Source organism: Acipenser ruthenus, chromosome 27 (assembly GCF_902713425.1).
Source record: "Acipenser ruthenus chromosome 27, fAciRut3.2 maternal haplotype, whole genome shotgun sequence".
Lineage (NCBI taxonomy): Eukaryota > Metazoa > Chordata > Actinopteri > Acipenseriformes > Acipenseridae > Acipenser > Acipenser ruthenus.
In genome coordinates this window covers 21,835,911-21,980,089 of record NC_081215.1, presented here as the reverse complement: position 1 = coordinate 21,980,089, position 144,179 = coordinate 21,835,911, and the positions used below count along the sequence as shown (strand labels likewise).

Here is a 144,179-nt window from a genome sequence, read left to right as displayed (position 1 = left end):
AGACAAAGACATCTCAATCAAGTTAGATCATTTGCAAATTAAATAAGGTTTATTTGTCTCCTATTGAGTCCAATCAGGACTCTGTGGGGCTGTTTAAGCACTTACTATATGCCACAATGTAACCATTTGGCCAATACTTTTGACTCCAGCTAGCTGTGCATGCAGTGAAACTACATTCTTCACCATTAAAACAGACACAAGTAGCAAATAAGCCTCAAGGTGAGAAGACAGACTCCTTCAGTTTTCTGCCAGCTGTATTAAATCCCAGTGCTTAACTGTAATTCGATTGATCCAGCACAAGCCTACTCTGCCAATCATTCTACCGCGGATTTGATTTCAGGACTTGTGAAAATGGAGGGAACTGTCATTCTATAGTTTTTAAAGTGGAAGCAGATCATTACATTACCAGTCTGAAAGGAATTAGTTTCATGGAACCACCTTCAGTTTAAATATTTGAAAGTGCTTCAGTGCTGTAGTGTGGTAAAATACTATACCTCCACCTTGGTGCAAGTTTTTATTGAATTCTAGTCCTATAAATGCATGGTATGTTAGCTGTTCTTTAGTACAGTATGGTGTACTGTATTGAACATGTATAATTCTAAACCTCATGGAGTACAGCGGTCATTATCCTGCAGGTCGATGTCCTATAACTCACTTTAAACAGAGACATACATTTCAAATAGCTATATCTTCAAGCACAAAAACATTTGTTTGATTTATAATGACATTAAAAGCCCCCACAGTGGTCACTAACTGTAGACAACCAACCTATTATTTCAACTGTCCTCTGTGACCACTGTTTCAGAGATGAATGCTTTATTGCAGGCCAAAACACTAATGCCAAACATAGCTGTTTGGTCAAAGTTCAGTGAGTCTTTAAAATCATTCCTAAATTACGTTTGTTAATGTGCTGATGAAAATGCTTGCCTCACTTTGATGGACTACTTTCTACACTGCCCACGTATGTCTGACGTGTATTCCTTTAAAAGCTTGAGACGAGTATAAGGAATGGCAATGGTACGATTAGCTTTGTGGGTGTGACGCAGCTAGCCATAACGCTATCTCCTTGTGTTCAGATCACAGACAAATGACATGCAACTGCCATTCTTCTGTAAGCAGTAAGGAATAATTTAACAGAACTATACATACTGTACCATTGGAAATAGACAATACCTCTACCATTGGTTACCTCTACCAATAAATAAGCCGGACTTGACTCATCCATCAACATTATAGCTCATAGATTGTTATACCCTATGTAACCTCAACCCATTTGAAGTTCTAACTAAATCTCTGTAGACTATCAGTGTGACCTTTGTCATCATGCTATTTTCAGTATTGAAAAAGACCTCAGGGTTGTCTGTGCCGGCTCACAGTGGAATGGAAATCTTTTAAAGCAGACCGATTTATCAAGTAAAACTTGGAGCCTGCTGTTGTCCTCCCTTATTTAGTCTCTCTCTCTCTCTCTCTCTCTCTCTCTCTCTCTCTCTCTCTCTCTCTCTAATTTTTTTTATAAATACTGAATCAAAGGCTTCAGCGATTTTGTTTAAAAGATTTTGGTGAGGAGACCTAATAATGAACATGCAGGAATTGTTGTGGTGTTGCTTTGAATCAGTATTTGTGTGTTAACAATCCATTCTATGAGAAAAATAAACTTACTCTTTTGAGCTTTAATGGGGCTGGATAATATGTGTTTTGCATAAACTGAGATTTGGTTAAAAATGTAAGATTCGTTTTTTTTCCTTATTTATAGAACAATTAGATCCATCTTGGTTATTTTTTCCCCTTTTAACTGAATCCTACATCAAGTCTCACGAATTCTTCATGTCTATTAATACAAGTGGATATGAGGAGAATGTGGGTCATGGTAAAACTGAATTCAGGGTTATATTTCAAACCTGTCTCATATACCTGATTAGAAGATCAGGTTAATCACACATTTCTTTAATGATCCATTTATAAAGCATCTCAAATGATATTATTAACAGTTTTGACAGTGATTTGTTATCTTATAACTTGCACATGTTATTTCTATGGCGTCTTAATATTGTTTAAAAAGCATTTAATGAAGTATTGTGTTACCGTTAGATTTTCATTCATTTTAGAGGGAATGATGTATTTTTATGGCCAGTGGTTTGTGATTATTATATTTAATTTTTTTAAATGTGTTTTCTTTTATTAGGATAATGTGGATCTTGGAGACCTTATGTTTTCTCTGTGTTATCTTCCAACTGCTGGCAGATTGACTATTACTATGATAAAAGCTAGGAACCTGAAGGCCATGGACATCACTGGTGCATCGGGTAGGAATCTTTGTATTATTGTAATTGTCACTCTGCATGCATTAAAGGAGGCAGCTACTCCCAAACCTGACCATAGTTATCTTACAAAAGGGCCAAATAAAAAAAAAAAAAACGCTTTAAAGTCACAATACCACAATAGTGCAATAAAACATTAAGCAAACATAATGTATTTTTTTGCGTTGCATTGGATTCCCTAAAGCATTTATACTTTGGTAGAGTATGTTAGATCATTATAAATAATAACAAGATATACCAGTGCACTGTGGTAATTATAACATATCATTTTTGTATTGATCATCAACACCTTTAAAAACATGTTTAATAGATGCTTAATAAACTACAGAGTGACCTCCACTAAATGGAAGAAATGCTGTTCCGTATACTTGCTCTGGGACACATATAAATTGCCTGTCTTATTTTGTACCAGTAGGTTTATCTTGCAGTGAGTATTGTAATATGGGTGTTACTAGTTCCTAAAGCTGAGATAAGCAGTATCATGAACAGACTTAAGAGCCACCACTTGCTCAGAAAAAAAAAGAAAACATGAACGTAAACACAATAAAGATTTTCTAGATTTGCTGCGGCTGTATGCTAATTAAAAGATGCTCTTCTCCTCCCTGAAGGCCTACATTTACTGACCTATATAAGATAGAATTCCAAACTAAGTCTTCATTCTTAATCTCCTACTTTCAAATGTGTACCTCTCTCTCTCTCTCTCTCTCTCTCTCTCTCTCTCTCTCTCTCTCTCTCTCTCTCTCTCTGTCATTTCTACAGTGATTCATTGCTAACTTGCCACATTGTTTTTTTGTTTTGTTTTGTTTTTACAGACCCCTATGTCAAGGTTTCTTTAATGTGTGAAGGAAGGAGATTAAAGAAAAGGAAAACATCTACAAAAAGAAACACATTAAACCCAATTTACAATGAAGCCATAGTCTTTGATGTTCCTCCTGAAAATATTGACCAAATTAGCCTTTTAATAGCTGTCATGGACTATGACCGGTGAGTTACATTTTTTTCTTTCAGTTTTTCGGAACTGTTTAAAGGACACATACAGAGTAATATGACTAGGAAGAATACATATGTACTTATAACGTCATTACTGACCCATATCAAATAAAAAATATAAGCACACAAATAGTATTCACTGCAACCATGTAAACTATAAACTGTAAATGGAGGATAAAGTCAAGCAGAGCTCTCTGATCCTTCCATAGAGAAGCGCCCTTGAATGAGGTGTAAGTCAATGTAACCGCACACATACTGGAAATGGGAAGGGTGTTATCTGCTGTGATTTACAGCATAGTTTCTCTTCATATCTCTCACTGCAATAAAGGATGACGTAAATATGTGAACATGCCCTTCTAATGGACACACAGTCTCTATAAATCATTTAAACATAATAGCATTACATCCCAAGATGTTCCCTTTCTCTATCGAACGCTTCCCCAGAGATGGAGAAATGTTGTGTTACTATTTGTGGAAGCATGTAGAAAAATGTATACTTTTTTATCGTTTCCCTTTATTTTGCTAGTTATATTAAGTGTATATATATATATATATATATATATATATATATATATATATATATATATATATATATATATATATTTACTATTTGCCTCTTTTCACCTGTCAGACCCTGAAACAGGTGTTTCCAGGCTACTGAACCCTGATGACTGAACCCAAGTCCAGCTGACCAGTAGTGGTCACCGTGGCGAACTAGCTCTATCTGATTTCACTCTGTAACCTGCGGGAGTTCAAAGGGCGATGCATCCTGTGGACTCCCAGCCAGGATTGCGCGAGTGAAACTTGAACCATGTTCCCATGGCTCATCCTACACTCCAAACATTATTGTTTTGACTTGGTGAGCCACAGGGAACCAACAAGTAGCATCTTGCATTAATTACAGGCAGATATAACCATGGAATACCCATGTGCCCATACATGTTTTTCTGCTAGGGGCATATACCTTTCATGGGATTTTAAAAAAATGTCTAACATATTAACTGTTTGTTTATCCCACATTAGGGATGACTTCACAGAAAACAGTAACTGATCATTTTAAGAACACATTTTTACAGTGTAGGTCACAATGAGGTAATTGGCATATGTCGAGTAGGCAACAGTGCTGAGAGCCTTGGACGGGACCACTGGAATGAGATGTTGACGTATCCTAGAAAACCTATAGCTCACTGGCACCCACTGACTGAGGTAAGCTTTTGTGTATTAAGCATACCTGATGTTTCAATTTACATGTGCAAGCATGCTGCAAGCTAAATTGCAGACCAATGCCTGCTAAATGTGACCAGAAATGAGGGAAAAGACTGCCCAGTTAATATTGATGCAGAAAATGATATCATTTTTTTTTATCATGGCTTGAAATCATGATTGGGTTTAAAACCCATCAAAGGGATCTTTGCTCATGATTAACCCAGATCGTTAATGGCTGCTGCACAAAAATCATTACAATCTTTTGAAGATGGTCCATGTTATTTCATGACACTTGAACACTGTACAGTAAATCATAATCAATTACCAAAAACAATCAATATTGATTTATCAATTGAAATGGCTAAAGAGTGAATAGAAGTGACCTAGACATTAATAACACGAAAGTTAGCATGACTAATTGAAGAAACAAAGCAACTAATACCCTGTTTACACTTGCCAGTGCAACTTTGATGTGGCATAGCTGTTGGGTCGGGTGTTTTTTGTAGTGTAAGAGAAGATGGAAATTTCAAGAAGACATGGCATGAATGCTTTCATCAGCCTGTATATCTAGGAGATTCATATCACAGGCAATGTGTACCAGAACAAGATCAATTGTCATGGAGACCTGATGCCCATTGTAATGGGTAATTATGCTATTTGGAAGGAAAAAGATACATTGTATCTGGGGTTATCTGTGAGGTTTATAATGCAAAGTATGGTGATGTAGCCCTTTAATATTATTTGTTATTATTATTATTTGTTTATTTAGCAGACACCTTTATCCAAGGCGACTTACAGAGACTAGGGTGTGTGAACTATGCATCAGCTGCAGAGTCACTTACAACATCTCATCCGAAAGACAGAGCACAAGGAGGTTAAGTGACTTGCTCAGGGTCACACAACGAGTCAGTGCTTGAACTGTGATTTGAACTGGGGACTCTTGGTTACAAACCCTTTTCTTTACCCACTGGACCACACAGCCTCCTAATACTTACAAGCACATTATTTTTACTAGGTATTGCGGCAGGGTTGAGGCCTGCCCTGTAAATAAATATGTATTGATGGTGGGTTTAAAGAAATGTGTTTGTCTGTTTGTTTGTTGGTTTGTTTTTTAACCTGCAATTCCGGTCTGAGTCTCCAGGGTGCTATCTCACCTCTAGCACCATATGTAGACAGCTTGGCGTCACAGCGCAGGTGTTACTTTTAATGAACAAAACACAAAAAAAAAGGCACAGTGGCCAAAACAAACAGTTTAAACAAAACCCTCCAGGCTGGGCAGAGACTTCACTAAACTATACAGAAACAAAAATAAACTCATTCATTCACTCACTCACTCACTCACCTCACTCACTTCTCATGGCTTCTCTCCATACTACTCTCCCCTAACAAGGAGAAGCTGTGCTTCATATAGCACGTGGCTGAGGGGTTGATTGATCATTAGCCATTCAATCAATGCCCCCAGCTACACGCATTGAATTGGCAGGGATGGGTTTTAACCCTGTCCCTGCCTAACTTAAATAAATACAAAAACTCCCACATTTCTTTAAACCAACCATCAATACATATTTATTTACAGGGCAGGCCTCAACCCTGCCGCAGGTACTCATTAAAAATGGTTTCAAAGCTAATACAGAAGAAGATATATTTTTTTTTGTTAGTTGTGAGATCAACAACTATAGTTTATTTATTATTATTTCAGCAGAATAATTGAGGTTCAGTATTTTAATGAAATAAAAAAGGGTGCCGATTTCGGCAAGTTCAGTATCAAATTATTATTATTATTATTATTTATTTCTTAGCAGACGCCCTTATCCAGGGCAACTTACAGTCGTAAACAAAAATACATTAAAAAATATTTACAGTATGGTGTCTATCTCTGAAAAAAGTGTGCCTGTGTGTGTGTGTGATTATATAACTACGCATGAGGGATGACAACATTGTTTCTGTTTTGATATATATTTCTGCAGCTGCAGATACTGCAGTAATATATATATTTCTCTTTCCAGTGGGTTGGACAAGCATCTACAGGTGGAAGCCAAGGGGGATCCTGCAATTCTCTTAAAGCCTCTCCCTTGCCATGAAGGAGCGGGCGAGTCATGGTCTGGGGTGATACAGCAGACAAAAAGGGAAAAGCAAACAAGATCCGAGATGCAGAGAAGCTGCTGCATGGGATATGGTTTTTTGTGGTAGTCTTTCAATTGAAGTGTGTACACCGAGACAACTTGAACCTAAATCTCTCTGTTTGTTTCCCTCGCATGGGGACCTTTTCTTCTGTTGCATGCTGAGTGGCCATGATTTTTGTTTTTATACTCTTATAAAAACGATATGTGTTACATTTAAAAGGCATTACAGTTGAATGTGTTTTCTAAATAGTCCTAGTATATGTTTTTAAAACAACAGTCTATATCACACATAATATCATCTGTATGGGTTTCTTTTAATATAGTGCATGGTTTCTTACTGTGGGATATTAACTGTTTCTGTTAATGTTTTGAGAGAATAAAAATGTAAAACTACTACCAAAATATAAACGAGGGAAACGTACTGTGATTTCTTCTTTATTGAACTACTATCTACAATGTTCTTTAAAATATTACAAATACATTTTTATAATTGTATGTCCTCATGTGTTCAGTTTATAACCTGGAGCTTTGTGTTTTGTGTTCTTTTGTGTGTTTTAAACTGGCTGCTTTTCATAGCATCGTTAGCAGTATTTCTGGTAACACTTTAGTTTAGAGATCTGTTAAAGTAGTTTTATATATGTATCATATTATAATATGTATTACAACAAATATAACATGTTATCAAAAAAATCCCAAACTATATTGTCATTCAGTGTTATTATTTCTAATCAAAATATGCATTATTGGTAGCAAAATGAATAACATGTTTATAGATTGTATTGAACTACTTAGAGTTCCCTGAACTATAATGTTACCACATTCTTTAGCAAAGTAAATACTGTTACTTACAATGACAGCAGTTTGTTCAGAAACGTGTTTTACACAGCTCCTCAGTCTGTTAAGAAAATACCAGATGTAAAGGTTAAAATGTGTAGGTTTGCAAGCACAACATCTAATGTCAGCCACAGCGCAGACAGCTATCTAACAAAGGTGCTTAAATGGCATTATGGCTACCCACAGCGCCATTTAATATGACTTATTGATATATTGACCATCCCTAGAGGGAAGCTGCAGCAAATACCCTATGCTTTTCTGTCTTACCAGAACAGCTTGTCTCTGAGCCCAGGCATAATAAGTAGCTTGGAGGAGTCTCATTCTTGCACTTTACAGTATATATAGCTCCTGTCTCTCACACATCGAGGATTCCTGTTGAAGTGGAAGTGAGAGGTGATGGGAATATATTAAAATGTATTGTGCATGCACACATCGTTACAAATACACAACACAACAGGAATGACCTGCCAATTAATTCACAAATGCTAAAGCGAAATGGAGTTCTTAAAACCAAACAACATTAACAGTGATTCCAGATTCTAAACTTCAACTTGAATCTAATGCTGGTAAAGGAGAATTGTTTTCTTTTAGTCGGTCACTATCTTGACCATTGTCCCAAAAGACCCCACACTTTAGGAAAACGGTTTTATTTTATTTTTATTTTTATTATTTTCTCCCAATTTGGAATGGCCAATTATGATTTGAAGCTCAGCTCACCGCTACCACCCCTGCGCTGACTCGGGAGGGTGAAGACGAACACACACTGTCCTCCGAAGCGTGTGCCGTCAGCCGACCGCTTTTTTCACACTGTGGACTCACCACGCAGCCACCCAAGAGCTACAGCGTCGGAGGACAACGCAGCTCTCGGGCAGCTTACAGACAAGCCCGCAGGCGCCCGGCCAGACTACAGGGGTCGCTGGTGCGTGGTGAGCCGAGGACACCCTGGACGACCTAACCCTCCCTCCCCCCGGGCGACGCTCGGCCAATTGTGCGCCGCCCCCTAGGAGCTCCAGTCCACGGTTGGCTGTGGAATAGCCTGGACTCGAACTCGTGACGTCCAGACTATAGAGCGCATCCTGCACTCCACGTGGAGCACCTTTACTGGATGCGCCACTCGGGAGCCCCCTGGAAAACGGTTTTAAAACCACATGGAAATAAATACTTCAGAAGCCTGAGCCACGGAAGTTCTTAACAAGCCTGCACACCTGCCGAACTTGACATGTGAAAAGCACCTGCTATAGCAGCTACAAATGCAGAGTTAAAGAGAAAAAAGAGGTGTTTTTAGCTTATTCCAGGGATTTATTATTTGCCACCAGCTGTTTTTAAAAGTGATCCCCAGAAGGCTGATGTCTGAACCAAAGGACGGGTATGGGCATGAAAATATGTTAATATTTACAAAATACCTTCATATTTTCTATTTTTAATTTAAATTAAGAGAATATTTATATTTATATTTCAAATACTGTTTTTAGAATGGAAAACTAATTTTGTAAAGCATTTAAAAAGAAAATAGTTTATTTATACTAATTTCACGTTTACATCTGAATAAAAATATAACATACATGTGCAAGCATGTTTACTTTCATTGGGGTGCCTTATAAACAGGCGTGGTCAAGATGAACCAATCTGAGAGAAATAACTGGTTAATAAACATACTACTTAGTCAAGCAGTAGCAATCATTTTTGGAATATGGGTCTAGATAGCAGGCAGGGCATAGTGTAAATAATGTAAGAGGTTTGCAGTTTACATTGATAAGTCATTTGTGAAAACACTTACTTGGTCTCTTGAATAAAGTTAGAAGTGCTTTTTCTTCTGCGCCACAGATATCCCTTCCCCAAAGGCAAAACAAACAGCAGCAGAGGAGTGTCAAATAAAAATTGGCTTAACTCATTTTCAATAGAGATTAGATTTAATAAAGATAAACCACATGAGATACTGTTTGTGTTGCCCCCTAAACTATATTTGTGTGAGTGAATTGTACGCAATTCTCAAAGAACAAGCAAAATGGGTCTGCTTTGCACTTCAGAGGGATCACACCCTGTTTACTCAGTTATCTTCCAAACAGTAATTACAGTTGAACGAGGAGCCTGCTAGAAGGTGTAATTACTGACAGCACAGCCAATGTGCATTTCATCCAGACATTTTACCGCCAATTAAATCATTACCAGCTAATCTTACTCAGGCGCTTATGTGTATCCATGCTTCTCGGTTCACTAGTGTAACAGTCACTTACTCTTTAAAAAATCAAAACAAGAGAAGAATAAATCCGAGATATGCCAGCTCCGTTTCCCCCATGGAGCACATTGATAAATTGTAAATTGATTTGGACACATGACATCAAGATATTATGAAAACCAAAAATGTACTCAGTGTTTAGCTTCTCTGTTTATTTGGTTTTTAATTGAAACTGCGTATAATATGATATTTGTAAAGAAGAAACTACATTTGTAAAGAATACATTGTAAAGAAGATTTCAAATACATTAAAAGTATGGGAAACTACGCTCTCAAAATACACACTGCAAGTGGCAACAGGATAAATGAAAAGTAATTACCCTATAAGTTGTATTTATTAGATTTCAATTAACAAACAACTCTTCCTCTAAGAATATACCACAAACTAAATTCCCTTCTCCACAGTATGGTGTTATATGCCCAGTATGATTTTGAAATTCCATATTCCTGGCCAAGCATTCCAAGTTTATATTTCAACTGGCTATTCATAATCGACATAATAATACATTATAATCCCACAAAATAAGATTTCAGGCCTTTTAATGACACCAAACAGTGTGTATTACACTGACCTGAGGCTTAAAACAACCATACAAAATAAAATCCCACATTATTTTTATTTCAGGATATGAAAAATGCAAATTGCACAATGCAAATGCAAATTCAGACAGGCATGTCATTTCTTTGTTTTCCTTCAGCTTCCCCATTGTTTGCTTATATATATATATATATATATATATATATATATATATATATATATATATATATATATATATATATATTCCAAAGAAAATCATCTGTGCACTCCAATGTTTAACCTCCGTGCGGTGCATATACTATGGTATATAGAAAAGAAAAAAGAAAAATATGTGAACTCACAATTGCTTCTTCCAGTTTTCAAGTGAAGTCCACCAAGACAGGTTGCACTCTCAAAAAATCAGACAGGACCACTGCGATTTTATATTATATAACAAAAATGAAGCAGCAAACAACCCATTTCAACAACGTGTCTTCGTCAGGTTTCATTGATGTGTAGATTAACCAGCTCATCGGTCAAGCTATAAAATCCTAATGCTGGAGTTTAAGAAAAATAAATAATAAATTAGTTAATTTACCCAAGTAAGTAACAGATCTTACAGAAATCTACCGTTACTTTATTTCCGAATTCACCTCAAATGCTGTAGCATTAACTATCGTAGCATTAACTACCATATCTTTAGTTATTTTATACATTGACCGATGAGCTGGTAAATCTACACATATACCAGTTATTTTAAAGCTGGAACGCTGAGCTGGTAAATCTATACATTTACCAGTTAATCTATAGATTTACCGATTTTACACATGGACCACAACATGTATACATCCTGAAATATTAAAACCTTTTGTGTACATCCAATCAAATGTTTTCCGTTGTTTCATTTCTATGTATAGGAAAGGAGATGAAAGTCAAACTTTATGTATATCTAACCAGGCAAAAGCCCTTCACAGAACAAAATGCCTTTCTGAGATTCTGATGAGAGGGTTAGTTCTGTTTCTGATAATCCTTATGAGCATCATTACTTTCATTTAATGGCTTGTCTAAAAGAATCAAAACAGCTGTCCGATTCCCTGTGTTCCTGGAAGATTTGTTCATTCTTTATTATTTTGAAAGTAGACAGATTTATAATGAAAGTAGAAATGCTCATTAACCGATATGTTACCTAGTTCGTTGATGGCCTCTAATAACTATAGTCACACTTGTCTAACTACTTGTATGCACTGTTCTTATCTTGGAACCTTTGCAGCATTTCCATTTCAACAGTTCTGCTGCTCATTAGGGAAAGAAAGCACTATGATTTTTTTTTATTTTTTTTACCAAACAATTAAAATCAGAAAAAGTATCTCCTAGGAGTCCATCATTCATATCTCAGTAGTTCTATCAGTCAATGATCTATCAGTCAAGTGAAAAATGTAATTATTAAACCATCACATGGCACTTTTTTGCTGTGCATGAAATGATAGTCACTTAACAGTTTCATCTGGGGATTTAAAAAAAAAAGGTTTTAGAGGGTAACTGTCAAAATGTAACTATTATTATATAATAACTTGTTCTTAGAATGCAATAACAATTTAAGGTGAAAAATGATTAAACTAGCAAATTAGACTTAAAATAGTCTGCTTGAGGGGGAAAAAAGATGCTATTTCATATTGTTGCTCTATATAATTTAAATTAATCTTATTCAAACTATTCGGACTAACTAATAAAGCACTGAGATGTATTTAAAAGGTTAAAAAATATTACATGTTGTTCTGCGTTAGAAAGAAGCACACATCATAAGAAACATATTGTAATTTAACAACTCCATGGTTCAGGATAGCTGAAGAGCCTCAGTAACTGTCTGCAAAGCAATTTTAATCATTTGGAGAAGTAGACAATTGATTAGTGAGCAGGAACAATTAAAGAGGCATGGGATGATGGTCACAGTCAATTATTTAAACAAAACACCAAAGAAAAGGAACAACATGGAATGGAAAACAATTGGATACAGTAAATATAAGTATTAAGCTATCAGTGGAAAGGTTTGCTCAGTTGAGATAAATCGGAATAAATACAAATTAAAGCAAGGATATTAACGTCCAGCTTTTACATCCCAATAAGACACCAACATATTTAGTTACACTTCCAACACACTTGTGAAAACTTAAGCAATATATCTCTTTTTAAATAAGTCGTGGCTGTATCTGGTCAGTCTAAGCTAGCTGTGAGAACTGAAAGACGCACTGCATTAATTATTTACAATAGAAGAATTTCCCTCTGAGGCTATATCTTCTCTCTATTTTTTCCCCCTCACTGAATAATATCTTCATAGTGTATTGCATCTGACATTAGTGAATTCTTAACATAACTGAAACCCATTTTCTTTCTAGTAGGTGATCAATTATAAATCAACCAATTACTCTTAAGGGTTTGTGAAAAAAAAAAAAAAAAGATCTTATCCTGTGTACACATGTTGTCCCGTGCATATGACATACAACAGAACTAAAGTTTGAGCATTGCAGTTAACAGGTTGTGCTCAGGAAATATACAAGAGACATTATGAGACATAATTACACACAGTTTGAGCAGCTCAGCTTCTCTTCATCAAACAACATGATAACAATAAGAGACACCCTATATATGACACATTAACATATACTACATGTGGAAATGTTGGATGAATTTAAAGCTGAGGGAACACAGAGTCACTTTTTTAGGAACAGTGGCTTGAAACATGGTTCCAGGAGACTGGGAGACCTAGTTTGAACAACCTGGCTGTATGAAACCCAAAGTCTCCCCTGGTGTGCCATGCAGTGGCTTGAAACCCAGTCTTCCAAGCCACAACGTGGCTTAGTGTTCCCTCAGCTTAACACACACACAAGCACACACACAAAACATATTTGCTTTTTGACCAACAAAATGGGCTGCATCTTTTGTAAGACTATTAAAGAAAAAATGATGACTTACTGCTTTAAAAGAAAGCTAAGTACTTCAAGATGGAGCACACAGAGTGAAAATCTACTGAAAGTTAAATAGATAAATAAACCTTTCTAAAAAATCAGTAGTCTAAAAAGATAAATATTTTGTTCACTTTTCATGTGTTTCATGGGTTCCTGGGTTCAACATTTAAATAGCGACCAAAACAAGTGCTCGACCAGCAATGGAGCGTTGCTTGTTAAAATAAATACCAATAAGGACTTTCTGAAGATGCAGACTACCATTATACAGGTCTACTAAAACAAAGTAATATATTATATAACACAGAGATTTAGAAAAGTGTTCATATATTTGTTTGAAATTGCAACATGGATTTTGGATGGGCATTTAGAAATAAAGAGGAAGATCCAGAGACATAGTTTAGAAAGGAAAGCTGTGTCACTCTCCTGATGCTTTGTGACATAAGCTTTCAGCAATACTACATATTGAGAGTGTTTGAGTAATTGGATCTGGCAGGATCTGTTTCTTATTCAGCAGCATCCCTAGACCTAAGTGGATGCGTCTGATGCCAATAGGGTTTTCGGTTTTAATTTTATTTTTTTTCTCTCATACAACCTATACAGAAAGGATGCCTGCCTGCTCCCAGCATATTCACTTTCCTTTCTGTTTAAAGTGTCTGCCAAGTAAAAGGATCAAATCAACAACTGCAAAATTAACACATCAAAGAAAATGTTTAAATCTGGCCTAGTTGCACGAAGGAAAGGAAAAACCCCACAGAGAGAGGAAATCTCCGGGAACCCAACTTAAATAAAATACAGTACACCCTCGCTATAGTACCCTTCATTAAAATGAACCTGGCCCTTGGACCCCAAATAAAAAAAAAATATTAAAAAGTTCATATAAACACACACTGTCAACATCCCGGTCTGTGCGCACAGGATGCACCTCCGCAGTGAAGTCAACTCTTTTGTCTTAATAAACACGCACGCTGCGTAACTACGTCTCTGAAACACCGTGAATATAAGTTGTTTCCACGACATACCACGAAACGGGCGGAAGCATAGCCAGCAGCTAGGCCTTAGGTCACATACTAGCTGTACAGAGGAATTGCAACAAGAACACTTCTACGAACTACATAGCTTTTCAATTGAACTATTTCCAGTTGTAAAACTGCAGACAACAAAGATAATGTGAACATTTATGGTGTGGATAATATTTATGCCGTTTTAAACAGAAAGGATATCCTGGTAAAACTAATTTGCTAAATTAGGTACTGGAATGTTGGATTCCGTTCTGAATGGGAAGTTGAATTAATTCTCGTGCATATTGATATGAATTACAACAAGAAACGGGTATTGAAAATACTAATGCAAAGTAGACACTTTGTTTAACCAGCCATAATTAATATTAGCATATTAACCATGCATGCTAATGATGTTATGGTTGGTGTAAACGTATGACTATGAAATCAACAAACTGTATACTATTCATGCATATCTCTAACCAATAGCCTTTCCTTTCTGTAATATTAGATTAGATGTGCACCCCTTTTTATTCCTAAATAAACTATTGTGTTATATTACTGACATGTTGTGTGAATGTTGGTTATATAACCAGAACTTAAATATGGTATGTCTCATTTCGTACATTTTGACGTCCCTGAGAGGGCGACAAGAGACTAATTTATATTTAAATAAATTTTACACCTAATTCACTACTGAATTAATGTCCTTCCTTTGGGAGGACTAGATAAAAATACTGGGAATGCTTTAAATAATTAAAACAATTTAAGAAGTAGATGTACTAAAGTGTTGTGGCTGTTGCAATAGTTGCAAACCAGCAAAAAAAGTTATTCAATGCCAGATCTCTCAACACTTGTTGGTCATACATTAATACCTGACATAAGCATTGCGTTATTAAAGACATTTTCCAAGCTGTTAACTTATATCATTATGTGAGTACTACAATGTTCTCCAAGCCCTTGTGTATCATTACAAAAACACTCTTGTCTGAAATGCACTTTGCATATGCTGATGGTGTGCATCTAAGCAAGTAGCAGCAACTCCCCAGAGTCCCCATGGACTCATTCGTTGTGCATTATGAATGAAAACTTTGGCTAATGCCTGGGCAGAATATTTGCATAGAAAAACCATTAAGCCATGATAAGGTTATTTCACTCAAACCAACAATACCCCCACCCTACACACACACTATGTCAAAGGATATCCACATTAATAACAGCTCCTAAAGACAAGATGGTGCTTTGCGGCAGAATAAAGCACTGTTATGTTGTCCATGCAAAACAACAACAAAAAAATATATATAAAAATAAGTAACACTTAAATGCTCTATTGTTGTGGGTTGTTTTAAGTATTCATAATCTAAATTTCAAAAGGGTTTCTGGGTTCCCTCATTCGCTCATAATGGACTATGAATTTCACTGTGATTGGATACTTGGATTTGCTTGTGTATTTTTGAGACCGCCAACGTATGAACTGGTACTTGTTCTTTTGGTGGGTTTTTCCCTTCCCACACATCTCATTGCTTGGTGAAAATTAGACTGAAACTATTGAAAAGCTACCAGAAAACGATTTAAAATAACCTCTTCCACTTGAATGTACCTTGTTCTGTGGTGCCATGAGGGCAACAAATTCAGAAAGCATGCTGATGTCACACGACCAATACTTTGGGCAACAGGGAGTGTAAGAATGTTCTATAAAAAAATCTTGAGCTGTACAGCTGGTAAATGTGTAGTATTATGTGCACTGCTAGTACAGGAATATGTGGTAATCTAAGAGTCTGTTTTGTTGACCTAAATACAGTATATTATATTATCGATTAAACTATTGTACACTGTTGCAGGTTTCTTTAACATCAGTCTAGAAAAGTTCCAAGATTATGCATATAAAACTTTACAGATACAGCAAAATCAAACTTTTAAAAACAGAGATTATAATCCAGTTTTTCTGTTGCAACAGAAAATATTTTAGCACTCTATACTTTACTGTACAGTCAAATGCCTTCAGGACTAAAGATATTTTAAGAATATTTATAAGTGTTTAAATGAGGTTATTCTGAAGGAATTCTACAGTATGCTAATGAGACCAAGAGAAATGTTATACTTCAGAATTCAAAATCATGGGAATGTAAGGTAAACTTTTTCAAAATTAGCTTTCATTATTTAACACCTGTTATTTAAACTATATTTCCAAACACAACCACTGCTTTAGGATTAATCTTCTAACAATAAAGAGTGAATAATATGCGTGGTACTGGGTGTTATTATTCATGTTCCGATTTAATGAGGTAGCCAATAACCATGCTGCAAGGCAGGTAAGAACAGAGCAAGCTGTTCACTTTTAGAGACAAGCTGTCCAGTTCCCACCGTCGTGTCAAACATTGCAAAGCACATTCATATTTAAAATGCAAAAAAAAAAAATCCCTGAATCATATTTATTTATGGTGATGTGATCCTGCCACAAACATTTATAATATACAAACAAAATTAAATTAATAATGAATATCAGCCACAAATGAAAGCAACATACAATATAGATTTGATACTGGAAACTGCCCATAGCCAACAAATACATTTCTAAAACGGTATGATTGAGCAGAACACCACCAAGCACCAACAAGAATAGTCTCTGAAGACTGTTAGAGTCTTGTTGGTGCTATAATATTTCATGATCAATGATTATGATAGGAATTCCTAGCTGGTACAGAGAACATGTACTTGGGTTCCAGTTCCCCCATAGATCTTCAAGTATCTTCAGACAGATGGGATGTATTGTACTGGGAGACATATACCTCATGATGTAGCAACGTCACTAACAATGTCATTTGAAGCAAGAAAAATAATCCCACTTAATCAAACCTTGTTATCCACTCAACATGGATAGATTGCTAGCCCATATAAAACTATTCTGCCATTACGAGGCAAATTGCTCTAACACTAAACACGCTTCCTGTCAACAAATCTGATATTGATTTAGTGGAGGTACGGTAATAGACTAAAAAGTAAGCATATTGTAAAGGTTCCTGAAAGGCGTTTATTTCTACTTTAGCAAAAATATCAATATGATCTCATCAGTGGTTTTTAGTAGCAACAGAAGTGTTACATGTTTATCTTTATTTGCTTTTACATTTCTTATGCTTATAATCATTCTGAGTTCTTCTGGGTTCTGTTGTTCCTATCATTATCTCTAAATCTGCCATTACTCTTGCTTGAGCTTGTCAGGTGAATCTTAATTGGAGGCATTGAACAACCTTCCTTATTTCACTCAAATCACATGACCTTTCAACTCCGCCTGCCCAACCTCCTCTGCATTTATTTAGACAGACAAGGAGTGAAAAGTCAAAGTACAATTATACAAAAATAAGGTCAATGTTTCTGGTGCAAAACTATCCTGGTGCTGAAATGAACAGAAATAACCCAAAATGCATGTAATGGGTTTGTAAAAAGTATTGTTGTTGATTAATTTTAGCAGCCAGATGCCTGTACCAATCCCCATCTCCCCTGCTTGACTTGTCTTCACATGAATTTTCTTTCAGAAATGTTACGAGATATTTTCCAACAGCTGTTAACTTTGTCCTATTTGTTATTAATAGACTGTAAACGCAAGCTTGTCTGAAACATAGCGTTTTTTTTTTTTTTAAGGCAGCCTGAACCGCACATTCTGACAAAATGACACAGCTCAGCTACACAGCTCAGCTTACACTTGAATTTACAATGAATTATGAATCTGACCTGACAAAGATTATAATCAAAAGAGGGCAGGGGCCTCATGAGCATTGTGTGCATAATGTAAAGCTCTGGATCTGGAAACCATAGCAAGACAACAAGCTTCAAATAGAATAAACATCAGCATCCAAAAGATTTGGGGAGAGAAAATGTGATCATTGAAGTTTACACTGCTATTGGAAATTGATTTAAATTAAGTGGTCTACGAGGACAACATTTTACAAAATCTTCTATTTAATCAGTTGTTTCTGAATGTTTATTCCCACCCCTACAAATGCTGTTTTATTCCACAGTAACTTAGATGCAATACATTAGTGCACCCTATGACTTTGATATACAATTGAAAGAGAGGTCTCCATTAAGAATTACAGATACTTTTTTTGAGAAATAACTGTACAAGGTTCACACTTGTTTATTAGAACAGGGGAACACCCATAGTTCTTTTTTACTACACATTTTAACATCAACACTATAAGGGATTCCTACGATAAGTAGTTCAGCTGGAAGCAATGTCTGTGTTGATAGTTCCTGACCCCTTTTCTTAATGTAATTCAGCTCTCCAGACTTATACTTCCTGCCTTGGTTTGTATTCATTATGTCCACAACTGATTTTTACATGGTTTAGACTTATGGCTGAGGTGCTTACACGGGCTTACTTAGGTTTATGTGATCCGCCAATGTCTCAAGGGTCCATCTTTCTGATACTGCCTTTCTTGTGTTGTGTGTCAAATAACTCATCAACCAGAGCCACCAAATCAAATATTTATAACACTTTACATTAAGTGTCTCTAACTACATTGTAATTGGACAGTACGTGGTATTGTAGTTACAATGCAAAAATTAAAATGTTTTTGGAATACAGTATTTTGTAATTACACAATATACACATGTGGTTGGTTATTTACAATGTGTAACCACAAATTAAATTGCATCTACAGTACTAATGGTTGAACATTTTGGACCCTGAAATTTTGGACACATCTCTAGAACCAAGAAAGTGGCCATGTAAAATGAGTCATATCTTGTCTTTTTTTTGTACCTGAGCACAAGCACAAGGATTATCTACAATATAATTATCAATACTTAGCAAGCACTACCCTTCAGCAACATTTGGATAGTGTGTATGTGTTGTAATATTATCACATAATTACAATACTACTGTAGGTTTCCAGTAATAATTCATGTTAAAATGATGAGAAAAGAACATCAGATTGCTCCTAGTGCCATAAAATCTAATTGAAAAAAATAATCAGAATCACATCAAATCTATTGTTTAGTGTTTTGAGACTTGCAATCATTTTATGACAGTCCAGTTTCTAAGAAGGGCTCGAGAGAAATTGCTTTTTTGTTATTACTACCAACAGTAGGGTTGTGCAAATATTCAGACGTTCTGAGTAATTTCCTTTAACATGTTTTTTTTTTGTCTGACAGGTATTACAAATAGCCCTAGCCAATAGCTATCCAGAAACCAGCAGTAACTCAATATCCACACCAGCAGCGAGCGATGCGAGTGACGTCGCTTTGAGAAAATTTCGCGTCGCTAAAATACAACCTGTTTCTTTTTTTTGTTTTTTGTCGTTGCTCAACTGGAATGAATCTGACCAATCAGAAGCAAGGTTAACACCCTTGACACACGTCAAACACATGCCTCAAAACACGTCATGCCTCAAAACAAGTTAATGATGGACGACGAAAAGTTAGCTCGCTCTCGTCGCTCGTGTCCAGTGTGGTTGCAACTTAAATTGCACATATGTAAAATATTCAGAGTTGACAGTAAATGGGAAACTACTGTACACTCACTCGATGGGTAGATGCACAATACAAACTCTTTTTAAACTGTATCATGCACTGTATGATGTTAATGGAAGACCTCAATTCTGAACTCCCATAGTGGCTTTTATAATTGCCCATGTTTAAAAAATCATGGCAGCTAAATTCTGGGTAGAAACTGCATGGGGCAGGTACCTGCTTTCTCAAGGCCTTTTTTTCTATGTCATGCTGAATATTTCAAGCCACTTTCATTTGATCATTTTACATACTTTTACCTTATTGTTGCTGCCCTTCATAAGTGAATTTGCCTGAACTGAACGATACAGAATTCCAGTACGACGATAGTGTAAAGGACACATGTAGCTGTTTGTTTCCCTTTTATAAATGCTGTCAATCAACAGGGACAATAATATCAACATCCCCCTGGGATATACTATCTCAGCGGCTGCATTTATTTCTCGTTGTGGCTTCTGAAACTCTGTATTAATTAAACATGAATAGGAACAGAGATCAGAGTGGAAAGAACAAGTGAGGTCTGGGTTGTGTCAAACTGGATCACTGCTTGTGGACTGGCTCGCTAGAAATCATGTGGATCACAGGAAACGGACTGACAAACAAGCTCTTCAGAATCAGTGTGTCTGCAATCTGATGAGGAGTGAGGTGCAAAATTGTTACCCAAGAAGAAGACACACGTGCATGCTTGGCCAATTGGAGTTCAATCACATTGTTTCAATGTCAGGGGACAATTCAGACTGGTAATGGTACTGGTAATGAATACACCGATCACCATTAGGGCCAGTTCATCTCTGACCACAAGTTAAATAGCAAACTCATTTTTAGAATGTATAATTACATTTATTATGAGTTTACATTCAAAGGTAATTATAACATGACATTAATCAATTCATGTGGAAGGCTACTAAAATATGTCAATAAATGTCAGTACTGTAACCATAAAAAGCCCTTCCACACAAACTACTGTACTTAGCCAACTGTGTTATATTTAGGTTAGACTAATGGTACTCGCTTACTCATTTCTATAATGTTATTTATATAATCACAAATATAAATTGTATGAATGAAGCATTACCTCTTTTTCAGATTGAAAATATCTGCAATTTATCAAATAAAAAATGCCTATTGGTGGCATTGGGCTCGAATAGGCTAATTTCCACTGAATTACATTATATGCAGAATCCCAAAAAAATAGATTCTGAATGAATTACTTGGTTATGAAAATTAGTTACACACACACACACACACACACAACATATTACTTATTTTATAATACAGAAATAGGCAGCTATAACTAGAAGCAGCTTTCCTAGAACTCAATATCACAAATGTAATATAATGGGAAATAGAGTATTTTATTTCAATGGAAATCTCAACAGTAAAAAAAAAAAAAGATGTATAATGCTAAGTCTCAATATTTAACTTATATTCCAAAATATAACGTTTTTAACTACACTGAAAGAAAAAAAGATACTGACAAGCTGTGATCATGCAAAATAGTAAACAGTACCACTATGAAATGTACCTTTTTATGACTTCTGTTGCCCAGATACTTGGCAGTTCTTTTGTGAAACACTTGATAACAATGCTCATTACATGTTCTAATTCTGCCTCTTTTCCACACAATGCCTGTTGATGCAGAATCCAGTGTAGGAAAATTGGTACTTCTGCATTTTTCTTTAATTTTTTCCAGCACTGCTACTAGTGCTAACCAGTCCACTCTTTTGTCCATTGACTTGCCATCAAAATTATTAATTGAACAAATTATCATCTGGCTAACGATTTTGTAATCTTCTGTGTTCCGCCGCCACCTTTTGCTTCCGTGACATGTCCAACTAGTTTTTTTTGCTACTGATTTTAAATATTACACAAAGTAAAACAAACAGTTTAAACATGCCTTCGCTTCCCTATCCTAATCAAAAACCATGTGTACTGTGTGCATGAGGAAACGAATCCTGTGTGCTATTTCATTGGCTATTGTACTACCTCTGTGAGCTGTGATTGGCTTAATGGAAACGTCACTCATACAATGCAGTCTGCACATGTTGAATATTTGTGGCGGGTTTAAAATAATTCCCAAATGATACAGTACAATGCAATTTTATGTATGAATTGAAGGGAAAGGCAGACATGTTCAAATTAAAAGGTAAGCAGTGTAGTTTTACTTTACATTGCCTCTGCCTGTCTGTCCCCTGCTCAGTGCTGTGTCTGTTTATCGCTCATTTTCGGTCAATGTAAGCTACCTCACAATAAGCTAGTATGGACCAAATACCCCTGGACTGCTGGGGTTTTTATATCGCGGTGGTCACGGGTAAGTCTCTGACATTATCGTGCACATTAAATTATCGCTCACAATACCTATAGCGTGCACGGTATGGTATGTAAATTAGCCAAATACTGTTAGTAAATGGGGCAGTACATTTTGATTTATCACGCACGTTAGGCTCACTACTTTATGTGCGTGGTAACTGCAAATTTAGTGCCCTTTCGTAAATAAGGCCAAATGTCTGCTTCAGGCAATGTTATTATTACCGTCAATGCTGTGCCCAACGTCTATTATGTATTTTAACTAACATCTGGTATCTAATTCCAAGAAAAAGCACTTGTGCCAAGGGCGGAAATTTAAACAAACGCTACCTGAATAAAACGTTTTAAAGAAGCAGCAGCTTGCGTTAACACTGCTGTACTAGGGGTATAAATAGGAGTGGATGATCGCCCTCCGTAAGTCTGCCAGCTGCAGGTGATATTTGAAAAGAGGAACTCAGTATTATGTAATTTTAGAAAGAAATCTCCTGGGTAGTATCTAGAATATTCTACCATGTGACCACTGCATTTAACTGGGGTTACATTTTAATGATAATGTAATTTTTCCTCTGCATGCAAGACCCTACTTGAGAAAATATAATTTGAAACACTGTAATAAGCTTTATCTTACACTGCCCCTCTGTGGACTTGTAGGGTTTAACAGGGAAGCACTTGTCAGTATGAATGTTTGATACTGTCTATCTGCACAGTAAACCATTTAAAAATGCATGGGATGTCCACTTGTTGGTGCAGAGAGGTGAAATTTGTACAGAAGGGGGATTCAAATTATTAGGGCATTTTAGATTGGACACCACTGTTACTATCTAATTTTGCATGTTACTGTGGCATCATGGTTAAAGCCAGCATCACTTATATTCATCTGTGGTAGCATCCTAGTCTCAAGTATGTATGTGTATGTATATATATATATATATATATATATATATATATATATATATATATATATATATATATATATATATATACACTGCGTTTACAGGCATATATATTATGCTAAACATTAAGGTATATAGATTATACTCTGGTACTGTATGTAGACACTTTTGAATGGTCTCTTTCCACCCATCATGTTAGAACATGAAGAAGATACATTTTCTTTTCAGTACTACTGTACACTGTTTAATGTTATGGATGAAGCTTTCATGTTACATTAGTGACTGGACGCACTCACAAAATAGGCTAGCATGTTTTACTATCTGTATGCCTTCTGTTGTCTTTTTTGTCTTTTTAATTAAAATTGTTAATTTTTGGCAGGACCACCCTGGCATTGCAAAGTTATTAGCCAAAACACTTGTCAGCTTGAAAAAACAAAACAAACAAACAAACAAACAATATATATATATATATATATATATATATATATATATATATATATATATATATATAAATTGCAGGCAGGTGATAATCATTACAGGCTGGAGCCAGGTGAACCCCATCCTGGCTCCCTCCAATGGCATTCTGGGCGTTGTAGTCCTGCATCTCCCTCCTTGGACTACAGTTTTTCTCCTTTCTCCCCCCTATTCTGTTGCTTATATATATATATTAAGTTATGCAGTGTTCTAGTAGTTGTAATAGCGAGAGTTAAATGTGCAATGCCAAACTGCTTCTATTGTAAACAGTATAAACTGAGTTAATCCAAACTGTCTTCCTGATATAGGAAATCAGTTGATTTATATTCCAAAGGATTTTTTTTTTTTAAAGCTTAGAAATGCCAGAAGCACATTCTCAGTACAGTTTCTCACAAACCTACCAGTATGTTACAATTTTTAAATCATATTTGTGGAGATTACCAGGATTACTGTAGAAGATATACCATCCTATATGTTTTTGTGATCTTCAGTGCTTACCTGTGCCTTATTAGCATTGTTTGATGAAAAGGAAAACATGATCTGCTTTAGTTTTTGATGTTCCAGTAACGTATGTAATTACAGAAGAAGCTTACAAATGGGGCCAAACTTCACAGCTGTGCTTAATCTTTAATAACGAAGGTAGACGTGTTTGTTTTTTATGGAAGTTTTTCAAGTTACCATGAGTCACAGTAAGACATCTGGTTTAGGTTAATAGCTGGAAAGACTGCTGCTGGAAAGAAACATCATTTGTATTTACTGGAGAAAAGAACTACGATGGAGTGAAAAACAAGTATAAAACAAGCTTCCATATGCTTGATGATTTATAAGACTTCACTAATATATTGCAACATCATATTCTTAAAATTACTAGGGTGATTTTTGAGTGCAATGCTAATTATATCGTCTTTTACATTTCTTTAAAGTACTTTGTGAGAGACTCCTGATTAACTATGGTCAACTGTTATCTAAGGCTGTTAAGAATTTTACTCTTCATTCAAATACTTGGTAAAGCCCAGCGTATCACTCAAGATGTCATCATGATGCAGTACTTTGAGGGACGAATTGTACAGCTGGAAGTAAGTATTGGTCTTAAATTTTTAAATAAAAGATATGCATAAATTGTAGCAGGAAAATGTTTGGCTATTTAAAAAAAGAGCCTGTTATAAAAATAATACAAACCTTCAAAAAATAAATAATGTGTCTTATGTAATGTCCCACAATATTAATCAGCTGTTTGAATAATATATACCATACTAAATATAACATTTAAGTGATTATTGGTACCCAGACTGTTATAATATCAGTCTAAATCTGATGCTTGAGCAATTCCTTACAGCTGCATTTAATTAATATTCCACAAACAGAAAACATTCCACACTGATTCTGTTTCAAAATGTACTTATTTCTGTGGTTTTATACATGCAACAGGACAGGCTGATAAAATGTGACCAAGATCTTATGAAATATGTGCGAGAGCTCTACGACTTTTCAAAAGAAATAAGGAACCGTCTGGATGCTTTAAATGCTGACAAAACTGAGTTTAAGAACGATGTGGTGGATGTGGTGACGAGAGTGGAGAGGATCGAGAGGGACATCGACTACTTGGAGTCACAGACACCAACTCAGCCCTGCGTGGAGGTGGATGAGAAACTACTGGAGCAGCAGGTTAAAGAGGCACAAGGCAAGAAAAAGGCCAAGCATAAACTGGTTGCAGGTAAGAATCTTATTTTTACAGTGTTTAAAATTGTCGCTCAGCATGATAGCTTGATAACAATCGGCAACACAGGTGTTAACAGCACACCCAAAAAGTAGAGATATAATGGGACAATAAGGAGCTTGTGCTAGATGGTGCAGACTTTTATCTGAATGCAATCCAAGGCAGTTTTTCTATTACAAGTGCATATGTTAAGTGTCATCAAGAGCATTGCCTAGGTAACAATACAATCATTAAAGGTCTACCATGGATTAATGTCAGTAATTACAGAGGTTGTGTAGTACATTCCACTACTTGTGTGTTAAAAAGTTCTCTAAGCTTTCAGCAAATATATCATCAGTATCACTATAATAGGACTACATTCCTGGATATTTTTATTAATATTCTGTTAGTAATCTCCATAAAACAGAATTCATATTAGCAATGTACTTAAAGAATGCTTATTATAAAACACATCCATAGTAAATTCATTAAAAAAAAAAAAAAAAAAAAAAAACATACAACAAGGAATGCAACTTTCCTAATATTCCACCAGTAACTTGAGTTGTTCAGTTTAAAAAATAAAGTTTGGTTGCTTTAAAGAGCTATTATTTGTATGTTGATGTGTATGCATATGAATGCTGAAGATTTGTATTTATTGCAACATCTTAATTTTATTCTCTGATGTTAAGGCAATTAAGAAGTTCAAAGCAGTAATTTGTCTGTCTTAAGGTCCCTGCTTATCACATATTTTCTTCTGTTCAAGCTTCAGTAATTAACCCTGTTAAAGGATTTTCCTAAAGAAGTTTAAAAGTCTACAGAAAACCAAGATATACTTTATTCACTCAAAGCACAGAGCTGGCATGCTGATGGTTTACTAATATCTTTTGTTTCATGAATAGATTGTGATGCTATGCTGGCGAGTATCAAGTCACTAAAGATTGTTAAAAAAGCAGGAGACGTCCATGGTTCTTGGTTGAAAGACCCAGCCCGGGAATCGCAGAAGATTTATTTTTTCAGTGGGACTAAACAAGATTTTTTTTTAGAATTTTCAAGCATGAAGGCATTTACTGAAAGCAATTACATGCAAGCAGCCAGGAATATTACCCTTCCTTTTTTCTGGAAAGGAACTGGCCACGTCGTTTACAACGGCTTTCTGTATTTTCACAAGAGCGACTCAGTAAACGAGATCGTTAAATACCACATAAGGAATAAGACTGTGAGCGACCGCATGCTGTTGCCAGGGGCTGGGAGGGTTCCTGTATACCAGCTTTCTCCATACACCTTCATAGACCTGGCAGTGGATGAGCAAGGCCTGTGGTCCATCCATGCAGACCCCGATACGGGTGGAAATATAGTGATCACCCAAATAGACCGTGCAAGCCTGGCAGTGGAGCACAGCTGGGACACAACCTGCACTAGCAAGGATGCCGAAGCTGCTTTCATAATGTGCGGCACTCTTTATGTTGTTTATAACTCGCATTACAGGGGACGATCGACAGTACAGTGTTTATACGATGTGTACGATATGATAAGTAATGAGGAGCCTCCTGTTCTGTATTTTCCAAAACGCTACGGTAGCCATTCCGTCATGCACTACAACCACAAGGAGAAACAGATTTACTCTTGGGATGAAGGGCACCAGGTGATTTATAGATTGTCCACTAAGAAGAAATTAGAAAATCCATAATCTGAAACAGTGAATTCAGAGCACTGACAAATAGATTTGCTGATCAATGCCCGGCATTGCTGTCACATTAAACTGGTCTGCAGTTGAGTGAAAGTTAGTTAAGCTAAATAAACAGCATCATAAATGGAGACGATAGAACAAAATACAGTAGTAATAATACAAAAATACATCAAAACACTGTATTTAGAGACTTGATTTCCAGTTTGTAGAACTCAGAAATAAATATTTGTAAACACTGTGTATGCACATATCGTATACCTTTCATTCCATTCCATAGCATTCTATTTTAACCCAACCAATCTATAATAATTGATTTATACAGGTCAGATTTTGCTTGAGCATTGTATCCAACACATACCTGCTAAATAGTTTGTTGTGACAGCAGAGACTGACTTATACATTGCATGGTTTTAGAACCCATTTCTATTATTTAAAATATAACCAAGATGGTTCAGTGCAGAAAATTGCAGAATTTGCAGGCCACAGCTTGATAAAATCTTGACAACATCGTTTTTTAAATTCTAATAATAATAATAATAATAAAGAGCAAAGCTGGCTTTGCTTTGATTACTAGTTGATTGCTTTTTACAAACAACCAAACTATAAAACTCTGACATGAAATCGCACCATGTATCTGGTTTTGAAGTTTGAATGTAGTATGTTTAAAATAAGAAGGTTTGATCTATTATTAGTACATTATATTTACCAGTAGGTTAAATTATATAAAAAAAAAACAAATGGGCCTTTTCTGACAATATGGGAATAAAATATGAAACAGTATCTTTTCTGTATCTGTTGTGATTGTCTTTATTTAAAATGTGACATTTTTTGTATTGGCTGTCATTCAGAACATCACGAGACTTACCTTCGTCATACACCCTGATCAAAAACAAACACCTGTGGAAACAGTTCTAACCCTTGGAAGGAACTGTCACTCACTCTCTGTATACACCTCTGTGCTCTTCCACCCACACAAGACTGGGCTGCCTCTGCAGGATGTTTTATTTTATTACCAGCTTGTTTTGCCAGCTGAGCAGAGGAGAGATAGTGCACCCAAATAAAACACAATAAAAACAAAAACCCACTATGCAGTGAAATCTAGAAAGCATGTCCTAGTTGAGAGGGTTCCACACACACAAAGTACCTAAGGGTGAGCTTGTCAAAAGAAGAAAGCTTACAGTATATCCTCGTTTTTTTTTAATAATCATGCAATCAGAGAACCAAAATGCCCTAATCTAGTATTAGTATGAAGTAAGCCATGGACTATACACACTGTTGTATAAGTATATCCCCTCTGTTTTATTTTAAGTTGTACTTTTTAAAACATAATAACAACACATATTCCATAAGCTGGCTTTGATTTGTATGAAGCACTTGCAGATGGGCACCATCTGGATGGCTTTTGGCTATTTTATAAGTGCCACTCGGTGTGTTGTGTGGCACATAAAGATCTGATTGCTGTGGATGTAAAGGTACATCCACTCTTGTATCGTGGGGATTCCATCTGTTTCTCAACAGGTATACTGCTTTTATAGCTCTTTAATTGTGGATAAAACATTAGGAAATGTTCAACATGTTCCGTTCTTTGAGCATGCATCCAAGGAATGTAAATATATATATATATATATATATATATATATATATTTTAGTGGAATATGCCCTTACTAGGGAAAACGAATTCAAAGAGCTCTAATGAATTGAACTCTCTTATAAAGAATCGATGGTACGCAGCCCCTGTACTCTGCAGTGTCTGCACAGCATTTTAGAAGAACTTTTGTGAATAATATATACCTCATTGAATTGAGCCCAGTATATTTATAATATTTAAACCACTTAATTTCTCGTTTTTAGTACAACACAAACTTGCGCGCATCTCTCTTGAATATAGTACAGTGAAAGTGAAACAATACAGTTTTCTTAGTTAAATGTAAAAAAGAGGAATTGGCTAGAAGTACTGAAGATTCAACAGTGACACAAGGCATTGCCAGCGTTCTCCACTTGAGGGAGACAGATGACCTGTTTTTAATATCTATGATTTATTTATTTTTTATAGCACATGTTTTTCGATGAGGAGAAAAATGTCAACATCGCACATAACGCTCAGATATCGTCTGTTTGCTTATAGGCACACATTAAACTTAGAAACGACTGGTCTACAGAACCTCCTATACAGGGAATATACGTGTTAAGTTTCTCTTGTGAGTTGACAGAGCATGCAATTTGTAAGATTTGGTTCACTGCGTGGATTTTGATTGGAGAAAGTGTGTCCCTGCAGTTTAAATGACCTTTGGAGATTAGCAAACAGTACAAGGTCTAACAAAGGAAATTCACAAAATGCTCAACAAGGGAATATTGCAAACCTGCAAAAATACATAAATAAATAAATTAATAAAATAAAACATCGTTCACATTCACCAGATGTTGCTGTTTAGCCCTAAAAAAATGTAAGAAACACGATGGAGAGAAAAGAAAGTTGTTGGCTTTTTTAAAAATTTAGAAATGGCATGCCTGCATTGCATAATCTGAATCTATTTTTAAACAGACCGCAATCTGCGTTGCAAAGCCATTGGTCTGGTTTAGAAAATGAAGGAAACCAGTTTTTACATGCATTTACATAAAAATAGTTGATTTGGTATTGGCCTCTAGCAAATGAGAGTGTATGTGTGTTTATTTTTGTCAACAAATAAGCACTTAAAGTAAAAATAAATGTTTGAATAATTTATCGTTGGTGCACGCAAACATATAAATGCATAAACAATATAGTATTTAAACGCTGATTTTGGCATTACATTTTAAAGCACGGAGCATTCGAACATCGGTATCCTGACAAACATACATTGAGGTGACATGCTGCAATGAAGCTTTAGCCATTCGAAATAAAAGGTCCTCTCTTCAAAGCATCTGAACAGAAGACTGCATGCGTGCACTAAGTACAGTAGAACAGTCAGCAATGCTGCAGTTGTTTGTAGCAGCGCGTGCATTGTACTGTGGCAATGGGACGCCTCTTTAATCACATGACAGGTGATTTGAAAGACTTCACTTTATCGAACTATGGCGACAACCACTCGCGGTGGGACCAGACTAATACTGACAGGAGAACTACAGCAGTTGCAAACAAAAATAAAACTTAAACTGCACTTTTTTTGTTGAATCGGTTGTCTGCTGTTGCTGTTATTAAAGTTGATTTAAGAAAAATAACTGAAAGTAAAAAGGTAAGTTAATTAAGTTACAGTACCGTAATAGTTATTTGTAAATTATGACTTTGTGATACATTGTATGCGTTCATTATGGAAAACAATTGGCCTTTTCTCCAGGGAACTTTAGCAGACTTGAAGTACATTAAAATAATATATATATATATATATATATATATATATACAGTACATGCACCAGACACTATAACATTGTCTTTCGTTTTCATAGTTTAAAAAAGGTTCAAACGGGATGCATTTATATTTTATTTTTAAAAATTACAAATCTAGCAGCTGATCGATGACTTTGTGTACTTCCTTTAACGTTAGAATCGTTTTGAAAACTGGTCCTGTACTGTCTGTATGAAATTATGAACCTGTCGCTTTCCGCTGCTTCGGCCAGTCCCTTAAAGGGGCAGTACTGTTAAACAGTATGCATAATTTGTTTAGGCGATAATGTTATGAACAGGTGGAGGAGAATAGCTTTAAGGCAGGTCATTAACACCTTATTCTAGTCACACCAAGTCTCGTAACAGAATTATTATAGACAAAATAGAATAAGGTTTGTGATCTATACACTTACTGCCCTGGGGTATTACCTTGTTACTAAAGCGACCCAGTGTAGCTTTAAAATGTACATGTTAATTTCTGATCTGTTCAACAGCTGTCTCAATCCTTCATATTTGTAAATTGTACTGTAACTTTGAAATGACAAGCAATTGTGAGTTTAAGGCTATAGGAAAGGTTCAATTGCGTGGAATTAAATAATTGTATGAGAAAGTATTAAGTAATGGGGAATTCATCTTGTCTGTGTTACTGGATTTTGCACTGTGTGGCCCCTTGTTTGTAGAATATTTATACAACTGGGTAAAAAGAAGTAAGTCATGGATATCCTGCTACTATTTGCTTTATTTTCCATTGTGAGTATTATAGGTCATTTTACAGTGGTTTTGGTATTGAATATTTAATACTGTCCAATAGGCTAGTACTTTTAAAATGCTAATAGAAAAGTCTGCTGTTTTTGTTATGTCAATTTTAACTTGCCTATTATTATTATTATTATTTATTTCTTAGCAGACGCCCTTATCCTGGGCGACTTACAATTGTTACAAGATGTCACATTATTTTTACATACAATTGCCCATTTATACAGCTGGGTTTTTACTGGAGCAATCTAGGTAAAGTACCTTGCTCAAGGGTACAGCAGCAGTATCCCCCACCTGGGATTTAACCCATGACCCTCCGGTCAAGAGTCCAGAGCCCTAACCACTACTCCACACTGCTGCCCTACTGTAGGCATTAAAAAACTGAAGGCTCTGTACAAAAAGATATCTACATTTCTCCTCATATGGCAGCAGTGTGGAGTAGTGGTTAGGGCTCTGGACTCTTGACCGGAGGGTTGTGGGTTCAATCCCCAGTGGGGGACACTGCTGTTGTACCCTTGAGCAGGGTACTTTACCTAGATTGCTCCAGTAAAAACCCAACTGGATAAATGGGTAATTATATGTAAAAAATAATGTGATATCTTGTAACAATTGTAAGTCGCCCTGGATAAGGGCGTCTGCTAAGAAATAAATAATAATAATGTGGTATGTCCAAACACATGACGAGGCACATTTTTACCTAGTAGGCCATAACACGTAGCCTATTGTGAAGTAACTTGTGGACACTAATTAGCACAACTTCTTAAGGGTATCATAATCTATTTGTGTTTTAGTTGACTTTGGATTGTTGGGGCTAATGAAGGCTAAATCTTGGAAACCACCTTCCCAATGAAGCTTTGCAAGGACAGTTGTTTCAAGCTGCTATTCCACATACTGTCTGCTTATCATGTACTGAAACAGAGTATGTTTACAATGACACTATGTATGGTTATTTAGATCATGGTCACCAATACAGACGTGTAATTTGCCCTGCAGGGCATCACTTCTCTTGGAAGGATGCGGCAGGGAGTTGACTTATTCTTTGACTTTATACATGATAGAAGATGATGCACTATATATTAGTGCCCTCACCTTTGGCTTGGGCTGCATAACTGCAGTTGCAGGCAACTAACACACGGTAGAGCCTTCATTGACAGGCATTATCACGTAAGTATTGTGTAGGTATTATGGTTTTGTGGGAAGCTAGCTTTGAGTTTAGGAAGTCTAATTTTCTTGGCGGTGTTAAATTACAGACATAATTTACAGCATAACTACCTTCTTTTAAATCAATGAACACTGCATTTTCATTTATTTTTGTATTATAGGATATCACTGGGTTAAAAACTGCTTATTTACCATCTCCAGGGAAATGGAGAAACATTGCACTAGTTTGACATTGATTATTTAGGGCATTTGGCATTACACTGGAGGTCATGTGGTTTAGCAATAGCATAAAGCTGGCTCTTGTGCCTTACATTTCTATTGCTTTTCATGATAAGAGTAATTGTGCTTGTATGCCTTTACAGTCACTTCACAGTCTGGGATGTTAGCCAGCCATATATTCAATTGTTTAAAGGCAGTTAAAGCTTTAGTGTACTAAGGGTCCTATATGAAACTTACATAGTCAGAAAGAATAAGTAAGTATGTATTTCCTCTAGCAGTTGCCTACAGTACCATGTGGACGTCTATTCATCTGTGCTGAACAGTGAATACTGACCCAGTTTAAATATTAAATTAAGACCAAACCTGTTTTACTTACATAAAGTCTCAAAGTCTTAATGATTTAAACTATGCAATGATTTTAAAAAATGCACCAATTATTAATGTTTCAAACTGGAAGACTGTAGCTTTAATTAGGAACTGAAGAGTTACTCTGAATAATGTTCCCGTATATCCTGTTATGTTTACTTTTAAATTATACCTGACATTGACTCTGGAAAATGATTTACAATTCAGTGCACTTTTCTCAAATGATTTTTTTCATGCCCCACTGTAATTGCCATCTCAGATAGTGGAAGTGGACGTATAAGGCTGCAGGCATTATTTGTGGAAATGTATTGTGAGACCGGGACGTATTTAGTGCAGTACAGAATAAGAAAGGACTGGGGGTTTTTTTTTCTACGCAAGTGAAGCACAGGAACTGTTTCCTTTTATCTAAGATACAATTAAATGTTGAATAATTGATGGCTGGGATTGTGTATAATTCCATCTGATGTTTAAAGCCCATTATTACAAAGTGGAAAAAGCCTGTAAAGTTGCAAAACTAAAAATAAATAGTAACAAGCTTTGAAAGTCAATTTGTTACACAGTAGAGAGAAATGCCAATGCCATATCAAAATGTTTGTGTACGTGAGAGCTTAATATAAGGATTCATGATTGGTAAAGTTTAGTGATAATCAGGGATCCTAGGAATCTGTTTGCTGCGGAATAACACTGAAAAACGCGGATTTTCTATGATAACACATGTTTTCAGAGATTTTTTTGTTTTACTTTTGGGGAGGGGCAATGCAAGGCTTTTTGTTTGTTTGATAATAACCAAACCAATACACATATAATATATAAACATTAACACAGGCAACTTTGCTTGAAATTTACGTAAAAATACCTGTCTAATAAAACTGCTTCCATTATTCAAGTTCAGTGTTCAATGAGGCTTTAGTCAGTATCCAGAACTGTTCAAAGATGCCGAAAACAATAACAATCACCCCTAAGGATCGGATCAACGAGTTTGTATTATGTACTATGTATAACCTTACAGTACAATAATACGACAAAAAAAAAATGGACTGAATGATAATACCCAAAAATAATAATTATTATTTTTTTTAATAAAGTAGCTGGCGCAAATATAGTATTTGGCGGTGGATTGCGCCGTTCGCCGGCTTATTTTGAAAACCCTGCATTCATTGTCACTATTTTTGCTTTGAAAATAATCTGTTATTTTTTTAGCAGTCATTTTAACGTTTTAGCTTCTCAAGGTGCATAATACAGAAAACCCACCCCTTCAACTCTCTGATTGGTAAAATGTTGTGTCAAGATGTAAAATAGCTGATGTGGTTCCAAGATTTTTTTTTTTCACCCAAAAACGCGCGTGATCCAGTCTGCTAGAAGCGCAATCAATCCAGTAGCATCTGCAAGACGGAAGGATCGTGTCTTTTCAGCCGGGTGGCACATCTGGCTGAAGGGCAGCAGTGTGGAGCAGTGGTTAGGGCTCTGGACTCTTGACCGGAGGATCGTGGGTTCAGTCCCCGGTGGGGGACACTGCTGCTGTACCTTTGAGCAAGGTACTTTACCTAGATTGCTCCAGTAAAAACCCAACTGTATAAATGGGTAATTGTATGTAAAAAATAATGTATAATGGGATATCTTGTAACAATTGTAAGTTGCCCTGGATAAGGGTGTCTGCTAAGAAAAAAATAATAATAAAAAGGCCCGAGGAAAGCCCTGCAGAAGCTGTAATAGTACAGTATTTCATGTAAGATTTCTGTCAGTTTTTCGTTAAGTACTGTATCTGGAAAACTACAAAGTGGTATGTAATTCAGTAACATAACATTATTCAGCAGGTTTACTTCGACTTTATGAAGCAAAATTAGTTAATTATACAGGGTGATGCAAAACTTTTGGCCATAGCTGTATCTATTCATAAAATAAATATTTTTGGTTCCGACAATATTCAGTTCAGTCACACTTCCTTTGAAACTCCTGAAGAGGAAGTAGGCCTAACTTTCCGAAAGCTCTGTGGCAGTGCATACCCATAAATCAGGTCCAGCATAAACAATAAAAAAAAAAAAAAAAAAACACATCACAAAACAGTATTATGATAGCTTGTGTTTAAATACAGAACACGTAGTGCAGTTCTAATGTAACACTCTGTGACTATCTATGCCTTTCTTCTTTTACTACATATGTATTTGGTTTTGCGTATTTATTTATTCTTTTTTTTAAGGGTCATGAATTTGCACTGGAAAGGAGAATTACAAACAGGTTGAAGTATTCTGTAATGTATTACTGTACTTACATAATCTCATTGCAATTTCAAAGCACAGTAATTCCACATGATGGCTTAACACTGTTATACCACATAATATATTGTGTCACTAACATTACACTTGGAAAAGTAGATGCTGACATTTTAGATAGCTAATAACATTTCAGTTACAGGCTGTAGAGATAAAAAACAGACTTGACATTGACTTGGATTTACACATTTTAAATGTAGCCCGGCCTAATAACTTGAAGTGAGCTAGTAAAAGACGAATTGACTCATGATTGCACAAGCGTTCTCAAAATCGTCTTGCAACACGTGACTGTAAATATTTAAATGATACTACTTTGTGTTTGAATCTCTGTTAGAGGTGACTGTACTAGGAGAAAGGGTCAAGTGTAGGTCTTTTTAAAATTGTAAAGTTTCAGTTACATAAAAAACGTAATTAAATGAAACCTCAGTGGTGAGTGATGGTGTTCAGTTGTTTGTAATACAGTGGTGAAACCAAGGACCAAGTAAAATAAAGATTTACAAAATGTAATATGTAACTCATGAAATACAATGGCTCTCAAAAGAGGTCATTGCTTCATCCAATATTTAGATTTTAAGGAATGTGCAAATAGTTCAGTAAATACTCAGTAATCTTCAGGCAAGCTTCCTGTGCAAAGTACAAGGGTATGTTTTGGTAAACAGCTATACCAGTAATCTACAACTTGAAGCAAACAAAATAATTGTTTCTCAGAACTATTGTGAGCTAATTCCCAGTGACTTCTGTTTTTGATACAGAAGTATTTAGGGTCACAGCTATACTGTTAACTACAGTGGCTCTTGAGGACACTGTCAAATGTCAAAATTCAAATGTGTTATGTCGAGATCACAAGATACTGTTCAGCAACCAAATTCTCCCATGCATTTGGTGACTGGTAAATGGACATGTCACTGTAATTTATATTTCATGTAGAATGATACAACCCGAGGATCTAAAATAAAATCTCTTGACCTTCTTGTTGCAAATGCTCATTTTTGCTAACATCCGCGGTATAGCTCAAGCTGAAAATGAGCTGACAGGCAGATTCCACCTCATGAACTGTTGATTTAAAGAGGCAGCCTGCTGAGTACAGCACACCTAAAAGCTATAGATTAAAACAAGTTTGCAGCTGGTGTGGTTTTCAAAATGAGCACCAGATTTACAGACTTACTGCTTAGCAAGGTCATTTATTACAAATATTGAATAGTTTGTTACCGGTTAACTATTTTATAGATTTGAATTCAAAACCTAGAAAAGTCTTGTAAGAGCAATTGCATATTCTATCAAGCAGGAATATCATCATAATAGCTGGAGTGCAGAAATATTCTAATCTTTACAATCCCACTGTGTGGCCAGCACTTGTCCACCAAATGTGACCCTAGTCTTTGGAAAAGGTGGTTCACGTTTCTAGCAGGAAAACCTGCCTTACACCCTGCACACAGTCAGAGCATGGCATATACAGCAAACAGGAATGCCCATGCTTCAGGGTGCAGTGAGGTGTGGTGGGCAGTTCCACATGGTGTGTACAGACAGGTTCAGGGCAAGTGATACAGTGTGCTTCCGTAACCATATTGCAAATATAGCACAATTTGGTCCTGAACTTCTGTCTTTAGGCCTTTTTGTCAGCTTTTCAGAAATTAACTTTATTAAACAAGCATATTTTCTTCTTCTTCTTCTTTTTTTAGAATTAGAGATCTTAGCTTCTAAAACAACACACACTTGTTTTCCGACAACACAGTTTCTACTGCCGCTAGTGAGTAAGATTGAAGAGTCTGTTCCAGAGAGGCAACCTGCTTGTCGAAACTTGTGTAACATGTCTGTTTGGATAAGTGTGATGCCATAACAGTGAATGTCCTTCACATTATCATAATGAAAGAAATGTGCTGATGGATTTTTAGTGAAAACTGGTATTACACAATACTGACTGCTAACAAGGTTGTGTTTTTAAATAAGGACAAAGCAAAAAGCAAATTGTCAGCAGTCAAAGGATATTAAGTTCAAGAACCGAAAGGATAAACTGTAAAAGTCCCCACTAAACTGGTTTTATTCTTGTTTTGCAAACCCCCATTATTCATGCCTGCCTGCCTGCCTCACTAGTGATTATCAAGCTGTTTACAGTACTATACAATATCTCTCTTTGTATGATTTCACTTTTTTAGACACAGGTTCCTCCTTAAAGAGTAGGTAGCAGTGTTCTGAAAAATATAGTGTTATACATCCCCACGTGTTGCTACAACTGTGATTTATCTTTTCATTGTTAACAGCCTGACAACTTTTTACACTTATAACTTTAAAGTCTATTTCAAAGCTCTTTTCTAAATGGCCACTCTAGTGCACTGGGGTTTGAGATCTGTCCTCAAAATCACTGCAGGAAGAAAAAAACCATAACAAGTGCTCTGGCTTTTCTGTTCCATACTTATTATTGGATCATTATTGCTGTGTTACCTGTTTGATAATGTGGGCAATAATCCTTACACTATCAGTGCAAAAGAGAGGCCATTTTGAAAAGAGCTTTGAAACAGAGTTTAAAGTTGTAAGTGTGAGAAGTTGTCTGTATGTCATCAATGAAAAATGACAGGTGCGTTATTTAAACAGTTGTAGCAACACGTGGGGATGTATAATGCTATATTTTTCTGAACCCCACTACTTACTCTTTAAGAGTGCTTGTACATATTTTTGTATTTAGTTGTGCATGTCCAGATGAGTCTCGGGTTTCTGTAAGACACTAGTGTACCATATGTTCTCTTCTGGGCATTCATTTCTAAGGATTGGACTAACTAACTAAGCCATGAAAGACCAGGATCACTTGGCCCCAAACATTTTCTCAGGAATCACATTTGTATCCTGTAATTGAATCCCCTCCACTCCAGTTCTGTTATTGGGTTTGTGGTTTCTCTAGTTATGTGCACTGTTAACCAATATATTTTGCCTTTGCATTTTGCGGCATCCCCCAAGACAATCCTCTGTTATCATAGGATAATCTCTGTGGTGTTGTTGCATCGCTGACCCATTGTTCTTCATTGCATAAAGAAGTGCCACATAAAACAAAACTTCATTAAGTTTCAAAGTTTCTTCTTACCCAGGAACAGATGCCAACAAGTACTGCTCATAACCCCCATCAATAATTGTGTTTTCACTTGTTTTCTAAGTGGCTGAGTGACTGTGATTTGTGGAAGTAATATTAAACCTAATCAAAATGCTGTATAATATATACATTTTTTAAAAAATTATTATTGTTACGGTAAAGAACTGATTTCACATTGCTAGGACTTATCTATTTAATTGCAGTGTTGTAAAAACTCTTTCAGCAACCCCTTTCTGTTTGTGTTTCATGATCAACCGCTCAAATAATAGGAATCTTCCATTTCCCTGGTGTTGCATTCAGTCTAGATATGCTAGTTGTAAGGGGAGCTTTTATTTTGATAACCACAAGGGGAATGACATTCAGCTAAAAAGCTATTTGAGTTACTCATTAGAACCATCACCAGATACTGTGCTACAAATACTGTACAGTGATACATATCGGACAGTCTGTGTCATGATGCAAACTCATACTTATTAATCATTTTTCACTCTATTCTGGGAAAGTCATTCTTAAAACTGAATTATGTTTGATTGAGTTATATATTGTCTTTAAAAGAATGTAAAGCTTACCTGATGACTGTTAACATGTCTTGGCCTAACAGTGGCTGATGTGGAGTTCTTCATTTAAAAAAAGCCCCCCCACCCCCCCACCCCCCCTTTTTATCAGTGTCACTCCCAGTTCTTAAATCTTATCAAAGGTTTTCAGCTTGATGCAGCCCAGAAACAGATACTGCAATACAAGTTGGGACCATCTAACAGTAAACTGATAGCACTGTCAAGCAAGTGCCATTCATGATGTCACTAATCTGTATACTGATAGCAGCAGAACCCAATATAGCCTTGTGGCTCGAATACCACAGCCCTGTTGCAAACTCATTTGCAATGCAAGGCCGGCTATATTATTCATTGGCTGTCAAGGGCTTATGGGAAGGGTCTGACATGATCTCATTGTTCACAGACTAAAAGGAAAATGTAGTTTCAAGATTTCACAGATTACAGACATGCGTGTCAGTAAATTGCTACTGCGAGTATTGTAAATGTCAGCATTCTACTGTATTTATTCTTTGGAAGGAAGAAGATCATTCTGTCTGGCACAGCCACATCAATGTGTACAACAAATCAGTGTCACTGCCTACGATGGATGGCGTGAATAAGAAAAGCAGTAATATTTATTGTGGGTAGATTTTAAAAAGATACTGTAAGTCCTTGGATGTCTATTTTAATCATCTAAAGTGGCAGATCTAAACACTGCTGCCAGGGGTTATTTATTCATGTCATACATTAGAAAGAGGTCCGTGATAGAGAAGGGATAGCAGTTTAAGGGTGCCAGTATTAAGAACCACCACTGTTTAGATCCAGATTTTACATTAGACCAACTACTTGTTGGTACTGTAACCATCGGTTTGGTCTCCGTAAAAAAAAAAAGAGTTTTGGTAAGTAGTTTTGGACTCATTCACAAAACTGTTAGGACTGTTTTAAGGACTGTTTGTTAAGGAGTGCTTATAAAGATAATTAAGATAACCGTATTGAAATATAAGAATAAACATTAATTCCTCTGTAAAACAGTACCAGTTCAGAAGATATTTATGAACGTCGTGCTTCATTTAATACAAAAGAATGGGTTTTAACAAAAAGAAAATAAAACAGTCCTTAACAAAACAAACCATAATACTGCCCTTAAAGTTTTGTGATTGTGGGGGGCTATGTATTTTTAAAAATATATGTAAAGTAAGGGCTCGATTGTTTACAAAAGTGTTGCTATACAGATTTTCCTCACTCCAACTTGTAAATAACGGGTTAAAGTTTAAAGCAGGGGTAATGGGACTTTCAGCGATTGTTTTGCATACTTAACCACATTGAAATAGAGAAACATTCTTGAATGCCTGTGGCTGATTTTAAGGCTTGCTTTTTTTGTTCAGCGCTCTTGTAGGGCAGTTCTTGGAAACCGTACCATTTTTAACCTTCTCAAAACAAAAATGCTGTATGTACAAAAAAAGAGGAAAAAAACAAAATGAATAGTATGTGTTACAGGCCTCGGGTTAATATATCTTTCTCACAGACACATGTGATTTGGGCTGTTTTACTTAAAAAATAATAATACATATAAGTGAACATTGGTAAAATTTATTTCTTTTTAAAAAGAAAAATAGCATTTAAAAAACGGATAAGTTAAGTAGAGGAACAGTTGACCAATTCCTTCATCATAGTGACTCCTACAGATGTCTGCAGTTTTATATCAGTGGAATAGTGGAACTATTGTTCTCCACATAGTGGAAATGTGCTATAAGACTCCCAATGATTTTAACAGTTTATGCACAGTTATAAATAAAAAAAGGAAAATAAGTTTTGTTCAAAATCCAATGCCAACTGAGGATAGTGGTGCAAGGATAGAGTCTGAAAAGTTCCCTTAAGTAGTCATTTAATACGGTACAATATACTAATTGATCATTCTTCTGCCTTTACTGGTATTAATGACAGTGGGAAACCACAAAAGCGGCTGATCTGCTGTAACTGCCCACTTTCTATAAGGCAGGGAAGCAGACTTTCTGAGCAACTAAAGGAATTTTACAGCAACTTAGCAAGAGGAGAAGAGCTGACTGTGTTTTGAAAAACCAGAAGGGCAGGGTTGGAGAATCAAGGAGTGTATCCACATGGGCAAGTAGAAACGGGTTGCATGATTAACACTGGTTTGGTGACAAAGAAAATAGCTTGGGAGTAACTGTGTGAAAGTAGAAAATGTTGACATTGTATTGTGCTCTTGAAATATTTTCAAATGAAAAGAAACATTTTTCATCATGTTAGTTCATTTTTTTTTCTTTATAATAGCTATCATTACGATGCATATGAAAAGCACCATTACGTTTTTAATAAAATATCATTTATAACGTACTCCTGATTTGGTATCAAGTACTGTATCTCATAATGAAAATAGTAAAGATGTTACAGTTAATTACAGTGTTAACCTGAATGTGTTCAGTCTGTTTTTTAAGTACAGTGCTAGTATTTACCCAGATGTTTTATACAGTGCAGCAAGTGTTATGTGTGTTACGATGTGTAAAAACTACTGTGCATAGAACACAAATAGCAGTAAGTACAGTTTCTAAGTCACATGCATGGCAGTGAAATGAATGGCTTATTCTTCTTTGTGACAGCAGTAACTGAACAGGGCTGCACACCACAGAACTGTGATATTCTCTTTACATGATGCACTGTATCGAGGTGTGCATCCCAACACATGACCAAAAGCACTTGTAACCCATCAAGTGGTGCTTGAATTATGAATACATTATGTGATCATCATAAAAATTGAAACAGCTGCTGACACAAAAAATAAAATAAAAACATGTTAACTTAAACTGCATGAGCGTCTTTAATATGTTTCTTTAATATTTGTACCGTGGACACAGGTAATCATTGTATTTGTCTTGGGGGATTGGGTATTGTAAAAATCAGTCTTTACAACAAATGGGTTTTGTATTAAATGCAGGCAAGACCTTAATGTCTTCACTAGTCTGAACTATTTCATTTTCTAAATATCCAGCAGAAAACAAAGGACCTTGATTTAATAGACCCAAGGATGGTACCATTACTCTCCCTGGTGGCACACTAAATGTGGCCATTGAATTAACACCATTGACACGCAAGTTCCTTTCACCATTCTATTGAGCTACAGTTGTCTTTTGTGTAGGAACATGAGTATGTGTACTGCTGTGCCATTAGACACAGTTAATTGTCATGTGCATTTCCCTTAGACACAGTTAATTGTCATGTGCATTTCCACCAGCTTCAGTGTTAGGTTCAGTTTAGGTTTTTTGGTCAAGCCAAAATTGTTTGAACAGACAAATGGTACCTTTAAAACCGTATGTAAGAAACATATATTATTTACACACATTGCAAATCTGAGTATTTACAAAGAGGTTAAATATCTTAAATCAGTACTTGCCATCAGTTTTATTCTTGGACATTGCATTCATAATTAACCCTCTTATTAAGATTGAATTTCATGAGTTAAAGTTACAGGAAATTAAAAAAAAACATACTGTAGTGTGTATGAGATCTTTTGAAGGTGTTCCAAGATTGAGCTTCATATATTACAAGCAAATACCCACAGATGTAATCATTAGTGCGCTGTGTGTATGACTGAGTAGCTTGCCAGATTCTTGGATAAAAGCACAAATCAGCTGATCTGTAATGTCTATTCAACTGGAAAGTTTAAAGAGCTTTAAACCCCATAACTGAATTATAATAATGAATGGCTGAAAAGAAAACAGTGCTGTTGTATAAAAAAAAGGTTTGTTCCAATTATTACAACTGCAGTACTGTAGAACAATGTAGTACAGTAGGTATTTTACATCATTATTTTTCAAAGTGATGCCATCCTGGCGCCTACTCATAACTTCTTGGAAATTGAGCATGCTGTATATGGGTAGACATTTTTCCACAAATCCAGCATGCATTTTGATTAATCTACTATGTTTACAGGCACTGTACTTAAAGTACAAACATTACCCAACAAAGCACACCTACTGTAACTTGGTTAAGTACATGTTATATGACATCATGATGTGCACTGACACTGAACTCTAAAACGAACGCTGGGGTAAAATATAAATTAGAGCGTTCATTTACAAATTGATCTTCTCAGGTTGCAGCCCGTTTGTCAGAATTCAAAATAAATTACTATGTAAAACAAGGATAAAAGGTTTCTATATGCACAGTATGTACAATTCTGTTTGTTTCACATGATTTAAAAAATGCTATGTAAAATATGAAATTGTATTTATGCATGATATTGGCAAATACAGTAATAAATTATTAAATAGCATTGCTGACTTTTTTATAGTGGTGGTGATGGGTTCAGACTATCAACCAGACTATCACTTTATGGCATAAACACTTGAATAGGTTGGTAATTATGCTGAGTTAATGGTCATATTAATATGACCTGCCACCATTTAAATCAATTGAACAAAAACAGTGTTTCTATTTATGTTAAACCTGGGACTAAGCAGCTATTTTCTCAACCAAAATATGTGAGACTGTGCTGATAGTCACAACCTAAGGGGTAGAGCGGCTCAGCTGTTGAGAAATTGCTGCAAAAAAACCTGGTGTGGAGTCTTATTTGAGTTCAAGTTTACCTGCAAGAGTTAATGAAACCTATTATGCAGTTCCAGCTCGACAAGTTTAACTGTAACTGTATATTTACTTTGAGATGATAGTCCTGCACATTCTACAAGTGAAATACAGAACAAAATCACAGGAGACAGTATGGGCACTACAGTAGCTATCCACTGGTTATATCTGAGACACAATGCCAGCATGTTAAAGCTGTACTGTTTCTGATTGCTACAGTTTGCTGTAATACTATTTAAGATCTTTTTCACCAGGTACAGTAAGGCATGTTAAGATGACAGTACAGGTAATTCTTTGAGGGATTACTATATACAGTAAATACACATCAGCAGCTTTTGTAATTAAAGCGAATGCAGTTGTTGTTGATTATGTATGATTTTTTCTTCAGACAGGGCAGAACAAATGCAGTAGATGGTCACTATGGCTTCAGATGCTAGTCATATGCTTGAGGCAGCCTTGGAGCAAATGGATGACATAATTGCAGGTAAGAGGATAAGTACATTCTTTACACTGAAAAGACAATAACATGAGGATCCCTATTGTCTTTTTATTTGTATATTATTTAAATGTTAAAAGCACAATATCCCATTAAAGTAAAACAAGTCAATGCTGGCATTAGAACATGTTTTATAAAGACTAATAAACTATTAGGACAGACTGGCTAACCAGCGGGGTTTGATGACCTTTATAGCACAGCATCTTATATGAAGCAGGAATAATTGCAGCTCAGAGTTCTTGGAATCATTTGTAATGCAAACAGAAAATGAATGCACACATTAAAGCACAACATCCACCCAAGGCACTGTTTCTTTACCAGAGGAGTGCTGTGTCATTTGCAGCGATTTTATTTGGTGACAAAATATGTTAAAGTAAACAGATAATATCATGGCGATGCACCATTTCTGTGTTTTTTTTGTTTTGTTTTGTTCTATATTATTATTATTATTATTATTATTATTATTATTATTATTATTATTATTATTTTTGTAGTTCTTAACATTGCATTCACTTGCATTATTGTGTGCCATATATGGGAACGGGTTGAATTCAATATAATAACCAATTTGACACCGAGAGCACCACATCTCAGAAGAGATACACACTGGGGATTTCCACTAAAGGTTATATTAAGAGCACAGCCAACACGAAGTTTGTAGTTCTGCATGGAGTTAGTCTAAGTAGACTGAAAGCTGTAGTCTGTGTAATACAGTGTGTAAACCAGCATAGGACAGCATGATCCAGGGAACGGAACCAGGCTGTTGAAATTGCAAAAATCTATTTGTTTTGTATTTTGAAAACAAGCTAATAAAACATACATCTTTTTTACTTTGAAGTGTCTGACTGTTCATTGGAAATAGTCTCTAAACTATACAAATGCTGCAATGCGAATACAACAATATGTTTGTTTTGCTAATGTCCTCCTGTATTCCTTGTGATGGCTGGTTTCATGCATTAGTGATACATTTCAGGCAGTACTGTACAGTATGTCATCAATATAAGGGTATCAAGTAGCACCTGAGAGTTGTTCTAAATTAAAGATCTATAAATAGAGAATGTCAATTTAATACTGACACTACTAACTGTGCTACCATTTCAGTGAGAGGGCATTTTTGTGAAATGGGCTTAAAAAACACCCCACCAGACGTACTAGTCCAAATGCTATTCAAAACGAATTGCTTTAGAGAGTATTTATTTGATTGAAAATGGAAAAATACAAACGCATTGTGTATTTCTAAGAGGTATTTCAAAGAGTCTTCTGTGCACAGGGATCTGAAAAATTGGTAAAATTGCATCGACTTGTACTCTATATTTAGAAGGTTGTCAGTGTTCCAATATCATCCCTCCAACTCTTTCGATATGTATTTAATTTGGCATCATGTTTTGGATGTAGTGCTGATGGTCTACTGTAGAAACAGTTTAGAAATAGCAGCTGGAATGATGTAGGCCTATGCTTAAAACCCACACTAATAATAATTGCCTCCTCAGGGTTTTTCACACTAAGGCTTTATTAACAGTTCAAGTTTTTGCTTACTGTTTTTTTTGGGGGGGGTGGGGGTTGCATATTTAAGTGCAGTGTCCAGCCTATAGATGGCAGTATTGAATCGTACAATATGAACAGATTACTGACGTTTATTTTGATAAGCGCTTTTATGTATTATACTGCATACAGAAAATAAAATAATCCATACATACGATTTGAATAATTTAATTAAAAAGTTATTAAATAAATACAGTACATCTATTTACTGTATTTCCCCATAACTCAAAATTTTTTCCTTTATGTATTATTTTTTTCATTGGTTCCGCTATCATATATATATATATATATATATATATATATTTTATAATTCCATTTTTTAAATGTGTTTTTTGTATTTATTTGTACTGGGTTTTATGTTGTTTTTTTTTTTAAAGTAAAAGAAAACATGTGTTTCGACTTCCATCACCAAAATATAATCCCACAGATTGTTTTCACACGATTGGCAACTGTGACATGCCTGCAGTAAACATCAGCCAGGGATTGGGTAAAACGTCCCGTATTATATGAACTACGACCAAGGCTGTTTATGCTTTTCCTCACAACTGCCCCTAACTTAAAATAATCCACTGTCTTCCAAAATGTCATCCCACATATCTGTCACTAGCATGTTTAGAATTCACTGCACTAAACTGTGCTTAAAAATGAGAACAGAAATGATTTAAGAGCTATGACTGCTTTACTTTTCCTCAACACTAATCTCAGGTGCAACATACATTTACCCAGTTCACACCCAGGTTGTACCTGAAGCTGTACATTTATAATACACACATGGAGAGAAACATTAACCAGTCTCCAAAATGTTGCATACATTACATCCCAGGGTAGTATTCTGATTTAAAAACAGGAATTAGGTACTAAAATGATTATAAAGAAATGGCTAAAGTACATACCTGATATAACTGATCTTGAATGCATGAAGTATAAGGTAATATATTATTGTCTTTTCTAAGACCAACCTGTGAATGAGACAATAGTGTCAAAGATATTATCCTTGTTAAACAAAATTCAATTATTATTATTTATTTCTTAGCAGACGCCCTTATCTAGGGCAACTTACAATTGTTACAAGATATCACATTATTTTTACATACAATTACCCATTTATACAGTTGGGTTTTTACTGGAGCAATCTAGGTAAAGTACCTTGCTCTAGGGTACAGCAGCAGTATCCCCTACCAGGGATTGAACCCACGACCCTCCGGTCAAGAGTCCAGAGCCCTAACCACTACTCCACACTGCTCAATAACGAATAACTGGCTATATAATTTGATGATTTTTTTAATGCAGCATTTGAGTATTTCTAAACACCTACAGGCCAAAATTGAATTAATTATGTAATAGGTGTGTGAATAAACTGATTGATTAAAACTGAAGTATGAAAATAATTCATATTAAACATTGACAAGATTCACAATGCCTGAATACTTTATTTGTACGACATTTGCAATACAAAAAGTGTGTTAGGTAACATGTGACAGAAAACATTAAACTGAAACAGTAATACCCTGTCATCACCTGCAGTGTCCTATACATTTATGATACATGCGTGGGTGCTCCAAATCCTATTGTTTTTTTTTTTCATACTTCAATGGCCAAGCTTTGAATTCATTTGCTCCCCCCAGCAACTGCAATGTTTAGTCTGTAAAAGAAAAATAAATTACCTCTATCATCATAAGTATATGGCTAAATACACATGGTATAAACAGAAAACAGACGGGTTCTTTGTGGGTAACTCAAAACATGTTTGATTGATATATATTATAATAGCCTTGTTTAAATTCGATTTTGAGGGATATGTTTTCTCAGCCGTTTCAAAATAGATCGGGATGGCATTTCAAATGATATAGATTTTTTTTTTTGTTCAAGTTTCATGAAAATCCGTGCGGTTGTTTTTAAGTTACAGAATTAATTGAGTGCCCTCTACAGGCTCTCTACTGGTAATACATGTATACTGTAGATCTTTTCTTATTACTGTAGTGATGAATTTGTTCTTAATGTTAAGGTATAAATCTAGAATTGAAACACAATATTGTGTTATATTTTTGGAGCAACATACGTTTAAAATTATTATTTTATGAAGATCAAGCTCATTAAGGCAGGCTATTTCTGGACAGGAATCTGACTGTATCAAGGAACACACGGCAGCCCTAACCCTAATAATAGTTTGTTTCACAGACCCTGATTAGCTCTAACCTTGGATTAGTTTACCAAAAATTACCTTTGAGTAGTGCATGATTAGTGCTAATCGGGGGTCTGTGAAACTAGCTACTTGGGTTATAAAACATCACGCCTTGCATTAAGGTATTTAAATGTGTTGCACATTCACATGGATAGCACAGGTACTTTAGTGATTTGAGGGCACACAAATATAAACTCTGTCCTGCCACACTTAGTATGAGTATATACATGTAATTTCCCTCTGCAACAGTGGTTTCATATACATATATAGTCAGTGCGTTGTAATACAAAACTACCTGGGATTTATTTTACAACTGTTTCCCTCCAAACTGGTAAATTGTGTTGATTCAGAATTGCATAAATAAAGCTTTGAGTACAGGTGACTGCATTGATACATTCAATTTGTTCAGCGCTGTTCAGTTGCTGTAATTTTCTGTATACGGTATGTGGATATCTAATACTGCAGTACATAAGGGGAGTGTTAATAACAGCACTGTGAATGGGGCGTTCCAGTGATCGTCATAGGATATTTAGTGAGATTTGTTTTGTCACAGCATCCAGAAAAAAAAAATCTAACTTTTAAAAAAAAATGTTTTTAATTTAGGCTCCAAAGCTGCCGCAGAGTACACCAATGGCCTCTTTGACATTGGGGCACCAGTGTATTTGGGGTCCCTGCAGGTTTTACAACTTACAGAAGAGCTGAGAATTGCATTGGAATTACTGACGAGCGAAGGGGAGAAAGAGTCTTTAAGAACACAGATCTCAGGCGACACAGCACAGTATCTGAAGGACTGGCTAGAGACTGGCACAGTGAGTATCTGAAATAAAAGATTCATGGATAATATAAAACACTCACAATTATGCATGGTAATACTTTCTAAACTGTATTTAGGAGAGTGTTCCATAGCGTGCTTAGAAAATAATATCTGTTTGACTTCTCTATTGAAGTTACTGTAAGAGTTTATTTTCAATAATCAAAAACTGAAGCTCGTGCTTGGTTTTATTTTATTTATAACTAGCAAACGCTATTAAAATAATCTTGTTATTGAGAGCTTATGGAGTGTGTTTACTGGTTAATGTCAGTAGTGAACGTGTTTCTGAGTTTTGAAAGAAATACCCAACCCTATTATTTTAATGACCTAATCAAGCTTGAGAAAGAACCTATTCTATAATGAGATAGACATTTGATATACTGTATGCTGGTAAAATAGCGCTTTGGACCTTTGATAACTGTTTTGAGTTAATGACCAAAGCAGGGGTGACAACAAGACACCTATTGTATTGAAGTGTAATCCATTTCATGAGCTTAATTAATTGCAGTGTATAGGTAACAAGCTCTGGTACGACTTATTAAGCTCACAGTAAAATCTGCAATGGATCAAACTGCTATGCAATGAGAGTCCTATTCCCAGCCCTGAGTTAGTATTGTATTCACTTAGAAGAACAACTTTGCCTGATTCTCAGATGCTGCTAGACCTCTGAATGTCAGATTGATGGAAACATACTGTATATCTTCCCGTCTAGCCAGTGGATGTCTGAGGTGAAGTGGACTAAAGGGGAATAGTCTCATGGAAAGGAATAGAGATCATTAAAAACCATAAAACAGCGGTGTAGCATCTGGTTTTGACTTGCTTACAGCAGGTTTAAATTCAGTACAGCTTAGAAATAGTCAAGTGTTTTTCTGGGCAGAGAATATGGGATGTCAGCAGGTGAACATTAACTTGGATCCCAGTCTTGCAACTGGAGCTGCTCAGCTCATCACGAGGGAGAAACAGTTGGATGCAGTAGAAAGCCAGTGAAATCCACTCAGACTCTTGTGGGATAGCACTGAATTTCCTGTTAGTCTTTCACTTGCTGCTTCTCTCACTTCATTCTTTTCAAACACAGGGGGATCACTTGAACCCTTCCCTGGTGTGGGGGTAAGTTAGAACTGAATTCAGAAAATAGGGTATAATGGTTCATTAAGTGGGTTGGACTTGTTGGTAATGCAGAACAGCTCTGGCTTCATTGGGTTTAAATGTAATAAAGGCAGCTTTTTGCAAACAGCTGGTATTGCTTAAGTGTCTTCAGTGTCAGCGCCAGTATAATTCAGCTGCCCTTTGATGTTTAGTAAGAAGGGTCTACATGAAGCACCCAGAAAATTTTAATGCTAAAAACATTGATTTGGAATTTGATGTTAATCCATGCATGTATTTTGTTTTAAATAAAACGATACTCTTCACTTGGAATTATACACAGTCTTTATACCAGTTCAATCTTTTTTTTTTTCTTTTTTTTTTAACAGCCTCTGATAAAGCATGTAAAATAAATGATTAATTATTGATGATGTACAATGCATGCAATGTAGTGTAAATAATACCTGATAATATATACATTAAGAAATGTTTGCCCTTGAGGTTGGTTTAGAACAGTCAAGGTGGATCTTCTTCAATACTTATTAGCCATTAATACAAACAAGTGCGAGTTTCAAACCATGCAGGAGATATTGGATCACTGCTTCTTTTGTGTATGGAAATGAGTGTGATTTTACTCTGTGTTCTCGTTCTACATCTCTGTGTCATAAATGCAGTGTAACTGATTGACAGAACATGTGCTGGTCCAAGTTGTAAACAGCCAGTTGCTTAGCCTAAGTAACTGATGAAAGGGAAGTTGTTTCTAGATATAGTCTATCTACTCTGTGGAACTCCACATTCTTCAGCATTGAGCTCAGACAGTGACAGCATCCTAGGAATATCAAAATAGATTTGAAAAAAGGAAGCAATTGTTATGTCTGTGCCCATGACAAAGCTTAACAACGCATACTGCTTGATTACTCTGCAACACGGTTCATTTTCTTTTAATAAACACTCATTTCAAAGTAGGGTTGTGTTGCATTATTCTCAAGGAGGCTCTTGTATAAAATATGCATTATGAACAGAGAGAACCAGGAATCTATTCGTAACCCTACATTGAATGTGATTTTATAATGTAATTATACTGCGTATGCACAGCCTATTTCAACTGAGTCATGCTTTATTATGAGATAGAATATGTGTCTCTTAAAAAAGTGGAGCTCAAACAACTGGATCCACAACTGTAGTCATTCAGCTATTTCTATATTTAGACAAACAAATGGTTACATTTTTGGAGACAAATTATATTTTGAAGTAGAGCAAGTGTTGGATGTGGATGATGTGGATCATTCAGTGGCCCATGCTTCATGGATACTTAAAATAATTAGCTTCCCACAGACAGAACTGTCCTTTCTGAGATTTGGATCTGAACACTGTAACATTGGTCTCAACAGCAATATTCTATTTCAGCATATTAAAGCCCTGTTGTTATTCTTTGCAAATACAATATAAAATGCATACCTAAAAAGCTTACTGGATAAAATAGTAAGGGGGGAAAAATATCCAAAGGTTAAAGGGTAAAGGTGTTATTGTCCTATCATAGCACGGAAAAGCACTTCGGCTTAAAAGCATTGTCTTAGAAAAAAAATCAAACTGTTAGGTTTCTGTCATGTTGAATATTATAGTACATGATTAGGTGAAGCCTGGTATCTAGGTGATGAGTTGTAAGCATTTAACTGGTAGGAATGTCTTTTATCTTCATTCCTATTGCCTGTGTTATGAGTTGGGATTTTGATTCATATTAACAAGATAACCCACTGCAGTAGAAAACAAAACTGCTTCATTTTTAGCCTCCTTGGAGAATCTTTGTTCATGTCTTTCATTTGTTAAGAAATGGCACGGTAAGTGAAACTTTAATGTCTGCTAGGCTGAAACTTGTATTACTTTCAAGGATTCTGTGTATGTGTCCTGGACAGAAGGTCAATGTCTTTACCCCAAAGAATAACAAGCCAGGAGAGCTTAGATGTCTTTTCCAATCTGATGCTTTGCTTTTAAGAATACTATAGAAACAGCAAGAGATTATTCCTGATTTTCTTGGTACAATACAGAAATACTGCCAGGCAATTTTGTCACATGCAGATTTTGTGCACAGTACAATAATATTGGTGTTCCTTTAGAAGATAAGTCAGGACTGGAGATATCTTTAAACTTTTACAGATTCAAACCTGAAGGATCTATCAGAATTGTTTTAGTGCTGTAGTAATGTTATGCTCAAGCAGAACTGGAACAAAGGTCATTTAAATACCTGTAATGACTGCATTTACATAGACGGTTTCAAGGAATCTATGCCAGTAAGTGTTATTCAAAGATGATTTAGACTGGATAGCCCAACTGGGCAGTTTTCTGGGGATTTTGCATCTGTACTTTAAGCGAGTGTCATGGGATGTGCCAAGATCACAGTCAGATCTGAGTTGGGAATTAAAGAAAAGAAAAAAAACAAAAAAGGAAATCTGTATACCGATAATGTATTATAATCAGCTAGGTTTTCCGAAGCTGGCTGTTGAGTACTGACACTAATTTAGCATTTAGCAAATGGTCAATTCAAAGTAAACTCTGAGGTCACAAACTGCAGATTATTATTATTTGTTTATTTAGCAGATGCCTTTATCCAAGGCGACTTACAGAGACTAGGGTGTGTGAACTATGCATCAGCTGCAGAGTCACTTACAATTATGGTGGAATTTGAACCCGGGATCTCCTTGTTATAAGCCCTTTTCTTTAACCACTGGACCACACAGCCTCCTCTAAGATACTCTTGTGTGCGTAAACATTTGAAATCTGGAGACAGAGTGATACAGTGTGTTATATGAAAATAGCTCTGTGAATCTTTGCTCAGTTTGTAATAAACAAGGGTCCCTTGTAACAGAACAGTCTCTGTAGCTAACAGGAAATATCCCATAGTAACTTCAGTGCACAGAGGAATGTAAGAATGCAATTCAGATCTAGGAAATGGTGCTGGGCAGAGGCTGAAGTTTACTGATTGGAAAGTGAAAGAGGTCTAACTTGCCTCTTTCTACACTGTGCTTGACCCTGAGAACATTCTATTCTTAGTTCTACAGTACTTGCACCTCAATGAGCACCAGAATGGCTTTTACTTTTCTTTACATTCCAATAGAAAAACTGTTTGTTTTTTTGGCAGCTAATGTCAGCAGGGGATTTTACGAGTTTAAAGGAACGGCTTTGATTTTGTGCAAGGTTTTTGCTTGGCCTATTCTGAAAGGGCTTTAGCAGCTTAAATGATTGTTTTAGGGGTTGAAGCAAACCGTGGGGGCTGTGCCAGTTATGGAGAACAGCAACTGAACTTCAACAGGAAGTAGGGTCTTTTGGTAATGAGTTCCAGCCAGCCTTTAAACGGAGAGCTAGAGCAGTTTCACTGATTAATAGATCTATCTGTGACGAGCAAGAAGGCTGTACAATTTTTATTTCGACAACAAAAAACACCTAGGCACAGCTAAGTTTAGACGTGTATAGAGACTTAAGTTTATTGAAAGCAGCTACTCGAAAGAAGCCAGCTGGCATGATTTATTTTCAAAGTCCGCAGCATGATTTTAGAGCTTGTCACTTAACTTCATTAAAAACCAGATGCTCCATGGCTCGGACCAGACGACACTCTCAGATCTGGGTTTGTACAGTTGCTTCTCCGCGTCAGGGGAGTGGAGTCTGAGGTGCTTGGGAAATAATCTGCTGAATAAATTGAGCAGTGTCTTGTTTCAAGCAATACTACAAAGTAAGTGAGCATTGCAGGTCAGCACCGCATACTCTGACACACACACACAAAGCTACTCTAAGACTTAGACAAAAGTTAAGGCTGCAATGGGCCTGAAGCATGGACACTGATATTGATTTTTACAAGCATTTCACTTGGCTTAAAAGGGTAAGTGCTGTATTTGCTGATTCCTTTATTTCCTTATTAAATGTATCTCCAGGTATTCTCAACAGTTTAAGTTTTGTTAAGGAAAGCATATAAATCTGTGAAGTGTTAGGCATTGCCAAGTATTTCATGAGAATCTAATTTAGTGCAGAGCACATGAGGACAAAGATCATCTGTCTTTCTCGTGAGATTTTTTTCTTTTGTTTGTTTCAATAACCAAAGCCCCCATAAAGCTTGGCGTTAGAAACATTCATGTGCATTGTAACTGTGGCTGCTGTCAGGTAGCAGAGATACAGACCAGCCACCTGGGGGCATTTGGCAAGGAAGGACTATTTTAGGTAAAGAAAATTGCTGCATGCGTTTTTTTGTATTGTAATATATAAAAATGAAAATGTTAGTAAATGTAGTTTTAACCTCCAAAAGAATATGTTACTGGTTTTCTTGTTTCTGTTTTTTTTGTGGTTGTAAGTTTTTGAATGGTATGTATTTTAATTTTATGAATAGTATTTTGAACGTTTAGAATTAGATTAAATCCCTGCATATATATATTATATATATATATATATATATATATATATATATATATCAAAATGTAAAAAAAAATAAAAATTAAAACAATACACACACCTTACGTAAACAGTTGTACTGTTTACACATGGGAACATGTACCACAATAAAATAAAAAGGTCCTTATGTACCCTTTAAAGGCAATAACACTTTTTAACTGTTGAGGAATACAATCTAATACAAACCCGTTCACCAAAAGATACTCTCGGTTTTCAGTTTTATATTTTGTTTAGTTAATGTTTAATACTTATTTCAGATTATTAATCATTCAAACGTTGACTAGGATAATCAAAGGAATTCTGGAATGCCCTACAGTATAAAGGTATGATGGATATTTACTGCAGGCCAAGAGGTTGCATTCTACCACCCAAGGGGCAATGAACAGGAAATAGATGTGTGTAATACTAGATGTGTTCTTACGGGAGACTTACTGCTGTTTGAAATGTTGCATGGCACTTAGAAGCAATAAATGGGATTACTGTTTTCAAAATGTGTCTTAAACAAGCCTCCTAAATTGTCATAAATACCCCTCAACTTGCTCAGTACATAGCAGAGATGGGGCCTCTATGGTTATGATAAACTATTTCAGTTATGATCTCGGTAACGGGTCACAGCCTGTACCACATGATTTGCATTGCTGCTGGCTTTAAACTAAATTCAGAATACTAATAAGAAGAGTTTGTTTAGTGATACTGTTCTTTTCTAAACACTACTTTGTTCATGTTTACTTGTATATTTGATGTTTATGACATGGTTTTCCAATGGATGGATCTTGAACCATATGTAGCATTGAGCTCCACAATATGGATCACTTGATTCAGAAGTGAAAGCTGGATATTAGGTAGACTGGACTACAGTTCTGAGTAACTTGTCTAAAAGGAGAGGGCAGGGTCTCTCCAATTATCAAGCAAGCTCTCAGCTGGGTCTGTAAAGTGCTCACTCCACCAGTTCAGCTTGGATTAAAATGTGAATTGGATGACATTACAAGGCCAAACTGAAATGGGTGTCAGGCAATAAGAGCATTGCTAAAAAAATTAACCCCTCTAAGCAAACTCAAATTTCCTAAGGTGCAACATAGCTACACAGAGGCAACATAGCTACATAGACGTGGGTTCAATTCTCCTTAAGTCAGAAATTGAATTAGTTAAATTGTACAGCTATGGTCAACAGTTTTGTTTTAACCTATAGAATTAATAAATTTTATTTCCTAAAGTCAAATGAAACCTGCTGAGTAATGTTACGTTAGCATATTGAATTACATACCACTTTGCAGTTTTCCATATACTTAACGAAAAACGGATACAAATTAAAAAAATGTGACATTTCGAAATCTAACATGAAATACTGTACAACTATTATGGCTTCCAGTACACTTTTGCGATATCATTTTGTAGTTTATTTCATCACATGATGTTAAATAAAATATCTAAATAATGTTCATATCGTTTTTAAATGATGTCTCAATCATAACATTCTAGGTGATGCTAAACTTTTGGCCATAGCTATTATTTGGCTCAATAATTTTTTGTTCTAGATGGGGAAAAAAATAGGGTTTGCCCTTTCATCAAAGCATCCAATTTCACTAAACACTCTTAATTTTATTTAAAATGTTTTTGTGATAACTGTCATTGTAAATAAAGCTAATGCCCGAATCATTGTAAAGTGAGATAAAATACGTTTTTTTTTATCATAGGTTACAAAGCATACTCTAGCTCTGCAGTGACAAGTGACATTTCTAATCTGCCTCTGCTTGTGAAAGAGACTATTCTCTCTTCCTTAGACGGGATGATCTTCCTTGACAGCAGCATTTTTGAATTGGCTTTAATTAAAACTGCTGACAGGCTAAACTCATTTCTGTTGATAAGGATGTGTCACTTGAGTTTCTCTACACCAGATAACAGATTTGACAACGACACATTTTGAATTAGTAATCTTAAAAAAACGATCCTTTCAGAATCTTGAGGATTTCCATGGCCCCTGCAAAGCTGCGATACATGTTATAACAAACCAAGATAATAACGCTTAAGATTTGGTTGCATAGTAAGAAGGGTAGGGATAATTTTAACCAACAAATATGTTACAGTACAATACAATAAATGGCAGTTCATTTGCTATTTACTGCATCCATTTATTGTAGTCTTTGAAAGATTTCTTATTAGCTAAGTTTGTGGATTACAGCATCACAAGTGAACTATTTTAAAATATTAGTTGTATGGAGTCCCCTATTCTCAGATATTATGTAGCCCATTATCTAGCCGGTCCAGGGTATCATTGCTATATTGCAGAGTGCTGAGGAGGGAGGAGGGCAGGGTGGGTAGAGCAGCTGTTGGCCCCACTGCTAGCACAGTGTACAGTACCCGTCAACACTTTCTGCTACTTGTCAGACACCAGTCCTGTGGCTAGAAGCAATGCAGATCTAATAATTTCTCAGCACTGCTTTCTCGAACCAGTCCAATGGTTTATTTTTAAACAATTTTATGTTTTGTTGTCCATAGTGCTGTACAGCTGTTATGTAACTGTCTGACAAAGACTTTATGACTATTGGCAGCCCCATATCTCATAGACAAGTAATATATATATATATATATATATATATATATATATATATATATATATATATATATATATATATATATATATATATATATATATATATATATTTTTTACTAGAAGGTATGACACACTGATTTATTCAAGAAAGATGTTCTCAACCAATTAATCATGCTTGAAAAAATATTATTTGCCTTTTTTTTATTTGCCTATCTGCAGAATGTAAACGTCTTTGCAATGTCACTTATAATATTGTAGATTTGTTCTGATGCTTGCTCCACAATTACCTTAATTACAAAGAAATAGTATAGATTGGTATTTCTTGTCAGCCTGTTGCAAAATTTAATGACAGTATCTGTTCAAATGTGGTCACATTGTTGCCTTTCACTCCTAATGATCTGTTGTTCAGCAACCCACTCATAGTGATCTCCATTGACCAGTACTTCTTTTAAATAATACATCCAATATCATTTGAACAGTGCTTTTCTGGTTCATACTCACAATAACAATGGAGTAAAATCTCCAGACTGACTGTCTAAGGTCTGTTCAAGAGTACTACATTAGCAAACCACACTCCTCTGAATTCCGTTGAGACTTTTTTTTGGTATAAATAGCTATACGTAGCATCCACTAATAATAGAACTAGGAAATTATGCTATGGAATGTCCACAGATGACATTGTTTCTTCTTTTTAAAGTTAAAGTGAAATTACTCAACATATAATAAGTCACATATAAAATTTAGAGCAAAAGATTATGACAAATTATCAAAGCAAGACTAGGTCAACACTTCCATATTGGAGAATTGTGTGGTGGATAGGGATATTACTTTCAACAGGATTACAGTAAAACCTCTTTTTTAAGTTTTTGTTCTAAGGTTTTTCAATTAAAACAAATAATAAAAGGAAGATAAATGTAAGAGTGAAAAAATGACCATGCCATATAAGGTAATCAGATGGCTAAGAGGTTTGACCTTGATTTGTTCTGGATTGGGGTTAAGTTGTTTACATTTGTATGTGGGGTTAAAAAACCTAGGCTAGAGTGAGACAGCTGGAAGTTACAAACCATCCTCAGGGTGCAATACAAGTTACATTCAAGGGATTTGTTATTAACTAATACATTTAATCAGAAAGTAAATAAAAAAAATACAATTAAAGGTTTGGCTTTGAATAAATAGAAAGCTTGTTTGTTTTAAACGTTTCGAAATAGAGTAGCAGGTTTTATTCCATAAAACAGTCCTGGATTTAGAGGTGCACTTCTTGTCATTGGTTTCCTTTATAGTACCTTAAATGAAGCAGTGGATTTAAGCAGCTAACAGATACTTGATTTGTCTCATAAATGCGCGCAAGAGATTATGTCTAATGTTTTAGGTGCATCTGTGTTGTGAGATGGCCTTGCAAGTGAACCCAGGCACACCAAGTGACATATTCAAAGGAAAACCCAAGTACATGATTGGTTCACCAGATGCCAGGTCATCCAAGTTCTAGATCTTTTGTAACCATTCTAGAGCACTGTTGCGCTGTAGCTCCTAGACAGAACTACAAGGTTGGCTTTCAACTTGAGACCCAAATGTCTTGAGAAAGGAGAGTATTTACTAATCCTGCCTGGAAGCACACATTGAATTAGTTTAAAATGCTGTGCCTGTGAAGAGACAAAAAATGTGTGTTGTTGTTTTTTCAGTTTATACATAAAGTAAAAACGACTCTGTAAATCTTTACATCACATGGAATGTCACACAAGAGAGTAGTGAGTATCTGTGGAGAGAGGAGTGGGGGTAGAGGAGATAGAAATAAGAGATACTACAGCAATTTCCTTTCAGACTCTTGTTTAAATCCTCCCTTGTTAATCGTCTATCACCAATAGAAACTACTGTAACTAACCCATTTGAAAAGAAAAGCATTTGAGTTTTTTTTATGGAGCTAAAACAAAAGTAGACATATTAAGCAATTAGTTTAATCCTACAAAGTGGTGGCAGTGAAAAGGTTATTTAAACTGTCATTGTTCTTTGCTGTGGTGCAAAATATGTGTTAATCCCCCTGCCAGGTGAAGGTGTGGGGATCATTATAAACTTCTTTTAGCCTTTTACATTTAAACTTTTCTGAAATCAGTCATTTAAATAAGTGAGTCTCTTAAGGACACTGCTGCGTTTACAACAACCAATACTATAAATAAGCCAGTGGGAAAGCAATGGCCTCTACTGTCTGTGTCACAGCTGCTGAAATGTTTCTGACAAGATTAGAACACAAAGGACAGTCAGAACCGCCCTGCCCGCCTACTCGCCTGTAGTGGCTTTGTTAGACTACAGAAGTGTTTTCATTAGACTGGACACGAAAATGATACATTAACATGTATTGATGTTGAGCTATCTGAAAAGTACATCTTCATTTATGATTAAAATGTCACTGTTTACCTGGTCTTTTTTTTTTCATGTATTATTATTGTAATTATTATTATGTGACCAAATATGATTCTAATACATTGCTATTTTCCCCAGGCAAATCTTCGCTCTTCTGTAAGCAGTGAAACCTATCAAGAGCGTCTGGCACGTTTAGAAGCAGATAAGGAGTCATTGGTGCTACAGGTGTGTTTGCTAATACAACGTCCCTTGTTTCTAAGGCATACAAATACTTTATTTTGTTTGAGCAGTATTGTGTTGTTAGACATGCCATCTGCTTTTGCAATTATTTACACTTTGTAATTAACATTTTGTACACATTCATTTTTTTATAGTGTGTCATGAAGGACACTGATAGATTATATCTTTATTTGAAAGCACTGGCACCCACTCTATCCTGGCTCAAATAAACAATATGCAGATAAACACTATGACTTGTCTACATGAAATCGAAGCTAGGTTATGAGAAACCCCTGCTCAGTTTTAATTATTTATGTAAAATAAAAGCTTACATTTAGACAACTAGATAAACTGCAATAGCTAGAGTTTTGAATTAAATTGTTGAAACCTTAAAACCGTATTACAGTATATAATAGGTTTATAAGTTAAAATTATGCTATATCTACTTTATATGTATTTAGATAGATATATTCACATGTTGCTTTGATTTTGACATTGCTGCTTACTATGTTGGAAAACTGAATTCCAAATTGGTCTTGGCTTTGACTTGCTCTGAAAAAGTTGTCCATTATTTTCCACACTCACGTTACTCACATGTTACGGCTTGTTGAACTTGGAAAGCCTCCAGTCAGGTGCCAACACATACCTTTTATAGACAGCAGCTCATTCTTTCACCACTTTGAAAAACACAGATGATAGGTGAAAGTTTCCATGCGTTAGTTACAGGTAAGGCGATTGGCTGCAGATTACCAGGAGAAGAGTTGCTTTTCTTTTTACCTGCTGTTGTAGATCAGAAGCCAGAGCAGCAGAGTTAGCACAATTGAGATTATGTCTAAAACCCTGAATACGCTTGAGCTTTACAGATTAAGAGACCACTATTTTACATAAGGGGATCATAAATTTAATTAGCCACACTAAAAACGAGGTATTAACAGATAGATCAATTGTTAATGAATAGTTAACTTACAAAAAGCAAACTGACAAATTAGTTTGTATCAGTATTGTTTTAAGTTACTGGAGCTAGCTGGGCTTGTCCGAGCTTGGCTGGGTAAAATTTGCATATTTTATTAGGTTTTGAGAAGTGGTGTCTGTGGGTGGATTTATGGTGGCCTATTAAGGCATGCCTGAGTGGATGTGCTTGCTCTCTTTGGCCTTGCAGGTAAGTGTGCTCACAGACCAGGTGGAAGCTCAGGGAGAGAAGATCCGGGACCTGGAGAGCTCTCTGGACGAACACCATCACAAACGGCAAACCACACAGGAAATGCTACAACAGGTAAGGGCTCTTTTAACATCCGTTATTAACCTCGGTCTCGCTCACATTTCTGCCGTTGGATTTAATATCGTTGTTTTTGCATATTAAATCCAGTGCCTGGTTTCTTTATTGTTATTTTGGTTGTAATATGGATTGCTTTTTTTGGTTTTATTTTCAGTTGTCAACTTTACAATTACCCTTTGACTTTATTGTTGTTGGGACTGAGATCTGGAGACACTATTACCACACGTTTCTTTTTAAAATATTTCGAATCCTTTGGCTAGAACCACAGGATTGCAAAATCCTGGGTTTGCCCTCTAATAGCTAAGCCACATTCTTAATAGGCAAAGGTGACTGATCTGGTTTTATTTGCTGAAAGGTGGGTCTGTTGATGGAATAAACAGGATGTGTTCTCATCTAAATATCTGATTGTGTGTTTCATTTAATCAAATCCCAGTGAGTATGTCACCACGTAACCAGTGGTCCTGTTGTTTTTAAATAATTTAAATTATTCAAAGGGTGATCACATTGTACAGCATTCCAACCTGATTAATCTTAAATATCTTTTAAAAAGTTTGGATTTTTCAGGGATTCAAATCAACAAAGACTTGAAAGGTGTTCATATATTTTGTTTTAAAGTTAATTAGCTTTACAAGCTTAAAAAGAGCTTCACAGGGCATTTCTGGTCCATGCGGGTACATGGCATTTTTAGCCCTAAACAATGACACATCTGTTAACATCTAAATACAATGTGCACACTGTTATGTTTACCATGCTTGTTTTGCCTGACTTGTGGACAATTTCCATTGGAGATTAAATACGAGTTCAACGTTCTTGCATTTATAAGCAGTTAGATCACATGGAAGCTGTTTAATAGGATCGGAAGTAAAATTGTTACATGCTGCTAATGGATTGGGTTTTTTTAGCCTAGCTGAATGCTGAGGTATACTGTAATGCATCAGACAGGGCTTTTAATAACACATAAGTGAGCAGAGCTATCTCATTAAAAAGGGGCTAACCTGTAAATGAGGTTCAGCATGAAATAAAACAATCCTAAGAGATAGCTGTTGAATGTTTCAATAAATGTGAACACATTCACGGCACAGTGTTTGTTTATGGAATTAAACTTATTTCCACTTGACTATAAGCAGTTCAAACAAGGCAGTCAAATTGAGGTGCACAGTACAATCACTTCAGGGGATTACAACCTATAAATACCAGTATGAGCTCAAATATTGCATTAAAATGGGGCTGTGGATATTTTGTTATTTCGGTGGTAGATTTTGGAGAAAGACTTGAGCACTTTTAACAACTTATGACTAAAAATGTGCAAGAAGTGAAAAATTGAACCTTATACAGTAGTAGGTGTTGTCACATCCAGCTATGTACTGCAGTCTGCACTCATGCATTCCACACACAGGCGTATAACTGTTTGTTAATCTACAACTGATAAAATGCCATTCCTATGAGGGGTCTAAACTGGTTATAGCCTGTGCAATTCAGTATTACAGTCTATCTACAGTATGACAGCTTTCAGACTATGTTTTGCTGCTTCCATTGGGATTCGTGAGAAAATTGGAAGTTTAGATTCCCATAGAGTGCTAAGCCTTTAGGGTAGTAAGCAATGGATACAAGGCTTTATAATGAATGCTTAGAGTTTCAACAGTTTTGTTTCCAATTGCTTTTATTCAAATTTCCTATTTATACAGGTCATATAGATGATCGGAAAGTTTTGGATGAAATAACAAATGGATAACGTTACCAATCACAGAATCTTACAACCAAGATTTTAACCTTAGAAATAAGATCAAACAACATGTGCTTTTGGTCAGTTTAACTCACTGATCTCCTTTGTGGCACTTTGTGGGACACTTGTGAAGCCACCCCCCAATTCAAGAAACTCTAGATAGAACAAATGTCATCTACTGCAAAGTGTAGAAGTGGAATACACAGACAAGCACAGAGGTTGATCCCCCTTACTGTGAAGAGTTATTACAGTAAGAAAATCTGTATTTGCGGTCTGACTTTCCCATGGAAAATCTGAGTGTGCAAGAGGTTACACAGGAACAAAGGCATGCACAAAGTTTCCTTAGTCTAGTAACTCATTCCATTTTCCTTTCTGAAAAATAGCCATGCTTATGACGATGTGGAGAATACAGCCTTTGGTTTCTGAATTACAAACAGAGGTATTATTGGAATGGGAATTTCTGTTTACTGCACCTCTGCACAGGATTTGGTACCTTTAGGTTTACGACTCTGCCTGATGGTATGCGTACCTGGACAGGCACACAGGCTTTTACAGTTGGAACATTAATTGTTTTGCAAGGTCAGACACACCTCCTGCTTTGTGGATGCCCTTTTTTTCAAAGACTGTGAGGGTGAAGTCAAGCTCTCCGTTAGCTGTACTTTGAGCAAACTGTGAGTTAGGAAGTTATAATTCTCTGTCAGTGACAGTTCTGAACCATTGAACCTAGACTACACAGTTCCTGTAAAATGCTGTGCTAGCAAGAGCAATGCTGCCTGCTGTATACTGGAGGAGATGCAGATAGAAACTGCTTTTACTGCCTGCCAGTGTCAGTTCTTTCCTTCTGTGTAAGGAAGGTATGTATCACAGTTGCAGTGTTTTGCTTTCTACTTATCTAAAGTAAATGTGTCTGATGTGCTGTACAGGTTTCTGGTAAACTTTGATCAAGTTACTAAGTAAGTGGAAAAAATGTGCTGACTGCAAAATATATACCAGTATATAATAAAATAGTGTCACCATTAAGAATATGTAATAATACATATTCAGGGACATATCTATAGTGTTTTGATTTGTCTTGTTACCTAATAGTCATATTGCCATATATTCTTGTTTTAAAAAATTGCATTGAATATTAAACAGATTGCTTTGCATTTACTTTGTGAGATAACCACAGTGTTGGAAGTATTCTGACAATTGTGTAATCACTTCCTGATGACATAAGCATAATGTTTTCCAGATGTTACCCTTATGAGACTCAAAAAATAAATATAACAGCAGCATAGCTCTAAACCAGTTTAGCTATTGGAGCTCACAAAATGGTAAATGGCTTCAATTTGAAAAATCGCACAGCTTTTTTACACTTGTTACAGTGAAGTTGAGTTAATCTACCCCATTCTAATGCATTTTAGACTGTTAAAATGAATATACCGGTACTTAATTTGACCTTGTAGTCTGGCTTACCCAGCTGCTCTTGCCATGTCTGAAGTGGACAGTAAGTTTGTTACCTTGTTTTCTGCCATTTTTGAAGAGAAGCCAGCTGCATTTTTGAACTCTTGTCCCATCCACATACCTCTCATTCAGGGTGCCACCCAGGATAGACAGTAACCTGTATACTAGATTCCAGCTACATGCACAGCAGGTCACAACACTGTCTAACAGTAAAGTCATTTTCTCCTGCATAGCATTGTTCACTAACTCCTGTAACTCCTACCTAGTAACTATACAGAAATATGTCATGCATCTTTTTCTGACTATATTAAAAAAAAAAAGGAAAAATACTATTTGTAGGAACATTGACTAGAATGAATTTAAATGTTTTTATCTGAATAGGAGACAACAACACAGATAGAAGGGTGTTCAGTGACTATCCTGAAATGATATCCAGGATTAGCCTTAATAATAAGAACAACACAATGTGAACACATGGAAACAAACATGTAGAAAAGTATCATTTTTATTTTTTTGTAAGGAAATGTTTTGAGGAGTGTATCTGTTTTGCATTTTCAAGCTTGCCAGACAAGCTTACTTAACAATAACAATCACACTGTAATGAGACTTTAACATGCTGCAGATGTATGTACAGTACACTGACAAAGGGCATTGACTGTCCTGTCTAAAGCTGTTTTTTTGTAATCTCTGGGACTGAAATGTGTACATACATTGTATCTGGTACATGTCAGTCTGTGCCTCTGTGAACATATAAATAGAGTACATTACAGTTTATATTTAGCAGTCGTGGATCCCGGTTGACATGTTCTTTGATATACTTTGTGTTCGGCAGCCCGAGTGACTGAATCTGTACTGCTTTATTCTGCAGGAGCTGCTGAGCAGAACTTACCTTGAAACCCAGAAACTGGATCTGATTGATGAAGTCTCACACCTAAAACTGAAACTAGTTGGAATGGAAAAGGAGCAAAATGATTGCGACGAGAAACAGCACAAAGCTGAGGTAGGTTCATCTATGCTCAACTGATCTGTACTGAAAAACTGAACTGTGTACAACAAAACAGACATGCTACACGTAACAGGGGGCCCACTTCCACAGTCTGGTTGTATAGCTCCATAGATGTCTAAATTATTACAGTGTTTCCTGTCAAGTAAGCAGTCTGTCAAAACGTATGACTGATCCTATATTGAGGGTAATTTTAAAATAACATACTTTGAAAGTTTTACATGTGTCTTCTGCTGTTAGCTTTGATCCTCTTTCTGGACACTTTCTTTTGTGATAGCCCTTGTAAGTTGAAACCAGTTTGGGATGAATAGAGGGGCTCCCAAAAATAACAGTCTGTCAATATCGAATGGCACCCAGGCAGCTGAGAATTTAGACCCTTCATTACATACTCTGTTATACCAGGCTGATTCTAATATGCTTGGCTCTACTTTTGCTGAAATGCATTTGGTAGTTTACTCAAGTAAATAATGTACTTTTGTTGTTGATTCTTGAAATGATTTACATCTCTTTTAATGGAATTGGTATATTAAATAGACCTGCCATGGACTTGTGTTTCCAAAACTACCGTATTCCTTCCCATATAAGAGCCCTCGAATTTAAGACGCAGCCCTCAATTTCAGGAAAAAATAAAACATCAAATAAATATGCATTACAAAGATACAACCTCAATTACGCTGTTGTATCGTACAAAACTGATACGAAACAGTGTTGTTGTAGATTAACCACGGAGCTCGTTTATTGTGCTGCGCACTGTATAATACTTAAGATGGCGTCTCTGTCATACACATACCACCACTCACTTACGGCATCCCACATCCTGGCAACAGCAAGCATGACACAACACTCCACGGCATCAGGCAACATGTAACCCAGCAACCACAACAGCACTGAACATTGCTTGGCACGTCTTTTGTTGCTGATTTTAATACACGCATCACTATACTGTACTCAAATTTTTGAGAAGCAAAAAATGGTTTAAAAAGCGCGTCTTAAATTTGAAGGAATACGGTAATTGGTTTATTTTTTGTTTATTCTCTTTAAGTTTGGCCTTAGGGTTTGGATCTTGACATCTACAGATCTATATGTAATGGTATAAATCATATATTTTTAATTATGATATTTCTACTGTCATAACTGGCTTCCTTGAATTTACTATGAAGCTGTTTTTGTGCAAATTTTTTGGTAAGTTATGAAATCTTTGAGACACAAATATACTAATCCATATTAGAATGTACTGTGTAGCTACATTCCTTTGAGGCACATTCATAAATTAATTCAATGAATACAGACAAAAACTAAATCCATAAATATATTGTTTCACTTCAAAATGAATTGCCAGGAAAAGGACAGAAAAAAACCCAGGTTTGAAAGTATTTAAAGAGAACTTCACCACCATCCGGCATATGTAGTAGAAAATGTGTTATTCTGTGAGAAAAGGCAGGGAAAAATTAAAGAAAAATTCCAAGTGCTGTTTGTTAGGATTCTCTTTCCAGTGTTAGTAGCAGCAATTTGGCAGGGTTAATGTAAATTTAGGCATTGTAGCAGTATGGGTGTATGTTTTTTTTTTAACCCGCCGTAATTGACTATTATTGATACACTGAAGAGCCCGGGAGATAGATAGAGACTGATAAGTAATTCAGGAAATTGCCTTAGATAGAAATGTTATGAAGCTGAAGTGATGGAAAAAACATGTAGACAGTGAGACCGCTTTCTAAATGAAAAATCCATTGCAAAGTACAACAGAGATCAACCTGATATTTATTTATTTATTTATTTATTTATTTATTTATCCATGTATTTATTTGTCTTTTATTAGAAATCCAGTAGTTTATTAATGTGATATTTTTTTTTGTTAACAGCATTGTGATATACTGTACTGGATGGTATACCATGGTGCCAGGTGTCCAGTTCATTGTATAACAATAACGCATGACTTTTTATTATGCTATTTATACACAGTACTTTATGTTAGAAAGAGGAAAACAAATTGGAATATACAACATTTTTCTTGAGGGGGGGAAGCACAGAGATACCATGGAAGGTAGTGGTTTTACAGTTTAGGGCAGAACATTCAATAGCCTGCAACCTCGTAGCTGTTCATGTGTAATTATACCCTGCCTGCATCTTTTAAATCAAACCTGTTTACTGCTTTTGGGCAGCTGGTTTGGGCCTCCCATCAGTGGTCTATAATGAGAGAAACGCCTCAAAAACATTCCACAGCGATACATTCAGACAAGACATTACTGTGGTTTGGCATTAAGACATGACCTCACTTCTTTTGCTTTTGTAAATAGCTGCCACTGAATGACAAGGCAAGTAATGGCAAGTACTGGGTCTCTTTATTAAGAACTAATTAAAGCACCTGGGTACAAAATCCAACTCTTGTGTTAAGTGTACAATATTTAGATGGCCCCCTGGGTTGTGGTTAGAAGCAGGTTTGACTTACATGGTTTCACTTTAGCTGATTCCAATAATCGTGAACTCTGCCCTCTCTGGGGCCCTCTGTGTGTTAAGTCCACAATTCGAGCTGGCCTAACATTAACCCTGATAAAGGAAACTGCACATTTGGCAGCTGGACAAAGGTCTCCATTCTGGCAGTGTACCAACTTAAAATGTACAGAAGGCTCAAATTATCCGCTTTATGGCTTTGCGTTTTTTTTTTTTGTAATTTGCCCTTTTATAATGTTTTAGCTTCCCTTTAGAGTCTAATTTAAGTTCCTACAGCTTTTTTCACACTTTCCCTGTCTTATTTTCCTTGTTCTGTGTGTTTCCTTTTCTTTTTTTTCTGTTTCTCTTCACCTTTTTTTTCTTTCCTTACTGCAGTCTGTGGTAAATCTGATTAGTGAACTGCAGGAACAGATGTGTAGATTTCAGCAAGAGATCAGTGCCAGAATCCAGGAGAAAAAGGAGCAGGAGAGCAAAGCTAAGGACCCCCTGCAAAACAGGACAGGCACAAGTTTAGCCAGCCCCAGCAGAGATGAGCAGAGCTGTCACTGTAGGGGAGAGAATGTAGGCAGAGATTCTTAAGCATGAACAAAATGCACTGCTTGTCTGCTTGCCTGGCCTTGCTGCAGTGCCTGTCTAACAGCACAATGCCTAGTGAGAAGAATGGCTGCTTGTTAAGGGTGCAGGCATTTTAAAATGTTGTTGTAAACAATGCCTGTGAGAGCTCAGTGTTATATGATTAGTATTGACTATCATGAAAATGTCCATGCATGATAATACATTTAAACCTCATAAACAGCCATTTCAATTACATAACAGTTTACATCTGCCTGTTGATGCTGACTTGTTATGGCTTACATACAGTATGCTGTGAAAATGATTTATTATAGCTTGCTTGTTTATTTCTATAACCTTAAATTGGTTGTAACTATGTTTTTAAAATCCATGTTCCTACCCTGACTTGAATTTAATGCCCCCATCATATGATAAAGCACTGGGTGGCAATGCGTGAGTTAAGTGGCATTCTAACTGGAAGGAAAAGTGACTCTTAATTAGTTGCATACTGGGAGCAGATTACATCTAAATTCTGTGTGCCGCCTTAGCTAAGGAGGAATAAATGCTGGTATTAAAACAAAAATTCACAATGCCACCCAAAATGCTTGGCATTAACAAACAAATTGAAGGCGTTGCTCGTGTGGCATTTAAAATGTTTTAAAAACACATTCATTGAAGTCTTGCGGAACCTGCATTTGGTAAAGCGGGTCCTTTTTTTAAAGCAGCTTTGAAATGGCTCTCATACAGCATGCAACAAGATTCACGTTTAAAAATACAATAACACGACATATAAACAAAATACAAAATGGGCATTTTATCAAACTGCATTACACCAAACATGAATAAAGGCGTCTGCTAAATAAACAAATAATAATATGTTCTATTCTAAGTGTATAAAATATATTGGGTATATTAGGCACTAAACCTTTAAAGGAAAAGATGATTTAAATAGGACTCCATTAACACGTGTGATGCGTGAAAACAATGAGAGGGTAATGTATAAAGCGTTTGCGACGGCATTAAGACCATAGTGCCGAGTTTATGCTGGCCTTAAAATTGCCCCGTATGTTCATGATTTTGACAAGTTAAGAATGTGTTAGCACCGCCAAAATGCGCTCTGCCGTGCAATGTGCTCCGCCGCTTATCAGCCATGCACTTTAAGGTGTGTCAAGCCTTAATTATATGCATGAGCAAATTGTAGGTGGGGCTCATTTGTAAATTAAGTCTGTGATATTAAAATTAGATTTATGAAGCGGCAGAACAGCTGCGCCGGCTCTAAAAGGGTCCACAAATAAGTCAGATTTCAAATTGGTTTTATTTGGGCGCAAAGAAAAAGTCAAAAAGCAGCTGATAGGAAAGAGCATTGTGGCAGCAGTCATGATGTATTTCTTGTGACGGAGAGTGCAGGCTCTTAACCTTCCTGAACAACCCAGGAACAGAGGGAGAGTACTGAGAAGAAGGGAGAGTATTTATGGTCCGTATTACCCTTTTGATCTCCCTGAGGATGAAATTATAAAGCGATACCGGCTATTTCATTATGTACAATTGTTTGTATTTGTCGTATAATAAACTTGGTTAATTAAGTTATCCTTTTCATAATGTATATTTGGTTTTATCCGTCGTATAATAATAATATAATGTAAAGTCAACACAGGTTATTTCTGCCTCTCCAGATGAGATACCCTGGCTTTAGTGGGTTAAAACCTGTACATTTTATTTAAAACACAGGTTAGCCCATTTCTGCCTCTCCAAATGACCTACCTATTGTTCAATTTAGGTGGCCCATTTGGAGGGGAGGCATTATTTTTCAGATTAGTCTGTTAATCTGTGCTACCAGTAGCCCATTTTGAGCACCGGCGCATTTAAGCATTTAAATGTGCCTTAACTTTGTGCCAATTAATACATTCGGGATGGGGTAAAGTTTGTGCTGCGACAGAGCGCTACTTTACACTCTGCCATCGCGTCAGTCGATCTTGATACATGTCCCCTTGAGTATTGTAGTTTGTGACTCTGAACAACTGTTTTTGCACCTTATGTTCAACATGTCTGGTATACTGGAGGAGAATCACCCTTCTGACTCAGTCTGAAGCCTACGTTTAGGATTCTATTCACGTTTGCAGCAGATTTTGTTATGTCTGTTCTAGGAAAAAAAAGTATTAATCCTTTCAGCTTCTAAATTCCTGTACTTTACAGTGCAAGCATTAACAATAGACCAGGTCAACAGCTTTTCATACATTTGATCTCCCAATCCAGGCAGCTAAACTACAGTATTACTGTGTGTTTTTTTTCAGCACAGCATGCTCACATAATCCAGGTTTATCTAACATCTCTTATTATGTTATTAACCCAAGAATGGCCAAGGTACTGTAATCCTTGTTGCTTTTTTGATCATCACTATTGTCCTAGTGGATAAGAAACGGAAGAATGTACAAGTGCTATATTGATTTTTCAACACAATGATTCCATTGGACTGAAATTGACAGATGGCATTTTTAGTTTTATAGCATTGCCTTTAAAGTTCTATATAAAATGTAATTCAACCAATTACGTTTCAATTTTAATTTCCATTTGTAATAGAGGCAACAAAAACATCCCAGTTTCTCAGTTGGAATTCCTGTGGAAAACCCCCCAAAGGAGGATTTTGAATAAATGAATTTGGGCATGCTGTAGATTCAGTTTTGCTTTCTTTAGTGGCTTATAAGTAAATGAAGCAGACACAGTCTTTTTTTCTGTAGAGGCTTAGTGCAAAAAGTATTTTAGTTATCCAACTGTAAGGTAAAGCTACAATCAATGAGCCATTGACCAGAAAGAGCAGCATATCCTTTATTATTAATGAGGCATCTCAGACATTGATAACCTCCTCAGAATAGGTCATCGGGTTTGTTTAAAAAAAAGAAAAAAACAGCTCCATTTTGGTGAAAAACAAAACTGAGCAGTGATCAGATACAAATATAAGCCCAAAAGTATGTAAAAACACTAAAAATAGCCCTTAACAATATGAAAAAATGTGAGGACTGTATGGTATTGACATCTGAGTCTGAGAATATTTTATTTAAAATGAATTTATGTGAACAATCAAAGACTGAGAGCAGACATCATTTTCCAATTGGTGAAGCCAGCTATTTTTGGCTGTTGAGAAAGGGGCCTGTTTTTGTCTAAATTCATATTTTAAGAGCTCATTTTGTTTTTAGGAAAGACACCTGTGAGCATTACGTTGCTCTTGGATCGTGTAAATTCGGTAGTACAGTTACCAGTGAATGGCTTTGCCAGTTCTCTTTGTTTCAAATGAATGTTTTGGAAATGTATGTGAAAGTTGAACACATAAGTTTGAATTCAAAATGAAGGATGGATAACTTATTATTCATCTAATTCTCTATTTCTAACATCTAACACCCCCTTTTATATTTTCTATAACAAAACATACTAACGTGTTACTTGGTGGTTTCTGTATGGTTCCAGGGATTAGTACAAGAACTGAAGCTCCTAAAAAACAAAGTGGATGAACTGGAGGGGGAAAAATCTCAGTACGAAAGAAAACTCAAAGCAACTAAGGCAAGCAGTTTTACTTGGTAATTCATGTAGCATGGTACCGTTTGGTTGTTGCTCAGCTGCATAAAATAAATTTGACTGTGACTTATTTATAGTTTTTTTTTTGCATGCTTATTTGCATCTACCACAAAAGCAAGAAACAAAACTAAAAGTTAATACATTTACTATTGAGGCTCGCCTTGCTAATACAGTTTTGCTGTGCATGCTGGGAATGTTTCTGCCACTTTCTTTCAGCCTATACCTCCAACGCTGTGGCTTTCTTTCTTTCTAGCTTTCTATTTCTTATTCCCTCCATATCTGTTACAAGTCCTTAATGACCAAGCTCTCTAGCCTGAAACTCACAATTGAACAGATGCAGGTAGAGAAACAGCACTGGGAGGAGAAATACAGAATGGCTCAGGTGCTTTTTTATATCTCATCCCTTTACCTTTTACACTAGCTATGCATGTGAATTGTGCTGCTTTTGATGTCAATCCTGATCAATCCTGTCAATCTCATTTATCCAAGACGCATCCACCTGGAGTATATACATGCATTTCATGTATTGCATTAAAATGTTGACATTTCTTCACATTCTGATATACACTGGTACCTGCCACTTGAATCTGTCATTAAGCATCACACCACGGCATAGGGCAGTGGGTGTTTTTGTTGATAAATTCTACAACCACAACCTTATATGAAATAATACTGCAGGTATTTCTTTTTTTGAGGTGTTCTAAAATGAAACACTTCATAAACATAACACTAATATTGGAGGAGGGGGTTAGAAGTATTTGAGACTGAAATATCATCTGAAATGCATCCTAATTGTAGACAGTTTATACTACTGACTGCCCTGAACTACTCTTCAGCAGAAGCAGAGAAATGAAGCATCTATGATAACTCATGCACTTGATTTGGCAATCAGCAGTAGAGTAACCATTAGTAGAAAGTCACCCTAGAGCCTCTCATCAAAAGGAACCTACAGTATTCTAAACACTCGGGCATTCCACAGTAGTAGCATTCAAAAGAGACACAGAGTTAGCCCAGTGGAAGGTGATAGTGAATTCAATTGGTTAAGTGAGGTTCCTTGTGTTGCATGCTCAGAGCTGTGTTTAACATACTCACACCAGAAATAATTTATAGTGTACTCTTGAGCTGCACTTTTCCTTTACTTTTCTTTACAATTTAGATTCCATTCCATGATCTCCATTTTAACTTGTTTTTCATATGCCCTGGGTTTTCAATGTTTGTTTTTGAGAAAATGTTGTTACTTATTACAATGGAGGATTTTTCCCATTTTATAGCATCAGAAAGCTTATCAAAAATCATTAAGCTATGAATTCTATGAGGTTTCTTATTGTATTGTCAAATCAACATGAACGACTTTCTACTTTCAACATGACAAATCAGCATTGGAAGAAAGCATTTACTGTTTTTACTGTTGTGGGTAATGAATTAAGATTACATTTTACATTGTTGTTTTTTTTCTTCAGGCGGAAATAGCTGATCTTCAGAAGCTGCTGGCAACAAAAGATGCAGAAATTGAACGTCTACGGACCCAGCTATCATGTAGAACTCCTGTAGCGAGCGACAGCACAGACAGAGGTATTGCTGCAGCAGGCTCTGTAGGAATACATACTGTTAAAATGAGTGGCATTAACTTCCCAGGCTCCTTGTAGAAACTCTATTCTTTTTCATACATGCACCTCTTTGAATCTTTGAGGTCAGAGATGCCAAACTCAAACAAATGTATTCTTCTTAGATGCACAGTACATTTGGGACAAACTGCAAAGCCAAACTCAAAATCAAATCAAAATATCATGAAGGTAAAGACAAGTTGGAACTGTTCCTTTTGTGAGAGCAAACAAAGGATGAAGCTAACTCTTGAAATGTATGTTTTTTTTTTAATCTTTGGTTTTAATTGTCTGAGATTAATAGCTAATGGTCACTTTTTTTCTACCTCCTCCATTTTACTCCCTGCAACTGCTCCATCATAGAGGAGGTGTTTAGGAGAAGGCTGAAAGAAAAACGTAAGCCTTAAGATTGTCTTTTGGCATCAATGCGGTCCTTACCTGTCACTGATTAATTGCCTCACGCCAACATGACAAGCTTTTCATAACTGCAGTGTTTATCAATTACAACTAGCTCCTCAGTGTCTCCTCCATTCTCTTTATTGGAGGCAAGGGTCTAATAATTCAAATGGCTTTCATTAAAATAGCAGAGCTCACAAATGCTTAATTTCTTGGTTTCAATAAGCTTTTTTACTGGTTTGCTTGATTGAGGCAGGTTCGGAGATATTGGTTAATTTAAAGTCTGGCCAAAAATCATTAAACAAAATTAATAAAAAAAAAAAATCATAATAATTATGCCAATCTGTTTTAAAATCTATCTGTTTGCTTGCTTTTGTTTTTTGTTATATTCTTTGCTATGTTTTTTTTCTATGCTATGATTGTATTCCAAAGAGCTAGCATCGACCCAATGCTTATGAAATGTATAGCAGTTACTGGAGGTCTAAAAAGGGCGTTCTCTCTAGAGACTGGGGAACCTGGCAAACTTTTCGTGACAGTTGTTGGTCCAGAACTTCATGTCCTGGCAAAGCAATGCTGCTCCATTGTACAACGATGGGAAGAAATTAGAGCTCAATATATTCTCTACCTGGTGTCACTCGTGACATTTAGATAAAATGGATCAATAAGTCAGTACATGAATGCCCTGAATACGGAGTGACGGATTTCCAATTTAGATTTAACTATGAAATCGCCCAATCTTTCTGTTACTAAAACTTGAATTAACTGAGAAGCAAAACGCATTTTTAATAAGGAGTATAAACACAAATTGTAGCCAAAAGATAAAAGGTTTTATTCACTTAATAATGTAATTAACAATTCATTTTAGATCAAGAATTACAAAGGTTGAAAATGGGAATGGAATCCTTGTTGGCAGCAAATGAAGAAAAGGTAAATACAAAAATACAAATGAATTCCCAGCATTCGTTGTTGTGTGGCACTAGAGTCAATACCATATGTTACACGTATGCACTGTACATCAAAAGGAGAGTCGGAGTATAATATTCAAGTATTGTCATTCCTATTATACTGTCAAAATGATCAACAGCCACTTGGCACTGAATTTTTGGGTGAACACATTTACCTCTATATCTATTATTATTATTATTTATTTCTTAGCAGACGCACTTATCCAGGGCGACTTACAATCGTAAGCAAATACATTTCAGAATCACAGTACAAGTAATAATACAATTAAGAGCAAGATAAATACGATAACTTTGGTTCAAGCAAGTACAAGTGTGACAAAATACAATTCAGTAATACAGCAACACTGATAGTTACATCAGGATATGATTAATTACAAAATGCTACAGATTAAACACTTGGCAGATTACAGTACTCTGAAGTACAGGATTAAATGCAGTAAAATAGGGGGCAGGTAAGAGCAAATAAAGCGCATTTTAAGGAATGGTGATAGTGTCCAAGGTGAAAAACAGAGGGGTTCTACAGGTGCTGTCTGAAGAGGTGAGTCTTAAGAAGGCGCCGGAATGTGGTCAGGGACTGGGCGGTCCTGACATCTGAAGGAAGGTCATTCCACCACTGCGGAGCAAGGGTGGAGAAGGAGCGGGCTCTGGAGGCAGGGGAGCGTAGAGGAGGTAGAGCCAGTCTTCTAGTGCAGGCGGAGAGGAGAGGTCGAGTGGGGGTGTAGGGAGAGATGAGGGTCTGGAGGTAGCTGGGTGCAGTCTGATCAAGGCATCTGTAGGCTAGTACAAGAGTCTTGAACTGGATGCGAGCGGTGATCGGTAGCCAGTGGAGTGAGCGGAGTAGTGGAGTTGCGTGGGAGAAGCGAGGCAGAGAGAACAACAGGCGGGCAGCGGAGTTCTGGATGAGCTGGAGCGGACGGGTGGCGGACGCAGGTAGGCCAGCCAGGAGGGAGTTGCAGTAGTCTAGGCGGGAGAGTACCAAGGCCTGGACCAGGAGCTGGGTTGCGTAGTTGGTGAGGAAGGGTCGGATTCTTCGGATGTTGCTCTATGCAATACATGCCCAGTTATAAAATGCCAGAATATGTAGAAATGTCTTCTTGTATGTATGATGTTTTAAGAAAGACAATAATAATCATGCCAAACTGTTTTACTGATGCTTTTTTCTCAATAAATAAACTAAACCTTATGACTGAAAAAAAAAACAATCACAGTGGGCTAAATGGTTTTAATTTCCCAGCTGTGAAAGATGTATCTAAATGAAACTGAATGAACATTACTTTAAAATGTGATGGAAAATCAAGACTAAAAATACTTTTTTTTTTTAATTACAGGACCGTCGAATAAATGAGCTGACGATTCTATTAAACGAGTACAGAAAGATGAAAGATGCTATGGCTGTGGCACAAGGTAAATACATCTTTGACTTGATGTGTTAAGACGGCTGCAATTCCTTATAGTGCTGGGTTTGTTTTTAACTTTAAACAAGTGTAACATGCTGTACAATTATAATCTGGGAGCCAGAAAAAATATGATTCGGGTTTACTCAAGAATTATAGTTGTAATTCAGTGGAAGTGTCAAAATAGGTGTATAGCTGTTGCATGTCTTAATATAAGATGTTTTTTTAAGGCTCCTGTGAAAGAATATTGTCAGTAAGCAGTGAGGAAGAACTAATTGGTAGTATGGACACAAGAAATCCTGTGCACAAAACCAACACAGAAAACATTAGATCTGAGGTAAGACTGTTTGATTCGGATTGTGAAAAAAGTACAACATTTTGAGTAATTGTATTCTTTAAAGTTTATAAAGACACATCATTTGTATAATTCCTCTCTCTCTCTCTCTCTCTCTCTCTCTCTCTCTCTCTCTCTCTCTCTCTCTATATGTACACACACATTTTCACTCAGAAGTCCTCCAGGTGTTCATCGTCCTCCTTAGTTTCCCCTTCATTTATACAAAATGAATTAGAAACAAGGTAAGGATGACATAATCGAATGAAATGTTTTTTTTGTTTTTTTTTAAATAAAATTGTATTATACTGTGTATCAGTGGGGAAATATATGGGACTATGGGTTCTTACCCCCTCCCCCTAACAGAGGTACATGAAATGTAAAATGCATAAAAATGATTCAAGCAGCAAAGATTTTCATTTGATATCTTCAATGATCTATAGGGGTCATTTTTAAAGCATTTTTGTAACTTGATTAACAAACTTAAGGACTTCTTTACATTTTCAACGGTTTTAGACTAGGTTAGAAATGTATTTTCATTTTTTTTAAGAATGGTTTCTCCTAATAGAATGTTTATAAGCAGTCATTTTAAAGTTTTGTGAATAGAGCCCATTGACATTTCAGGGTTAATGTTTTACATAGTATTGGCAGTATTAAAAAATTTGACATAACACAGGTTGTTTATGAAATTACTAATATACCTCTGTATTCCAATTGAGATGTGAAAGATGTTAATCCCACACGGACTCCAGTTGTACATTATGAGCTCCAGTACTGCAAAAGCGCAATTAAAGTAGCACACCAAATCACAGAAGTCCCTATCAGCAGATACTGTGTCAGCTGGTTAACTTTCTCAAAGTTCCAAATCTTCCCACATGAATGTAGTTTGTAATAATGTGCCAGCAGGAATAAAACAAGCAGATCCAGTCCATCTGAAGTGGCGTTTAGCTTTGTCAGCTTGGAGAAAGTTGCAGAAACAAAACTGAGCTCATGTTATCACTAAATTAAAAGAGACAATTATGTCAATTTGCTGATCATAAAAAAAAGCCTGGAGATATATCTTCTTCTTCTTCTTCTTCTTCTTCTTCTTCTTCTTATTTCTAGCTGTAGAAGTATACACACTTCTCCCGAACCCTTAGTTTCTCCAAACGAAGACAGCTTTGAAGATCGACAATGGCAAGTATTGCACAGAAGTGATGGGCTGCTTTGGTCTTTGTAATGCTTGAACTCTGAAAACATTCCTAGGTCTATTCAATGCTAAGCTCTGAGTGCCATTTCACTTCAACATTAACCGCTCATCTCAGGATTCAGTTTTGTCTAGGTCTCCGGTCACCACAGATTCAATAGTTGTAAGACATGCAATTGGAAAACAGATAAGTTGAATGACTCGTGGACAGGATATGAAACAAACTCAAAGCAATAGCTAATTGTACAGTGATTTATATTACTACACCTTGGGGATGCATTCCAGAAAAGTGTTTTGAGGAACAGGATTTAATATTACTAGCAACAATTGAAAAGTCAAAGTCTTTCTTTTATGTTATGCCTATAAAGACATTGATAAAGACTGTTTAAAATGATTTCCAGGAATTACAGGCTCTCTCTAATCCAGACCTGTTGAGATCGGACCCTGTTCAGATTAGTGATTTATTTGGGCTACTGGTTGTAATCTGTCCTATACTAAACATGCCTATGGGGGTTGTTTCAGGCTTTTGATTCTCTTCCGACATACATTTAATCAAAATCAGTATTAACCCTTTGGGGGTGGGTGGGAATGACAGCTGTGAATGTTTTGCATGCGTATCATTATTTAAACAATTATGAGACTGAAGTACTACTACTATATTTTACACATATTGTTGTTTCGTTGTTGAAGTGAGTCATTGTGATCATTGTAACATAACGTGCATTTCAAATGATGTGACTTTTTGATTTGATTTTTAGTTTTATGAATGTATTATTTGTATTTATTTTTTACATTTTTTTGTATTAAAAGGGCACAGCAAAGGATGTTATCCAGTAGTTTGGAAGAATTACAAAGTGGATCATTACAGAAGGTTAGATCAATAGAAGTGAAATGATTTTGCGCTGGTGTTTTAAATATGACATTATACAATTATGTAAATGTGATGTGCATCGTGACGTTGTTTATGATCCCCTTTTTGTGCACATTGGGTCTGCATACAGTCGGTGGAACTGTGAGAAAATATTTAGCTATTGGAAAGGGACTCACACACTGTGAAGAAATATTTCACCTGCATACAACTACTAATTTGGGGATAACCATATGGTGTCTAACTCACTTAGAGCTGTGAATGTACTAACAATAAAGTTATATATATATATATATATATATATATATATATATATATATATATATATATATATATATATATATATATATATTTATTTATTTATTTATATTTCTAACAAATAATGCTATTTTGCCGTACAAATAAATGAGAAAAAACACTAATGATGGCGCTACCCAAAGCTTTTGTCTACTTAACTGTATACAAACACATTAATATAATTACCTAAATTATAATTGTGTGTACTAACCATGTGTGTTCTCTTTATTACATGCACTGACTGTTCCTCGTTACCCTCCCTGCCACTCCATAGCATATAGTTGCGGAACCAGTAGAACCTGTTATGTCGCCAGAGGTATATTAACTAGATAAAGTCACTTTTAAACTTTAGGCTTTTAACCCTTCGCCTGCTTTTACCTCTCCCTTGCTTTCATTTTAACATGACTTTACTTTAAACTGAGTTGCATTGGATTTCCCAGCAGAAACTTGATCAGACAGTAATTGATATCTGCCAGACTATTATTATTTGTTTATTTAGCAGACGCCTTTATCCAAGGCGACTTACAGAGACTAGGGTGTGTGAACTATGCATCAGCTGCAGAGTCACTTACAACTACGTCTCACCCGAAAGACGGAGCACAAGGAGGTTAAGTGACCTGCTCAGGTTCACACAATGAGTCAGTGGCTGAGGTGGGATTTGAACCGGGGACCTCCTGGTTACATGCCCTTTTCTTTAACCACTGGACCACACAGCCTTGCACACTACCAGGATAACATTAGCAGAACCAGAATATAGTGGTTAAATGTCTGGTTAAAATACACCAGAGATACAATATCAGGTTACCAGGTGAAAAAAAGTTTTACTTCAATAACAATAATTAATATTTGAGGATACTAAAAACTTAAATATATTGCAGTTAATTTCAGGATACATTTCATAGAGATGCTGTATGTAATTCACTGTGGGTTTTCTTTTTACTCGTACTTATGCAGAATACTAGGAAGCAGTGGAACACAGTATGTGATATGACTGCGGGTAATGTGCGTGTTCATCTAATCTGTAATTTACTGTTTTGTTTTTATTTTTAACAGAACCGACCATATGTAGAAAATAACAAGTATCAGACATTGCCTGGAAAATTTTCTCGGGCAAAGCACAATGGAGACAATGAAAAATACAAGCCCTCAAGTGTCCAAATAGATAATGATGAGGATGAAGACAGTGAATTCACCCTAAGTATGTACTGTACAAACTAATGCAGTGTGTGGTGATACTCAGTTTTCTATTCTGCAGTGATTACAATCTTTCTTTTTTGCTCTAAAAAAGTAGACATGTGTAAGTTAGTCAAGAGGGTTATTATTTAGTTACAAAACATGACTTGCTTAGCATAAGTAATCCATGTATTGTAATAACTGTAGCATTGTGAAATGCATGTTGAAAAGAATAAGGCCTCATTTCTTTGCTTGCCATTTCTGCTGCTTTTGCTCATAAAAGATGTTTCTGTGTTTGGCCACAAAAGAGTGTGTGCTTATTTGAAAGCCAACAATCTTCGATGAACAGTTAGTAAACCCCCCACAATAAGCAGTTTACAATGATGTATGCAAACACTGGTACTGTATAACAAAGCACAAATACAGCAACATCTTGATCTTTACTTTCCGTTGTTTTGCAAAGTGAAAGCCTCCAGTTCTGTTGAATATTTTTCACACTGGTTTTGCGCTACTTCCAGAATGTTCCTTTGCTGAGTTATTGCATGGTTTTGGGGTTCTGTGTTTGCTTTGCCATACTCTTTAATTTGCTGGTGTTTCTTCTTTGCTTCTACTTGGTGCTTTCTGCTTGTTGGAATGGCTGAAGACCGCAGCAGGAGTGCCAGTGCTCCAGCTTTAGGTATTGTACAGAAATGAATGCCAATGTATAGCTGTGGTTTTCTAACACAGGTCTTATAGACTTAATGTACCTTTGTAATGAAACAAATAAGTTGGGACAATGTATTGGCTGTTTTTAATATTATTATTATTATTATTATTATTATTATTATTATTATTATTATTAAAATATGACACCATACACTGCTTGTTTTTATTTTTATTTACATTGGTAGATAAATATCTAGTTTTTTTTTTTATAAAATAAATGAAGAGAAAGCAGACTGAGAGAGACTTGTTTGTTTTGATTGCAACTTAATACACTATATCTCCCATCTAAGGAAAGACACTGAAAATCGATGACGCAACCCTAAGTTCATCTGACCTTTCACCTCAGTCCTCTGGAGTAGACTCAGGCCAGCAGTCTCCAGTGTCCCCAGAAAACAGAAAGAATCCCAAAGGAATCAAGAAATTCTGGGGAAAGTAAGTGTGACAGGATGGCTTGGTGTGGTGATGTGTGATGACGTCACGGACCAGGAAGTAACTGAAACCAAAACAATGGATGGGCGGGTGAAGCTGAATGCTATGGCACTCAGCTGAATTTATTAATAAACAAAACAAAAACAAAAGATTTAAACAAAACAACAAAACAAAAAACAAACGAATAAACAAAGACTGTTTAGCAGTCGTTTTTAAATGTTGTTATTTTTCCTCGCTCTCTCCGCTCCCCGTACTCTCCTCTGTACACTCCACCCCGCAGCACGGGCAGCTGCAGGTTCTTATACTCTGGCCGAGGGGTTAACTAGCTGTTAATTATCTTATTACCCCTCGGCCACAGTCTGCACGCGTTTGGTAAGGATGCATGACTGTCAGCTAGTTAAATAATCAGTAGCTGATCAGTCATGCATCCTCACAAGGTTTTTAAATATAAATAAGAAATACGTGGCGCTGTTATCCGCGACGCAAACAATAATAAAAAAATAATAATAATTAGGGGCGGGACACTCCGCCACAGTAAGTTAATTAGAGAAGGGTAGAAAAATATGGATCTGTTTCAATAGGTAATGTGAACCACATTGAAACACAGTAAATGAAAGCTTTGAAAACTATACAAAAAATGGACAATTCACTTCCTGTGTAAATACATTGCCCATTTTAGAACACCATTGAAAGAATCTCCTTCTAATAAATGCTCAAGATGTTCCAAGCGTTCACATTCCTTTTGAAATTGGGTAAAGTACAGTACACAGTATGCTGTCACAGATGTCACTCTTATTTTAGTTCTCATGTAGAATATTTCCATTACATATACATTGCCATTCTCTTAATTTTAACAAATGGTGTTCTCTTACAAAGAATACGAAGAACCCAGTCAGGTAGCCTTCAGGCAGGTGACTCAGGCACTTCTCAATTCCAAAGAGGGGGGCTGCGGGCAACAGCGGGGCCTCGTCTGGCACGGACTAAAGAAACAGGAAACACAAAAAGGTACACTTATTACCACCATTTTTATTTTCACCCAACTGAAACACAGCACCTTTTTCCAGTGGTATTGTGAAGTTGTATTTGATCCCAGCATCTCCTACAAGGGTACACTTTCCAACACTTGTGTTACATGGCTTTAACATGTATATATATATATATATATATATATATATATATATAAAAAATAAAAATACTACTGTATTTGCTGTGGTATGTAGCATTTTTAGAAGGCTTTTTAAAGACTAATAAAAACACACTTTTTCATTACTCATTACTCGTCAGTATCAATATGAAAAGTTGGTGTTCTGGTTTATCAGCTACTGTAGAGGCAGCTTAAACAGTAATTTGTTTAAGCAAATATGTTACAACTGTGGGAACAGGTGTTTGCTTTGTGTCCCAATCTTCACAGCTAATGTAACAGATATGGAAATATATATTCTGTCAACTTTTGAAAAGGTTTTGCAGTAGACATGTTATAAAAATATTGTTATAAAAAGCAGTTTCCAATCCAATATTTACAGTAAATAAAGAATAATGTGTAACTCAATTAAAACATGCTCTTTACCTTGCAGTGACTGGAATGCTCCATTTTCTCAGTGGAAGATGGAGCAGGTTTGCAGTTGGTTGGAGGATTTTGGTCTGAGTCAGTATGTGAACCTGGCAAGGCAGTGGGTTAAAACTGGACACACACTCTTAACAGCATCCCCTCAGGACCTGGAAAAGGTAGGGCAAGTCCTGCATTTAGTAAATAATCTCCTGTAGGACCAGCTTTCTTCCAGGGTTTAGACACTATTCATTTAAACTAGACAAAAAAGCTAATGTCAATAAAACCTGCACCAATTAATGAAAGTTAGCATAAAGTACAACTTATACACACACCTTCCCTTTTTCTGTACTTGAATAGTCTTGGTTAAAGTTTGGGCCTCAATGACTGACTGTCAGGATTGGCAGGTAGTATAACTCTGTAAACTGGTTATAAACCCTGATTGATAATCTGTAAACAATTTTGACCACATAGATTGGGGATACCTTACCTGGTTATTATGGTGCCAGGACAATGCCCAACCAACCAAGAACCCAGTAATATCCCTGGATTCATAAACTGCCCTAATATTAGAATATCAAGATGCAACGTAGTGGACTCATATGTCTTTACTTTAAGACACCTATTGGGGTTCTTGCTTGTATTGGTAATATTAAGCCAACTTCTAAAACATGTTTGGTTCAAAATGTTGCAGGAAATGGGAATTAAACATCCACTGCACAGGAAGAAGTTACAGTTGGCACTCAAAGCATTTGGTATGAAACAGGTAGAGAAATCTGCAGACTTGGACCATATCTGGGTGACACGTAAGTCAGCACGTTAAACCCCACGTCCTAATTCAAGCATTTTTGTGTAATGTAGTGCAGTTTAAATGTTTAGTAACCTCCATTTTGTGATGACTTTATTAGTTTTAATATTAATATATGAATAAACACAGATAACTTTTTGGTGCTGTATGTAACTTTACCTTTTTATCATTTAATAGAGATGTTATTTTTCTATGTTAAAGTTCATTCACCATTGATTAGTTTAGTGTTACCATTGGCATCCTCATTAAATATAACATAATTACACGTCATCCATTATTTACAAAAAAAAAACAAAAAAACATGTAGTCCAGTCCCTATGCATTTTCAATCCCTCCCTGTTCATTTGGCAGATGGCACAAGTTATTGAACAGTTATGTGATGCTTTCTGAAAATTCAAAAGCAACGAATTCTGCATGTACAATCACATTGGTTAAACTTCTTTTTATACATGCCCTTAAATTGGGCACAAGAACAAATAGTAAGTAATGCATTGCAATCTCTATTTACAGGTTGGCTAGATGACATAGGGTTACCTCAGTACAAAGATCAGTTCAATGAAGGAAGAGTTGATGGAATGATGCTACAGTACCTAACAGTGGTAAGAAGACCATTTTAGAACCAGAAATTCTTTTCTAAAAGTACATTTATTATTGAAAATATCTATACATTGGGGGGACATTACTACTTATGTACTTCTCCCAGTTTAGCTGCCACAGAAAGTAGTTCTGCAGCCAGGTTTCTCCTTCATTTGTCATCTTTAGTCACCACTTTTTAACAATACCAGACCCAACACTCAGAAAATCAGTATCAAGTATTTAAAGACGGAAGAGGACCAGAGGAGTTTTGGGAGGGTAAATGCATTCGGAAGAAAAGTGGAATAATAGTCTCAGGTATAAATGGATAAACAGGTTTGAGCCTGGGCTATGATTTAAACTTCTTAATTTTAACATGCAAGCTCGTTCCAGCAGTGTTACGTGATAATGAGTACATGTGACAGGGAAAGAATGAATCTTGGTTATAAATCTCCCTCCCGACCTGTGAGGGCGCTGTGTAAAGGGAACAGAGTACCCCGGACTGGATGGTCTGACAATTCATACCCGGGAAAGGTGGAAGTCAGCTATCTAGAAAGGGGGCGGAGCTACGGTACACCAAGTCATCGCCCCAGAAGGGAAGCAATGTGGAAAAGGTTGCACTCGCTTACCAAGGGGGTCGTGACTAAGTGATCTGTTCCTTTGTTATGGTTGCGAGCGAACTGCTAAAGGAGAATTGTACCGTGAGTGTTTAGTGTTTGTTTGTTTGGTCGTGTGTAATTATACTTGTTTGTTTATTAGACGGCTAACACGTACCGGGAGCTGTCGCTTAAGACAAGTACCAACCCGGACAACACCTCACAACTGTACACAAATAAATTGTATTTCACCACTTGCACGTTAGCACTCGCTCTGGACTTGTGGTCGTGTGTGTGTCTTTATGTCTGTTTATTATTTCGGGACTGTAACCCGTTGTTTTGGAACTGAGCATTACACATTGCTCTGTATTGCCTGGGATTATTCTTTGTGGTTGCCAGACCGGGATTACAAAAATAAACGTCTGTTTGTTGTCTGTCTTCTGTTTCGTAATCACATCACCGCTACACCTGTGCACTTCAAACCACTTTGCCACAGTACAGCTGTGATGATGATAATGTTTAGTGTGACCACAGTATTAAAGTACACATTTTCCTCTTCACAGAATGATCTCCTGTTTCTTAAAGTTACCAGCCAGCTCCATCACCTCAGTATTAAATGTGCCATCCATGTACTACATGTCAACAAGTTCAACCCAAACTGCCTGAGACGCAGGCCAGGAGACGAGGTAAGGAGGGGGTTCCCATGGCACAGGAACTATACCATAAACCTTTCTTAATCTTTCCATCCTAACATAAACCTCATGGCCAAATCACTTTGAAAGGATATCATTTAAACAGGGAAGCTAGAGTGCTTGATATTGGAAAGCAGAGTATAACTTTGTAAGCAACGGAATTGTGGCACGATGACTGGAATTGGATTTGTCACAGTGGGAATAGAACGGGAAGGAGTGAAAGTGTCCCAGAACCCTGCAGTGTTTACAATAAACCCATTATTTAGTCATTGCTGTGCCCCGTGTTGTCCATATAGCAGCTTTTTTTTTTTCAACATATTCCCAATAGTTTTGATGTTTTTTTTATTCACACATTAAACACATTTTTACCATTTTTACTCGAACGTTTGCCAGGAGAAAGAGACTTTCTTCTCTAAACATTGCCATGTATCAGTTCATGCTCCCTTCTGCAACAATGCTGGTGCTCTGATTGGTATTAGTGGCTGTTGTTGTTTATCTAAGAAGCTATTTTTGTCATGCTAGCACAACAGCTCGCCCTCTGAAGTAGTCCAGTGGTCGAACCACCGGGTGATGGAGTGGCTTCGTTCAGTGGACCTGGCAGAGTATGCCCCAAACCTGAGAGGTAGTGGAGTTCATGGCGGGCTAATTGTAAGTACGATATACTTGGGCATCTTTAATAAAGCAGAATAACATGCAACTACTTACTAGAGACAACTACTGTATAAATAAGGCCCCCGAGCAAAGGGTTCTGCATGTTCAAAACAAGACTTGTCAGAGCTCTGTAATTTGTTTTGATGGAACTGACTACAAATAATGACAGTGCTTTGTTGTGTCAGAGGATCTGGCGTGGTTGTTCTCAAACACTGGCAGTGTTTTTAACCCAACCCATCAGGCAGAGAAAAAAAAGAAACTTGATTTGATCAACGATTATGTTCACCATTCTTTTCTTGCTTGTTTTTTTTTTTTTTTTTAGATTCTGGAACCTCGTTTTAATTCTGACACCTTGGCAATGCTCCTTAACATTCCGCCCCAAAAGACACTTCTAAGGAGGCACCTAACAACAAACTTCAAAATGCTGATTGGTTCAGAGGCCCAGCAAGAAAAGAGGGAGTTCATGGAGTCATCTAGCTATGCACCCCTGACCACCACAGCAAAAGTCAGGGTAGGACTGATTATTTCACATTCGTTATTTAAATGAAAACTGGCACGCTCCACCTTCCCTAGTTAATTATAACTGACTTCCATTATGAGGCGATGCTGTCATAACTTCAGCATTTAATAATGCTTTTTTTTCAGCCAAAGAAGCTTGGATTTTCAAACTTCGGGCATCTAAGAAAGAAGAAGTTTGACGATTCCACAGATTATGTTTACCCGATGGACACCGCTCAGTCTGCAACGAATGGAGCCCAAAAGGGCTATGGGGGACACAGGAGACTTAGTCCTGTCTTTGGCAGGGACTTGCATAGACTGGAGCAGGTGGGACAAAGCTGATGTTACACAAACCCATCCCCATGGGAGTCAAAGCTTGCAAACTCTAACATTGTGCCATCATATAACATTCAAACTCCTGAACCATTGGCATGAAGTACTATTCAGGACATACTAAAATGGATATTCACTGGAAGAATTTGTGTCATTTTTTAATGAACTGACAGCCATGGATTCAGCATTTTAGTATTGAACTGCATAAAATCATCTTTTTCATTATTATTATTATTATTATTATTATTTACTACTACCAAATGATCATGCTATTTAAAAAAAAAAACTTTATGTACTCATTCATTTGTGCATGTTAAACTGTATATACATACAGATTGTTCAGACCGTTTATTAACTGTACACAGAAAGTATTAAAACTGTTTTTTCTAATGATTATTATTTCTGTTTTTACAATGTTTTTACATTTAGGGTATATTTAATATTTATATGGTGTATTCATGTAATATACATCCTGAGAAACACTAAGAAAGTCTACAACCTGTTTAGTTGTTATATGATGTTTGGTATTTTCATTAAAGAAACACAAAATATTTTTGTAGCATTACGATGCTGTTGTAATTGAGATACCATATTCCTATTTTTCACAACTGTAAATAGAATTATAGAAATTTGGATTGGGTTACAGTAAAAAATTAATCTCTTCAAAACTGCTTGTTAATTATTTTTTCAACTACGAAAGTACATAAATATGCCTCATACATTACAATACTCATCACCAGTTATTTTTGAGTGTTCAACTATGTCCTCCGACCTCACACTTTTTCTAAGAATCCTTGAGACGCATGGTACAAGTGATTTCAGTAATAGTAAATTGTACATTAATTGCATTAAACAGCATTATCTTAATTTGCATGATTAACCAAAAAAAGAACTCATTTTCTAACCTGTTCACACCATAAAGTATTTTTGGTTGAATGTAATATAGGTGCATGTTGGAAATGTAACATTGTGCATCCTCTTTGGAATCAGCTCAAGATATGAAGTGTTTAATTTGATTTTCTTTGGAAACATACAGTATTTTAACATTAGGTTAGATGTCTCCCCTGTCCTTAACCATAAAGAGATTTGTACAAACAAAACCCAACAACCTATCAATTACTGCCTACAGTGGCCTTCTCTAGTACTTTTGAATTTAAAATATTGTTTAATCAAATCCTGTAGGCTTTAAGGCAAGAGTAAGCAGTCTGCTTGGGTACACAAGGGGGTGAATATATCACTAATTTACAGTCGTCATTTAATTCACAGTGATGTCATAGGGGGGTGAGTCTCCATCGAGTGCTGGCCGTTTAACACTAACAGCTACTGAGGAGCTCAGGCTCCAGGCATACAGTTAATTAAGTTTATACCAACACATGCTGTCCTTCAGACCATACAAGTTACAATAAATACTGTTTTAAAATGGGACGCTACAACGTACTATGAAATTAACCTTACCCTGCTTTTGATTATAAAATATTATGTCTGGATGTTATCTTAATGTCTTTCACAGCACTGAAGCAGTGAGATAATGTTACACAGTAGTTGGATGCCAGTGTGTAGTTTATTTTTCTTCTCATAAAATATATACATTTTTTTTTAAAAGTTGTAGTTCTGTTTGACGCAGCTGCTGCCTGATTTTGCAGATGGAGGTTACTGAAGGAACAGTAATGCAAATAGGGGCCCTGTCAGAAGGCATTAACAACCTTACAGTGAGTATTACTTTAGCAAGATGTACAGCTCAAATACGATTTCATTAATGCTTTCATTTATTAACAAATAACCAAGCCCCCATGTTTCAAGACATCGTTATTAAAAAATTAATAAACATACAATTTGATCCAGCAGTGCGTCAGGAAAACTGGAAACAAAATTGCAAGCACTGCAGAATGGAAATCTAAAAGTGATCCACTAATTAGATAAAGCAGTGGGACTCAAGATACCATTATGAAAGCATCTAAAGCATTACAGAGCCAATACAAGCACTGTATTGCTATGCCTTCACAGGCATGCTGAAGCTTTATGAATATGGAGCTGTAGTTTGGGTTTTGTATAGAGAGTGCATGAGATGTACATTTCTCTCCTTTTTACATTAAGTATTGCCACTTCAATGGGGGCATTTTTAGTTTGCTGTGTTATACTTGCTGTATAATGCCTTGTTCATGAGAGGTGTGACTGGAAATTACAGCAATGCCAGTACACTTACTGCTACTGGTGTTGAATTGGGGGGGGGAGAAAATTAAAGAGCAGAGTATATATGAAAATACTTAGTCGACACTGTAACACTGATATAGCCACACTGTGCTTCCAACTAACATAGCTGCATATCACAATTCTTGCTTTCAGTACATGTTAAGCCATGATGGGTTTCTGAAGGACTTCCAACACGGACAAGAACTGCAGTGTTAACACTCAACTTGACCAAGGAAACAACATCCATACCTCAGCTTTACTCAGTTGCCATTGTTTGCTGACTTTGCTTCCAAATGCAGTAACATGTATTGCCATAACTGTATTTATATTATTTGATTGCCACACTGAAAATATGTTTCCCTATTCCAGAGTTGTTGCAGAGTTCACCATTTTTGTATAAACTTTTTTTGTTATTTTTAATAAATATTTTTTTTAATGATTTAAGGTCAAATATGTTTGTTTTTTTTGCCTCTAATTACTAATGATAAACATCATTATAATACTTAATTTTTAATGCTTATAATCTGTAATATATTCAAACCTAGAAAACTTGAGTATAAGGTAAGATAATCTTGTTATTTAGACCCTGCATTTGCTTTTTGTTTAAATATCTGTTGGTTTTGAGTCACCTGAAACCGGTTTCCACCCAGTTGGTAATTTACAATGAAAATAGACTTAACATGTATTTGCAAAGGGAACTGCACTCACAAGAAAAGAACTACAGCAAAGAGTCAAGTCTTCAGGCACTGTGATCTCAGTAGCAAAGTAAAATGCATCATTTGAATGACAAAGCAATGTGAGAACAACTCTGTTTGTGAGGGATACACCTATGTATGGAAAACAGACCTTCCAGGTATTGTAGCATCATCCATCAAACCAGAACCCATCTTTTGCTAGGTTTTTGAAAGGGACAGTGAGGACAGCACACTGCTGTTCAACCAGGCAAACCTGAAAGAAGCAACACTGTGGGTAAGTTGATATTACTAAGCCTTCTGTCAATTAATACATCTCTCTTGGTTATAATGTAACTCTGAATATAATGTTAACATGGTTTGTTCTATTTTTTTTAAAACCTCTAAACAGTGTACGGTGTATACACGCTCTACTAATAAAGCAAGTGTAAACATGTGTAACATAATATAGTTCTGTTTTTGATGTGCTTCTAATGTAGACAAGTATTGCAACATATAACATCCCATTGCTCAAATTTAAAAAAAAAAAGTTTTGTATACATGTTGTCATATGTTGACTTTTTCATCTACCCATAATGTTCTGAATTAAACCTGAAAGAACTAAAATATTTTGAACATTCTGGTATATCTTAATTTATTTCATGTCTGGCATTGAAAATAAATAATTGACAAATATCTATATATATATATATATATATATATATATATATATATATATATATATATATATATATATATATATAAATATACATCATGCATGGTGTAAGAGTGTCTTACCTTGAACACCTTTTGTCACACTTTTGTACTATAAGAGACAACTGTAAATGAATATAAAAAGGTTTTGGGCAGGGCACATCTGAGGACATGTCAGGAATGCACTTGTGGGATGCATCTTATGGATTTCAGATGCAGATTTCACAAAACACACAACGTTAACATTTGACCATTGCTTCTTTTTCATTCCAGCATATAAAGGAGACTTCACTGTAACTTGATTTCTCTTTAGTCAGCAAACACTTGGGACAAAGTGACTCAAAAATGCAGTCCAAAAACATCTTTGGTGACTTCAAAGACATCTTAAAGAAGGCTGACAAAACTGATTTCACACAGCTTTACTGTGAATGTGTCAAACATGCGTCACACAGAACCAAGGAGTACCTTGCCTTCAAAGATCCAGAAAACACATTTCACCCCAGCCCCACGGTCCTCAGTGACATTTTTCAAATGGCCTACATTACCCGCAGTGTACAGCTTCAGCTTACAAGACACCTCAACTGCACCACAATGACCAAGGAGCAGGTGATTCTGCTGGGGACAGACTGGGTATGGGCAGTCTTATATTTCCCAACCAAGAACCCCAAGCTTCAGATAGCAGTGCAAGTCTTTCACCAGACCGAGGAAGAGAATTGCGTCCCTAGCAACCAAACTCAGATGCTGACAGAGAGTATGGAAATAGCCACTCTAGAATCTTCTGATAAAACCAAGCAAGAGAAGATGATTGCCTTCTGCTCCTCTGTTGGCAGGGACTGTTACGCTCTTTTCCTCTTCTTCGGTCTTCCAAAGGACCCGACTAACATCTACGGAGTCCTCAGCAACAACTTCCAGGCGGCGTTTGGGAAAGGTGCTAAAATTGACAGGGCCTTCATCGAAAACTTTTTCAAAGGGTCAATAAGCTATAGCACTCCAGGAAAGATGATGCAAAGCATTCTTAATAACGGAAAGGAACATGAAGAGCCATTAACTATGCTTGTCAAGTTTACTTAGATCCCTGAACCTGATACCGAAGTGTGGACTTATTTAAATACAAGTAAATGACAAAACACCTAATGATTTATGTCACTAAAATATCCTAGTCTAATGGGTTGGGACATCATTTGGTTATGGTTTCCAATTAGATTGCATTTTTGCCACATTATGCGTTAGATTGTTATTGATTAATAGTGAGGCATGAAATGGAAATTAAGAGTATTAATAATGCTTTTTTCTCTCTCAGCTTTTAACAGAACATTCCATCTTTGGAGTAAATACTACAGTGTTACACTGTACTGGTGTCTCTGTTGAATCAGGCAGCATAGTTCATGAGATTGCTCTCAAACAAATCAAATAAGAAAATAAAATAATATATAGTGTTACTCACTTAAATGTTCTTAATCATTTAGTTTTGGGGTCCTATATTATAGCGAGCACCACACTTGCAGGTTATATACCTATAGGTTTAAAGCAGTGGCTTCAAACTTTCTAAAAGATGATTATGTGTTTTACAAGAAAAATAACGATTGCAGAAGTGATAAAGAATTATAAAGAACACACAAATAGATGCAAAGAAGGAATCGGAGGTGAAGAACACTTACAGCATATGCTGTTTATCTTAAGTGCAAAGTGTCTCTGAAATCCTGCTGCATTTCTTAAAACAAACTTGCTCAACTAAATAATTGACTGACAGGGGACATAACATCGGGTTCCCAGACTGTTTTTGGAACTCAGATCAATGATGTGCCTTGTTACTGGGTAAATTTATTATTGTTGTTCAACAGCTTGTCCAATAAAACAGCAGAAATCATCTTTACAAATGTCTTGCTGTAACATTTTTAATGCATTTGTTTCATGTAAGCTTTAAGTGGTATGCGTGTTTCTAATATTAATACATCTTTGGTTTGTATCTGTTTTCTGTCTTGTTAATGATTTGTACTGGGAAAGATTAATATCAACATTAAAAGTAATGAAAAGAATATTTTTGGTTTCTTTTTTATTGCGATGTATCCTTGCATTAAAAAATATAGTAAACACTAGGATAAAAAAGCCAAGCAGACTTTCCAGTGTAAATGTTTACTTGCTCTCAATAAAACACACTTCAGTAAGTAAAAGCTTGGCTCCACATCTGTGTTAATAAGCAAAACAGGTCTCCTGCTTGTAACCCAGTTTGCCAAGGTTGGGTTGGCATGCAAATTGAATCATGGGAGGAGGGCCGCACATGAGGATGAGGACATCGTCTGCTGGAGGCGGCATGTGATCTTTGATCATATCTGCGTTAATGAAACCAGAGCTGTACTTCCAACCTGCAGACAGGAAAACACAAGAATCAGCTGTCAGGCCTGAAGCTCTCTGATGACCTCAAATAGATGCCTGTAGCTTTTATCTAAGTGTAACAACCGCTCTGAAAACCAACAAAGGAAAATAGGTAATCAGAGTAGATCTCTTTAAGAACAGCCAATAAATAGGCCAGATTAGCCAGCTAACTTTCAGCGTTAATCTTTTTTTTTTAATTTAGTTGTCGCTGATGGTTTTTTTACCCCGGTTTTCTCCCCAATTATTATTTGTATCCCGGTTCTCCACTGCAACCCCCTGGCGACTTGGGAAACGGAGGCTGAAACACGTGTCCCCCGAAACGTGCTCCTGCGAATCCGTCATTTTTCACACTGTGGACCCACCAGACATATAGTGCCGGAATACAACACAGATCTGAACGGCTCCACTGCAGACCCGCAGGCGCCCTATCAGCTACAGGGGTCGCTGGTGCGTGGTGAACAGTGGATTGCCCTGTCGGGCGACGCTCGGCCAATTGTGTGCCCCCTAGGAACCGCCAGTCACGGTCAGCAATGACATAGCCTGGATTCAAACCAGCGATCTCCAGGCTATAAGGCGCACTCTACGTGGAGCGCCTTTACTGGATGCGCCACTCGGGAGTCCCTTCAGCGCTATTCTTGACGAAGGCTATGTCAATTTCATTCAACAGCCAAAAAGAGACCTTAAAAGTATAACATGATTCATTTTAGGGTTGCATCTCTTATTTAAATCAAAATATGTTTCGCCCTGAGACCGGCATTAATTTAAACAAAAGATCACTCAACCTACCCCTGTTCCATGTCCAGAAACAGGATGTGTTTAAAAAAAAAAACAGCTGCCAAAGCTTTATTAGATCAGGACTGAAGTGCACTAGCTTGTACTAGTTTGTTTGTTTGATATCAGGGGAAAAAAAGGCATTTCCTTACCCTGTGGTGGCTTGTCCAGAGTATACCACAGTTTAAACTGTTCAGGGTGCTTCTCAGCGACTTCTTCCAACTCTGCTCTTAAAAGGATGTCCTTCTCAGTCTAAATGGCAGGAGGATTTTATTAATACTGTATTTAACAAAGTTGTTTCCCTAATCATATACATCTGGTGTAAGTACAATTGTGTAGTTAATGTAGTTTTAAGTGTATCCACTTTTGTTTCTTACAAAACTGTTTTTTAGAAATAGGGTCTAACCTGATTAGCAAAAATGAGGTAGCACTTTGTGTCATCTCTGGGGTCTGCTGTTATGTGACGAATCAACTGCAGCATTGGAGTGATGCCTACATGAACGATACAAACACAACTGAACACCTGAAAGCACCGAAATCTGTTCTGTATGCAAAGTTCATTCTTTCATGTTATCTGCTGTATGAAGTGAGCGCTCACTTCCAAGTCATTCTCACCTGTCCCTCCAGCTACCATTCCAACATGCTTGACAGATCTCTTTGAGGCTTCTGATTTTTTGTCTGGCCGGATTGCAAAATTACCTACAAAAAAGACAGCGTTATCTTAGTATTGCATACAACACAAAAGAAAAGCATTTTCTTGTAAAAGGTTGCCACCTACAGGCTAAAAATAGAATTGCAGTACCAAATATAACAATACAGGTTTAAATCTAACTTCAGCACAAATGCAGCTAATAAATATTTTAAATAGGATTGTTATACACGACTACAGTGCCTAATTTGTATAAAACATAAAGACACATCAAAACATATTTATTGTTTTGTGGTCTTTGTGGTATTCAGTCTCTGAGATAACAAGAATCTAATGTTCCCTTTGGCATATGAACTAATGATGTCATCCTGGAGCTGACCACAGCCATCTGGATTCAGTGCAATTTGAGTGCTACTTCCAGCAATCAAATTAGAAATGACCATTTAAATCACGGGACACTTATTCGGGTGGTGGAAGCAGATAAAGTTATGAAGTAATAAGGTACAACAAGACACTGCCACACTCAGAGTAGAATAGTGTAAAACACAAGTAAATAACACAAAAGTAGATGCAGCCATCTATATTTTTTTAATTATTATTTTTTTAATCTATACTGTACGTTTATTGTTCTTAATTTTTAACAGAACTGCTACAGCAGTTCACTTACTATGATGATCAGTTTACATCTACTAACAGAGGGGTTTTTACTTTTAAGGCGTACAATCAATGGTTGAGAATACAGGCATACTAAATGTTTGTTGCCCTAAAATGAATGGCAAGTGGTCATACCTTTCCCTTTATAAACAAGCAGTCCATTCGGCCCCCTGAAATCTATGGTATCACCAATCTTCATGTTATTCAGATATTGAGACATTTTGCCACCTTCAGGGTAATTTGGGTGAGTGTTTTTGTAGTAAACCTGTAAAAGAATTGTGCTGTCTTTAGTTTCTGTGCATTAATGACATACAGTCAAACACTCAATTACAAAATGTTTGGTAGTACAAAAAGAAAATGACACAAGGTATATAGATATATTAAAAAATAAAATGTTACCTTTACAACTAAATCCACAAAGCCTGTGTCGTCATCACTGGAGACGGGAGTGTAGGCACGGACTACAAGATTACCATTCACTTTAGCAGACAAGTACACATGCTGACCTACAGAATACCAATAGAATACCAATATATTTTAAAGGACTACTAACCCTTAGCATGATAAAATATGAACATGACTAGTTTCTGGATGTACTGTAGCAGAGCAATGGTTGTTATGGTAACATTGTGGAAATTTCCTTCAAAGGATGTAATTCGTGATAAATAGCTACCCCGCCGTTTCTTCTCAGATTCATTTGATAGGCATTGAGGCTCTCTGGTTTGCAGTTACATCAAAAACTAAGAGAATTACATGAAGAGGACTTCCATAAGAAATTTTACAGTATACATTTCCCCCCCAAATTCTGTTCAACAAACCTATAATTTGCAATGCTTTCTCGGTTGTTTTCTCCAGTAGCATGCAAGAATAACAAAATGCATGCTTACCTATGGGGAGGCCAAGAATGTGCTTTGAAGAAGGAAGACCAAATCTGAACTTTTTAGTATCATGGCTAATGTCCTGTTAAGATACCATGGTGTATAGGTGTTAGAATCAACCTTGCAGCTTTAGATGGCTGTTACATAGATTTATAATCTTCATGCTTGCATTCAATAAGAGTAGAATTGTAAAGAGATACATTTAAAAGAAGACTTGGCATTACTACTATTTAATTCACACAGATGTTTTGGTACTACTGTATAGCAAATTAACTTTATACAATATTATTCTATAGGACCGTTAACATATCATTCATTTCTATATTATAAGTCTCAAACTCATGCACATACTTTTCTCAAATATGTATTCATTATGAGTAGGCCCATGCTCAAGCAGCAGGAAATAATGAAAGTATTTCTCAGCACATGTCAGTACTGCCAGTATTAGTATAACAGTGCATGCTATGGTAATACAATGTTTCACATTCAATGTATTGTAGTTGGTACAGGATCTTACCTTTCTCTCTATTAAAGGTAATGCATATTTTGTACTGGAGTCCTGTAAGGTTGTAGGGGACTTTTTGATTTTCTGTAAATCTTCTGAACCCGCAGATTTGAATAACAGGAAGAGTACAGTCACTGCAACTACTGACACTCCAATAAACACTGAGTAATCCTGAGAAGAGAGGAAATGGTGAGTGAGATGCGATATAAAGATTAGATATAAAATGTGCTGTATTCAGTACTTCGTGTAATGTAAGCAGTACTGGGCGGAAAGGAAAAGCAAAGTAACTTTGACAATGTTGTTGTTTTAATAGTATAGAGTTAATCTGACAGTTTGGATTGATTTCTTCTGTACTTACTGTCAAGATAAGCCATGATCTTCTACAGTACATAAGATGGTGGTTAGGCTTTTGGTTTGAGTCTAAATGATGTCTTTCAAATCAGTGTTTCGGTGAAAAAGCACATTTGGAATCTGCTTTTCAATATCAATGCATTTACACTCAGTGAAGTGCTGTATACTGGGTCTGCATGTTACAGAATTACAATGGGAGTCAGTTCATCACCCCACTGGAGAGCCAATCAAATCGTTTAGTGTCCTCTGCTGTTCTGAGCCAGCGTGGGGTTATTATGCTGGCGTGACTGAAGACTTTCTTCTCTGTTGGAGCTGTAGGGTGAAAATGTTTTCCAAACTGTTGTTGTTTATTTGTTAGTTTTATAGGCCGGCGAATGTGCTTTCAATAAAAGAAGTAACCTCTGATGTTTCTGAGACAAAAAAAAAATGCAAACACCTCACACAATAACTAAACCCCTACGGTAGAAGCAAACGTTTGCATGGTATATCTCCGCCCGTCGCCTAATGCCATCTCTTCAAATTCAAGTATATATATTTAAATTAGTGTATCGCTCTTTGTAAATACTATATTTATACTAAGTATGTATACTATTACGGTTTTCTAATTCTGTTTTAAATTAGAAACGGGTAAAAGTAAACGAATGTTGTAATTCCAAATATATAAAAAAGAGAAGAAAAAAAAAACCACCTCTTAACAGCTACATTTTTGGAAGGTTATTAAATTAACGCAGCACGGCAGGTTCAGCCAGGATTGCTCCTTGGATTTACCGCCGAGCTGCAGGTATTTTATTTGCTGTGGATACAGAACATTTCAGCATAAATGCAATCTGTAAAATTAGCAACACTATATAAACTAATAGTTATTCAATGTTAACCAAAAGGTCCAAACTTACCAGGATCTGCTCCATTCTGTCTGTCCCGGTTCGTCTGTGGCACACTGCTCAGAGTCCAACTCTCCGTTTACTCAGTGTACCGCCACAGGCAGTGAACTTTCACCATTTCAAGGTTGTGATAACAGAAACGTGACAACGGAGAGAGACTACATGGTTGCAGTTTCTCAATTGATGATAGCCGCCCCCAGTGTTTTATAGCTGCATTAAAATGTCGACTCAATAAAGAAAGTACGGATTTTTGTTTACGACTGTAAGTCTGCTAGGAAATAAATACATAAATAAATAAATAAATAAATAAATAAATAAATAAGTAAGTAAATAAATAATAATAATAATAATGTATCCGACGTCCGACCTACTGCAAGTCAATAGATTTAAACTCTTGTTGTTGCTGGTGCTACTCCACTTACATTCCAGTTACCCAGCCGGTTCACTCCCTCTTACTTTCTCTGTACAAAGGAATGTTTAGAGCTGAATATATGTTTTAAAGAGTGCATCTTCACAAACGATATTGCCTGCTCAAAGTTTTACTATGTTTCAAGAAAGAATAAACGGACTATGGTATTGTTCAATAATAATAATAATAATAATAATAATAATAATAATAATAATAATAATAATAATAACACTCAACACTTTATTTGTAATGCTTTTATTATGTTATGCAAGTGCTTAATTTGTGTTTGAAACTCACAATGATTGATAAATACAATTGGTTGAGCGAAATACAAAAGATCTCCAAGACATTATTGGCAATATATCACTAATATATTGTGACAAAACTGGTATTATTTTTACTGTTTAGAGCATATCATGAGCAATATAATCTCAAAATTACTTTAACAAAACACACATAAATGTTGTTTCCATGACGGCAACAAGTTTTTTTTTTTTTTTTTTTTATTATTATTTTTTTTTTAAGCTAAATACATTTGGTGACTATTGTATATTAAAAATGTGATGTGAAATTAAGAAATATTCTTGTGAATATTGAAATGAATTAATGCAGATGGAAGGTGTGTTCGAAAACTATTCATCCTTTGAATCCTGAACACTGTACTCCAGCCTAAATCCAAGTGCAGTTCCAACAGCATCGGAGGTGAATTCCACAGTAAGAGCAGTCCCACTGGACCACAAAGTACAGGGCTTTGTATCGCCACAGAATTTAACTGCAGAATAAACAAAAAAAAGGTATTACTATACACGTTAAATATTACTTTAGGCATATGGATGTTGATTCACAAACAAATACATTAGAAACCATCATTTGGCGTTCGTTCTTGAACATATCCATAGCTTTCCCATAGGTTATAATTACAAAAGCAATTCAACCTTTTAAATTCTTGTCTTGGGACATTCCATTATACACGGCAATGAAATCAGAGCAGTTTCCTCCATCTGTACTAATATCGAAGTCTTTGAACTCCACTTTGATGATCTTATCCTTTGGCGCAATGATTCTCCACTGGCAACTGGAAAAATAAATGACAAGATCTTCAAGAAGAGACACCTCTCTCAATATCTCTGAATATTAACACCTTTAAGACATGCAATCATGAGAAATCAAGATATTATTACAGTATATGTATAACATCAATTTGCAAATGGAATAGCATTCCATGATCTAAACAGCATCAGATTTAATAAGTGTGCTAAAACTCATAAAACCTGCTCTCGCCTAGAACTCTTGACTGTTGATTTAGTGTTAGGGGATTAATAAATCAATGTAGTGGTAATCCGAAACAGAATTACTGTAGTGTCCGTATTCACCAGCCCAGAATGAAACAAACGTACCTGACATCATTAGGGTAGTTGTTGGGGTAGCTGGGAGATTGGACCTCTCCTGCTGTTTGCAATAAAATGACATCTTGACAGCCAGAAGCAAAATGAACTTCATCAGTAGTGTTTAAACACTCTGAGGTCTCCATGTGCAGGACTGTCTTGTCTAAAACAAAACGGAATATTTGAAAATCTCAGTTCAAGCTTTTTTAGTCCCTTAAGAACTTCAGAGCTATAGATTCAAGCCTATGTTTTTTTTTCCATTTGTCCATCCTGTGTGTTTTAATTTAAAGTGGAGCAGTATCAATGTGGATTGAATTGGGACTCAGTCAGTAGGAGTTTGGAATAGTGACAGAGTATTTACTCTGATAGAGGAAGTTATCTGAGGACACAAGTGCAGGTTTTAACTTCTATAGGTTGGACAGCTGTATATCATTTTACTGTTGGGAAATACTGTATTTGAGGTAGGTGAATGCATTTACAAATGGCAATTATAAAAAAGCATGATACATATAAGCAGTCTTTGATCTTAGTGTAAAACTGTTTGCAGATTGGATTATAGACTACACTTGGAACCAGCTAACCAGATCTTGAGTTTTACAGACCTCTCCTCATTAAAAATGATTTTGGCAGAAAAGTTTGTTCACTCCATTTTGTGGTATCAGTTTTGCATTTAGAGTGAATTATACAAACCATTACAGGTATGTATACAATACTGTATATGTGTTAACAGCAGTTGATTCATTGGTGGAAACTGCCTAGGAAGGATTTGTGTGTTTTAGGATCTGTGACACGGTTGGAAGTAAGGGTATAAATACAGAGATTATGCAGTGTTTTTTTGGTAGAAGCTACAGCATATGGAAACTAATTAATCCATAAAGATTCAATCATAAAATCTAAAAATGAATACATTCAGTTAACAAACGTTTTGATAAGGCGTCAGGTGAAGGGTCTCGAGTACCAGTCATTTCATGTTGTCCACCTTTCTCTTGTGAATTATTCTCTGGCTGCATGCTGTTCAGTGGTTTTTGTACATCTTCAGGAATATTAGTAGCAACTGAAACACAACAATCATGTATAATGAGTTCACTGTATTAAATGTGAGATATTATAACCCTATTACACCTTATATTCAAGTTCACCATTGAATACAGATGTTGTACAGTATACTATTGATATTTAAATGATGATTTTGAGTATTATATACAATGGTTGTTAATTGATTGAAACACCAACAGTTCAATGGCATAGTTACAGAATACTTCCGTAACAGGGCTAGTGTTTTTAGCTAGTCCTCAAAGGACACAGTGGTTTGCTGACTAAAAACACCAAACAGAAATTGAAAATCCTAGAACCTTCTGAACTTTCCCTTTAAGTGAGTCACACCCTTGGATCGCATCTTTGGGAACTGACTGCAACAGGATTTTATAGCTGGCATACCATTCAAGCCAGACCACACACAGTCATTTGGGAATTAATGTAACAGCATGTTTATTTTGTAGCTATTCTATGACATTGCACTGCACTACTTACAGTTGAGCTGTTCATGAATCCAGTCCATGAAGGCAGGAACACTGGCATAGACTCCAGGTTTCTGGGCTTTCCCACAGCCAGCACCCCAGCTGGTAATCCCATAGACAATGTAATTGGAGTGTTCAGAGTGGCACACCAATGGACCCCCAGAATCACCCTGGAAATGTGTGTTTTTGTTTATATATATATATATATATATATATATATATATATATATATATATATATATATATATATATATATTGTAATTATTTAACAATGTCAGTTTTTTTTTGTTTAATGACAGTAACATAAAAATAAATAAATCCACATTTAGACATACATCCATATTTAGTAGAGACTGGGAAATATTATATTGTCCCACACCCTCAGCTGACTTAAATGTACCATGTCACAAAGGGACGAAAGAGGGAATCTATAGAACAAGAAATGCAATCTTATAATTCAAGCACTGTTGTACTTAACAATGAAGTATTCAGTGCATGGTAATGCTCTGAGAAAGCACACACTGCATAGACTGATAAATATGGTAATGTACTGTACAATAGCTGTTTGAGCACAACAGAACACGCAATGTAAGATATTTCAGTAGCCATTACAAAGTATCCTATTGTATGCTTGTTCAATGTTTTCATATCAAACCTCGGCTGCTTCCTTACCCTGCAGGTGTCCTTTCCTTCCTGCAGAGGGAACCCTGCACAGAACATTCTCTCTGTGGTCCTGTCCGGGTAGTACTGACTGCAGGCCTGCGGCTCCAGCACAGGCACTTCCAGCTGCTGTAGTTTTTTATTAGATTCACCTTAAAGAAACACATTGAAAACAATCAAGTAGACAAATGTTTAATCTAATTCTATCATCAGCGAAGTCATTTCTTTTTTAATGTAATGGTAAATTAATAGCTGCTATGCATGTCAAGATATTAAATCAAAAGCTGCTTAAGTGGAGCGCAGAGGATGCACCAGGTAATCAACGTCCATGCCATACCTATGGCTCTCCCTCCCCATCCTGTGACAGTGCAAAGGCTGGACGGCTCCACTTTCTGTCTGTTTTCAGGAAGACAAGCTGGGCGAGCATAGTAATTATACTGAAGGGGAGCATCCAGCCGCAACAAGGCAACATCGTAATCATTAGAGGAGTCGTTGTAGCTTGGGTGAAGGACAATGCTCTTCACTGATCTTTTCTGTAACAATATATATGTAAAAATAAATAAATAAATAAATGAATAATAATAATAATAATAATAATAATAATAATAATAATAATAATAATAATAATAATGTATAAATGTTGTGTTATTTGATGGTTTATTTGACTGGAACTCACCTGCTCTCCTGGGTCTTCAGTTGAAATGTCATGATCTCCAGCAACAACTACCAGCAGCTTTGAGTATTTCTCACTTAGCAAGAAAGAGGTACACTAAAGTGTTAACATCACTGATTGAAGGCACTCTAATGAAAATGTTCACGTTAATTGTACAATTTGCTTTTCCCATGAATATACCATGGCTCTATGTTTTTAACATTGCTTTACTATGCATGTCTGAGATTGTCCTTGATTAGCTTTGCTACGCTTTGCAAGGTTCTGAGAAAAAGGTAATATCACTTACCGGCCTTGCAGGCAGTGTGCTGCAGTAAGGATCCAGTCCGGCTTGATAATGACTCCTCCGCAGACATGCTCACCGGCAACACGTAAACTGACCTGCCAGGGCCAGGAGTTGGGGACCGCCTCCTCACCCCCAACAATGCGACTGAAGACAAACCTGGCAGGAACCAGCGACATTCCACACACATCTGAAAAAGAGAATTTCAGCAAGTTCTCTCTAAAATAAAATTGATACACAAGGTTCTTTGGTATTGTCTTGTCCTCACATGACCTTCCATTGCTTCTGCTCATCATTAAAAAGATACATATAGGGAGCATAGCCAATAAAAGAATGAAGCAAACCATTCGGCATGTCTGTGTATGGCATTTCTGTTGCTTTAGTCGGTAAGTCTTCAAATCCTTCCAGACCATGCAGAACTGTTGGTTTAAAAAACAAATACATAATCAATTATGGAGAAAACTGCTTACTTATTCTGGTACAGTATGGTGATATACAAAAAAATTAAGAATGTTAATTGAGTTCAGTGAGCCGTGATGACAGGAGGATGACATATCAGGGCATCAGGGAGTTACCACAGGTGAGCATATCATTATATTTCCAATACATATCCGTATTTTCATACAACGTATTATTATTTTTACAGTATAACGCACCTGCTTTACTAATGAAGGAAAATGCTGCACGGAATCCCCTGTATGAATGGCTGTTGTCCGAGGTAAACTGTACAACCAACACGTTTTCATAGCTCAGCACAGGCGGTGGGATGGTTAAGCCACACAACGTGGCTAAAAAAAATAAATAATAATTGTTACTGGGGGAATACATAACTACAAAGAAAAAAGGGTAAAGACTTGAGTTTAATGAGCCATGGTTATAAATATAATAATGTGTAAATATCTTTTAGAGAATGGTTATAATGATAGACAACAATTAACAATAATTAAAGAAACACTGCTATAGCAAAACAGAGTGAGTCTCAGACTATTTAACTAGTGTTTTTTTTATGGCCTAGTTTGTGCACATTCATGCCATGTATGGCATGTACCTGTAACTTTTATAGTTAAAGAGTCACAGGCACAAATCTAACAACAGTAAAAACACAGGCGAAAATAGCTTGGAACTTGGAAATCCTATTAGATCACAACTGCTGTTATAACATCCAATACCTATTTCCTCTGATCCTGCTACATCACCGTACACTTTAAGGGAATCATAGGCACAATCTGTGGACTGTTCAAGTTCAAAATCTTCAAACACCAGCTGAAAAACACGTTTTGGAATCTGTCAGCATTGGGAAAATGGCTGCATGAAATGAAATATGCTGTATCTATACAAATACCTCAATGGCATAGTTTTCTGGAGCATAGATAACCCAGTGGCAGTCAGCTTTATTGTTGTACAGCTGGGGATAGTGCATGCTCTGAATAATACCCTCTGCTAGAAGGACTGCAACTGATCCACAGCCAGAGCCTGCAATTACATGAAGGACAGTTATAAATGACACACCCTTACCACTTACAAAAGCTCCCATAGCCAATGATGCATTTATTTTTTACAATGTACTTCACCAGCTTGAGTTGAAATATATGATCTCTTTACCATACTGCAGTAGTCATTATCAACAGTAAAGGGAAACTATGATACAGGTAGAGAAGACATGTGATTATACAGCATGAAGCCTTTGTGTGTAACCACAACATCTTTGCCTCAGGGACCGCAACAAACTCTCCCGAGCGATTGCTCATGTTTCTGTAGTTGCACAGATAATCAGTTACCAGAATGCATGTGTTGTTGGAATTCAGTGGGGTTATTCTGATATAAAAAAAATAAAATATAAATAAAACAAAGACTTCATTTTTAGATAATGGAAAGGGGGTGATGTCTCAAAAACTCCAGCAAGCTGGCTAGCCTAATAAAAAATATGCTTTATAATATTTAGCCTGGAAAACTTACCTAGTTGAGAATCTGGTTCAACAGCTTTGTACGTCATTGAAAACCCAGTTCTGTAATTGCTGATATCTGACATAAACTTCAGCGTGACACTACTGGAGCCAATCAGAATGGGGAGTGGAGATACACTGCCACAAAAACGCCCTGTAACAGTAATAGAGTTTCACAATAATATTACCACTTTAGGGGAAGAGAGATAACGATTTTGGAAGTGACTATATGAATATACTCACCTATTAGCAAATCTGCCTCAGCAAAAACAGCAAGATAGTCACTGTTGCAGGAAGTGTCTTCTTCCAAATCAAACCGTAAAAAATTTAGCAATATGTATTTTTCCTCTGGAACATGTATAGACCATACACACATTCTGAAAAAAGTAAAGTATTTAACAGATACATAATGAGTAATTGAATGCATTGCAATTGAAGACCATGCATGTAGTTTTCATTGGCAGTTCTGTTATGTTGCTATCTTTTAGAATGCAGCACCCTCCTTTGAATATCATGCTTTGAATCACAGCATGTCAATTAATCTGCAAGGATAATAACTCCTTCTTTTCACTGAATTCATACTGCCTAATATTCCCATTCTTACAATATATGGTATTTAAATCATATTAATATGTCATTATAGCATTGAAGCAGTCAATATTAAAATAAGTACTTTGGCCTTGCCAGAAGGGGAAGCTATTGTTGCAGGATAAGATTAATTGCACTGAACTGCAAAAAAGGCAGAGCATTTACATAATAATTTCCCCTTGTGAAAAGGACAATTGAACTGTGCAGTCACCAGACAGATCTTAAATGCATGCACTGTCAGCCTTTACTGAACAGTAGTCCCATTTAACACAAACTTTGAACTGGCCAAGTCTCCATTGCTAACACAATACTGTACATTGGGCCTAAGCATTGCACACCAATACTCAATAAACACAATATTCTGTCTTTAAAAATCAGTATGTGTGAAAATAACCATAAGTGTTGGAGGAGTATCATTTAAATTAAGATTTAATAAAAAAAACATCACTCTGATAAATACATACCTTTATATCTTCAGTGTTTCCTGGATTCTATTACTGCACACTGCTAATTATATTTCAGATGGGAGTCTTGTTTATAATACTTACTCATTGTTCTCATAGAACTGATTGGGTTTCTCTGGATAATCTATACCACCTTCTATACCAATAAGTGCACCATCTGTGGCACTGCACAGTTCTACGTGACAAAAACATTAGATTTATAAACAACATAATACCATAATAAAAACACATTTTAATTTAAAATCTCAGTATGCGCTACTTTGGTTATTTGTATTACCTAGAACAGTTCTAAACAATATTAAGAAATAGCAATGCTGCAGATTTTGCAGTTTCCTAAAACGTCTTGGGATAACAGAGAAAACAAAATAATCTGGTAAACATGTTGACTGTAAAAACAAATATTTCCCAGTACAACTTTATTAAATCCTTTGTGTGTTTATTAAATCTCTCTCTGCTCCAAATAATACACTCAATAAGCTCAATGAGCAATCAGGTAGAAGAAGACAGCAACAACAACAGTGCCTGGTTTAAGAGCTAACTTTGTACTTGTGTAAACTAACAATGTTCAATGCAAAATGGAATAGAATAAGAGATGCTTATTAAAAGGATTTAGCACAAAATTAATTATTACTTACTTGATGATTTTTTCATTGTCTGAGTCGCTACAACAAAAAATACACAAATGTTAGGCTATTTGTACCACAAAAGTTAAAATAAACCCACTTTTAATCACTGGAATGGAGTCTTTGAAACGCAAGGAAACGCCTTTTATAACAAAACGTATTAAAAAGGGCTTTCAGTAAGGCCTGTTAAACCTCCATGCAACAAGCTAAAGAAACTACAACTTTTATCTAAGTGTTCCACAGCCTGCATTTTAAAAAAATATGTCATCACATAATTCCCCATACATAAGTATTCTATGCAGAATACATTCTAAAGGAAGTGGTGGTCACAAGAGGATTTTGGGACATTCAGTATCAAACCCTTTTCATTACCTTGGATTAGAGTTTTCTGAATCCAGGGCAGAAAGAGTGCCACATCTGTAAAGACTCCTGGCGATCCTCTACTTGGTTTTGATTTGCTGATGTTATTTATCCAACTGCGGGCACAGCCCATCCCAAATGATGTAATTCCAACAAGAGTCCAGATACCCGACTCCCTCTGGCAAACAAGGGGACCTCCAGAATCCCCCTAAATTAGACACAGGTTGATTGCGGCTTTAACAATGCATGAAGTGCCACTAGCAACATACAAAATTACCAACAGGCGTCCTGTCTGTTCCGCTGTGGAGATTTGTGCTGCTCTGTTATTTTTAATACTCATTGCCCTTATAAAAGTGTATCATGGTAAAAGCATAGCAATGTGCAATTAAGCATAGTGAAAGCATGGTAAAGCATAGGCAAGCATTGCAAAACTCAGAGATGTGTGGTAAAGCATATACAAAAAGCATGGCATACCACACATGGGAAAAGCATGGGGAAACTGCAGAAATACTGTGGTAAACTTTTATAAGGGTACTGCTTCATGTACATTAAGCTAACTGTCCTTTAGGATCTATCTGAATGATCGAAATACCCAGCTGGCATTTTCCACAGTGATTTATTGACCACCTTATTCATTTCACCAATGACCTGCATTTTAAGATGCCAGTTTTTAGATCCCTAAGTAGTAATTCAAGCTGCAAACGAACGTACTTTATACTGGCTGGGCATGGTAACAGGTCTGTAATATTTAACAATAGGAATAGCTTGTGAAGACAGTATCTATCCTTTTCTCACACACCTGGCATGCGTCTTTTCCTCCCTCTTCAAAGCCTGCACACAATACACTGTGCCCCTCCATTGTGCGCCTGAAGGTTTTCAGCACACTGATACACTTCTCTGACTCGAGGATTGGCAGCTGTACCTCCCGTAGGACATCAGGGAGCAACCCATCTAAATAAGAAATGAAATTCAAGAAGCTGAAAAAGCAGCCATCATTAACTCCGCTGATCAGTAGCCTACCATGAAAAAGTAGTCACTATTAACTGAATTAACAGTGTGTTGATTAACTGCAAAGGAGTCCCTTTCAAGGATTCTGAATTTGTAGCTAACAGTAACCAAGCAAAACATAGGGCAGAACTATGGCCTAGATTTGGATATTCTGAAGAACGTGAAGGTGCCTGTGCTATATCTCTATTAATGAGGAGATTAATTGTCTCCTATTGTTAATAACAGCCTATGAGCATTTACAACTCATATATTCATGCCCTGTCATGTAGAGACTTAAAAAAAAATGTTGTGCAAAGGACTATCAGGCTAATGTTACAACATATGTCAGTTGTGTTGCTACATGCAGTTCCATAATGGGGGAGCTAAATGCATACCAGTAAAGTATTTATGAATATGTGAAAGAGATAGTGACAGTGGCAGTGTATTAATATTCACTATTAACCCTACTACTAGAGTGATTTTGCAGCCACTTTAAAGAGCTTCAAAAAGCTGCACTTACTTTCCTTTAGACGCCCCCACCCAGTGGTAGTGCACAGAGTTCCGGGTTTGAAGACTTCATCAGGATGGGGCAGACATATAGGCTGAACTTTATCACCTGGATTGTTTGTAAAGAAATAGAAGAGTAACAGTATGCAATTACCTGTTCTAAACAGATGATGTTGTTTATTTAGATTTTGTAGATTTTGTATAAAGACTTTCAATTTACGAACTCAGAGTTGCTTGCTTGCTTGCTAGCTACAGAAAGGTGGTCTACTGCATGTAAATGAGTCATGGAAGAGCTTACTGAATTTAATTTGTCCATCCAGCTCCAGCAGTGAAATGTCATGGTTTAGCGGGTTAGCCAGTTTAAACAGCTCGTGGGATATGGTACGTTTCACTGGGAGGCTCTGCTCCTCTTTGTCAACAGCAGACTGTTTATGGTCCCCAACAGAAACTTTCAACTCTGTTAATGTTATACTGACATACAAAAAGGATTAAACATATATCAATGCCAATGACCTTAAAGACTGACAGCAAAAAATCACATATGAATTACTATAGTGTAGTACGACCTACAACCTGCAACTGTCATTATTTTGTGGTCATTACTTTTGTAGATAGTGGAAAAAGTCATCACTTTCTGGTAAACGGTAAGAGGTAAGAGAACACAAACAAACAGCCCGCTATCCATCAGTTCTATTGTTGTTATCACTTGAAATGTATTTGCTTACGATTGTAAGTCGCCCTAGATAAGGGCGTCTGCTAAGAAATAAATAATAATAATAATAATAATAATAATAATAATAATAATAATAATAATAATAATAATTCTCTAATAGCTTCAGGCTTCATTTTTATCTAAAGAGTTATTTGTACAGAACAGAGAATAAATATTGTTTCCCTACTCAGAGTCAATGCAGTGTGCTGCTGTTATAACCCAGTTTTCAGAGATGATAGTCCCTCCACAGATATGCCTCCCTTTTTGTTTTAGAGAAACCTAAGAATAAATCAGAGAAAAGACAATCATAATAATAATAATAATAATAATAATAGTTCACTTTTTTGATATTCTAGATGCATTGTATTCACAAGCTTACTAGAATTTGTATGCAAACACAAAATGCTGTTCTATAGTAACTAGAAAGCTATGCAACAAAAATCATAACTACGGCACTGTCAAATATAATTTAGAATTGAAACTGTAGGCCCTACTTCTCAGCTATTTAAAGTCTGTTTATGAATCCAATAAAGTTTGATATTTTTCTATAATAGTCCCAAACTGTTGCATTAATTTCATAATAACAGACATCAGTGAAAGCTATGTGAATTGGATCTGACAATCTCTCACTCACCTGCCATGGGTGTGATCCATATGTGGATTCCTGCCCTCCAACAATTCGAGATAAAAAGGTCAAGAAGTTTGATACCCTGCCTTCCGTTTGACGCAGCCCACATTTAGGACCTATGATGTGAGAAAATTTTTTAATAAACATCAATGTCAAACACATTGGGGTTTACGTTACTGAAACAGCAGCAGATTTAAATATTGCCACCTTAAAATGCATAAAGCCTATACAACACAATTATTAGAGCAAAAGTCCAGTGCTAGATACATCGGGTGCTGATTTGGTAATTGAAATACAGCCCACTATAGCATATATATTCTGAGGGTTATCAGACAGAATTCCTAAATAGCTCAATCGGAACATTACGTTTCCCAGTGCGATTACCTTCATGTTTTGGAGATGAAAGCTCTGTACTGGTATAATAACTTTATTTAGCTTTATATCATGTATACTTTTTTCTTTTAAAAAGTTGACGCGTACTGCTTACCGTTGTCGGAGGGCAGGACAGCGGCATAGCTTTGCCTGCAGTAGGACAGTGCCAGCAGTGCGAAACAGATCTTTACTCTTTCCATCCTGCCTCGGTGATTGATCTAATGAGACAACAGAAGCTCATTTATAGAGGTGGACAGGACGTGTCACACGGTGGGAATCAACTAATTAGAGTGGAAGTTACTTGTTAACCAGGTCATGAAACATTAAGCAGAGCGGGATAAAGTTTTGTAACTCCAGCCAAGTAGAACACCCCCCAAGGCTGATTTCCTATGGCATTAAATGGTACTGTGCAATGTGCCCAAGTCAATTGGCACCATAATAGACTTTGGGCATTCACCAAGGCAATGTTTGATACACCACATTAAAGGAACGTGGCATAAAAAATGTCAGTGATTCACTAAGTGGTCATAAACAAGGTCAAGTTTACAGTCGGCAGACAGGACGATCTGTTCTTTAAAATACTCATTGTTTTGTCTCATTAAACAGACTCTTTTATGTGCACATGAGAGACACAAACAGCTACTCCCTGTCACCCAGAGATGGGCAGGTACTTAACTACGGTAAGCAGTACTGAAAAAAAAGTTTGGTATGTAAAAATCTAACCACACTTTCCCTCATGTTTACAATATATAGCATAGTTAAATTATATATATATATATATATATATATATATATATATATATATATATATATATATGAATACAGTGCTCACCCTTTATAACGCTATAGTGGGGAGCTGTAGTTACAAGTCTGTGCTATTTGTGTTCCGCCTTATAACAAGTATGAAAGGGCTACTGTAATGGCATTATGGAGCAAATGGGAGCCACAACCCTACTGTGTTATAACCGATTCCACACTATAATGACGGGTGAATATATATATTCTATCAAATATTTGAAAGCTAACCTCATAATTATAAGTATTGGATGGCTCACCGCATGGCAGCACTGAAAGTATTTTATCTAAATATCTAAAAACTGGAGACAAGGACATAATTGCGGTCTTCTGTTTGCAAGACCAAATAAAATCAATAAAAATTCCAGCAGAACAAGGAGCAGAACAAGAACACAATGACACTCATTACGCAGAATTTAACACTGCTAGAAGCCAAGTTCTTCCAGATGGAAAATTGGACAGGTAACTGTTGTTTATTTTTCATTACAGCAGTCTAAACGTGGTAACAAATGCAGTGCCTCAGAAGTTTTACAGCCTCCCCCAGCTAGTAAGTTTATATTGTCAAAATGGAAATGGTTGTCTTAAAAAAACACTGTCATTGCTTAACCATGTGTAACACAAAGAGCTGGTTGTGATGAATCCCACTTTGACATTTGTGTTAAATGTTTAGGACGTCTGAGACAGGAAACTGCAGCACCACAGCACGCAACTGTAGATTGTGTAATACTGACAGTAAAAATTGTGAGACAACTTCCGTATTGAAGTCAACACTTAGAACAATATGCACCATTTACATCTACCAGTAACAAGGGGTATTGGTAATGTCAGCTATTGGATTTTATTCACAAACAATGGTATTTTGAATATAAAAAAAGCTTTTAATATTTACCATTAAAGAACCCCTGACTCACCTAAAAAGATCTATAGTTGTTTCTTGTAAAATACAAAAAAATGAGCTGGGACAGAGCTTAAATAAGACAGCTAGAGTTTTGTAAGGATTCTTTTAAAATATATATATATTTTAAATGTAATTTCACTGATGCCAGTGTATCATCTTTTTGATCAAACATCCACAATTTAACAAAAACAATAGAGCAAATTTAATGAAATGCAATAAGCCATACCTTGGTACCATTTCTGGTTTTTCAGGGGTCTGGGAAACAAAAGGCTAGTTCTCCTTCAATCGGTGCTTCTGTGGAGATGCAGTTTACATGTTCTTGAACAGCGATGTGCAGGAGACATGCAGGAGTTACCGGCCATGCTGTCTTCCTGTCCTTTTAGAGTGGGGCAAGGAGAGGAGATTCTGAGCAGCTAGACACCATCCATGGTACACTGCAGTAAGAAACAAACACAACAAAGGAATAAGGTCTTTTATAAAAACACTGATATTAAAAATTATAAAAGCTGAAAATTAAAGAAAGAAAGAAAGAAAGAAAGAAAGAAAGAAAGAAAGAAAGAAAGAAAGAAAGAAAGGATAGTCATTATTTTTATCTGGTTGCATGAGAATATTTTCCTGGTTAAAAGGCCGTGTAATTGGTATCTGCTGTGCCAGTTTTTGTTTTCTTTGAATTAGTGCACCAACTGCAATGTAACAGCAATTGATCCGTTGAGTAAGTCTGTCTGGCTTTACCTGTTTAAGACACATTCAAAAAGGTCAATCTAAAAAAAAAAACAACACATATTTATTGTACTTTGAGATAAGGAAATGGCAAGTTTAATATATATATATACTGTACTGCTGTACTACAATACAGTTGTTACCTATATATATATACTGTGAACTCTTGGGTATGCACAGTCTGAACTGGGTGTTGTCTATAGTTTTTGCTCATGTTGAGCTAAAAAATATTTTTCTTTTACATACTTACAAATCCTGTTCGATCACATTCCTTGCACAAGGAGAGCAGTCGTGATCAGACCTAGTCCTCTTTGCTGTCTGTTCCGGGAGATCCTCACAAACAGATTTGGTCTTACCAAATAAATAAATAAATATTGTTGGATATTGTTGTACACTAAATTATACAGGAGCAATAAGTCAATAAGTTAAATATTTAAATTACTTTTGTTTTGGAAAAATGAGAAGACGGCTCAGTAGTAGAAAGTCATCCCAACATCTTTTTAAGGAGTTTGATGTTTTCCCAAAACTTCCTGAGAGTTGCGTTGAAGCGTCTGCTGCTGGTGGCACAGGTCAGAACTGCACATTATGTTGAACACTGTCTCTAAGAACATTGTTATGGTTTCTTCTCTAATTTAATGTACTATGTTTACATATAATGCTAGACACTGTATTATTAACAGTACTTGTTAATGAAATCTAAATACAGTACAAACAAATATTGTTGTATTACATTTATACTAGAGTTTGCTGACTGTTAAGATGTGCACCTTCCAAATAAAAAGATTTATGTTCTAAAATGTAATTGTGCTTCCAGGCACACACACACACACACACACACACACACACATCATGTACAGTTGTTCAAGATCTAGCCCTGGTTATCATTGCTTACAAGTGTTCTATCACAGGGCTGCTTAGAGTTGAATTCCTTCACAGTGGGTAGTGAGCCTGCCTCCCTTGAGAGTCAAAATAGTAATACAATCTAACTAAACCCGCATTAAACAAACTTGCAAATTAGACTTTTTCACAATATATGAGCTGCACAGCCCCTCACCTACTGTACTTAATAAGAGTAATCTAATTCAAAGGTGATCATTTAAGTGAAAGGGGCTCATTTGTAAATTGGTTTAATGGTGATTTAGTCTGTTTTTCAACTGATTGGACACAATTAGCTGTGATTAATCATCTTGTGAAGGGTATGCTGTTTCACTTTAACAGTTAATAATTGTTTACCATTAGTCCAAATTAAAAAAAAAACGTGTTCAGTAAAGACCCAGACTATAAGTACTGACTCACATTCAGTGTTTAACTAATTACAACTCAATGCACAATGATAATAACATACAGTTCTTATTTATTAAATTATACAGTTTCTCTGCTTACCTTCACACTCATTGGTGTTTTAAGCCTCTGGGAATTCTGGTACTTCCAAGAAAGCTGGATTAAATACGATTATGAAGTGGACAGTGACATCACAAGGTAGGAAAATATAAAAACAACACGTTTTTTTAAAATTTTTTATTAATATTGTCAGAAGTTAATCAGAAAATTACTTTAAACACATGTCCTTTTCTTTATTGCAGCAAACTGCAAATTAATATTGATATAACTGTTGCAGCAAAATGTGATTGTAAGTACGTTTGTTTGGTTTTTTTCCTTTTTGAAATTCATTTATTTTAACAAAAAAGTGGAGAAATATTCTTGTTGTTCTGTTTGTTCTCCTTGTTGAAGAAACAACACAAAACAAAGAAAAATCTTCATTACTCTCTAAATGAACCACTTGTAGAAAATAAAAATGGACACAAACTATTACACATAAGTGACATCAAAATATATAGTAATTCACATGCAACAAGAAAGGATATAGTTACAGAAGTGGCACCTTTTTAATAATGCTGCTTGTACAGTATTTCCAGTTGCTATGCAAATTGGTTAGCCCCAGTCTTTTGTTAGAATTGTTGATATCAACAATTCTCAATATTATTTTTTTATATAAAAAAATTGAATTGTTGATATTTTAAAAAATGTTAGCTTTTTTGTTGATGTTAGAAATACATTATGTGTTTTGTATTTGCTCTTATTAGGACTGAAGTCATTGTATTTTGTATCTTGCTCTTAATTGTACTGTAATTCTTGATATGTATTTTTTGTATACAACAGTAAGTCGCACTGGGTATGGGCGTCTGCTAAGAAATAAATAATAATAATAACAATTCTTGAGATGCAAAATAGAATTGTTGATAACAAAAACTCAAATTCCTTTCATTTGCGCTTGATTGTTTTTGTCCATGTAAAATGTTTTGGGTGACATAGATACCGTCGATAACTCGGTGCAATAATGTACACATTCTGTATTTGATAGCAATTGGTGCAGATGCTCTAGATGTGGCTAAATCAATGGTAACGAATTCAGAACATCTCCAGTATAAACCTGTAAGTAGCGTATTCAACATTACTGTATATTGTTCCATAATATTTATAAAAGTTCTCTCAAAGGTTAGAGTGTGTTTTGAAACGTAAAAAGTAATCAAAACATTTTCAAAACAGTCCTAAACACTGTCTTTAAATGAAGTGCAGGTTAAAGTTTTTGTACACCATTGTTAGTACTTATGGGGCTGGTTTCTCAGACATCAGTTAATCCTAATCGTGGACTCTCTTACCTACTGTAGGGTAGCATTAAGTAGCCCAAGACTTGTGATCATCAGACTATTGGTGTAGTAAAAACTAGCTCTATAGAGCCTGCTATAAAATTGCATATCTTTCTGAACTTTTACCAGGCTTTAGAATTGTACCTTCATGTAATGACTATTTCTGTAGCCCAGCAATCAAACCATGTACTTGAAATGTGCTGCTGTAATAGTCCTTGCCCACTTATATTCATCAATTATGACAGTGCCTGTAATATACAATAGAAGGGAATAAACACAAGCTGCCCCAGTTAGCTTCCATTTAGTAATGCATTGTTTCATATAAGTGCCGGTAATAAACGCAAAAGATAATATTCAGGATTTACTTTTGTTTGACTCTACACATATCATTTACTTTATTATCTCAAACAGGATTATTTTGAATTAACACCAGAACAACAAGCTTGGCAAAGGTATTATTATTATTATTATTATTATTATTATTATTATTATTATTATTGGTATGACTGTAAACATTTGATTATTTGACATCATGGAAAAACGTTCTTCTCTTTGTGTCTGTCTTTATTCAATATGTATAAGAAATACAATGCATCTTCACTGGGCTTTATTAAACTATCCTGGAAACACAGCTTTCATCATCATCATCATTTTCTTCTTCTTCTTCCTCATTGTGTTTTGTAACCAGGAAAACGCAGAGCAGTCAGAACAGAATTCAAGAACCTACTATACTGAACAGCTTGATCCAGTCTTCCTTTAATGACAGTCTGCAAAGAATGCCACCAAGGTAATACTGACGGCAAAAATAAAGTCGACTCAAATAAATATACAGTATATTCCATCATTCAGATAGTTAAAACAGATGAGAAGTGCCATTTATATTTTTTGTGTCTCATATTAACGTTCCCTTGTGACTTATTTCTAGTGTCCTCAGTTTATTTACAATAAACATGTAGTTCTTCATTAATCCCTGCTGAAAATCCCAGCCACAATCGGTGTGAACCAGTGACTGGCAAGAGTTTGGATATGGAACAAATATTTACAGATTTTCTATTTGATACCTGGCTTGAATATTAAAAAAGATGAACATGGTTAGGTTTAATAATATTAAAACAATGGACAATAACCCTTTTTTCTTTACTCTAGAGAAATTAAGCCTGCAGATCCCCCTAATGCATGCAGAATTCATGGCTCAATCCAAGTAAACAAAGTCGCTGGAAACTTCCATATTTCTCTTGGAAAGTATGTATCAGTTATGACTATATTGATGTTCTGCTTGACTGGAATGCTAAATGCATAATGCTTATAAGTGATGTTAAATTCACATTATCAATCGTATTTTAAAGATTTTTTAAAATTAATTTCCATCATAATATGTTTTAATACATGTTAAATACATTATAGGCTCATCTTGTATTTAAGAATCAAAAGATTTTCAGCACAATAAAGGGGGGGTTGGCAGTAATGATGGTAACACAGTACAACTAATATCAGAAAAAACAATGTATTTAAAAGGATTTCAAACAGCCTTTAGGGAAGTTTTGATTTTTTTTTAAGCAGCACCCATTCAGGTTTTTACGGGTTTAATCTCATTTGTAATCATAACCAAAACAACTTCTAAACATGTTTAAATCTTATTACCAGAAACACAAAAACCTGTTTTGTGTTTCTTCTTTAAACATCTACGTATTTTCATTTCCAGGCCCCTAACAGTTTATGAAGTTCACATGCACTTGTCAAGCAACTTTGGTGCAGAAGGTACTTCTTACACTCGTTCTTTTCTACACATTAGCAGCAGTTTTGTTTTACTTTGACACAAATGCATGTCTGATACACTGTAATTGCTTTCAAGAAATGTTGCAAGCCCTTTGTTGTGGTCCCTTTCAGGAGCTAATTTCTCCCACCGAATCAACCATTTTTCATTTGGAGACCCTGCATCTGGACTCATCAATCCACTAGATGGTAGTGAAAAAATCACACACTCAGGTGAAAACCCTTTGTATATAAATGCAGGCCTATTTTATATCTTGGAGTTACACTGTGCAGTATGTAGGCAGTTATACCTAAATATTATATCCCAGTGTGGAGTAGTGGTTAGGGCTTTGAACTCTTGACTGGAGGGTTGTGGGTTCAATCCCAGGTGGGGGACACTGCTGCTGTACCCTTGAGCAAGGTACTCAGATTGCTTCAATAAAAAAAATAACCCAACTGTATAAATGGGTAATTGTATGCACAAAATAATTTAATTGTATGTAAAAATAATGTGATATCTTGTAACAATTGTAAGTCGCCCTGGATAAGGGCGTCTGCTAAGAAATTAATAATAATAATACATTCGAAAATCTTTTAATTTTTTAATTATTACCATTCAGGGTAGTTTTCTGCAGGTGATGCTTTTATACTTTAAATGGTGTAATTTTAAATACACTATTATGTACATTTTTTTTTAGATACAATGTTTCAATACTTTCTAGTGGTTGTGCCAACCAAAGTAAAGACATACACGTTTGCTGTAAACACCCACCAGTATTCTGTTACAGAAAAGGTAAGATGTTAATGTATGTCATTCTTTTTTTTTTTAGATATTCATCCAAGTATAGCATTGCCATTTGGTGCAGTATTATAGCATTAGATCAATCACCAAACATCATTACTATTTTATACACATAAACATGTAATAACATTTATAGCCACCAATATAATGGGATTGTCATATTAATGAATTATATTCAGTGTCTTGGTGATATATAACATGTATATTGCAATCTGGCAATATAACCCGAATAAATATTGATTGCAGTTTACATACAGTAAAAGCATAAACGTCTTGCAAGTCATAATGCCAGCATACAGAAACCTAGCCAGGCATAGTGAAAGAATGGAAGACTATTGCACGGCAATAGTGCATGTGGGCGTGTCAAGAGAATGAGAAGCAACTTCATTGACATACCACTAGATTTGATATATTTCAATAACTTATGTTTTCATGGTTTTCATTTTAGCTAGATTATTATCAATGTGTCACCAGGAATTAGTGCATCCTCCTTGAAAATCTATCCGACGATACCCAAGTGTCTCTGGAAGTTGCTTAGGTCAGTACTTATGACGAGTGACATAAAATTGATCACAAAACTTCAGTCAGTGACCTCTTTCTAGTACATGGTTTTAGTTTGGTTTTCCAAAAAGGTATTCCTGTATGTATTGTTTATAAAAATAATTGCCTATTTCTCTGTATTTTGCTGTACAAGAGATTCAGAATCTTTTTCAAACAAGGCAATAACGTCACAGTAGTGTGATTTATATCAAAATATTAAACTAGGGCCATAGATCTGGCTTACTGGTTTGACGACCAAACTGAGAAATAACAAATTAATCTTGTGATAAGTATAAGATTAGTGTGTACAGAACGGTTTGACCTTTTCTTCTAAGTTCCTGTACATTTGACACATTGGAGAGGAAATAAAAGGCTTCCCTGGGTTGCCATATCCATTTGCTTTATGGCTCACCAAACAGCTCTCCTCTTCCAGAAGGAAAGCTTGCAGTGTACAATGTGTCCAACAAGACAGTGAATGCTGGTTATTTTAGTGCATGCAACAAGACGGTTTGTTTTAGTGCATGCTTTCTAAGTTTAACACAGAGCTGGTATTATAAAACTCTGCCTACTGTAAAATGAAACCTCTATTTTGTGTTATATTATCCAAACTGATTCTCCTGTGTCATGTTGCCTAGAAACCTTGATACAGCAAGTCATGGGAAAGCAATTTGAGTTCACAGAGATTCAGAGCAGTTTGGGAGCACCCACAGTATTGATTGTATTGATTTTGTTGTCCTGTTATTTTAAAGCAACACTTTACTTATTGATTATCAAGATTGTTAGCAAACAGTCATAAAGATAAGAATACAAATGGAGCCAGGAGTTAGATTGCTTCTCTTGAGATCATAAACCAATTCTTCATCATCTACCCAATTTAACAGTTACAGTACATACATAGTCACATGTATGTACTATGTATGTACTGTAATACTATGTATGTACTGTCATTTTGTGGCATGTGAATACCAAAGTTCAGTTGTGCCTTTTGTTAATGGAGAATAAAACAATAAAACAATACTATTTTGGGTTTAGAAAGCAATGCACCAATTGGTGTAGTTGTGCATGTACAGCTGTGGGCAAAAGTTTGGGATCACCCTATAGAATTAACTAACGAAACCTGCTGAATAATGTGGTGGGGCTAATTGGATACCTGCAAAGCAAAACAGAGGAGACCCCTCATGGAATATCCCTTATATTCCACGAGGGGTTAATTATGATGTTCACAGAGCTCCGATTCAGGGAACAGTCATGACAATTCCAAGCAAGGTGCTTTGGGGGAAATTCTGTACGGGACAAACAAGCCTTTTAAAAAATATATATATATAATTGCAAGCTTGCAAAGATAATACAATGATGTTTAATTGCTGTTCGTGGTAGCGATTTTCAAATGACATGTTTGTTTTCAAGAGTTGCAACCCTATCCTAGCCTTCGTCAATCTATTTAGATTGCTTTTTTAAAAAACAACTCTACTTCATTTTATTGTCTGTAGTTACTCTGTTGTAAGGAGGGATTTTATATGGGTCCGTTCCTTCCTGAAGTCCCAGAGGATATTTTGAAAAAGGAGCCGCTTTGTCTCAAGATAGCAGCAGTTGAAACGTGTAAAAATCACCTGCCTATATTCCTATTGAAACACGTTGCTAAGCATTTTACAATGTTGTTTCTTATTGTTTAATATCTTACAGGACACAACAGTCAATGTCAGCAAGGAACACCAGGGAATACCTGGGATCTTCATTAGGTATGACATTAGCTCCCTGACTGTCAAGATCACAGAAGAAGGGATAGCCATAGGTCAGTTTGCTACAAGGATTTGCGGGATTGTTGGAGGAATATTTTCAACTGCAGGTAAGAACTGTGTCTTTGAACCCTTTTTAAAAAGGTTTTGTACTTTGTAATCCCCTTGTACAAGTCATCAGAATAATGGTATCAGTACAAAATGAATAACCTCCACTTGCTGCATGTTCCGTGACGGAGATGCAGCTACAAGGAGGGAGACTGCTCATTTACCAGAAGCACAATTTCTAGGGCTATAAATAACCTGGATAACCAGCATGGTCTGCTTTGAGTAGACAGAAAACTACTGTTGTAACCAGTTAGTCAAGGTCATGAATCACATAAAATTGAACACGATTGTGCGACATTACAGCTTTAAACTATACATATTTACAAATTAAAATCTCAGTGAGACGGCTATTAAGAATAGCTGCCTCAGAGGGCTCAGCATGGTTCATGGTTTTATAAAAAACTTCAATGTGAGCAATTTATTTTTAAGGTCAGAATGACTTTTTTGGTCTGCTAAAGATTACATTGACATTGTGTCTATTGGCCAAATGATCTTATTTCACAAAATGTCCCATTCAGTTCAATAGTCAGTGTTAATTGTGATTCGAACCAAAAGGTATGTACTAGTTCTATGACTGGAAGAGCAGACTACACCTCCACTTTGAAAGAGCCATCACCATGCCAAAAGTGTATATATTGGTTATACTTCCCTATCAGCAGTGTAAAGCAGTTTTAAAAGTTCTTCCCCCCTTTATTTTGCCTGTTCATTCAAAGCTTCAGTTCTCCCTGTAGTATTTGTGCCTGGCAATCATTTACACAGACCAAAGTAAATGCAATCGCTTCCAGTATGTGTTGTTCCTATACTCGGGGCTGCCTCACAGTTCAACCTAAATGCTGCCTTTATAAGCAAAGTACTGTTTGCTGCAAACATGTTTCATACAAGCTGAAGACAATGGGAATCTGCAAACCAGAAATCAGAACTAGGTCAAAAGGTGCAGCAGCCTGGAGACTGGCCCAGCTCACATAAAAATTGAAACACATTCTGTGGTCTAGGTTTGTTTTTTAATTGGCAGCACAGCACATCGCTAACAACTCACAAATTTAGCTGAACATGTTCGAGAGAAAATGTGGTTTGCCAAACAAGCAACAGAGTGGTAAGAAGATTCAACATCACTTAGCATACACAAACATTCAGACCAGTCTTGCTCTCTGTCTGAAATTGTTCCGTAAAGCATAATTCACAGGCATTTTAAAGTATTAGCATCCCAAGTACACATTGGATTCATTTTACTAATTTCACTCTTCTCATCAATGTACAGTAGCTGATGAAAAAGGAGCCTAAAAAGTAAAAACATGACAGTACTAAAAGGTATTTTTTTATTAGATACACTGCCAACAAAAGGGATCCTGTAATTTGCTGTATGACCTGAATTTCCACTCCATTTCTTCCCCACAGGGCTGCTCCACAAGTTTTGTGGATTCTTAATTGAGGTCATGCTTTGTCAGATTTCTCCAGAAGCACGGAGTCAAAACACTCCACCTACTTCCACAGGTTGGTTAGAAAACACACCAGTTCATATTTTAAAGATTTGCCGATTAGCTTCCCCACAATAAGTCAGGAATAATCTTTGCCGAAGCATGTGTTGCCAGTTAGTAACCACAACAAACAAAAATCCAAGCAACAACAAAGACAATCCTACTGGACACAATTGATATTAAACATGTACAAAATTAAACATAAGGTAAACAAAGATGATACTGTATAATGTTGTATTCTTGTATTGCTCAAATTTGTACATGGCTAGTAATTAGAAGGACTGAGCATTACTTTTTAACATGAATTCAGTATAGCCACTGACATAATAAAGAATCAGTTACAGCACAGAAAGAACTGTACGGCATTAAAGGTGACCCCCTCAAGCTTGTTTAAAATAGAACAATTCAATCTCTTAATACACTTTGTAAAGTGGTGACGTGAATACAAAAGCTGGTGCACACAAAAAGGATTAACAATTTATTTTTAGAACCAGCGATAGCTTCGCAGGTATGGATATTTAGTTGTCCATAAGAGGAAATGCTGTACTGTAATCAGTATTATTTCTACACATGAACAAGGTGTGTAGATTTAATGCACTGCTGTAACAGTTGCTTCATTCATATTCACAGGTAATGAGGAAGATCAGCAGCAATCGGAACAAACTACCGAAACCACAGAATGACGCAGTATATTCTACAAAGGTTGTTCTTTTGTTATGGCTTAATATTGATTTTGGATTGACATATTTCAATAAATTGGGCAATCAGTAATCTGGTGTTGATGTTTATTATTTACTGTTTTGTCTCATTAACTCTTCCTATTAAAAAAAAGACCATCCTGGACAGTGAACAAAGAACTAGAGGAGTCAGTAATATAGACATTTTATTATATATTTTTTTTGGTTTACAAACAAAGGCACCCATAAAGTTTCCATTGACAAGACTTGCAAAGTTTATTTATTTTTTTTCTCCTGTACTCTAAGGACAGCTATCTTGTATACATACACAGGAAGAGTATTTTTGGGGATTGTAATCGCGTTGAGACAATAAGATATACATTTTAGGGGTGAAGTCTCTTCAAAAACACTTGGTCCTTAAAGAGTTAATTTCCCAAAGATGACAAATTACAGTTAAAAGTGTAGTTAGGTGTAACATGACAAATAGTACAGAAGAGATACAGTACATCAATTAGAATTCCTGGGCACTACAGAAATCAAGCAGGCGAGCCATGTTACTGGAACAAGAACAAAAATAGAAGATTTAACAGTGAACAGGATGACAAAAAAAAGAAAAAAGCACCACAGAAGAAAAATATCGTATAGTCTGCAGTTAAATACAATACAAGTGTAATGCCCTCTGCTTTGAACACAACCATATTACTGTATTCCACAGGTTGAGTTACCAAATTGATTGGTGTGTCTACATTTCAGTGTTACAACTTGGGATTGCTTGAATAACACAATTAATTTGCCTCTAATTGTCCACTGAAAAACATGCAAGTTCAACCAATGCAAGTGCATTTATTTGTCTGCAGTAGAAGCAAGTTAATATATTTAAATATCTGAAGGGGGTTAAAGGTCCTCGAAATTAGCTTTTGAACAATTAGGAAACTAGACGAAAAGAAAATACAAGCTCAAGACTAAAGTAAATGTGCTTACAAAGGTCTCTCACATTCTTTACCAGTTGTGGTCCTCAACCTATGCACTGGTTTGTATATTAGGTACAATGTAAGTTCATAAAAGCCATATTGTTATTCAGAAATAGCTCAGCTATATTTCAAGGTATCTTCATGCATTCAGGTATCTTAACTTCCATTGGACACAAAAACCAGTATATCTAATTGTTTAACGTATTCTGAAACACTCCATTTAGTTCAAGGTGGTGAAACAGGTTATACAATTACAGACATGCAATGTGTCAGATATAGTGAAGGTCACACATCACCCTTGCAGCTTTAAATGGCTAATGAAAGCTTTGTGAAAGAAATAAACTGGATAAACTTTTTTTCCCCCTTGCATCTAAATGACATCACGTTAGCATATACTTAAATTAAATCAGTCAGATTTAGATCTCAGTATATCTGAAACCTCTTGACAATTTAGCTTGCCTTAAAATGGGGACTGACATTATCCACATTTTAAACTGTGGCTGTTTTTTTTTGTTGTTTTTTTTTTAGTAAATAAATACATTGCATTATATTTTCTAAGCACAAAAATAAAATGGTTTATTCTAACCGTTGCTTTCAAACAAACCTTCTAATCTTATTTTATTTTTTATAAATTGACTACCTAAATAGTGTTTTACAGAAACAGATTAGAAAACACAGTCCTCAGATTTCTCTTTTCACATATTGTTTCAACACATCGTCTGAAAATTCAGGCACAATTCAAATTCCTAACACCTGTCAAATGTCTTTCTCTCCAAAGATGACCAAACTATACATTCCAACATATGTTTCTACAACTGATTAAAAAAGGAAGAATTTCCTTTTGCTATATATCATAAGTACAGGTTAAAATGATGGACACAAGCCCAATATTGAAATTCAGAATATGACAAAGTTTAACATTCTCACAAACGTCAGAAAGACAAACAACTTCAGAGCTAGGTCCTCTTAGGACAGCATTGTATCACAGAAAGAATTAGACAAGTAAAGATAATATCTAAATATTAGGTATGGTTTTACACATTTAGACTCCATTCTCATAGCACTTTGCTCCCAAATATAACCACACAACTAAGTATTAAACATGTTATCATTTAGTAACATTTTCCTCCTTGTAAAATTACAGATTAGAATAATTAGATTTGAAAACAGATCCTGTAATATTATAATATTACCAGGGCAACCAGAAAATGAAATTACTTTATTCAAATAGGGAACACTATTATAACATTTGCTTCTTTTTCTCTCAAACAAATACTGACACTTTCCAACAAGTTTGTTAATGCATCAATTGAACGGACAGGCCTTCCTAAGTCCACAGTCTGAGATAGGTTTGGTGAGGTTTAACATAAAATACAGAAAACCGCATCCTGGATTATACACAATTTGGGTGATGGGGTTACTGGATCTAGAACGGTGGTGTGAAAAACAGGAAATGAAATCTGATCTTATCACGCCTACTGTTTAGTGTCAATGTTTGATTACAGGGAGCACCTAAAGCAATCTAAAGGCTGCACGACATTCAAACAAGACTGGACACCGTAGTAGGTAGAAATATACATTATATAATTTTCTTCTAGCACAAAACCCTTTGGCCTGCTGGTCAAACTTTGAGAAAAAGCTTGAACTAGCATTGTAGTACAGGAATGCGGAAAAATGAAAAAAGAATGAAAACACAATATGTAATGAAAGGCACTGAAATGAAATGTGGGAAATGATAGACAATAAAAAGTTAAAGTGACAGGAAACTACAATACCACATGCTAATATAAGTGGCGTTTCTGATCCAAGCTGTCTTGTGCTTACACAGGCACACAATACATTGTAACTCTTAATATTATTGCTACCAGCAACTCTTGCCCCATGCAAAAAAAAAAGCGGGGTAGAGCAACCACCACCACCCTGAAAAACAGCAGCCCTGTGTTTCATTACATGCCTTCATAAATCAGCATAGTTTACTGCACCTTTAGGTGCAATTAGGTAAGCAAGTTTACTCATTTAACATTAAAAGTTGCTTAATGCCTTGTAGTTCTATTTTTTATTTATATATATATATATATATGTTGAAAGGTGAGTTGAATAAGCTACATACAAATATAGAACACGCAGTGAACAGAACTAATTTGACATGTCAGTATGAAGAGCAAAATACTGACAACGCTGTCCAGGGTTGGTAAAGCATTCCATCAAATGCATAGCTGTCTGGGGTCTCGTACCCCTTGACTCTTCTTAGTACCTCATGGTGCTGGATGCTCTGAAGTAGGACAAGAACTTGTAGCACAGACTGACCACGAAATACCAGATGTTTCTTGCCATCTGTGACCGTGCAATGAAGACACGCCAAATCATGACCACCAATATAGTATTGAAAGCATAGCGGATGTTTCTCAATCTGAAAGATAAGGGGGGAAATGACATTACACACACAGCAAATTAGTCTTTCATTTGATATGGCAGTGGCAATGTTGAATTCTACCACAGCAAATTAGATTAAATCTTGTGGTTCTGCTTTACACTCAACAACTAACATCCATATTGTAATTATATTTCCATTTATTAATTACCAAGCAGGATCTTGATCACCAATTAAGAAAATTCACCTGGTTTAGAATGGTTTCTGAATGGGTCGGTCAGGTCAATGACTTCCTACTTCAGACACTACCAAGTGAAACCCTACATTTAAAAATGTTAAACCTGAAAATTGGAAGCCCTATTAAAAAAGCCTGCATTTCTAGATTCATTCTGCATAATAGCATTTTCCCAGAATGCTCTTCTCAGCTAACAGCACTAGCTATTCAGGAGAGAGCTCCCAATCAATGGAATTCCCACAGCTGAAATGAAACCTTACTTGTTCAGATGTTTCCTTGCAGCTGGCAGCCCAGATAGTTCCTCATTTAGCACATACTTCTTGGTTCCCATGCAGTAGTTCTCCATGTACTCAGCCCAGTGCAACTGTCTAACATCAAAATTAAACACCTACAAGAAAAATAACAGTATTTTGTACACTACACACTATGGGCGTAGTTAGTCATGTACCTCAAGTTATTTGTAACCTTATATTGAAAAAAGATTCAGGCTTTTTTATTTTTTCAACAATCTTTTACTGTAATAAACCCCACAAATTGCTGTTAGCTCCACAGCTACACCTTCCCATAAGAGTCACAAGATTCACACCCACAGTTTGGCAGGAAGAGGGAGGAGGTTGTGTGCTTGCAGCTGAAATTCTTTCAGGAGAGTAAACAACCAAAAAACAGGCTTTACAAGTTATACGGAGGAACGTAACAGCCAGGAATTACATTACAGCATAAAACAGATTGTAGGAATGTTTTACAAAATGGTTCTGAAATGCTTGGTTTAACAGGTATGAGAAATAACAGAATGTGTGTAGGTTGGTCACTGTTCATGAAAGCAGTAAGCTGGTGTCAGAGAATGGCTGCTTACCTTCTTGTCCTCTGGGCTTAACTGGCTCATCAGCATGGTTGTGTTATCTGTGCTCCAAACCCAGGAGTGGCTGGTGAAATACTCCAGCAGCATCAGGGCTTTGTGGAGTCGAGTGATTGTTTTCATCATTCTACACAGCACAAGAGGCAACAGGTGTAAACAAACTAGCAAGAAAAGTGATGCAGCTAGTACTCAGGAGGACCAATCCAGCATATATACATTGCAGTAAATCTTTTGTAGATATCCGACAAGCATCCTGCAACAGCTAATTCATATTTCTTTGCATCTCTAAAGATTAAGAAAGAGGTTCATTAATATAAATGTTCCAAAATGAAATTTTCTCCAATGGCACTAATATTGCAGTGTATCTTGATACTGCTGGACTGGTTTGGTGAAATCGATTATGTAATGGCTTTGAATCTGAATTAACAAGAATGTAATCAACTTTCAGACATTTCTTTCCCATTCAGATCTTTAAAAGATAGTGGTACTATACTTATATCATATATACCAAATGGGAATAGAAAGGTAATTTTGCACTTGGTAGGAAAATTAACAGTTTGATGCTTATCTTCCAACTGGAGGTTTTTATTCATTCATTTATGTATTTATAAATTCATTAATCATTTATTTTTACAATTAGGCATTTTAAAAGTTAATCTTCCCTCCAAGCCCTCTGTTCATTCTGGGTGCAACATTAGCAGAAAAAAAATAATAATAAATTAAAAAACACCTCCATAGACTGATTAAAAAGAAATGGATGCTTTCAGATTTTTTTGGGAGAGTACCACACATTTATTACAAAAGAGCACAACCAGAAAGTTTTTGATCTATTTACAGCCGGGACAAATATGTCAAAGCTCGAGACTGCAATGTAGATCATAATGGGGTAGCCACTAAATATTTAGTCCAGTGCAGTTTGCACAAAGGAAAAATTAACTGGTTATGTTAAAGAACTAGGAGGAAACCACCATTTTTAACATTGGAAGTTTTGTAAAATTTTTATATATAATTTTTAGGTAAAAAAAAAGGAAACTTTGCACAGGAGCAAATACTAGGTGGATCTTGTTAAATATGTAGGCCTCGAAAATGCCTGAAATGATTGACCTGATCTTGCACTAAGGGTATTGTTCTGAACAAAGAGCCAAATAAAAAGAACAGTTTGGCTCGTTGCACTGTGTAACAATTTTTTTTTTTTTTGGTTCCTGGGTAGTAAGTGTTATTTCCTAATTGCTTATGCCTCAAAAGTATAGAAAATGGCTATTATTCCCCACAAACTTTGCTTTTGTGACCAGGACAGTGATATTTTGAAATGTACCCATTTTCCAGAACATTCCAGATAGATTCAGTGCTGAGTAAACTTGGAGTAACTTCTAGAACTTTCCATTAATATAAATAGTAGTATAAATACAGGGGCCTTAAGCCCACCAGTTCAGTTTAGTTCCAGCTGCCTAAGTGGATACATATCTGCATTTTTCTGAGATGGCATCAAGGTCATAGGAGACTTCAAAATGGTGGCATTCCTGATGGGTCTCCAAGGCGGTTTTACCAAGTTTCCCTGCTATCTTTGCCTTTGGGACAGCAGGGACACCAAGGCACACTACCACAGGAGGGACTGGCCACAGCGGACCGAGTTCTCTGTGGGGAGGAACAACGTCAAGTGGGAGCCACTGGTGGACCCCCGGAAGGTGCTGATGCCACCACTGCACATCAAATTGGGCCTTATGAAACAATTTGTCAGAGCTCTAGATAAGGAGTCGGCAGCCTTCAAGTACCTTCAAGACTTCTTCCCTAAGCTGTCTGAGGCAAAGGTCAAAGCCGGTGTCTTCATCGGACCACAGATAAAGAAGATCCTGGAGTGCACTCAATTCCCCAAGAAGCTCACTAGTAAGGAGAAAGCGGCTTGGAACAGCTTTGTCGCAGTGGTTCGGGGCTTCCTGGGCAATCACAAGGCCGAAAACTATGTGGAGCTGGTTGAGACTCTGGTGAAGAACTACGGCACAATGGGCTGTAGGATGTCCCTCAAAGTACATATCCTTGATGCTCATCTTGATAAATTCAAGGAGAACATGGGAGCGTACTCGGAGGAGCAAGGCGAGCGCTTCCACCAGGATATACTGGACTTTGAACGCCGCTACCAAGGACAGTATAACGAGAACATGATGGGAGATGGGACATTTGGGGGCTGATTCGTGAAAGTGATTTACAGTATAATCGTAAATCTCGAAAAACTACTCACTTCTAAATCTTTTGTAGTCATTTTTGTATTACTTTAGCATAAATACATGTTAATTTGGATTCATATGTTGTTTTTTTCTAACTTTATGTGAACGAAAAGACACAAATTCGCCCATTTTCTCATTGGAAATAGGTAAATTTCAAAATATCACTGTCCTGGTCACAAAAGCAAAGTTTGTGGGCAATAATAGCCATTTTCTATACTTTTGAGGCATAAGCAATTAGGAAATAACACTTACTACCCAGGAACAAAAATTGTGTTACATAGTGTAGTTAGTAAAATGTGTTTTGTCACAGACTTGATGGCATGGGTAACTAAAGAATTCCTTTTCATTACGTTCAACTGAAACCCTAAAAAAAATACTCTGTAAATGATACTCTATATTAATAAAACATGAAAATTATGAGACCCTCATTTATTATTTTTAAGTTAAATTATCTTCACGCTCAATGCGCTACAATGTGACTATGGTTTTATGTTTTGTAATCTGTGGCAGTATTTTTTTTTTTTTTAATAAATGCATTGGTACAATACTGCATCAGCAAAGCGTATTTATGCAACATGCTGTTTATTTGTAAGCAAGCTAAAAGCACTATAAAAAAATAATAATAATAAATAAATACTCATGCTTCAGTGCACAATGCAGGGTTAATACAGCATTACCAATGCCATGAAGTCTATGGACTCGTTGCTTGCCTCCTCCACCACCACAACAACATTACCAGAACCGGTGGATTTCAGCACTGTACACCTTACCGGGGTTTCTGACCCGTCAATCTGAGACACCCATCATACAGCAGAGCTGGCACTGTATGACAGACTGTTGTCCAGTACTGAATCGTAAAAGAGTTGGAACGGAGTGTAATATTGGGGCGCCTGATTGCCTGTTCTAAGGGGTTCATCTTGAAGGACACATTTATACAATTTTCTGTAGAGGAAATAATATCATAGCCATTTTAAATAGAGAAACTAACACAATGCAAGGATGCATAATCTTAACCTCTGGACTCAAATGCGCAAAAAAGCACATTCAATGCCTCTTGCAGATAAACCCACAGAAATTAACCCTGGATATTGTAATAAGCATACTTTTATTTTTGTGATGATTCCCCCCCTGTCATAACATTTTTATTAAAAGATTAGAAATATATATACACTGAAATCTCAAAAGGTCATTATTTCTGTGTGTTCTTGCAAAACCAAGAGACATTCATGCCAATGTTTGAGAACTATGCATCCTGCCCTCAAAACAAGTCATCCTTGCATGTATCCTATATATTCACTACCACAACATTATTATTTGGCTGAGCAGGATGATCATTGTTTGAGCTCATAATAATACAACAGAGGGCTAAGCAAGCCACGGTTACCTTGGTGTTCTTCCAGTTATCCTGAGGTAGAGATCATATAAGAATGCTGGTGCCTTATGGCTTACAGCAATCCAGTACTGATAGATTAGGTGATTGGAGGTGAGATTAACATTGGGCCGTCTGAAGGCCTGCTCGAGAGGGTTCCTCTTGAAAGTGGATATTACATGGTACTCTAGAGAGAAAAGTGTTGTGAAATATGGAAGAGTATCTCCTACTTCCTATCAGGAAAATATTGCATATCTTCAACTGCACCAGGACCTGAATTTAATCAATTATAGCAAAAGCAGCAGAAAAGCAGTTTTATAACCAAAGCAGCACATATCAGCCATTTGCAATAGATGAATACAGTGAAGCTATAACAGGGATTTAATCCAGTCCTATGTTGCTGTTTGTTATTAGAATATACCAATGATCCACATATGCCCGTTATAGTGCCATGTAGCACATATAGAAGACACAAAATTAGAAACCTTTATAAAAACAAGTGTTTTTCATTTGACTTCACAAGTTCCAGTGTGCCAGAACCTGTTGTAAAAAGGTATTACCATGGCTTACTTTCTCCCCCCATAATGGCAGAACACTTGCACTAGCATTCTTCTTACAATACTTAATACACATAACGCAGTCTGTTAACTATACAGTGTAGCTCTCAACTTCCACGATAATCAGGAAGCACAAAGGGAAACTACTAATCCGAAATGCAAAACCACAGACAACCTTTAAAAAAGTTCTCTCTATGGGAAGCTGTCTAGAGCTGCCAGAAATTTGCATTTACAGATCAGGTTTACAGTGCATAAATAAAAGTAACAAATATACAACCACACTTAATTCTCTGACAGGGTCAGGTTGCTTGTTTGTTGTTGGCCACCTTTGAAATTTAACACTTTTTAAATGGTAGTATGGGTAGGATTGGTAACTGGCTACCTTAATTATTTTACAAACCTAATAGTCACTTAAATACATGTTCTAGCCCTTCCATTTGAAATATTTTCATATCCTGAATTAGCATACGATTTCCAACAATAAAAGCGGGAGCAGCAATAATGATAATAAAGCTAATAAGAGGTGAGAGAATTTTATAGCACATTTTTTTAAGTCAATTAGCAGTGGCTTATCTTTTTTTTTCCTTCAATAAAAACAGTAACCACTGTTTCAGTTCATTACAATAAGATTAACGTAATCTAAAACAAACATTTGCTTTCATGCATGTTCAGCTGACCCACATCGTTTGTTTCCTAGAATATAGTGTAAATAGATAGTAAAAATGTTTTCCGTACCAACTTCACCCCAGTGAAAAGGGTTAACTCCGCCTGTTGTGCAGTTGTACACCAACACATTTCTTGGCCTGCAAGAAAATCAAAGTCTGTAAAATACTTCATTTATCTTGTTGATTATTACTTTGAATTTGTCATTTCATACTCAATATAACTTGTTGAGACACAAGAATTATGGACAGCACTAAGCTCTATGTTCATCCCTAATGCTAAATGCAACTTGACCTACTTTATGCACACGTACAGATTCAGATCCGATATTGATGTATGAAATAACTGTAGTGACCTCAACCTAAATCAAAGCTTAAAAGCCTTGTTACCTAGTGTACCTGTGAACTCCCGAATACCAAGCCGCAGCCAGTGTATGGTTGACAACTACATCTACAGGAACAAGATCTGCAACTGCATTATTGGAAGCCCTCATGGTGCGCAGGATTCCCTTTCCAGCCTGAAAAGAAGACAACAACCTTTCGTAACAAAAAGAATAGGACTAGTGCCCTAAAGAAGCTGCTTCATGTCCAATCGCCTACTCAAAATGCTTACTTTAAATCAAGTGTCTAATTCAATGTTACCTAAGATGTGCACTCTCATTCCAAATCACCAAGATTAAATATGTACTTACAGCAATAAAGATTCCACTGGGCCCATTAAAATTATCAATCCAGCCCTATTAGGATGGGAGAAAAAACAAACACATGTCACTCAAGGGTTCACCAGGGCTCTACTTGCACTATCTGCTAACCACCTGGATGTCCAGAAAATTAATTGCACTACTTCTGCAGAAAGCAGGCTATTTGCTTTTGCAAAGCCAGCCACTTTTTGACATTCCATAATTCCCAGAAATGTTGTTGTTTTTTTTTGTTTTTTTTTATTCATGATACTAATAAATCGAATAGTTGCTAAAAGCACTCTCCAATAATGTAAATATTCCTGCCCTCTTCCAGTACAAGAACACAAAGAGGGGGGGGGGGGGGGGGGGGGGGTGGCAGTGCCTGGGGTCATGATTATTAAGCTTTACACAGTCAGCACCGACAGCCCAGTAAGCCGAAGCTATGGAAAAGATTAAAAAGTTAAATTATAGCACGGAAAAAGGCATACTTAAAATACTAGCATTATATTGTATCAACAGTGGAACAGTAGTTAGAATGAATGCTTTGTGAATAGGGCCCAGTTTTGTACACTAGTTACATAATATATTACAGTTGTGAGACACTAAACCAAAGGGAAAAGATCTATAAAATGCTAACTTCCTTCATTTTCAAATGCATGTTGCACTTTGTTCAGCACATCACTTTTATATGGCAAAAAAAGATAATGTGCTGCTAGTTTCAGGTTTACTCACAGGAAATGGCTCTTTCCAGCTAGCTCCGACAATAGAAGGTCTGATGATTACCACGTTGAGGTTCCCACATTCCTGCTGCACAACATGCTCTGCCAGAGCTTTCGTATATGTGTAGGTGTTGGGCCTTTCACCAATTAGCTTTGGTGTGATTTCGTTTATCAATTTATCATCCATCCACCTGTTGAAAACAGTAAATACAAATGTAATATATTTGATCGGTACCATAATAGCATCGTTTTTGATAAATATTTGATCATCACTAAAGCCCCTTTCACACTGGCATTCTCTACCCAGGTCAGAACCTTGTGTCATGTGGGTCGGGTACATGATTTCACACTGCTTTTGATAAAGCAGGGTTGACCTGGGTGACAGACGCAAGTACACAATGCGCATATCAATGCCCAGGAAGCAGCTTGTTACTGACTGTCTATCCAAGTGTCTCTGGATTGAACCGTTGGCCCAAATGTTGACTGGAGCAAATGTTTCTACAACCCTGCTGCAATCAGGCTCATGCTGTGTCTCAATTACAACGCTGTTTCACACTACGCGGGATCATGACCCGGGTTGCCAGGACCCAGGTAGGAGTGCCAGTGTGAAAGAGGGGCTTTGGGGGGGGGGGGGGGGGGGGGGGGACGACTACCTTCACCTGCACTGGGAAAGCCCTGTATTGTATAAATTGTGGACCATGACCAAAATCTGTGCAATGTCCAGAATACAACCTAATAAATCCTATTCAATTGCACAGATTAGCTCATGTTAGATTTTAAAATATAGAAGCCCAATGTTGTTCATCTATAAGCTTTGTCTAAAAAAAAAAAAAAAAAAAAAACTGCAACAGTATCAGGTTTACTATGCTAAACCAGCAACTCTAATATCCCTTCTTTATATATGGGTATTGAATTTATATTTCTAGGTGTGTGTGTGGCAGTATGTTAATAAACATATGATACATTACCCCACACATGCTTTTTAGGTGGTATTTGCAGGATTAGGTAATATCAACTACTTCTCCAAACTGAACTTTCTAAGATCTACGCTATTGCTGCCTGTTGAAAAATAAATGCTGGTCCAGTTTCATCATCACTGAAACAGGTCCTGTTTGTTTTGAAACCACAACGAGACACCAAGCAAAACCTAGACTGGCCTCTTGCCCACCGTTTTAACTTCGGTCAATAAATCTTTTAAAAACCAGCATAGTGTATAAAGAAGATGCCTGTCTCGATCATGGAAGCACTTCATACTGTATGGTTCCAAAGTAACAGTAAATATTATTAAGTGATTCTTGTATTGCTTGATTCATCATTATAATGGCCATACTTTAAATAACTAACACGCATTCAAATACACAGCTTAAAATGATTTACCAGGACAAACAGCTTCTCACTAACAACTGATCAGAGAGGTCAGTTTTATTTATTTACTTTTTGTTTATATACTGTGCAACTACATCTCTAGACCTAGTTTACTAAACAATCACTATTCAAATCAGGATACTACTTCTATAGATTCAAAACTAGAATGAACTTTATTAGGTATAAAGCTTTTAAACTTGCATGTTTTAAACTAAAGTCTACATACAGTAAATGCATTTTAAGACCAACATTGAAAATTAATGAGATTACTATACTCCAGCTATGGCCAAAAGTTTTGCATTGAGACAATAAAAAAAAAAAAAAAAAAAAATAAAACACTAGACAGTATTTCAGGTGAGATTTCGAAACGTCACCATTTTAAATTTATGTCAGCTTTTCATTAAATATATGGAAAACTACAAAGCGGTATGTAATTGAATATGTTAACGTAATATTATTCAGCAGGTTTAGTTCGAAATGAGTTAATTCTGTAGGGTCATGTAAAACATTTGGACATAGCTGTATATCTATCTAACAATGTACCAAAGTTTTTTCTTTTTTTGAGCAGACATGTAACAACTTTGATATATTGTCCTTGTTCTTTATTTTATATTAAAAGATACGGTGCTCCCTCTATTTCACAATCTGACAGACACATCAAAACATTTGGGAGGTAGTGAAATACTGAAGAGTCGTTACAAACTAAAGTACATTAGCACAATTAACCACATTTATTAACCATTGAATCATGAAATCACAAGGGAGCACTGTATTGGTACGCTGAAGGATCAAACTGAATTTATGATCAACCAAACTAAAATCCAATCTCCAAATCAATGTTAAGGGCAAAAAATGCATTTTAACATACAGTAAAAAAAAATTAAAAAAAATATCTGGTCACAAAAACAAAACAATAACTTACTGAATGATAACCATGTGATGCTGATCCTCAAGGCAAAATATGACAAAAAAACATGTAACAACTATTGAAAATATTGTTAATTACACACTGTACAGTTTTAACTGTAAACACAAACAGCTGAAGAGCTCATTCTGAGGCAATTGGAAGAATCAGTGACTCTCAAACAAAAGCAGCAAACTTTTCAATATTAGTACAGATTCCAGGCTTTTGTTGCAGTGTGTACCGACACACAGTACTTATACTGTCTGTGGAGAAACTGGGTATACTTTCTCCATCCTAGGGTCCAAAGTGGTAAGAACACAAGTTTTTTTTTTTTTACCTAAACGAACTAGCCTGAAATTGAACCATTATTCAAAAAGACTTTAAAAAACCACCAGACGAAAGCACACCACACATACTATGATGATGATGGTTTTTTTTTTTATTATTATGATAATTAAAAACCGTAAACAGGGATAGAACTATGCTTCCCATTGTATAGTATTTCTATTTTTACTTTGAGACAATTGCCTCATTGTGCACTTTTTAAGCAACAGATGTTAACAAGTTACTGAATCTCCACCTTTATTGGTTGCCTGACCAGTATGGGGTCACTGAAGTGCAAACAGGTGAATTAAGGCCAGCTGATTCTCAACCCCAACCTGCAGGAACAGGGCACAGTGACATTTCTTCATAAAACCCTTGAAAGAAAGAAAATGAGTCTGGCTGATATAACTTACTCCAAAGCGTCAATCAGTTTCTTGTGATCCACAGGAGGAGGGTAAACAACTTCTTCAATAAGCTTGCGGTTGCAGTTTGCGTAAGCGGTTGAAACATGAAGGAAAATCTCAAGATGTTTCATTCTGTGAGCCAGGGCCAGGAGTTTCTGTGTAGCCAGGACATTCAGCTGCACTGCATCCCTGCAGAAGGAAAATAAAAACACGGTTACTGGGTTATAAATCAAAGGCATTTAAATGAAATAAAATAATATACATATAAGCTCATGTATTATTAAATAACCATATTCCACCTTACTCACCAAGTGCAGAAATTCTGTTTTTTAAAAACAATTGTGTATATATATATATATATATATATATATATATACACACACACACACTAAATGTATCAGCTTTTCAGAGATGACATTACAAGTGATATACTGTACATGTAAAGTAAGCAGAGGCTTTATAGGGTGTAGCACAGGATAGTCTTGTTGCACCCAGTGAAGTACTGTATTATCAGAGCAGAAACTGATTGCAATTACTCACTTCAGTGATTCATTGAATCGGACAGTGGCTGCACAGTGGAAGACTATCTGAATGCAGTCAGCAAGCTTCTCTTGGTCTTCTTTGCTCAGGTCAAGTTCGAGCTGCGTCAGATCACTGCTTACAGCTATGATCTTCTCTTTAAAGTCAGGCTGCTCCTCTCTCAATCTGTCAAACAGCTGAAAAGAAATATTGCCCTCATAAAGCACACACTATTCTAGAGGACTGCTGCTGTATATAAGGTAAGTACTATGAAGCATGCAACACACAGGGAAGTTGTTGAGGCCTTGTGCTTCTGTGAGTTTGTGATCCCCCATTTAATACATTAGACGTATACATTTTTAAATAACAAGCATACCAATGCCTCCATATTTTATGGCCCTGTCCACACTACATAACTGATCATAAGAACCGTACTCAAAAACGTTTTAATTAATCCAGCTCAAAGCATCCACACTTGTGCTAGACCCTTAGCAAGTCACATCACAACTGAATAATTGGCCTAAATGCATGCAAGCATTACATATTAATGGAAAATTCTGGGAAAGAGTTACTTAGAGAAAAAGCATTGCTTCGTGTACAGTCTTCTTGTTTGAAGTAAAGGAACAACCTAAAATCAGAACTCATAAAAACTAAACCGAACAGCTCAGTCTAACAGACAATGTAACTGATCTAATGCCGATAGTGTTTGAGTAACTGGCGAACAAGACGGAAAAATTTAATAAAAATATTTACATTCCAACATGATACAGAAAAACAATATATGAATATATTAACAATATATGAAGGAGTTTCTTTACCGTAAAAAATCTAATTAAAAACCTAAGTTTTTTTAGCCTTTGTTAAAATAAGCAGAATTCGTCAATGATTTTACAATAACTAGAATGGGAATTTGAGACAGTTATTATTTTTGTTTGCGGTTTGTTTATTTTTAGGCCAGTATTAACAAATTGAATCAACATTCATTTCTAAGATACAGCGCTAGTGTTGTAGAAACCAAAATAATAAGATCAGTTTTCTGTTTACTGTTTGAACTAAAAGGTAACAATGTGTGTGTTTTGTTTTTTACATTCTGACTGTCCAATAAAAATATACATTTTAATTGTTTAATTGTATTTTCTTTCTCTCTAAAGGAATGTGAACCAGTACTTTAAAATCCATTTTGTCCCAAGTATATATTTTAATTACATGTGTTATTGTATCAGTATTGTGAAAATCAGATAACCAACCAGCAAGTGTTTGTGTTTAGAGCCGAGTGCACTGTGTTTAATCAAACCTGTTTCTTAACAACCATTTGGGACTTCAAAGGCTTTTAGAGCTAATGTATTCAAGCCCCACCTGTTGTATCACTGATAACTTAAAATGCAGCACCGAAGGCACCTCATAGCATGTAAAGGACATTTTAAGGTTTACAAACTACTAGTATATTTAAAAGTATTCCTTCAATCCTCACTGTACAATAGATATTGAAAACTGAAATGGTCCTAGTCTAGTATACAGTATATTGGCATCAATTAGTTGACTTACCCTAAATTTGTGAAGCCTAATGTAAGCAACCCAGACTTGCCTTGCTATCTCATATTTCCAATTGGCAAAAATGTGCATTTAATGGGTTTTGAGGTTCAAATTATAAACAAAAATAAACAAAACTACCACAAAAAAAAAAAAAAAAACTTTTTGGGATGTTTGTCAATAAAGAGGAATAGAAATAGCAATGCTGCCGTATGGTTTTGTACTGTTAAAGCAATCGCACAATTCTTTAGCATTTGTGATTAATATACTGTAGATTGCCTTTACATATCTGCTTGTCAATCCTATGGTTTTCAGGACCCTGCTACTTACTGAAACATTCATGAACATAGCCCACTGTCACAAGACAAGAAAGAGAGTCTAGTTCAGGGGTCTCCAACCCTGGTCCTGAAGAGCCCCAAATCCTCAGGTTGTATAGGTGTCGTTATCATCAATGGCTAAAGATCTGGAACACCTGTTAATCTGGACTAATGAAGCCAATAATTGGTGCAATTAAGTAACTGAGAGCTTGGTTGAAACAAAGACCAGAAGACCCAGTAGCTCTCTAGGACCAGGGTTGGAGACCCCTGTTCTAAAGAATGCCATTTTCCTTTTTTTTTTTGCACCTACCTTACAGATCACCATTTCCTCTATGCGTGCCTCGGGGGCCTGTCCTGCTTTTTGTCTAACCAGCACATACACTGCCTTGACTTTGGGGCAGGATCGGAGTAGTTTCTCCAGCAGCACTTTGCCCATGAAACCTGTGCCGCCCGTGATGAGGACATTCTTCCCCTCATAGTATTTAGGGATGGAAGCCATTCTATCTTGTGTATTATAATATGTTTAGTCTGGAAAACAAGAAAAAAAGCATGTAAAGAATATCTAGTTTGATGAATGCCACAGCACGTTAGTGCATGTGTACAGATAAACCATGCATATAAATATAGCAAGCAAATCAGTCTCAATTTTACTTAAAGCAGGCCTATAATGTAAAAAAAATCCATTGTTTCAATGTGCAGGCCCATGTAAAACTTTTAACATATATGTATGTAGGCCTAAATACTGTAGGTTATAACATTAGATAGCCCACGTCATTCAGCTATAGTTTCAAAAGCATTTGGATCAAATATGGCATGCCTATCAATGTGTGCTGTTACATAATATAGTAGGAACATAACATAAGCACATCTAGGATCACAAAGAAACCAGGTAGTGGTTTCTACATGAAGTGCAGGAGGTACTACATGAAGTTATCTGTAGAGTCACCCAGCTTGTAACACTATTTTCCTTAAGTACTGGAACTACTTTAATTATTTGTGTTTTTAACTTTCATTTAAATCGCTGAGAATTTACATATTGTTCCCTGATAGGTTATGGAATAAAATTAGGATTTTGCAGACCTGTTTAAACATTAAATAAACCTGTAGTAGTAGATAATATTTCAGAGCACTATAAAAGTTTATAAATAGTGGTACTTGCTTCCTTACTAAAACAGAGTGCTGTCATTTGTTCAAGGCAAGCAGTCTCTGTGGTGTGAAGACTTGCCCAAACATTGAGACCGCACGATCTGCATCCACTGAATTCGGTTGGAAGTGTTAGGCAACGCTTTGCCAAGTTATACAGATGTGGAAATCGATTAGAAACAGTCCCAAAACTCGTACCTTCAAGGGCATCTGCTAAGCTAAAGTATATAGCCTAGTCTCTTGACTGGCTGCGGTTCATGCAAAAGCGTTTTTGGTGTAGTACTGCAGACTAAACAGCAACTTGATTTACACAAATATACTAGTCTTACAACAGACAGCTCGGTAAAGTTCGACACCTTGTGCTAATTACTGGGAAATACTATGTTTTAAATTAAATTTACTGACATACAAGATACACAGTCACAGTGCCAATAAACACCGCCACCATTACTGCAGTGTCGTTTGCATTCCTTTCACGTGCTGTTTTATTTCAAAATAAACGCTACTGTAAATGGTACTTAAAGCCCTAGATTTATTTTCTCAAAGCGTGTTAAACCAAATGACTATGATGGGCCCCCACTCGCAGCTGGGCTGTCAAAATCATTATTTATGACTAATTCAATTGTGGTGCTTTCATGACTCGGAAAAACCAAAGGGCCATGAACATAACGACTGTTATATGTACGCACTAGAAAATATAACTATATAAATATACAGGGCCCAGCGTCTTTTTATTTATTTTTTCGTTATCGATTCGCCATATTCATACATAAACCAGGATCGAAAGATCCCGAATGAATCCGACACACTATTGCTTCCACCGGCGCCACTTCCTGAATAAGTCCCCGTGCCCTGTTTGAGAGAAATTGTCGCTGGAAAAGATAGCCTTCCCCGCCTATATGTAAATAAATAGCGATAAAGGTTAATGCATTATTATACCTGAATCAGTCGCGCTCTTTTCGTTTTGTTTTCCTTTTTTCTTACTCAGTAAACCCGTGCTGCTGTGCAGTTCTACAATCCTCTCCGCCCAATGTTGATCAGACCACTCGGCAGCGCCAATGAGGAACTAAAACAGGATTAACTAATCGAGCACACTTCGTAGATCAAGCAGGCCCGCCCGATAAGAAAGCACATGTGAGTCACATACATTCAGCACAAACAGGAGGGGTTTCCTAGGTGGCATGGACACAAAGTTGTGTGTCGGGGGTTTTAACCTCTTATCAGCATCGTTAAGCATTTTTAATCTATGGGAATCACGGTTTATCTTGGACAGAGCTGGTTAGACTGCAGTTTAAGAATTGGTTTAATTGCATACCATTAATATAATCTGTCAGAACATTTTCTGCTACTAGGACAGTTACAATACACTTGTCTTTCTTTAATTAACATTAATTCACATTTTTTTAAACGAAAAGCAGTCTAGATTACACCGTGTAACAATTTTTTTTTTTTTTTTTTGGTTCCTGGGTAGTAAGTGTTATTTCCTAATTGCTTATGCCTCAAAAGTATAGAAAATGGCTATTATTCCCCACAAACTTTGCTTTTGTGACCAGGACAGTGATATTTTGAAATTTACCTATTTTCCAGAACATTCCAGATAGATTCAGTGCTGAGTAAACTTGGAGTAACTTCTAGAACTTTCTAGAACTTTCCAGTAATATAAATAGTAGTATAAATACAGGGGCCTTAAGCCCACCAGTTCAGTTTAGTTCCAGCTGCCTAAGTGGATACATATCTGCATTTTTCTGAGATGGCATCAAGGTCATAGGAGACTTCAAAATGGTGGCATTCCTGATGGGTCTCCAAGGCGGTTTTACCAAGTTTCCCTGCTATCTTTGCCTTTGGGACAGCAGGGACACCAAGGCGCACTACCACAGGCGGGACTGGCCACAGCGGACTGAGTTCTCTGTGGGGAAGAACAACGTCAAGTGGGAGCCACTGGTGGACCCCCGGAAGGTGCTGATGCCACCACTGCACATCAAATTGGGCATCATGAAACAATTAGTCAGAGCTCTAGGTAAGGAGTCAGCAGCCTTCAAGTACCTTCAAGACTTCTTCCCTAAGCTGTCTGAGGCAAAGGTCAAAGCCGGTGTCTTCGTCGGACCACAGATAAAGAAGATCCTGGAGTGCAATGAATTCCCCAAGAAGCTCACTAGTAAGGAGAAAGCGGCTTGGAACAGCTTTGTCGCAGTGGTTCGGGGCTTCCTGGGCAATCACAAGGCCGAAAACTATGTGGAGCTGGTTGAGACTCTGGTGAAGAACTACGGCACAATGGGCTGTAGGATGTCCCTCAAAGTACATATCCTTGATGCTCATCTTGATAAATTCAAGGAGAACATGGGAGCGTACTCGGAGGAGCAAGGCGAGCGCTTCCACCAGGATATACTGGACTTTGAACGCCGCTACCAAGGACAGTATAACGAGAACATGATGGGAGACTACATTTGGGGGCTGATTTGTGAAAGTGATTTACAGTATAATCGTAAATCTCGAAAAACTACTCACTTCTAAATCTTTTGTAGTCATTTTTGTATTACTTTAGTATAAATACATGTTAATTTGGATTCATATGTTGTTTTTTTCTGACTTTATGTGAACGAAAATACACAAATTTGCCCGTTTTCTCATTGGAAATAGGTAAATTTCAAAATATCACTGTCCTGGTCACAAAAGCAAAGTTTGTGGGGAATAATAGCCATTTTCTATACTTTTGAGGCATAAGCAATTAGGACATAACTCTTACTACCCAGGAACAAAAATTGTGTTACATAGTGTTATTAGGATTTAGTCAACAGGTACATTTCTAGACATCACTGTTGTGGAACTTGACTGGAAGAATCACTGAAAACAGCTCTGTACCAGATATCAAACTGGCACTCTTTATGCAACTCTCATAAACCCAATTTGGCAGTCATATGAGGTCATGGGTCAATGCCAAGGTCACCAAACATTTAGAATTCAGTGTTTATAGCAAATATGGAATTACAAACTCAAATGGGCTCTTGACAGCATCATGGCAGTAGCTTTATAAATATCAAGAAACAAAAGGTTATTTTTTCTTGTGCAACTGCACAATGCATATGAATATACGTTCCAGAATTAGTTTTTGACCAGTTTCAATGTGGCGCCTCCTTCTGGATGGGGGAACTTCAATGTTCTTGAGTATATGTCATATAGAGCAGTTAGAATATCGTGGAAGAATATATAAGATACCCCCACAAGGGTGCTTAAAAAGTGATGATGCACAGTAAAGTTCCATCCTTGACTTTCTTATAGAGAACTTGTATACACACTTCTATGTGTCTGTAATCCATATCAATATATCAGAATGGGCAGGCGAATAGACCAGCAGGTGTTCGAGTGAGATTCATTCATTCAGGATCAGTGGGGTTATTCTTGTGGCCACCACTTCTGCTAGATAACCGTTTTGACACAATTTGTGTGTATTTGACATGTGAGCTACTGTGACACAAAAAAAATATCTCTTTTCCAAACAACCACTGGAACGAGTAAACTTAAATGGACAAAGACTTAGGGCACTAAACATAACTAAAAAGTCAACCCTACTACAGCTGTGGATAGAAAATTAGAATGGTCACAGTAACATGAAAAAGTTGATTCAGCTGCAAGTCGAACTTTGTGACAATTTGTTCATATTATACAATGCAAAACAAATGGTTCTATTTAGTGATCAATATATTGAAATAAAGTAAAACACACTTTTTATTTTTATGTAATGAAAAATAAAAGTATGCTTTACTTGTTTACCATGAAACCATGATGTGAAAATAACTTCAATTGAAAACACAGTTTGTACTTCAGTCCACAATGTAGGCAAACTGAGTATACTGAATGTAGTAATTGTAAACACATGGTTAGGTTTGTGTTCATACATTGCCACCTAGTGTATACAAGCCTTCAAATGCAACAGGGCAACAAATCTATATTTAACTGTACATTTGTTTTTAAGGAGACATATGTGGTTAACATCAATGATATTTTTGAATGTTGGTAGATATCTTGAAATTAGTCCTATATGCAAACTTCCCATGTAATTCAATCCAGCAGCATATTTTTCATATGCAATGTCATTAGAATTACTTTTTGACCAACAGAGGGTGCACATTCAACCCTAATTGAAGATATCAGTTTGCAGGAACAAAATAGCATCTTAGAAACGTATTGTATAGCAAGCAGGTTGTACTGAATTTGTTTATAAGCCCGAGACTCAAAATCAATCTGTGCATGGTTATTGTCACGCTTATTGATTTAACAATAACAATATTTTGGTTTAACATCTATAAATGTATTATAAATATAATAATAATAATAATAATAATAATAATAATAATAATAATGTGCACCCAACTCACTGAAGTGATTTATCAATGTACCAGAAACCCAAGATTTTGCCTTATATGTACAGTTTTGGTTTATAATTATTTGTTATAATACTCGGGCCCTATTTAGCAATGTTCGCAACAGACTTTGCCCACCTATGTGATTTAGCAACTGCTTTTTAGTGCCCGCTCAGCAAGGCTAGGGCTGGACATGGGCTGAACTGGACATGGACAATGTCCTAATTTACATAGAAATGTAACGATTTAGCAAACCATCAACAGTGTTAGCATTTGCGTTTCAATTGACATGTATTATTTGTTTATTTAGCAGACGCCTTTATCCAAGGCGACTTACAGAGACTAGGGTGTGTGAACTATGCATCAGCAGGGTATTCACTGAAGTGGTGGCTACTGACACCGCTGCTCAACCCCATGACCCCTGCCAAACAGAAGTATAACCGTACCTTTAAATGTGCTCGTACAGTAATTGGAATCCTCCAGATGCTATTCCGATGTTTGGATGTCTCTGGGGGAACACTACAGTACACTCCTCAGAAGGTTAGGAATATCATCCTGGCTGGTTGTGTTTTACATTACATAGCTCTCCGTAATAGATGTGATGTTGAACTTACAGAGGAAAGATTACAGGGTTTGAGGGAGCAGATGCTGAACTTGAAGCCCCAGTGGTGGAGGTTGCAGATGCTGCAAGTGCCAGGCAGGTCAGACAAAGCCTTATAGACTTGTTTTTATTTGTGAAGTATTCACTCTCCACCACCAGACTGTTAAAAAAAATGTATAGCCTTGCTCAAGGGGCTTGGTCATCCTCCTCACTTGGGCTGCTGGACATTTGTATTTATTTTTTATTTTTGCGCTTTTGTCTTTCTTTTTTTGAGGTTTCAAAATGCCATCTGTTCGCTAACGCAGACGCACAGGTTCTCTTAAAGGGGATGTTGAATGCTTATTGGTTGTAACCTCACTCCCGCACTGTGCTTTGTTTGGCTGGACGCATGATTCACTACTTGATATGCGTTAGTCCATGCATAAGACCTGACTTCTAAATCACGTTTTCATGCACCATCGAGGTGGTCATTTTTGCCCAAAAGCGGCTGCGCACATATTTTTCAAACAGGGCCCATGGTGTTTATAGAAGTGGTGAGAAAATAACATTGGAAAATAGAAAAAAAAACAATTAATTGTATACTTAAGTATTATTTTGTATTTTTTTTTCTTCATATTTTTTTGGGCAGGAAAACCACATGTAAGAATCGCAGTAGAAAATCCACTATGAATTCCTGGTTTGTGGATGAAGTAATTTAATCGCTTATTGTTTTTCTACCAACTTGTATCAACCTTATTAATAGTGCTGGTTGTTTTGTTGTTCTGACACATATTAATAACGTTTGTTTATATACTTTTATGGGGGGGGGATTTGGCAGGGGGGCGAAATTTGCCATGACAGTCCCACCGTCTAATGTATACTAAGATTGTAAAACAGCAACGTTTATTGGGAAATTACCATTCACCATGTATAATAATAATAATAATAATAATAATAATAATAATAATAATAATAATAATAATGTAGCAATATAGTATAATAACATGTAATTAAAGCATTTATATAAAAAACTTCACAATTACTTTATAACATGCCTGTGATAGGGGAGACCTGTGCTGCCTATTAGACGCAGGCATGATCCTGCAGTGATGGTCGGGAGCCCCGTGGGATCCGCCTGTGGCAATGACACAGAGTGGTTGGGTGAGGTTGTGTCGCGTCGCCCTCTCTCTGAGTGGTCGGGAGGTGGGTCTTGGGGGGTCGCTCGACCAATAAAGGTGGCGTTTTACTGTTCCTTCGCTCTTGCCCATCTAGGAGAAATGACAGCTGGAGCTGGTTTCAGAAACCTGGAGTACCCGAGTGGTACATTGTCAGTTTAGCTGGGGAATCCTGGGCACCCCCCTGAGTATTAGTGAG

General features: G+C 36.3%; 8 protein-coding genes and 1 long non-coding RNA gene across 32 annotated transcripts in view; 5 read left to right on the top strand and 4 right to left on the bottom strand.

Moving 5' to 3' along the window:
- The window catches only part of LOC117432155 (synaptotagmin-9-like), a 20,269-nt gene extending 13,211 nt beyond the window's left edge, over positions 1 to 7,058 (top strand). Inside the window, exons 4-7 of the mRNA XM_034053679.3 lie at positions 2,183 to 2,303; positions 3,131 to 3,302; positions 4,385 to 4,514; positions 6,521 to 7,058. Coding sequence (XP_033909570.2) covers positions 2,183 to 2,303; positions 3,131 to 3,302; positions 4,385 to 4,514; positions 6,521 to 6,595 — 498 coding nt within the window. The 3' untranslated portion in view covers positions 6,596 to 7,058. The remainder of the gene's footprint in view (positions 1 to 2,182; positions 2,304 to 3,130; positions 3,303 to 4,384; positions 4,515 to 6,520) is intronic.
- Positions 7,059 to 24,086: 17,028 nt separating this feature from the next.
- Positions 24,087 to 27,521, top strand: olfml1 (olfactomedin-like 1). Its single transcript, XM_034053220.3, has 3 exons — positions 24,087 to 24,442; positions 24,795 to 25,080; positions 25,962 to 27,521. Exons 1-3 carry the CDS (start codon positions 24,317 to 24,319, stop codon positions 26,747 to 26,749), a joined length of 1,200 nt encoding a protein of 399 aa, XP_033909111.1. The 5' UTR covers positions 24,087 to 24,316; the 3' UTR covers positions 26,750 to 27,521.
- A 2,249-nt stretch (positions 27,522 to 29,770) lies between these two features.
- LOC117432384 (liprin-beta-2-like) lies at positions 29,771 to 89,810 on the top strand. Of its 20 annotated transcripts, none has more exons than XM_059001737.1 (31): positions 29,771 to 29,961; positions 43,482 to 43,577; positions 47,917 to 48,122; positions 58,686 to 58,772; positions 59,926 to 60,039; positions 64,080 to 64,211; positions 67,038 to 67,223; positions 70,674 to 70,766; positions 72,242 to 72,353; positions 72,746 to 72,778; positions 73,644 to 73,705; positions 75,072 to 75,147; positions 75,368 to 75,474; positions 75,646 to 75,713; positions 76,573 to 76,644; positions 77,465 to 77,525; positions 78,094 to 78,135; positions 78,873 to 79,017; positions 79,636 to 79,668; positions 79,988 to 80,129; positions 81,003 to 81,131; positions 81,701 to 81,851; positions 82,367 to 82,478; positions 82,991 to 83,079; positions 84,213 to 84,335; positions 84,864 to 84,989; positions 85,315 to 85,503; positions 85,638 to 85,817; positions 87,467 to 87,532; positions 88,911 to 88,982; positions 89,672 to 89,810. In XM_059001737.1, exons 2-31 carry the CDS (start codon positions 43,505 to 43,507, stop codon positions 89,693 to 89,695), a joined length of 3,105 nt encoding a protein of 1,034 aa, XP_058857720.1. In that variant the 5' UTR covers positions 29,771 to 29,961; positions 43,482 to 43,504; the 3' UTR covers positions 89,696 to 89,810. The 20 variants fall into 20 exon arrangements, with proteins under 20 accessions (XP_058857720.1, XP_058857724.1, XP_058857721.1 ...); XM_059001738.1 differs by having other exon boundaries at positions 29,773 to 29,961; positions 75,649 to 75,713; XM_059001741.1 differs by lacking the exons at positions 88,911 to 88,982; positions 89,672 to 89,810 and adding an exon at positions 88,167 to 88,444 and having other exon boundaries at positions 29,772 to 29,961.
- On the bottom strand, positions 80,973 to 88,977 carry LOC117432388 (uncharacterized). The gene is made up of 3 exons (XR_004548784.3): positions 88,860 to 88,977; positions 81,694 to 81,842; positions 80,973 to 81,106 (listed from the first exon to the last, which is right to left on the bottom strand). It is a non-coding gene; the product is annotated as an uncharacterized LOC117432388 (long non-coding RNA).
- On the top strand, positions 89,744 to 91,434 carry rep15 (RAB15 effector protein). The gene has a single exon (XM_034054260.3). It carries the CDS (start codon positions 89,744 to 89,746, stop codon positions 90,467 to 90,469), a length of 726 nt encoding a protein of 241 aa, XP_033910151.1. The 3' UTR covers positions 90,470 to 91,434.
- On the bottom strand, positions 91,435 to 96,683 carry LOC117432386 (NADH-cytochrome b5 reductase 2). The gene is made up of 9 exons (XM_034054259.3): positions 96,473 to 96,683; positions 95,241 to 95,399; positions 94,733 to 94,805; positions 94,245 to 94,351; positions 93,981 to 94,110; positions 93,158 to 93,241; positions 92,949 to 93,034; positions 92,695 to 92,794; positions 91,435 to 91,761 (listed from the first exon to the last, which is right to left on the bottom strand). The coding sequence occupies exons 1-9, from the start codon at positions 96,485 to 96,487 to the stop codon at positions 91,589 to 91,591; spliced, it is 927 nt and encodes a 308-aa protein (XP_033910150.1). The 5' UTR covers positions 96,488 to 96,683; the 3' UTR covers positions 91,435 to 91,588.
- A 425-nt stretch (positions 96,684 to 97,108) lies between these two features.
- On the bottom strand, positions 97,109 to 111,335 carry LOC117432097 (ovochymase-2-like). Of its 2 annotated transcripts, none has more exons than XM_034053563.3 (26): positions 111,232 to 111,335; positions 110,488 to 110,695; positions 108,684 to 108,786; positions 108,203 to 108,312; positions 107,756 to 107,847; positions 107,155 to 107,327; positions 106,870 to 106,965; positions 106,162 to 106,313; positions 105,375 to 105,570; positions 105,015 to 105,041; positions 104,464 to 104,554; positions 103,571 to 103,704; positions 103,341 to 103,481; positions 102,727 to 102,857; positions 102,554 to 102,647; positions 102,041 to 102,172; positions 101,729 to 101,803; positions 101,391 to 101,574; positions 101,108 to 101,180; positions 100,769 to 100,964; positions 100,444 to 100,583; positions 99,785 to 99,941; positions 99,177 to 99,308; positions 98,267 to 98,417; positions 97,805 to 97,944; positions 97,109 to 97,641 (listed from the first exon to the last, which is right to left on the bottom strand). In XM_034053563.3, exons 3-26 carry the CDS (start codon positions 108,766 to 108,768, stop codon positions 97,502 to 97,504), a joined length of 3,042 nt encoding a protein of 1,013 aa, XP_033909454.3. In that variant the 5' UTR covers positions 108,769 to 108,786; positions 110,488 to 110,695; positions 111,232 to 111,335; the 3' UTR covers positions 97,109 to 97,501. The 2 variants fall into 2 exon arrangements, with proteins under 2 accessions (XP_033909454.3, XP_058858613.1); XM_059002630.1 differs by having other exon boundaries at positions 99,213 to 99,308.
- Positions 111,336 to 111,418: 83 nt separating this feature from the next.
- On the top strand, positions 111,419 to 120,813 carry LOC117432099 (endoplasmic reticulum-Golgi intermediate compartment protein 2-like). Its single transcript, XM_034053572.3, has 13 exons — positions 111,419 to 111,550; positions 112,352 to 112,460; positions 112,565 to 112,611; positions 113,344 to 113,414; positions 114,041 to 114,081; positions 114,318 to 114,416; positions 114,776 to 114,871; positions 115,332 to 115,387; positions 115,517 to 115,615; positions 116,080 to 116,174; positions 118,407 to 118,569; positions 119,963 to 120,058; positions 120,673 to 120,813. Exons 1-13 carry the CDS (start codon positions 111,439 to 111,441, stop codon positions 120,723 to 120,725), a joined length of 1,137 nt encoding a protein of 378 aa, XP_033909463.2. The 5' UTR covers positions 111,419 to 111,438; the 3' UTR covers positions 120,726 to 120,813.
- Positions 120,814 to 120,908: 95 nt separating this feature from the next.
- LOC117432098 (fatty acyl-CoA reductase 1) lies at positions 120,909 to 139,056 on the bottom strand. Of its 4 annotated transcripts, none has more exons than XM_059002632.1 (12): positions 138,807 to 139,056; positions 137,035 to 137,252; positions 134,899 to 135,074; positions 134,368 to 134,547; positions 131,375 to 131,552; positions 130,655 to 130,699; positions 130,353 to 130,480; positions 130,036 to 130,103; positions 128,145 to 128,316; positions 125,150 to 125,279; positions 124,557 to 124,684; positions 120,909 to 124,100 (listed from the first exon to the last, which is right to left on the bottom strand). In XM_059002632.1, the coding sequence occupies exons 2-12, from the start codon at positions 137,221 to 137,223 to the stop codon at positions 123,938 to 123,940; spliced, it is 1,557 nt and encodes a 518-aa protein (XP_058858615.1). In that variant the 5' UTR covers positions 137,224 to 137,252; positions 138,807 to 139,056; the 3' UTR covers positions 120,909 to 123,937. The 4 variants fall into 4 exon arrangements, with proteins under 4 accessions (XP_058858615.1, XP_058858616.1, XP_058858614.1 ...); XM_059002633.1 differs by having other exon boundaries at positions 130,362 to 130,480; XM_059002631.1 differs by lacking the exon at positions 128,145 to 128,316 and adding an exon at positions 128,759 to 128,930 and having other exon boundaries at positions 138,807 to 139,054.
- Positions 139,057 to 144,179: the final 5,123 nt, after the last annotated feature.

Bases quoted from the DNA above. Each gene is read 5' to 3' on its own strand.
- LOC117432386 (XM_034054259.3), bottom strand. The intron at 94,111-94,244 runs GTAACATTTTAT...ATTCTTTTACAG, and splicing joins TTGTGGATTTAGTTGTAAAG to GTTTACTACAAAAACACTCA. The intron at 93,242-93,980 runs GTATGACCACTT...TCTTTTTTGTAG, and splicing joins GCTTGTTTATAAAGGGAAAG to GTAATTTTGCAATCCGGCCA.
- LOC117432098 (XM_059002632.1), bottom strand. From the start codon at position 137,223: ATGGCTTCCATCCCTAAATACTATGAGGGGAAGAATGTCCTCATCACG. The intron at 130,700-131,374 runs GTGAGTAAACCT...CCATCCTAATAG, and splicing joins GCTGGAAAGAGCCATTTCCT to GGCTGGATTGATAATTTTAA. The intron at 130,104-130,352 runs GTAACAAGGCTT...ATTTTCTTGCAG, and splicing joins GGAGTTCACAGGTACACTAG to GCCAAGAAATGTGTTGGTGT.
- rep15 (XM_034054260.3), top strand. From the start codon at position 89,744: ATGCAGTCCAAAAACATCTTTGGTGACTTCAAAGACATCTTAAAGAAG.
- olfml1 (XM_034053220.3), top strand. From the start codon at position 24,317: ATGGTCAACTGTTATCTAAGGCTGTTAAGAATTTTACTCTTCATTCAA. The intron at 24,443-24,794 runs GTAAGTATTGGT...TACATGCAACAG, and splicing joins GACGAATTGTACAGCTGGAA to GACAGGCTGATAAAATGTGA. The intron at 25,081-25,961 runs GTAAGAATCTTA...TTTCATGAATAG, and splicing joins CAAGCATAAACTGGTTGCAG to ATTGTGATGCTATGCTGGCG.
- LOC117432099 (XM_034053572.3), top strand. From the start codon at position 111,439: ATGAGAAGACGGCTCAGTAGTAGAAAGTCATCCCAACATCTTTTTAAG. The intron at 112,461-112,564 runs GTAGGAAAATAT...TCTTTATTGCAG, and splicing joins GTGGACAGTGACATCACAAG to CAAACTGCAAATTAATATTG. The intron at 114,417-114,775 runs GTAATACTGACG...TCTTTACTCTAG, and splicing joins CTGCAAAGAATGCCACCAAG to AGAAATTAAGCCTGCAGATC.
- LOC117432384 (XM_059001737.1), top strand. From the start codon at position 43,505: ATGGTCACTATGGCTTCAGATGCTAGTCATATGCTTGAGGCAGCCTTG. The intron at 64,212-67,037 runs GTAGGTTCATCT...TCCTTACTGCAG, and splicing joins AGAAACAGCACAAAGCTGAG to TCTGTGGTAAATCTGATTAG. The intron at 79,018-79,635 runs GTATGTACTGTA...GAATGGCTGAAG, and splicing joins AGACAGTGAATTCACCCTAA to ACCGCAGCAGGAGTGCCAGT.
- LOC117432097 (XM_034053563.3), bottom strand. From the start codon at position 108,768: ATGGAAAGAGTAAAGATCTGTTTCGCACTGCTGGCACTGTCCTACTGC. The intron at 108,313-108,683 runs GTAAGCAGTACG...CTCACATCATAG, and splicing joins TGTCCTGCCCTCCGACAACG to GTCCTAAATGTGGGCTGCGT. The intron at 106,966-107,154 runs GTAAGCTCTTCC...CAAACAATCCAG, and splicing joins GGATGGACAAATTAAATTCA to GTGATAAAGTTCAGCCTATA.